Consider the following 141,150-nt stretch of genomic DNA (forward strand, 5'->3'; position numbering starts at 1 on the left):
TTGACTTATCTTCGAATTAATATGCTAGACGTTTACGGAATAATGGTAGGCCGACATGACTTAAAACTCAATGTCAATAAATTAAATGATAATTCACTATACAACAATTCCATAGACAAACAACTAACTTAGTTAATCATTACACTGTGTGTATTTTAATAAAATCAAATATCTATTAAGAAGTTTCATTCTTACTTTTGAATACAAAAACGTTTTGGAAAGTATACGATTGTTCCCTCTGGGTAGGCTATAGAGTTTGATCAGGTCGAACGAAACACCAGCCTTCTGATAAACTCCAAATAGCCAAACGAATTGGTTTAATGTCATGAAAATGAACACATTTTTCATCGCATAGGGGTATTATTTCACTAATACTGATTGTACTTTGTGGCCTTTTTATCGTTCTATAAAGCATCCATATTCAGGCAAGTGGAGTGATCAGTTCAACTCCCAGTTCAAACTGAGACCAACTCGACATGCATCAGACGGGTAAATTGTAACGAACGTCAAGAGCTGGAATGACCAATTTAATGACCCGAGAACGACATTTGGTTCAAATTCCAAGAACCAAATAAATACATAAACTAATACACAAACAAACACAGATATATGAATAAAATATTTGGGTAGCCTATGTTGTTTATGGAGCGTGACGCCGTTTGGTTAAGCGTTCGCATCATTTGCGAGGTATGGTTTGATAAAAAGAGACAGTGCTCAAAGAGAGTTGATTGAAATGGCGTGTGCCTGGCTGACGGGAGCCAGCGAGGGACAAAGCCGCGCGAAGCCATGGCCACTCGAGCAATTATTCCTCCACGCTGAATTAGGATTAGTGCAATGGAAAGAAGCATATGTTTGGCCTGGGGCGGCCCTCCCCCCGGCCGACTTCAGAGAATGCGGGGAAAGAGAAGGAGACTGAAACTGGAATATAAACTACATTCACTGAGAGGGAAACATAACACAATGTGAATCCCTATTTTTCGTATATTTGCTAAACACAAGCCCATGAAATTACTGTGCATTAGTTCTTGATAGGTGATTGGAGAACAACTAGTCTCTGATGTGTAGGCTATCCAAAGTCTCACCACACCAACACTGCCAGGTCGGACAGGTTCACACAAAACATTAGAAAGCTGGTGTCTGTCCTGAAGATTTACTCCATAAACATCTTGGTGAATTTACAGGCTTATTTTTCTCAAAATAATAATGCTAAAAACTATCGCGCACGGTCACTTTTCTGTATTTGGTTAGGTTGAGCGTTGTCTCTGGCGTTACAGCTTTCAGCTCTTTCAATATCTGTGTATTATTGATAAATAGGGTAATTCCATGAACAATAATTGAATTAGTTTATGTTGATTTCTTAGTATAAATGTATTAACGTGTTCACTAAAGCTAGCATGCTTTTCTTAAAAAAAAGGTCTAATAGGCCTATTCCTAATGCTTTTGTGTGTGGTCCCAAATTGTCAACTCGAAGAAAAATCAAACACCTATCATTTCTAAATGACTTATATTGCATTTAAATTATCGAGCCCTGAGCCCACTCAAAGGCCCTTTTGTTTATTCAAAGTCAGTTAATGTTTTCTAATCGATTACCTGATGTCTCAAGTAATCAAAAGCGATTTGGTGGAGTCGTTGACCTCTTCCGGATTTTGCGCCCCGGCTCACACAGTATTCTGGGGTCAAGGGGGGGGGGGGGGGGGGGGGGGGGCGTCAGGGAGGGAGGGGGGGCGGTGGACACGAATGAGGCTAGTTGTCAGAACTCGAGGACAATTAGCCATTTTGCGCTTGATTGCAAACTTATAGAATCACATAATTCGATTGTACCGGTCACCATGCCTTGACATTTACGCAAACCTCAAGCCAACATAATTAACTTTATGTGGTAAATGCCCTACATTGTAGAATGTTATGACAAGATTTAATATATAAATATATGTGCTATAACTCACTAACATCGATCAAAAAAGTAAAGCATAAAAACACATCAAAAGCACTAAATGATTTGCTTGTTGCGTAACATGGCATCACAGTCCGTCTGTGGACCCTTTTATTTTAGTCAGGTGATCAATACACCCGGTTCTTACGCCATGACAAAACCAAACCAACCAACAATGTTTACGACTGATAGCATGTAGGCTATGACAAGCCAGTATTTTACCGTTCTGTGTAAACGTTTATAAATGTGTGAATGCGTGTCACTCTAACATTGAGTGGCTCAACAGAATTATTCACACATTATTAGAACAGAAGCGCTTATTAATTATAACCGCTACAAACTGTAACGATGCAGTTCACACCAGCAGTTGTGAATTGAATTAGCCAAAATAGTGTTGCTATTGCTGACTAGCTGTTCACATTTCAGGTTTCTTCGTTTTTGCTAATTGCTTTAGCTGTAAGGCATTATGTAAAACTAGCTTTACCTGTTTAAAATAAAATTAAGGCAAAGTTACAATTTGGAATATAAAAGGTATGATATGTAAATTATAGGATCATTCAAAGTAAACAAACAAGAGACAATGGGATTTTTATAATGCCTCATTTGTAGTAGAAATAATAAGCCTAGCTCACCATATCCGCCATTGTGACTGATGCTGCTATCTATAGCCTAATTCTTTCGTTTCGCACTCAAACTGTTCTCCTTTACCATTGATACATTTATTAAATAACATTAGCATTAATGGCACACGAGAGAGGGTTCCTAATACCAGTGAATGCTATTTAATACGATTGTTTTCCTTTAAATTGACTATTTATGCTTTTTTTTTGAAGCATCAGCCGGGTCTTCCTCTTTATGAGTGAGCTATAGTGCCTCGGGACAGGATCCCACACACCATCTGAGATGCAGCCAACAAAAACATGCCTGACAGACAATGCCTCGCTTCACCTGCCGCAGAACTGCATCGCCATTATGCCAAGGACATGTACTGTTAGGCTTCATTCACCTTATTTCAAAACAACTGCCTCGGAATTAAACAGGCTGTCGGGATAAAAAATCATGCAGATAATAAATGACCAGTCTGAGACCGAAGGAAACGTAGGCCTATTTAAGAGTGTCTCTCCGCCTTGCATGCTCGCGCTATCACAGCGCTCCAGTAGGTACAGACAGACAGCAGAGACATACACAACATAGGCCTAGCATAATGATCTGCCGACTCAACCATGCTTGGTTAGAGATTGATTTTGAGGTGTCATGTCATCAGAATCACATCCGTTCACAACGTTACGTAATGTGTGTGCTCGTGAACCCCAGCACGCCAAACAAAACCGTACCAGGTGCATCAGCACGTGCGCTCGCCTCATTTACTTCAAGCATATGGTCTACCGACCATAACAATCATTTAGAAAACTTTGATTTCATACAGGCTAGAGAACGTTACAATAGGCTAGTTCCCCATCGACTGTTCACCGACTGGTTTTCAACCATGTCATTGATTACAGAGGCATAGAAGACATGTATTTTATGTATGTATTAGAATTAAGCTAAAACATAGGCGACAGAAAACAGTAGATGAGAGAAGCGCATGTTATAACCTTCAACACAGGCGTAGGCTATACATCTCACTGATTTTAAAGAGCGGTTTCGCTTGAGGGCTGGTGCAACTCTCTCTCTCTCACACACACACACACACACACACACACACACACACACGTTCATACACACGCGCACACTCACTTCAAACAAAATGTATTCATTCTTTGTCATTTGGCCTGGTAAAAGCTCCACTTCATTTTCGAATGATCCTGTGCTCTGAACTACCAGTTAAAAGTACGGGTTTTTATTATACTTGAGGGAAACTATGGGTTCAGCTGCTTATTGCAAGGAGCAATCGTCAGGGGAGAGTTAAACTCAATTACTGTAACCGTCTTGAATAGAAAAAACTGCCAAGAACAAAAATACACCCGAGCGTATAAACCACGGAATAAAAAATTAAAAGATATGAATAGAAATCGACATGAAGCGTATCAAATATTTATTTTTTTTCTTTCTGGGCAACAAAGGACTATAATACATTGACAGGCATGGGGACTATTGCCAGCACAGGTCTATACAACACAGCTAAAACCGCCTCCAATTTAGACAGTGGACATACAAGATATCAGATGGTCCCAAATGTTTTGAATGTCTTCAAACATTGAAATAAAATTCCTAAAGACAATATCCATTTATTGCTTTTATGGTGCTTTGAGGGAAGAACAAGAGGTGAAACGTTTTCTGATTGGCACAACACATAAAAGCTTGTATAAAAACAAGAAAATAGAAACACGAAACAGTTCTCATCAAGGTCTCGCTTATGCTCTCAATAAAGTAAAATAAATGAATAAGGATGATAGAGAGAAATGGTAGTTTATTTCTATTAAATTTGTTCACTTGCTTCAATGTCGCCTCAACATGCTACAAGAGGGCTGAATTGAAATATCCCAGAGAAAAAATACCCCAAACGGCTGTTTTCTAGAACCATAAACCACATGAAGAACTAAACGAATATTCAAACCCACTAAAACAGGAGGCACCAGATAAATAAAAAAAGAATTTTCAACAGACGCACCATATTTACAATTCCCATTAAATTACACATAAATAAATATATACATACATGAACACAGATTCCCTTATATAATCGCGAATCGTGTTGAAATTCAAAGTTCAAGTTGGTCGCTTGGAGTGAGAGTTACAACGCAAGTCATGACATGGAACTCTGTGGATTTTCTTTTTTTTTTTTTCAAGTTTATTATTCACAATACTGATAAGAATTCATCCTCTTTTTGCTTCTTTTGTCATACGGCTACAATCGTAAATTGAGATATAAGGGTCGCTGGATTTCAGTCGGTCGCAGCTCATAAAAAGAGGAAGTACATAAAAACTCCTCGGTGTGGCAGAGACCTTTCCCGCCCTGGAGCGGTTCCTTTCCCGCCCTGGAGCGGTTCCTTTGCGCTTTCAGCATCTTTTTTTCTTTTCTTAATTCTTATGGGGATTTTGCGTGTTGCTTCCCGTGAATCCAAAGTTGAATTGTAGTAAAAACAAACATGTAAAATCGCGAGATCAGGAAGTGGCACGTTACTTGATCAATAGTATTTATAAGTATTTATAATATTTATATTGGGCGTTCAGGGGGAAATCATTTTCTGTGCTTCTCGTCTTTGTCTCCGCCTTTAGTGACGCTCTCTGAGTGACTGTTGGGGTTATTGTTAAGGTACATTTTGTCCATGGCTTTAATCGCCTCGGTCAGATAGTTCTGGAGGGCGGTGAGGGCCGCGCACATAGCCGGGGTCCCGAATCCGTGAGAAATTAGACTAAAGTGGGTCAAACAACTCTGAATCCCGGGCTCAAGAATAGGTTGTGGTCGAGAATTCCCCAACGGCGAGCGGTCCTGGGAAAGCAGGTCTGTGAATTCTTTGCAGATTTGCCTAAAAGGAAGACAACGTGTTGATTAGGCTACAGAAATAACACGAGCAACAACGACATTATTATCAATGGATTAATAAACAATAACGCAAATTGTTAGTTCGTGGGATACACAAACGCTTCCTGCAAGCTTGGACGGGTTGGGTGTTTGTATAGAAGTGGAGTGAAACTATTCAGCAGCGAGCAGCTTAGAACATTTTACAGTTTAGAATGAGAGGGGTTGAAGTTGGGAGAGAACCAGCCATGTGTCAATGCAGTTGCAATCACAGCAAACAAAATGGTGGCGTGGGGAGAATCCTTGGCCAGAAACAGAAACAGGCCAGTGCAGCATGATAGTACATTCCTGCACGTGTTTGATTCGGGGGTTACGCAACATGACAAAAATGTTGATCTTGAATCAAATGAATAGAAATCTACATCGTGAAGTGTCAAATGATTTGTGTTTTTGTTTAAGTGTGAGGCAACAGAAAGAAAATGTGTGCCTACAATAATTTGATCTCCAATGTGTACCAAAATGCTTAAATAAATTCCAATATGGATGCTCTATATAGCCTACTGAATTTGATAAACATGAATAAAACAACCATACAAACACATTTAGCCTATTTGATTAGCTTATCAATATTCATTTTTTTGGCACTAAATTATAAATAATAATATTTGTAGTATGTTTGCCAACTTTCGCTGTAAAAATGACCATGTTATGAATATACTCGAAATACTGAAAGCGATCATAGCACTTACTTAGTTGCCAATAGCATGTTTTTTCTTTGGACTTGTTCGTTTGGGTCGGAATGCTGACGGTTAACATATTCCGCCACTGCCTTGGAAGGGAACTCTGTCTCGCATACGTAACCAAAATCCCTGGCAAGATGAACAGCTTCGCCTGGGAAGGAAAGAATGGATTGAGTGTATAATACGTGGATCTGAAATGTTGACATTAAATATAGACCAACTAACACTTCCACTTAACACATTGTTAATCTAATGAACGTGTTTGGCCAAAACACGAGGCACAGTCTTAGATGACTAGCTGGGAGTTGGGAGGTAGAACACCTGTAGGCTATTCTTTTCAGTAGAAAAAATACTATGTTGTCAATGAGAGCGAGGACTTGCTTCATTTCGACAGATGACTTGAATAATAGATTGAAAAACTACAATAACTACAACAGAGTAATGCTTGACACCGTGTCATTGACTGTATTTTATTTTATTTATTAAAAACCCGCGCAGATGAACAGTAGGGTAATTATATGATAAGGCTCTACATAAAGTCTATATATTTTTGTAATGACAAATACTGCTTGACTCCATTCAGGTTGGTCTGTATGTCGATTTTTTCAAGTATTTGTATTTAATTTCCTGAAACAGTTGGCTTTTACTGCGAGGCTTCCTGCCATAAGCCTCAACTCCGGAAGAACGCATGCGCCAATTAGCATCAAAGCTCAAATCCAGTAAAGTCGTTTCCATAAAATGGAGCGGATCATAAACAATAACATGACTTCAGTAAAGCAGTGTCCCCTATCTAAATAACACAGCGCCTTCCTACACTATCCCCACCGCCCCTTATCGGGAGGAATCATGCACTTCTTCAGGCTCATTACCATACAGCACACAATTTCAATGAACCACACTGAATATTGCATTCGTTTCTCAGCAGTAATGATTAACAGGAAGCACTGGACCATCCCAAGCTTTCACCTTTAAAACCCACCAGCACACCAAATACCACCGCACAGAATAATAAGGTTCAACTTTGCAAGCACAATAGATTTATTCAGTCCTGTTGGCTTCCTTTCAGTGAAGCGTAATTGACTAATTTATTCAATAACAGGCCAACATATATAGGCCTACTTCCTCAATAGGTCAGTCCATTTCATCAAAATGCAGTAGCCCATGTAGAAGTCACAGTATTAATGCTCCATTTAGTTACCATCAAAACTAATACTAATACTAATAATAAATTAATAAAACAAATAATAATAATCGAATTGTTAGTAGCCTATATTACAATATTAATAGTTTTACCATAAATTCATTCAATCTGCCTCAGCCAAATGTGAAACAGCTCCCTAGCATAACTTCTTCAGACTGTCCAGATAGCCTACCCACCGTGACCCGCCTCCCCACGGTGACCTGACTTCAAACAAGATGATTCATTTGACCCAAACCAAGCCAGGCAGGCCAATAGAATTGACAAAAGACTGAAGGTCCCCACTCAAGTACAGAATGTAGTACAGGTCGTGTAAGAGTTCGGGCCATGCTGCCCCGAGCGCCATACTGACTACAACACCTCCTCGTTTGAAACACACACATTCTTCATGCGTTATTACGTGCAAGGAAAAGTCAGTCCAAATGACATGGATGAGTGCGTATGCTGATTTCAAAACGCTTCCCCCTCTAAACCGTACAACGCACCTGCTATCGTCACGGGAACCGGAACTCAGATAGTTTAGAGAGCAGCTTACCTTCCACCAGTGATGTCAGCAGCGTGACGTTGGCTGCCTTGCGTCGACCGGCAGGAAGATTCAAACCGATTTTATCCAATTTCTCTCTAAGGGACCTTCCACCGTTCTTAGATTTCGCCCTGGGATGACAAGAGCAGGAGGTTCTGACCAGGCTCACATGAGGCAATATGAACAGGCTGGATTAACAGGTTTGACCTGTGTGTGGACTGTGCATTGTGGGCATTGTGGGCACTGTGGACTCTTACTGTTAAAATCCATAAACATAAATGCATTAATCCGTTACCAGCAGTAAACTAGGCCTGTGTTACCACCACATCAATGAGTAAACACACCACCTTACCTGAAACTATGTCATGATTGCAACATATTACTGTGCATTTCCTAACATAGGCTATAAGCCAAGACTTTTGTAGACTACAGGTCTAACGTGCATTTAGCTTGACAGTTGACTAAACTCTGATATTTTGATGATACGTAATGTTTTATTCTATGCTTAAAGCTTAAAGTTTGGTGTCAAAACGAAAACGCTCAAATTAAATCCAAGTCCACACAGAGGAAACAAGCTCACTGTGCACTGAGTTAATACGGAATCTAACCCGTCCGCCTTTTGGGCTGTTTTAAATGCAGGAGGTGTCACGCTTGGTCGATTTTAATTATTCTTGGTACAATAAATGAGTGGAGACATGCAAGTCCAGCTCACCTTCTCAGCACTCCGCCCAGCAGAGACGCGTTCAGGCACTCGGGCGGAGAGAGGCGTCTCTGCACTTCCGCTACGGTGACCTTGTACTTTGAAGTGGAGCTGAGCAGGGACAGGCGACCCGGAACCGAACAGAACACCTCGTTGGGGTTCACCACGCCGCCGAAAAGACCGTCTTTGTTTATTGGGATGGCTGAGACATTGTTGTTCTTGGATAAGGAAACTGGACCTGAGGAGGCAGAGCAGAAGCATGAGACTGGAAAGTAACATTTCAGGTTGCAGAATGTGAAGGAAATATTTACAATTGTAACACCTACAATAAACATTGTCAGTAATACTGACACAAATAAGGAATTATTTATATTACTAACAACAAAATGTTAAATAAATACAAATATATATGATGACGTTTGAATAAGGATGTTTGTATTAATGTGGTTATTTTACACATGTTAAAAAGAACTCTATGCTGGTGTGAGTGGTTGTAGGCCTCCAGTGAGCCCTGAACTAGGACACACTTTGCAGACGCACGAGCACGCTCTCAACGCCAATACCCTCCAAAACACATCCGCACACAGACGTCAACACACCAAGAGAAGTGCTACATATTAGACCTACCCATGTTAGAATGTTATTTTATATTTTACTGTCGCGTGTGATTTCGCATTTCAGAGGCTACCGTCTTGCGTGGTGCGGTAACCGGAGACAAAGGCACTAACGCGTTTGGATAGATCACTTGTGACGTTAATAGCTCAGGGGAGCCTAATAGAGACAATAGAAGTTAAACGAACTCTTGAGATTTCTAATATAGGAGCCAATTATTATGTTGATGCGGAAAGAGCATCTCTCAAGATTTATCTCGTGCGCATCTAATTTGACCTGACAAAAGGACTTCGCATGGCGGGAGGGGCGCGCCAGACCTGACCAGGGAGAACAGCCCACTCTGAAAGTGGGCTGTGGAGTCATAAACAATCAAATTCATAGGGAATTATTTGTAAGTAATATACCTATCACTGTTAAAGGCAACACTGGACGACTGTCGACACTGAACGGAAAATAAGGCAAACCCTTCAGACAATCTTAGCGCTCCAGCTAGGATTAGGCTACTTTCCGGGATTTAGACTTTGACGTAAAATCTGCTAATCGTGTAACCTTGAACATAATACATACAGCATTGGCCACTGCTATTTTTGATTTCATCAGGCACTGCAATGGAACCCATGCAGAGCCATACGCATCAAAACAACGAAGCATATAGTGGAGCTGCACTTTGAGGAGGAGGGGGGGAACGCGCTAAATAGGCCTATAGCTTCAGTCATCGAAAAAGTGCGGTTATAGATTGAAATACTTGGACTGGAGACCGTGAAGTATAGTCTAATGAAAACTACCCCGCGCTCTCCTTGTTTCCCGCTGGATCGGTGAGGCATTGCTGCGTGCGCTCTGGTGCACAGCGGCGGGTTCGGCTTGTGGCACGCGAGGTATCTGACGATGCACCGCTTACCTTTCTTAATGACAGTCTGGTCCGGGATGTGAATTCCTTGGTCCTCAACATGCTGCAACAAAGATACAGAAGCGCACTACTTAATACTAAGTACAAAGGATTTACGTTACATGTCGTGCTGTTTTTGCATAAACCGACTATGAACCCAAAAACAGGCTGTGAAGGCCATACAGGCCTAGCCTACTTGATTTGTTCTATAATGGCTATAACAGTTGTCCAGAGTGCACGTCATGCACACCAGTCTTAAATAACGAAGCGCGGTCGCCCCTTAATCGTGACCTCATTTCATCCACAGATTGGCTGCTTACGAAAAACTGTTCATATAGTCCGCTTGAAGAATCACAGCGGTATTTAACGCCTTGTATTTGGGCGATATGCATTTGTTTTCAAGTAATTAAAATAATCAAAATGATTATGATTCATGTCTGTATTTGATATGCGTTTATAAATGGTGTCTTAGTCTGCCTTTATTTCAAATAACTTGTACCATGCGGATAGGCTACTCCTTTTAGGGCCGGGGGATTATTGGTCATATTCTGTCGCAATGAGCGGGGCAAAGAAGAAGATGTTTGTAATGAGCCTGGACACTACAATTAGATGAAAGAGGAATATCCAGAAAAATCCCAAAACGATCAGCAAGGCAATACTTGGCATCCATTTTAGAAGAAAAAAATTTGTTCAGTCTACACTTACCCCAGTTCTGGATATTTAGGGCAACGTTGTTTATAACGCCCTATTTCGTTTTTGGAAATATGGTCTACAAATTCACTCCTATTAGTAAAAAAATAACCCAAAGAATCCGGAATATTGACTAGCTACAGTAATCTATAAACGGAGCTGAAAATAGGCCACGGATGACTCAAGAGGCATTGGCTGAATGCCGTTGCTTTTGATTAATACACAACTTTTTTTTTTTAATCGAATGATTCATTAAGAACGCGTCACATCGTTTTTAAACATGCATGAATATTTTTACAATGGAAATAGGCCTATATTACGCATGCATGTTATACCAGTAATAAACAATATTCTAAACATAACTCATGCATTAGTCTAATGACACAAGTCTAATAATAATGATGATGATGATGATGATAGTAGTAGTAATAATATTAATAGTTACCAAAAAGTGTTGGATTACCTGAACGTCTTCTAAGGAGTGAGGTATTCCATGGATTGGGATAGAATCTGAGAGTCCCGTTTCGATCCCGTGGCCCGACGGTAGGAGAACCTCTCTGCGGTACTCCCGACAGAGCTGGTGCGGTAAGCCCCGGTGCTGGTGGAGCAGGCTGCTCTCCTGGCTCTGCCTCTGCCCGGGCCAGCCCGGGTGCTGCGGCTGCGGCTGGGCGTGCAGGGAGTTTAGAGAGTACGGGTCGTTGACGTGCGAATATGGGTCCTGAGACTGGGGATAGATGGGCTGGTAGGGCGGTGGAAAGTACGGTGGCTGGAAGTCGGAGTTCGGGGTGTGGGAGAGCGGAGGGGCGCTTGTGTACGGGGACTGGCCCACGCTCCCCAACTGAGGTAGTCTCGCTGTCCCGTTGCTGGTACCGTCGTGACGATCCTGAAAAGAATGAGAACTGGGATTTAGACATTTAGGCAAACAAACTCGGGATTTTGTATTCCGTTTTAGGATATTTGAGGTATTAAGGCTTCCACCGCTCTGGAGACGAAGACACGGTTTTTATTCAATCAGCGATGGTCGCTATCGAATTAAAACAATTCTCTTGAACGGGCAGGCCTAATGAATAGAAATAGGCCTAATTACGGTGGCAATTGTCAAATAATAATGGTTTTTAAAGTGATGACAGTTACACATGCAAACTATCATTAGTTTTTTTGGTAACATGTTAAAAAACAAATAGAATACATTTTTTGATAGTCAGACACAACTTGAGGTGAATGTGAAGGCATGTATTCGGTTATTGGTTTAAACGGCATCATGTATTAAAATAAAAAGACCTTAATGGGAATGCTAGTCGGAAGTATTGATTCAGTCTTCGCCACGGAGTACAACTTACCATCGCGGAAAAACTGTGCACTAACATCTGCGAAGATTTTCGAGCGATTCAAAATAGAATTTGCGAGTAAGAACGTGGACAAAACAACGAAATATTCGAGCAAACAAAATAAAGCCAACAACGACTCTATTGCAAGGTCTCGGAGCCCAATTGTCAGATAAGCACCATCGAAGAACGATAATCCATCAGAATTTGGTGAAATTCCCGCTGCCCTTCATTTGATTCTAAAAAACAGTATGATCTTGCGGATTTTTATTTTAAAGTTTCTTGTATCCCCTGTTCCGCCGTCTTGTTCTATCACTGTCCTGTTCCTGCGATTGAGCTCATATTAGCAAACAGCTTCTACTTCCCTTGGATTCCTAATGGAAGATATTCATGACTATTAATATTACACGAATGCTTAATAAGGGAAGAATGGTCTGAAATCGAGCGTGAAGCGAGGCAACCAACTCAAGGCGAGTCTGCACTAAATGACGTCCATTGACTGAGGAATCACTATATCTAATCAGAGATGTGGAGAGAAAAAGAGGGAGTGAGGAGGGGAGAGAGAGAGAGAGACAAAAAGAGGGACATTCTCTTGCGTCTGACGAATCAGAGAGAGGGGGAACGTTTTAAAAGGTTCGAGGGCAAGCAAAAGTGAAAGAAAGACAGAGTGAAGGGGGGGGGGACCAGAGAGAGGAAGAGTTAGGGAAGGAAACAATGTGCACCTCTGATTCGTGTGAAAATCCAGCCGCCGCTGAGGGCATCAAGGCTGGCACATTTTTACTGTTCACGGGGCTGTCTGCTCGCCCCGTCCCTTTGTTATCCCCGTCAGATTCAGACTTCTGTCGTTCCATGGCCCTCGCGAGTCTCGCCACCGAATTAATCCAGGGTTACTCAACTACAAACCACGCCAGACGAGCTAACTTTAACTCGGAGAAAAAATCCGAAGTTCCAAAGGATCAAAACCTCGCATGCTTAAATTCACTCCCCTCAAATTTGCACGCGACCATTTTTGACACAAATAAACAAACACCAAACGCCTGATTCCAACAGCAGTTTGGGGTTTTGAAGCCAGACTAACAAAATCAACCGTATACAGAAGCCTCACATTTCTTTCCTGCTCGTGACTCGCCTACCCAAGACGCGGGTGGAAACCCGTTCAACTGGCTGCACCGCTCTCCAACAACTCTCTGATAATACGGCCAAACTTTCTGTCTTTGCTATAATAACAATCTCTCAGCAACATAAGTGAACCCACAATGTCAGGTTTCGAATTCCACCGGATTCTTTGGAAAAATTGGCAATAAGGAACATGAGGGAAATTTGTATCATTATTAGGCCTTTTGTTATTTTATGTTTCAAATGTAACATTTGTGTAAAATCAACCCATCCTTAATGACAAATAATCTAACTACCGGTAAATATGTTTGCTATAATTTGGGGAACACGTTAGTATAGGCTACTACAAAAAAAAATGTATTTTGCTAATTCATTTTTAGGCCTATTTTGAAACATGTCACAAAAATCGTGAAATCATAGCCTGTTTCTTTTAACCTAATTTATCCCCTTTGTTGTGGCAATTTTTTTATAGTTTTTATGTTATTAATATTTGTAGCAGCATTCTCTTTTTTTGTCCTATTCTCCTTAGCATTTTTTTTCATAATGAGTCTATTGTGGTAATTATTATCATCATAATTATGAACTTTCTTATAATAAAACTGTACTTTGTATTTTTTACACAAAAATGTATTATGGTATCTACAATTTATCTAACACAGAAAAAATACTTAACACCTTTTATGAATTAAATAAATTCACAAAACGATGTGGGAACATCACAAGTGATATATACACAAATAAAACCCAATAAGTTATGACAGCGCAACACAAATAAAATGCAAGCTGCTTACCTCGCAGTCTTCATATTTAATATTATCAGTTAATTTCCAAAGCATTTTCATGAGTTGTCTTGGGTATTGAGTGCGTCTTGCCTTGTGTGACACAGTGAATAGTGCTCTTGCAGAAACAATTTTTATTGAGTTGGCTGTCCGCGCTGTGAGATCTCCCTCTAATGGTGGAAGTGAAAGCCTCGCGCAGCACTGTAATAACGTTCGCATTTCCTCATTAACATATCAACAGCCGCTGGATTCCCATCTTGCCCAACTCCAATGGACTACACAGGTAAAACTGTAGCGACACTTAATTGAGATTTTATTTCCACCGAGTTCAATGAAAACGGATAGCTCAAAATAAAACAGCTGCATTTTTACAAGCATTCAGGACTTGAAGCAGTAACACTACACCCAAGCTCTTGTCAAGGTGTCAATGCCTGTTATGCAAAAAAAACTAATTGATTGTTTAAATTAATATAGTGTAGTCCCACATAATGACTGAATAACTTTTGTGAAATAACTTTATACAAAAATGTTCTGCGCCTCAGAGTCTGCTTTGCTTACAGTTAATTCAAAAGGCTCACATTTTGTATAGATTGAAGAGCGTGCCACACTATGCAAATAGTTCCTGTCTCCTGCTCCCCGTGCTAGCTACTTCGTTGCCAGACTGATTTTCGTAAACTGTTATTTTAGTCCTATTGAGATTGGAGACCTTGAAGAGCTATCCCGCCACTGTTATGTAAAAGTGGACAATGCTTAAGTGGGCACAGAGCTCTATTGATGACATGTAAGAGCACAGCTCGGAGAATGTCAATAATTAACACAACAACGAGACTTGTTTCATTTGAATGAGCGACTAAGGGACTCGGGTTCTGCCCCGTCGCCGGTAAAGCTCGAGCACCGCGGGCTGCGGGGTCAAGATACAGGTCTGACAGTCTTAGGCGTTGGCCTTGGTTCATCCAGATTTCCATTTTAGGTGGGGTACCTTTACAACCACTTGTTATTAATGAGTGTGTCCGTGAAACTACCTCACAATGACAACTGAGGCTGAAAAAACGAGTTTAAGAAACCCTGTATGTAGTGTGATATGTACTTTGGGTTAAGTTTCTAAGGCGGTGCTCTTTTGAGTGATAGGCCTACTCGAAAGCTCATTTTTACCAAACAATCACGGACTTAGACACACGTCATGTAGGCTATCGCACAAATGTTTTTGCATAGTTTTTACATTAAATATGCAACAAAAGAAAACAGCATCTCTTGATAGTAGCATATATAATATATGCACTTTGTTAAATATTTGTAACCTCCCAAGTTTTTTGCATGACTTTAAACTCAAGAGTTTAAGGATTGAGAATAATGAAATGTTTTATGTGAACGCAGTAACAATAGGCCTTCATAGTAGGCTATATGTTGATCCTGGTATAAACGTTGGCCAAATCGTCCATTTAACAATTAAATATGTTGAATGTAAGAGATTGCGCATAAGATTTCTTTTTATTCTGGCCTATGGTCCAATCACCTTCGAAGTTGTCCCACGAATCCAAATTGAGCATTTGGACCGAATAGCATTAGTCGCTACAGATCAATGCGGTTATTATTAACGTGTCTAAACGTGTCTGTTTGAAGGACAAAACTTCGCGTTGGCAGATTAAACACGTAGCCTTGTGTCGGCAGTTCCTACACATCATAAATATTGTTTTTAAATTGTTCAAAGCCCGAGAGAGACAAAGTTGAGACCAAATAACTTAGTTTTGTTGCTGTTTCAGAGGCTGTAAAAAAGCACTCATGACACAATTGTATAATTTCAACCATCGTTGTCTTGAAATAATCAGCACATACCTGCCAATCCCCCATCTTGCCCATGACTGACATAGTTTGGTCTTCTGTCTGGTTTAGTTTGATCAAACGTTGTTATCTCATTGAGCCTTCGGTGTCGAAGCCAAGTTTTGCTGTACCTGAATGAGATCCTATCACCTGGCCATGAGCGCGGTGCGGGCCACCTGGCGCATGCGCAGAGGTTTGGGTGTGTAGAAGCAGCGTGTAGCCTACCTGGAGCAGGCAAGGCTGGGAGCTTCCTGGAGAACTCATCCCACTGTGGATGTGCAAACTGTATGATTACGGGGGTTCACATACAGTCAGGTCTGCAAGTGAAACATCTTTATTTGTATTTTTTTTTATCTTTGTTTCAAAGATACACACTCGTGCAAGTGAGACATAAATCTGCTTGAATAAAAACATTCAACCTCAAATACAGGCCCTGACCGTCTGGTCCAACAAACGTTTCTTAAATACGGATATATCTATGAAAAGTGTTTTGTCACTAAACACCAGGTTAATCGTAACATAATTATTTATACACAATATCACATGTGTATTGGGATCATTACTTATTTATCGTCGTCTTATTTCAAATACATACGTAGAGCCCTCGGGCTGGATCTGAATGAGCTCGGATCTTTGAGGCTCAGACAGCACAAAAAGAGCAACACGTGCATGCACCGCGAGGTGATAATGGTTAATTACGGTCAAAACGCATTTTCTTTCAAGTTCTAACGGGATGCATACCGACTCGGGTGAGAATATAGGCACGACACCATATTCGGTAATAGCCTACCTTCCACAGTTCGCCCCAGTGACTTTTCATGTTAGACATAGGCTATCTGCATGTAACATGGGCTATCTGCATGTAACATGGTGAAAAGTTATCTAAATAAATGAGCATTTGACGATCAGAACAACAATTGAATAAAGACAACCTATATTCGTCTATACTTTGTGCAATACTAAATGATAGGCTACTCCAGATATAATTTGTATGGGAAACAGACAATGTCTCAAAATAGTCTAGATCAGATGTAGGCCTACATTATGTGCTACGAGATATATTTCAACAATTTCTAAGATTAACAATGGACTAGGCTAGCCTATAGGCTATGAAGAACATAAGAGATGATTTTCATAAAAGCCTCACTCTAGACGCAATGTTAAACATTACCAGTTTACCTGGGTATTTGGAAAGGATTCACTCATTCAAACTTGTTTGTCTAAGGCCCGGTTTCAACCACTGCCATCAAGCACGAGCCCGCAGCGTGAGTTCAGCTTAGCATCATAAACCGTCAAGATGTTTGAGAAGTCGAGGAGGGTGCTGCTATTGGGCAACGATAACGCCAAAATTTAGCACATTATTATTGCTATTGTTATTAGCCATTATTGTTGTTAATATGATTGTTGTTGTTGTTTCTGCTATTTTTGGTGGTAGTGATTTTAGGTGGCCTAGAATGGCAACAATTACTCAGCGGAGCTCAATGTCACAGCAGATGGCTGCAATTAAATATTTCTCATAATTTAAATACAAATAATAGGCCTACACGCTAGTCATTACCGTGATCACAGTGAAATAATTTAAAGCTTTTTTTATTTAACCTAATCATCCTGTAAAATAAGAAGACTTTCGGAAAGAATAAAATTAGACTACCCAGTCTGCAGCATGATTCCATATCAGTTACCAAACAACTATTCTCGCAATATTGAACTAGCGATTAACCATGTTTTATTTTCTCTAAATTGAGGGTAATCAAAACATTGTCACGTCGAAAACAATATATTAATGTTAACCAAATATTGTTTATTAAATAGGCCCATCATAACGTTGTCCTTAATTTCTCCTCTCAACATAGGGTTAGTTATACTCATGTTTCCTTTTATAACATCGCTTTGTCTTTGAAATAAATTAAATGTGGATAATACGTTTTTGAACTATTGTCTCCCAGATAAATTGTGCACTAGCGCCACCATGCTGAGAGAACAGCACTGAACTCACCTGAGACTGTGCTTCTCCCCGTCTCTAGGCCTCATGGAAACCATCTGATATTGGTGCAAGCAGGGCCATAACTAGGACTTACCATAGATTCGGACACGTATTAAAGTACATAATGTAGACTAATTAAATATTGTTCCGTTCAAGATGTTCAAGTTGTCCAAGAGTTGTCTGCCGTTGGACCTCACTAAAACTCAGATCTGGTTACGGGCCTGTGTGTCGGCGTCAGACCCGTAAGGGGAAAGAGTGATGTAGCTGCACTTATTTACAGATGATTTAACCCTACGATGAGTCACGATGACATCTGCTTTGAAAATCTATATCAAGTTAGTTTGTTAGGCTTTAAAGCTTCCCTTAGCCTAGAGAAGAGGGTGCTGTGTTAGAGGGCGTTTATTAGTTCAGACTGTTTTGGCAGAGTTGGGAAACATGTAATAGCCTCTACGTTGTTTTAAACATTTAAACCAGTTCATTTGTGAGAAAAACGAGGCTAGTTTTCTTTATGGCTCAATCGCACACTGATCCTATGGCGCCATCTTGTGACAGTAGGCTACTTGTTTTGACACTTGGCCGGACTTCAGCCAGTTCATTTGTTTATATTTACATTACATTTACGCTCTTATCCAGAGCGACTTACAGTAAGTACAGGGACATTCCCCCTAGGCAAGTAGGGTGAAGTGCCTTGCCCAAGGACACAACGTCATTTTTCACGACCGGGAATCGAACTGGCAACCTTCAGATTACTAGCCCGACACCCTCACCGCTCAGCCACCCTGACTCCCTATATAGGCCCTATATACTCCCTATATACTCCTTATATAGGCCTATATAATACAAAACGTGAGTTGTACCTACATGTCTAATAATGTGAAAAAAATGAGATTAATTGTTGAAGAATATTATATTGTTGAGGAGCCACTAGCAGCAGTTAACAAAATACAGTTTTTTGAGCCATTTTCTCCTGACTGGCAGTAGCCTAGATACTAGTCATTGACATAGACAGTTTGAAAACTGTTCTAAGGTGATGGTTCTACAGACGTTTTCAACATATCCATTAATAAACGTGGTGTTGGAGAAGGACTGTCCTTGTATGGGTTGGCCTCCACAAAAGAAAAGTTTATTCAGTAGTGAGTCTGTATTATTTTACTGATACCTTGAAAGCAGAGTATATCCAGATATCAGCTTAGTGTCTGTCAAGAAAACAAAGGAGATAACCAGTCAACCAGTCCATTCAGAAAGACAATACAATGTCCTTCTTTAAAGGAAAAACTGTTGCTCAAATTATTATCCACACCAATCATATTCACATTTTCATGAACTCACATGACTGGATTTTCGTGGAGAAATGGAGGCCATCAGGTCAACAGCAGACATACATGAGGCTTGTTCAGGTGTAGAGCAGTCGGTTGTTCGGTTTGGAATTGAGCCCGCTAGGAGAACTACATGTACCAGTATTTGTTGTCATTGCGTCATGACGACATACGTATACGAGTCAACATCGCACATTGGTGGTGACCAGACGCAGCAGCAATAACGGACATACTGGCAAGGTGGTACGTAACGTAACTTCACAATTAGAGAACTACAGCAACAGACACATTAGCAAACTACACATTTGTTTGCATTCAACTTGTTCACCAACCTGTACGAAGACAATATATACATAATAACCTATCCGACGTTGCGTTAGGTGAGTTTCACTAGCCATAACCTAGGCGCTAGCTAGCTAATAGCCGTTTGTAGGACAGTCTACAAATCCCCAAATGTGTAGCGTTAATTATGAATGAAGTGTGGATCAAGACTGGCCACCTTGACCTCCAAATGGAGGCATATCACGAGGACCACCACTGAATTGTTTCTTATCCGTGGATTTTGGCAACAATGTAGCATGTAGTAGGCACACACAATGTAACCAGAGTATACATTTTAGGTAGCTACACCTGTTTGTCAGCATAGTACACTTGCTGAAATGGGACTTTAACATCCGTTCCCCCCGTGTTCAGGTGTCCAGCATGTCTGTTGATTGGGTCGGTTACAGCTACGCAGCCCTCGTGGCGTCAGGCGGAGTCATTGGTTATGTTAAAGCAGGTATGTTTAAGAGGGACCGTTTAGGAAATAATTCAGACTGTCCTTACACAAACACATGTGAAACACATACACCTTCACATATGAAACGTTCACACACATTAATACTACTGAAAACTCACATCCACATATCTGAGAGGCTCGCATGGACACATGAAACACATTCACACTCGTATATGAAACGCTCAAGTCTCATAAGGATGAGTAAGAAGCTTTGAGAATATAAGAGTGTGAGAAATGTTTTAAATACTGGGTGGCCAAACAAACATATGTAGAAAAAGTCAAGAAATCAGGGTTCTGGAATTCGATTGTGCAAAGATTTTTTTGCTGTCGCTTCGACAGCCCTGCCCTGAAATGCACCCCCCATGTAATTTGTTCTGTATATCCCCAGTATAAATTGTACATTGAGGGGACTAGTATGACTAACCAGAGTAACTTTCATGCATGTGGCACTTAAGTCAGAGTTGCATTTTTTGGCAAGACATAATAAAGCCCTGCCCTGAAATGCACAGAGTAATGCAGAGCAGATTACAATAGTGTATAGTAGAGTCCACATCAAGTACTCATCAATAATGAGAACTTTTTTGTCAAAACTTTTTACGAAAATATTATTTTTTTTTTTCAACCTTTCAAAAATAAAATCAAAACGTATTTTTTTCGAAATAATTTTTTACAACCTTTCAAAAAAAAAAAAAAAAAAAAAATCCCACATGTGAAGTGAAGGGAGAGGAGTACAGAGAAGCCTAGAGTATAGGAGTCCTCATTCAGTACTTATGAATTATGCAAACTTTTTGGAAAAACCTTTTTCAACCTTTCCCCCCCAAAAATCGAAACTTTTTTTCACTGTGTGTGAAAAAAAAGTTGAAATAATATTTTCAGTTTCGAAATACAGATTAAAACTAAAGTAATGAGCCAGTCTTGAAAATGTATAGAGTGAAAGTAAAAGGTTGTCAGAAAAAAAGTTTAGTACTTTGTTAATTCCTATCTCTGGTGGTTGTTTCCTAGGTAGCGTCCCCTCCCTGGTGGCGGGGCTGGTGTTCGGGGGCCTTGCGGGGTTCGGGGCCTACCAGATCTCGGAGGAGCCTAAGAACGTGTGGGTGTCTCTAGGTAAGCTTCCCCCCTCACACCGGCCTCCGCTTCAGGGTCACCTGCTGAGGAGTTCAAGTCACTGAGCCATCTGGTTACGGTTAGTTCCATGGTACATTATCTTAATGTGTGTGTGTGACAGCTACGTCGGGTGCTCTGGCGGGCGTCATGGGGAAGAGATTCTATGGCTCCAGGAAGTTCATGCCGGCTGGTCTGATGGCAGGAGCTAGGTGACGTCCCAGCCCCTCCCCCTCCCTGTGTGTGTTGATCTGTGTTGTGTGTTTTGATCTGTGCTGCGTGTGTTGATCTGTGCTGCGTGTGTTGCAGTCTGCTGATGCTGGGGAAGCTGGGAGTGGGAATGCTGCAGAAACCCCAGCAGTCTGGATGACATCAGAGCTCCTCCCCATGGTCAGCTTCAGGCTCTCCTCCTCCTCGTTGTTGATTTCATATTTTGTAAAGGAAAATGTACAATTGGAAAGGCTTCTCTTGTTTATGAAAGTGTCCTGTCCCTGAGACGGAGCAGGCGGAAGGCAGGATGCTGAGTAAAATGTTTATAAAATGGTTGGTGTTTATTTCTTGCATTTGTACAACATAAGCTTACACTCATTTACAGTAGGTATTACTGAAGTCACAGCTGTCAGATACGTTAGTCACATTATGCGTAGTGTATGGCTGGTCAGGAGATTATTGACAAATAAGAAACGTATATATTACTTAGCTGTGCACCATGGTAGCTAAATGCAGGGGGAAATTATTTTGTCATTATGAATGACAATTGTAAACAATAGGCTTGAAAATAATATACATGCATATTCGACTGAAAAACTGTGATACAAAATGAATGATGCGTTGTAGTCTGTGATGGTGACCTTGACAGCAGTCTGTGGTGCTGCGGGAGAGGGGGGCAGGGCTGGACTCCAGGGTTCTAACCCTTCAGGTAGCTGGTGTTTCTCCAGCCCCCGCAGGTGGTCCCCTGCCTCGACGCCTGGCTGAAGCCAGGACACAACGAAGGCTTGGATGTGCTTCCAGGTGTGTTTTGGAGAACGTTTTGATTATGATGGAAAGACAACCTTCCCTACATAGTTTGTGAACAGCTGTGTTTGAATACTCTTCAATACGCCTCTCCCTCCCTCCTGCTCATTCTCTCCTTCTCTCTCCTGTTCTCCCTTCCCTGAGGGAATGTCACAAACCCAACATGACTTCAGTGGTCAAAGCTCTTCCAGACATCCCTTCACTAAACAAATCTTGGGTCGGCAACATCAGGGCGGCCAGAAAGGAAAGAGTTTCAGCGCTGTGCTGTTGGCCTGGCAGGTCTCTGGGGCTGTGTCTAGCGGTTCCCTCCGTATTTGGAGCCCCAGTCCACCCTGCCGTGGACGGGCTGTGGGGCCGGGGCTCTGGCCAGGAGGGACCCAGAGCTTTTCCCCAGGGCCGAGTAGCTGGGGCCTTTTCCCTGGCCCCGGTCTGCCCTGTGCCTCCACCCCTCGTAGTCTGGAGACAGGGGAACACAAGTCACACACACTTCCCGCACATACACCCACATATACACAACACACACACATAAACCCCCCCCGCTGCATCCCGTCTGAACGCTGTTACCTTCAGTACTTTCGCTATGCGACGAGCTGGACGCAGACTTCAACTTGGAAGACTTTTGTTTGCCACTTTTATTGTCAAGTGAAGAAGAAAGGACTAGGAGGATGAAGGATGGAGGGAGACGAGAGATGGGAACATAAGTGAAGGCATTTAAAAAAAGAAAAAGATGGCAAGAGAGTGAATAGAAAAATAAATTATAGAGTGAAAAAGAAATGGAAATGTAGGTCCCTATCCACATTGGATAAAAGTGTCTGCTAGCTAAATACATCCGTTTGAGACATGATGTAGCATTTACTTTTCATCTTGTGGTCGTATCTTTGTGATAAACTCGAGGCAAGGAACAGGGGCGTTCCATGTGTTCATTATAGATCTGTTTGGTTAGGTAGCCAGGACACATTACTTTTTTTTGGCACCGTTCACAGTGATAATTTGTTGTATAATAAATATTCTTGCATCTGAGTTGTGTTTCTCAGCGTTTGTACAACAGCGCATTGTTGGTAGATGCATATAATTAGCCTGGTTTCCCAGTACACCTGTCATGGTGTGACAGGTGAAGTGACAGGTGAGGAGACAGGTGAAGTGACAGGTGAGGAGACAGGTTAAGTGACAGGTGAAGTGACAGGTGAGGAGACAGGTGAGGAGACAGGTTAAGTGACAGGTGAAGTGACAGGTGAGGAGACAGGTGAGGAGACAGGTGAGGAGAAAGGTGAAGTGACAGGTTAAGTGACAGGTGAAGTGACAGGTGAGGAGACAGGTGTCTTACCTGCGTTCAGTCCTCCCAGCGGTGCCAGCTGCAGCCTCTGGCCCACAGACCCCACCTCCTTCTTCTGGAAGGAGGGCATGTAACCCCCGGAGAGGTTGTACTTTGTGCTCACAAAGTTCCCTGAAAACACAAGAAACACCAGGGTACTCCAGGGTACTGGAGGGTACTTCTCCACAAGCCTCTCTGGGCTGTTCGTCCCTGGTTTTAGGGTACTAGTGTGTGTATTAGCCCCCTCACATACACCTCCCCTCCAACCTTATCTCGCACTCACATCTCTACCACACACACACAAACAATCTCTCCTTTCCTCCACACCCGTCTCTGCTTAGATACACTTGATCCATTCTCACGTTAACTCACAGTCTGACAGCTGCAGAGTTAGAATTGAGTGGCTCAATTCAGAGCAAGGCTACAAGGAAACCAAATACGAGCCATTCTAAGGTTCTGTCTGTAATATACCTTTGGCTGGATCGAGTTTCTCCAGGATCCGTTCCTTTTGGACAGATTTCTCCACAGGTTTATCAGAGGCCATATCAGAGGATTTAGAAGCAGTGTCCTCTACGCAGACAGAGGAGGGTACAGGAGGAGACGGAGACAGACAGGAAGACATTACAGAGGACAGACATGGAGACAGGAAGATGATGGAGGGAGGAGAGGAGGACAGCATAAACAGTCTGAGTTGGTGAAAGGTGAACTGGACTGTAGGGCTGCAACAACGAATCAATGAAATCGATTAACATCGATTATTAAAAGCGTTGGCAACGAATTTCATTATAGATTCGTTGTGTCGCACGATTATTACGCCACTCAATAAGTCAAGGAGATGTTTGAGTATTAAAAAAAAAGTTTAGTTGAGCGCGGAGCGGAGGTAGAGGAAAAGCCATCGGAGAGACGTTGTTGAGTAACGTTGTTCTGAAACACATGGCGGAGGCAGAGAAATCAGTACGACCCAAGTCATCCAAGGTGTGGGAGCTTTTCACACTAAATACATCGAAACAGTGTGTTAATTGACCGAGGTGAAGTTAGTTTCATATTCGACATTTGTCTCACAATCGGAAGACGCTACTTTGCAGCATCGCGTTAGGGGCCGGGTGAAAACTACCCATACCATTTTGAAAAATGTTTTTTCAAAAACATTTATAATATTTTTAGGAATATAAAACCTCAAACAGACACCAGAGTATCTAAACAATGTCTGGTATACGTCCACAGTCTTTACTTTTTCAATGAACTTTCAAATAAAATGATAGAAAATTACTCTTTGAAAATAACTTAATTCTGGCAACTCTTAACTTTTTTCAAAATGTTGTCAAAAAATCTTAAATAAACACCAGATTATTCTAATAAAGTCTGGCCTACTTCCACAACCTTTAAATTTTCAATAAAGTTTTAAACAAAACTCAAATAAATTGCTCATCTTGGAAAATAGGATTAAATCCACGCTAATATTAATAACTTTTTTCTAAATTGTGTGCCTGTTTGTGCACATTCTGAAGATTTTTTGCACTGTGAATTTGCACTGTCAGTTTTGTTTTTGAATAAAGGGTTGGAAATTACTACTGGACTGTAAGCGAGACTGAGAAACATGGTGTCTGAGCAGTAACAAAGATGACAAACAAGATCTCATGCCCGACACAGCAGCCAAGAGAGAATCAATGAAGTTGTCAAAATAAAACCAAGGGAGGCTGAGAGCAGGGTAGGAGGGAGGCACTCAAAGACACCAGATCTTAAACCAAAAGTCTTAATCTCATGAATAAGGAATTGACTGAGAGAGAGAGAGAGAGAGAGAGAGAGAGAGAGAGTGGGGAAGGCCCCGTGTTGTGTCTGTCTACATGGCAAATGAATAATGTCATGGAGAGAGTCTCTCTCTCCATGCCCTTAAACTCGCCCTGAACACCAGCCTTGTCCTCAGGAGACTAGGTGTGTAGGGGTCACAGGTCAAGAGAGACTAGGTGTGTAGGGGTCAGGAGAGACTAGGTGTGTAGGGGTCAAGAGAGACTAGGTGTGTAGGGGTCAGGAGAGACTAGGTGTGTAGGGGTCAGGAGAGACTAGGTGTGTAGGGGTCAGGAGAGACTAGGTGTGTAGGGGTCAGGAGAGACTAGGTGTGTAGGGGTCAAGAGAGACTAGGTGTGTAGGGGTCAGGAGAGACTAGGTGTGTAGGGGTCAGGAGAGACTAGGTGTGTAGGGGTCAGGAGAGACTAGGTGTGTAGGGGTCAGGAGAGACTAGGTGTGTAGGGGTCAAGAGAGACTAGGTGTGTAGGGGTCAGGAGAGACTAGGTGTGTAGGGGTCAGGAGAGACTAGGTGGATCTGGAACCTTAGAGTTGTGCTGGGGGAGGATTATGCAAGTAGTATCATAGAGAGACTATGGATGTGGTTAGTAAATACAGACTTGTTCCTCGTTGACTCTGACCACCCAAATAGCCATGCAAATTGCAGAAGTGAACATTACTATGCCCTTCTGATCCATGATTTTCTGCTGTTCCGCCTAAATGCACTATTTGTGTGTCTATTTGGAATAAATCGTCTGCTTAATGAATTACATGTAAGTGTACATCAATCAAAAAAAAAATTATAGAGCACGTTTAAAAACAACCATGTTGACCAAAGTGCTGCACAGGAAGTACAATGATCATTGCAGAAAAATAAAGCATTAACAATATAGATATGAGTAGAGAAATCAAAGAGGAAGTGTACCTGGGTTGAGCCTGGTGACGGCCACAGCTCCAGACAAGGGGACCAGGGGCTTGGTGGATCCATCCCAGAGGTCTCTGAGAGTGGGCCCAGCGCTCTCCTTCACCCCTGCTGCACTCTGGGTCTTTCCTATCAACCCTGCAAAAGAGAGACAGCACAGCAAAAGCTTAATTAAGGAGGCGGTGGTGGTGGGAGGCTGGGTCATATGTGCAATGCTGTGCATTGGCTGAGGGGGTTGCCAGTCGTACCAGGGAGATATCGTGATTGGCTGAGGTAGTGTTGCCTCGCTGAGGACCCTGGGTGCCCACCATCTGATTGGCCGATCTTCACGTTGCTGGGGAGCTTGGTGATGGTGCTGAAGGTGTACAGAGCCTTCTGGTCTTTGGGTCTGGAGGGGTGACAGGAAGTGAGGAAAGAATGTGTGTTCTACTCCTCGTATCTCCATAGCTGTGACTAACAACATCCTTTAGTAAGTTACACCTCCAATCAAACACAATCTCAAATTAGTCTCCTTTCAATTTGTAACTCGGTTCACCGTAAAATACCTTAAACAACATCAAAGGCTGCTCTCCCCCTGCCTTACTGTGGGGGGTGTGGGTCCCTGCTGCTCCTCTCCTCTGCCCCCAGGGTGGGCTTCTTGGAGTGGGACACCGTCTCTGAGGGGTCGGACTCCTCCCAGCTGTCGGAGGTCTTCACCGTCTGACCCCAGCGCCTCCGCCCACTCCTCATCCCTGCCGTGCTGTTCTCACTGTCCCCAGATGCCTGCACATCAACACATGGTCTGATTAATACACACATCTCCAGTCATCTCTTGTGAAACTTTAAACACATCTATTGGGTATGAAGTCAACACTCCAATCCTCTCCAGTCATCTCCAGAGTCACCTCTAGTCATCTCCAGTCATCTCTAGTCATTTCCAGCCATCTCTAGTCATCTCCAGTCATCTCCAGTCATCTCTAGTCATCTCCAGTCATCTCCAGAGTAATCTCTGGTCATCTCCAGTCAAACTTTACATGAAACATATAACCTTTAAGATGATCTCAACAGTAACTATCTAGCATTTGGGGGGAGCAATGCTTGAATAAATAGTTTAATAAATCTTCAACAAATGTTCTCTCCTGAAAGCCTCACCATTTGAGGGTGTGCGGGGGGCCCAGGGGGTCCGTGGCGGCCCCCCTCTGTGTGGAGTTCTGCCTGGGGCAGAGTAATATGCTGCAGGGGTCTGGTCCTGGGCTGGGAGCCTGACCCGGAGGACGACTGGGGTTCAGCTTTGGGCTCGGCCACGCCGGGCTGTGATGACCGCAGTGAAATCTTCCGAACATCCTGGCTCTGGGGGCGTGGCCCCAAAACCTGGCCCACCTGGAAGTAGGGGTACCTTAGTGCCTAGGGGGAGGTAGGGAGAGTGGAAGAAGGGGGGGGGTAGTTTAGCTCTTTATGAATATACCATCCCAAAGACTTTACAAATCATCCTCATGGGTATATAACCTGGAAAAGAGGTTATGTCACTAACTGGACCTGAGGGTGTGTAATGTCGGAGCGGGAAAACTGGAGGACGGCCCCTAGTGTATTAAGACTGCCTTTAAATATGTCATGTCTGTCCTTATGTGAACCAGGTTGATCTGGGAAGGATCCTTGAGAGGAGGATTGAAGATAGGAAAAACATAGTATCCATCTAAATGTAAAGTTATGGAACAAGTGTTTATACCCTGAACTTTGCCCCAGGCTTTGGAGGCCTTTGATAACTGATAGGCAAGTAATAAGAGACTCATGGGCTCTATCCCATAACCAAATTAGGACATTAGAACACTCCACCCTTGAATTAAATGTCAGACCGGCCCACTTGGCATATAAAATATTGACAAGGAGCAGAGAGGGAAATTGACAGGTAACAACTGGTTATCTTGCAACATTTATGTTTAGAAAGGGGCAGACTTTTTATGAGTATAAAGCAAGCCACTTGTTTGTGCAACAGTTAGACTTTTCATGCGTGAAATACCCAGTGTGTGTGTATCCAGTATTGAGATAAATAAAGCTACTTGTATTTGATTCAACTACGACTGAGCGTCCTTTTCGATAATCTAAGAAATCAGATCCGACAATAACTACCTGGACCTGAGGCTGTATAACTAAATGGACCCCAGGGGCATATAACTATACCTGCACTGCGGTGGGCCTCTTCTTGGGGTCCCACTGCAGGAGGTCTCTCATGAGAGCGATGGCCTCGGGGCTGGCGTTGGGGATCAGGGTCTTTAGGTGGGTAGGGACACACTGGGGGAAGCGGAAGTTCATAGCAGAGGCCAGTTGGTAGCCCTCTGGCCAGTCAGACTGATGGAGGAAGATCAGCATGAACATAGGTCAGGTTAGATTGGGTTCACTCACGTTCTGTACCTCGCTCTGGGTAACAGCTTCTACTGACTGAGTAAAATGTAAAAATGTAGAATCAGATTTGCTTAGATCAGGTTTAATCTGAGAACATGATGATCAAAAATAAAGATTCCATTAAAGTCCCACACGCCTGGGGCACCAGCCAGCAGGAGACTCTCACCCTCTTCACGGTCCCCAGCACCTGGCACACCTTGAAGATCTCGTCCACCTCGCTGTTGCCAGGGAACAGGGGCCTGAGTGTGTAGAGCTCAGCCATGATGCAGCCCACCGCCCACATGTCAATAGGAGAGCTGTAGGTGGACGATCTGAGCAGCACCTCTGGTGCGCGGTACCTGCACACACACACATGCCATACAGCACAGATAGACACACACACACAACTGGTTTACATACAAGAACCTCACTCAGGGGTTTACAACATTTCCAACTAGCTAGAACAGCTAACACAGATAAACAAACATCTTCAAAACAACAGAATAGCATAGAAATAACAATTAGTATTGATTCCCACACACACACACTCTAGTGTGCTGTGGCACAGAGGCAGCAGCAGTGAACCTACCACCTGGTAGACACGTAGTCTGTGTACGGAGGACGAGAGCGGATCTCTCTAGCCAATCCAAAGTCAGCAATCTTCACCAGCTCTGGACCCATGCAGAGCAGGTTCTCTGGCTTCATGTCCCTGTGGAAAAACCCTAAAGGCACCAACACACATAACACACACGTAAGCACAGATGCATGTGGCCTGGTATACAGACACACACGCACATGTGGGGAGGGTATAGCTCAATGGTTAGAAGGGTTGCAGGTTCAAATACCCCTCCTGTGCTTTATGTCACTTTGAATAACAGCATCTGCTAATTTAATGCTAACACAGACACATAAATACAGATGCCCATGGCACATGCCCCTAACCCTAACCAGCCACTGTTACAGAGAAGACCAGACAGCCATGCAGGACAGCAGCTTACCGTGCTTGTGTACGAAGGCCAAGCCTGACAGCACCTGGAACAGCATGTTCCTAATCTCACCCTCACTGAACATCTTATTCTCCCTGCCAGAGGAGGCGTACAGGGAGGGAGGAAGGAAGGAAGGAAGGAAGGAAGGAAGGAAGGAAGGAAGGAAGTAAAGAAACCAATAAAGAAACGTACAAAAGGCATGCATCCCATTGGTTGTGTGGAGACCAATGATCTGCATCAGATTCCACACAACCTCTACACTTCCACACATCTGTTGGCAGAACGGCGTGCGTGCGGCGGGAGACGACACAGGGACAGAGAGACATGCGAAGGACACAGCAGGTCTGTGTGGAGGCACCTACCATGCTTGTGTATAAATGAGAGGCCTTGTAATATCTGAAAACTCATGTTCCTGATCACTGACTCAGGGAATAACCTGTTCCTGAAAGATGAAGAATTAATAGTGTTGTCACACCTACTGTTCAGACTGTTTGGGAGCACAGTAATTTCCCTCTCAGAGATAAATCACTTTGTTAGGAAGACGTGCACATGGGGACAAAGCATGTGCACTATATATACACGTTGCTCTGGGTAGAATCATCTGCAAGGTGAATTTGCCATGTTACTGTACACAAATCCAGCTAGAGGTTTTCCAGGTGATATGATAGCAGAGTGAACCCAGAAGCCAGCAGGCTGATAGCTCACCTGTCCTTCATCAGCTGGTACAGGTTCTCCTTCATGTACTCAAACACAAAGTACAAGTGGTCATTCTCCCGGATCACCTCCTTCAGCTTCACCACGTTGGCATGGTTCAGCTTCTTCAGCGACTGAGGAGGACAATCACACATCTTGTGTTTAGTGCGCCTATCCTGCTACAGACTCAGAAAAGACTGTTAACTTGTTGATATATTGTGTAACACTATATATCGTCCCCTACCTTAACTTCTCTCAGGTTCATGCATTCTTCCCAGGAGTAGAACTTCCTCTTCATCCTGCGGAGTAAAATTTTTTTTTTTTATGTTGCTTTGGATAAAAGCTTCTATTGAATAGATAAAATGTAAAAATATAACTAAAATAAGTGTTTATATTTATATGTATATTATTGGGTGTCCTTGCAAGGGCCCAACCCTTGTTCTCTCACATATATATAATTTTTATTCTTATTTATTTTCCCAACCCTAAGGATCCCTCAATATTTGTTCATCTTGGTCACAATTACGTTGCTTGTATTGGGATTTACATTCCGTTGCACGGTTTAGGAGCATACAAAATGTTTGTGGCAAAAAGTGCTTTGAATGCTAGCTAGTTTGCTAGCCACTTCTGTGCTAGCCTAACGTCACAACGACAGCACACGTTAGCAACGACGCATAGATACAACGTGCTAGTAAGACAGAGCGATATCAGCGAGCCCTCTCGTACCGTAGCTAAAAGTCTCGGAAGGTTGAGGCTATTTTACGCTAGGTACCTACGAACATGTCTTAAATCTGCTAGACAAGTGGGTTCCCCTTAGTTCTCTTGGTTAGCAGTCTCACGAGCCCTACTTACCCGGCGTCATGAAGCCGAGCAGCTAAATACTTATTTAGCACGAGCACTGTTAGCTACTGTAGTGTATCCCTGTTTGCGCTGTTGATCAGCAAGTATCATGCTCTGGTGTAGGCGGACTGATCGACAAGCACATCATACATTTAAGCAATTTAAGACTTGTATGTACAGTACGTAATGTCACATTAAATAATGTATTTGAACTCAAGCTTGTGTGGTGTGTCGTTGTACAGAATCGTTGCACGTTTTAGGGTTATATTAGTAAGTAAAAGAATACAAGTCTGGTGTTATAGCAGGAAACGTGGTTGAAATGCAAAACTAGTAGGCTGTGGTAGCTCTACTTAGACTACCTATTTTCCCACCCTTAAAACTCAGTTGTTTTTGCACTACCAACCAATGAAACAATCGTTTCATTCTACACTTCACTCTTAGTATTTAGAGTTGTAAATGAGCAGCAACAAATGTGTGCTTTAAAATCTATGCAATCTTCATAAATAATAAGTATGCATTTTTATATAAAATATACAGAAATATCAGTTGTAAAAATTTCCGTTAAAAAACTGCCCCATCTGCAACCAACGCAAGCACACCCCACAACCCTCTCTAGTTGGGTGTGCTTTGCCTTCGGCAAGGGCACAACCTTTGTTCTCTATCATATATATTTCTTATTGTTTCTTTTCGCCCCCCCAAGGATCAGTCAATATTTGGACTACATAGACAACCTATGTGTCAAAGGTTTCGTCTTGGTAACGATTGAGTTGCTTGTATTTTTATTTGCGTTCCGTTGCACGGTTTAAGTAGAAATTGGGTTTTTGTGCCAAAAAGTGCCTTCTGTCCTCGTCCAAGTAAACAGAAATGATTCGTTCATTTCCCAACTCGGTCTTCGGGTACCTGCATAGGCTCTGTAGTGGTAGCTAGAGGAAACGCTAGAAGGAACGATTCGTTCATTTCCCGACTCGGTCTTTCTACGAGTCTTTGGATAATTTTTCACGTGACCTGCATAGGCTCTGTAGTGGTAGCTAGAGGAAACGAACGATTCGTTCATTTCCCGACTCGGTCTTTCTACGAGTCTTTGGATCATTTAAGTCTTTGGATCATTTTTCACGTGACCTGCATAGGCTCTGTACTGGTAGCTAGAGGAAACGAACGATTCGTTCATTTCTCGACTCGGTCTTTGTACGAGTCTTTGGATCATTTTTCACGTGACCTGCATAGGCTCTGTACTGGAGGAAACAAATGATTCGTTCATTTCCCGACTCGGTCTTTCTACGAGTCTTTGGATCCTTTTTTCACGTGACCCGCATTGTATTTTTTAGTAGAGGAAACAGTTTCCTCATTCCCTTTCGCGTGGCCGCTGTTTTAGTAAGACGTGAATGATATTCGCTCCATTTATCATACTGACTGGTTTTGTTATTTTCACTTTACATTTACACTTACAGTTTAGTGCAGTGTAATTGTTTGCTGTGATAATTAAATGCTAGTGTGATAATAAATGACCAAATCATACAAACTGTCATGATAAATTATTTTAATGCAGGAATTTCTTTTAAAATAGTATCTGCTTGTGCACATGTCATCCACTAACCTACATGAGAATATGATATGCGTTTGCAGCGAACGGATACCGTTGACAATTGCATCAGCTGTCGATCTCTGATGAGTATTTTCTTAATTTCGTACCAGGGTCAATTCTACATCAAAAATCAGAAGGAGGGCAGTGTTTTAAAGATATGGCGATTGCGAAGACAGCCAGCGGGTCAGCATATTTTTGTGATTTGTGTAAAACTTGGAATTTGAGTGACACCGCGGCTTGTTTTGACGTTAGCCTCAGTCAGACTCGGCTCGCCCACTGGCAGTGTGTAGTACTGTCTTCAATGCCACAGCTAAACTTCATGTCAAAAGAAACGTTCTCATTTCCGGCGCTTTCAAACAATCAGTGAAATGTGGAGTAACAGCAGCTAGCTTGCCTCTAGCAAACTTATTTTGAATTAGCCATTTCCCCCTACATTAATGTCAAACTTATTATTTACGTTTTGGGGGCATATTTTCAGTAGCAGATGGTACTGTTTGAATTGCGATTCCATCTGAAATATACTGACAGTGACAACGTTGTTACAGTAGCTTGTTTCAAAGGGGGTTCGCAGCTGTTTCAAAGGGTGTTCTTAATTAAATATGCAATGGGCTAAATGCTTGAAAATATCACTAGAAGGGAAAAACTTAGAGGACAGACCCACCTGCAACCGACGCAAGCAAGCACACCCTACAATTTCCCCAGAAATTGTACCCTCTCTAGTTTAAATAGCAATGCATCTCTTCTGGGTTGTCAATTCTGGAAACATAACACCAAACAAGGCTGAACATTGTGGTGTTCATTACAAGGCAGGTAACGTTGCTAGGGGCCGTAGCACACACGCTCACACACACACTTTCACTGCTTTCTTCTGCATGGAGAAAGTATCAGCTTGCAGAATACCCAGAGCTGTTCTCCTCAGCATTGTCTCCAAGCGCTCTCATGCATTTCTGAACACACCTACTGTCACTACTGTAAGGCTGGGTGTCACCCCTCCACACGCCTTCCATCACAGACACACTCCCTCAGGAATGCCATCACAGACACACTCCCTCAGGAATGCCATCACAGACACACTCCCTCAGGAATGCCATCATAGACACACTCCCTCAGGAATCAATGAAGGCATACAGCGGTCCTCTAAATCAGTACATTAGAGTATCCTCTACTAAATAGCCTCGTACCTCTTGATAGCCACCAGCTCTCCAGACTCTCTCTCTCTCCCTCGTACCTCTTGATAGCCATCAGCTCTCCAGACTCTCTCTCTCTCCCTCGTACCTCTTGATAGCCACCAGCTCTACAGACTCTCTCTCTCCCTCGTACCTCTTGATAGCCACCAGCTCTACAGACTCTCTCTCTCCCTCGTACCTCTTGATAGCCACCAGCTCTCCAGACTCTCTCTCTCCCTCGTACCTCTTGATAGCCACCAGCTCTACAGACTCTCTCTCTCCCTCGTACCTCTTGATAGCCACCAGCTCTCCAGACTCTCTCTCTCCCTCGTACCTCTTGATAGCCACCAGCTCTCCAGACTCTCTCTCTCCCTCGTACCTCTTGATAGCCACCAGCTCTACAGACTCTCTCTCTCCCTCGTACCTCTTGATAGCCACCAGCTCTCCAGACTCTCTCTCTCCCTCGTACCTCTTGATAGCCACCAGCTCTCCAGACTCTCTCTCTCCCTCGTACCTCTTGATAGCCACCAGCTCTACAGACTCTCTCTCTCCCTCGTACCTCTTGATAGCCACCAGCTCTCCAGACTCTCTCTCTCCCTCGTACCTCTTGATAGCCACCAGCTCTCCAGACTCTCTCTCTCCCTCGTACCTCTTGATAGCCACCAGCTCTCCAGACTCTCTCTCTCCCTCGTACCTCTTGATAGCCACCAGCTCTCCAGACTCTCTCTCTCCCTCGTACCTCTTGATAGCCACCAGCTCTCCAGACTCGTTGCTCTTCCCCAGCAGGACGCTGCCGTAGGTTCCGTCTCCCAGCTGCCTCAGGGTGGTGTAACGATTCATCCTCTCACCTCCGCCTCAACCTGGCCAGGCCGCCGTCCATATGAGTTACAGTCTCTTTATCTGTCTCTCTCCTTTCTATCGGTCTCTCTCTATCTGTCTCTCTCTACCTCTATTTTTCTTTCTTTTTCTGTTGCTATTTATGTCTATCTCTGTCTCTCTCGGTTTTGCTCTCCTCTCTCTAAGTACTGGGTCTCTCTGGTGTCTCTCTGGTGTCTCCTGGTCTCTCTCTGGTGTCTCCAGGTGTCTCCTGGTGTCTCCAGGTGTCTCCTGGTGTCTCTCTGGTGTCTCCTGGTGTCTCTCTGGTGTCTCCTGGTGTCTCTCTCTGGTGTCTCCTGGTGTCTCCTGGTTTCTCCTGGTGTCTCCTGGTTTCTCCTGCCTGCAGGTCAGCTCTGGAAGGAAGAAGACATCATCTGAAGAGCAACACGACACAAGACATCTGACGGAGGCGTTGTGCACCCCTCCCCTGCAACACCTAGATTAGCCTCCTCTCCTCCACCAAGTAGAGACGTGAGGAGGAGGATTAGGTGTCTCAAAGCCACCAACATGGCCGCCAGGGGAGACGACACACATGCAATCTATACACACAGTTTCTACACACACACACAGCCTCCAGAGATTAGCCCCAGTGATGCAAATAGGACATTACATCCTTTCCCAGCAGCGTCCCAGGTGCCCAGACGAGCAATTGGATTTCAGGCAGAGGCCACGCCCCCTGGGACACTGACTCAGAGAGCTGAGTGGAAAGATGTGGAGTCATCCACACACACTGCTTTACTGCTCTCCTTCAAACAACTTACTGATTATTCATTTAACAGATGCTTCATTGACATACAAATATCACATGTAGGAAGTACAGCAAAACATCAGGTACCAAAAGTGTGTACTGGATTATTCTATTACACTGTATTATTACATAAATAAAAACTTTTATTACACTTCTACACTTACACATATGGATGTCATAGCTCAACACTGGTTGTTTATAAATCAAACCCAGGCTGATATAACATCCCTGGTGTGCTGGCTTCCCAAACAGAGAGATGCTGTCTACACAGGGGTGAGATGGGAACAGATTGCAGACCTGCACTTATCTTTCACGTATCGTAATCCCTTAGAGAGGGACTTAGTAGGAATTAGAAACATGCATCAAGGGCAGATGACAGCAAGAAGCTAGGCTATTTAAGGTCCACAGTGAAACTGGGAACAGGGAGTTGTTCTTGCTGGGGTGGCTTGTAACATTTGAACAATTGTGCTATGGAAATATTAAGTAATGTTATTCTGTTTTCTTAATGTTTTCCTATCAGCCTGACCCACCCCCCCCCCCCCCCCCCCCCCCAAACACACACACACAAACACGTGTACACAAACACGTACACACACACCACTAACACTGACAGTTGAGCCATGCACTTGTGACAGCTTCAGGAAATGCTGTATTTCTTAGCAACGGGCTATTTATGTAAAGGGATATAAATGAAATCTTTCTCGTTCGTTTTCGAGAAGGTTCATTTATCATCTATGAGTAAAGAAAGAAAATGTAAACGTCAAATAAACAAATACACATTCTCGGTTAAATAACAATATTTCTCTAAAGTAAACTGCACGCTCCAACGCTGACGCGTTTGCCTTTTTGAGAGGTTTGACTTCGGACCAAAACCGTTTTAGAAGCAGCATACTATCAGACTTTCTAATATTATCTTGTCCGTAAACTCACCATTCCGGGTGTTGTTCCTCCCTTTGACAGTTTTCTGGGCGCTAACAGATAGTCTGCCCCCTGAAGACAGACAGAATTCAAGAAGCGTCCTAACAGTTAAGATAAGGTGTGTGAATCATCTCCTTGGAAACGTACACAAAGAACGACGCGTGAGCTGCCAGCTGACCATGTTGAGCGCAAGGCTTTGTGGGACTTGGTGTCCAACAACCAGAGGAGGAAGTTTCCTTGAACAAAAGATCGTTATTCTAAGTATGCTAAAGTATGCTATAGTTTACGCTTGTACATTTTCATGTCACGTGCTCATTGACCGGCAAAGTGGTGTAGCCACATCTCAGTCACCAGGTGCGCGGCAAAAATGTCAGCATCTCAATTATAATGCAACAATAACGCCTACAGTATTACAGTGCAGCAAAAACAGTGCAAAGACAAACAATTTCGTGGGTGCAGTCTCTCACCGGACAGTGGTAAAACAGGATCTTAACTAGACTATAACATGCAGGGAGCCTGATAAGAAGTAGGCTAATAATAACTGGTAGGCCTATCCGTATCACCAGTCTAAAACAAAACTTTTTTTGTCACAGTAATGTCTGTAATAGCGGGGTGCTGCCGGTAGAGAGCGCTGCTTACCTACGCTTGTCAAACAGCATAGACCACCCAACCCATCTGTTCACTTAATTCGCGTTTATCACACATGTTTAACAACACCAGAGTAAGCACACATTGTAAAGAGAGGTAACCTGTGTAACACGGCCAGGCCAGGTCTAGAACTTCCGGTGAAGTTAGAAACTTGACTATGAATAAAAACAGGCATGTTAACCCTTACCGATTGCTCTCTTATTAAACCCTACACTCACATTGTGCGGCTTCGCGCTTTTTTTCATCAACCGATAATAGGTCGCTTTCACGGATATCTCTTCAGTTTCCAGATGGCAGATTTTTGTATGAAACTGAGAGACATGTTAGGCTACATTACCCATAGAACAAATATGACAGACCAATCATTTATGTGAAATAACATTAACGACAAGCTGACAGATAATTTTGTAAATTATAATGTAGTTAAAAATTGTTAGCTAGCTAGCCTAGTTTGCTAACGTTACTGCTCAAATCCTAGATAGCTAGAGCTAGCCTAGCTAGCATTAGCTTCTTTTACTATAAACCTTACCTTCGTAATTGTCGATGAAACTCAAACGTACAATTTTAACCCCTTTTCCCTCTTGCTTGAAGGGCACAACATTGAATCCTATGTAGCCTACATTGTTGATTGTCATTTTGGGAAGAACACCCGAACTCCTAAAAACCGGCATTTTGTGTTTGAGAAATAACTAACTTCTGCTATCTATAAAGTTGTTGATTTGGTTTATGCAATATGCGGAAGTGATGCGTGCATAGTGAATTGAAGTGGGCTTATGCAAGTTAAGGTGGAAATGTCAGTTGATGCCATTTTAAAATTAGTAAGAATTTTAATAATAATTTACCAACAGTAGGCTATATATATATATTTTTATATTTATTCATTTTTCATACTTTAGTTTTCATTGGTTTAACAAGAAACCGTAATGCCTTGAGTTCTAGCCGTCCCTCAATAATATAGTGAAAACTATAATATGAGTATACATGCGCACACTGGTGTGTGGATACAGAAAAGATGTTGAAAGTAAACCCAGCACAGAGCTCCATCCCTGTGGGAGACTCGGGTTTTATTGAGGAATAGTGTTCCCGTGCTCCCTAGCTCATCTCCACCACTGCTCTTAATTAGGAAACACGACGCTTGTATCAGGTCCCTGTTATGACGGGGGGCCTCGGCTGCTTATTGGCCTTTTAACTTTTCCACACAAACCGGTGTTGCTGTCTGACACACTGCTAGAGATGCCTTCCGTCTGTCGCCTTCCCACGAGGAGGAAGAGGAGGAGGGAGGGGAGCGGTAACGAGACGTACTAAGAAGATTATCCACATTTATTAGCTAGAGGCGCGTTAGGCTTCCCGAGAGGGAGGGCGGGACACCTATTAACACAGAGAACCGCTCATGGACACCGTTCCACAGGTGTAGAGGGCCTATTTACCGAGGAGCGGCAACTGAGAGCTGGTCCAGATCTCGTGATGGTTTGTCGCACCGTAAACCTGAGGGAAATGGCTAGGACACCGACTACACACTGGCACCGGATACAAATTTGGCGAATCTGACAATCCAAGGTTTCTCAGAGTAGGGGAGGCGATATGAAAACGCGACCCGCGGGAATCGGTAACGCCAATGCCGACTGGATGGGCTCGCTTAACCCCGCTCTCACGGCGATGCCCCTCAAGCACCTCGCGGTGCCCGGTGAGTGCGCCTTACGCTATTGTTAAAAGTGATTTGTAGAGGAGTGTGGGCCTGTTAGCGGCTAAGGGGATCCCCGCTGGCATAGGAGGCTAAAGCTTGCAACGTTTAACTCAATGAAATGGCACCTACATAATGTAGCTACTCCAAATTTTTATTATGGTGAGTTGTGTGTGTGACTGTCTCTCTCTCTCTCTTTATATTTCTCTTTCTCTGTGTGTGTGTGTGTGTGTGTGTGTGTGTGTGTGTTTTGTTTACTTTGTAGTATGTCTAATGACTTGAGGTTAATCTTTCATTACCTTGATGTGACCTGTTTTTTGTGTGTGAGATAAAGAGAAAGAGAGAGAGAGAAATAGAAGAGAGAGAAGAGAGTCTCAGCTGATAGAGAGAGAGAGGAGTTACACACTTAGTAGCATGACAAACACAGCCTGATCCAAGCTCAAGCCAGGCTCTTCAACACAACTCTCTGTTGACCAACCTTCTCTGTCCTACCCTTCCCCTCATCTCTTCCCCTCATTTCTTCCCCTCATCTCTTCCCCTCATCTCTTCTCCTCATCTCTTCCCTTCATCTCTTCCCCTCATCTCTTCCCCTCATCTCTTCCCCTCATCTCTTCCCCTCATCTCTTCCCCTCATCTCTTCTCCTCATCTCTTCTCCTCATCTCTTCCCCTCATCTCTTCCCCTCATCTCTTCTCATCTCCCCTCCACCTCTCTTTCTCTTCCATCCTCCTTCCCACCCTTCCGTTCTGCCCACCCCAGGGTCACATGACTCCTTCAGTTTCTGGGTAGATGAGCATGCTCCGGTGGGCCCAGACCAGATGGCCATCGTCCAGTACCTGGCCACTGTCTTCCGCCTCATGGCCAAGAAGGTCATGAAGAAGTGGTCCATGACTCAGGTGGGGCTCCACAGTGGTTCAGGGAAGTGTGGACAGTAAATAAATAGATGGTTGGAATCATTATAAAGGGGTAGTTTACATTCACTTACAGTAATATAGTTTGATATCTTACCCAAGAAGCAGTTTTTGAGATGCCTTCAGGTTAATGAAGCCAGTATAAACAGGAAGCTGCTGGTGTCTGCCCCTGATGTTGCTGCTGCTAGAACCTGACCTTCAGAGAGCAGCTGGACGCAGGGATCCGCTACTTCGACCTGCGAGTCTCCTCTAAGCCTGGAGAGACCGGAACTGAGATCTACTTCATCCACGGCCTGTTCGGCCACAAGGTGGGCCTGGGGGTGTGTGCTGGGACTGGCTTTGACTTCTGTCAGAGCGACCTTACACGCTGCATGGTAGCTGCTTATTGTGCTCCAGTCCCATTTCAATGGTACTTTGATATTTATTTACCTTCCTGACAACCCTGCCCACAAACACATACATACACCCCACCCCAGGTGCGAGACAGCCTGCTGGAGATGAACTCGTTCCTGTCGGCCCACAATAAGGAGGTTGTGTTCCTGGACTTCAACCACCACTACGCCATGGGTCTGGAGCACCACTCTTACCTCATCAGCATGTTGCAGGAGGTGTTCGGCTCCAAGCTCTGCGGCACCACCCCCGTGGACCACATCACTCTCGACTTCCTGTGGGCCAGGAAGTACCAGGTCACCCTGGGTCAGGGGCTGTGGGGGTCGAAGTGTAATCTGGGCAATCCACCTTGAGGGGGGACTGGTGTGTATGTGTGTGACAGAGGGGGCCGGTTGCATCTTAGTGGAAGATGGTTAAGAGATTAGAGGATGGTCAGGAGCCAGTTAGAGTGGGGGAATCTGCCCTACACTGTAGTGTGTATGCATGCATGTGGATAACTGTGTGTTCTAGGTGTGTGCGTGTAATCCAGAGATGGCAAAAGTACACACATCCTTCACTCAAGTAGAAGTACAGATACTCATGTTTAAAAAGACTGGTAAAAGTTGAAGAACTGACTCCACACTTTCACTCAAGTTAAAGTAAAGAAGTATGAGCTCTGACATATACTTAAGTAAAAAGTAGCCATTACTACTACCCGTTTTATTGTCTCGCTGGTATCTGGACCTCACATCATATTAATACAATAAGACATGCATACACATGCAGCGCATTCGCCAGGCATCCTTTTTGACACCGACAATATCGAACATCTACATTTACATTGAGTCATTTAGCAGACGCTCTTATCCAAAGCGACTTACAGTAAGTACAGGGACATTCCCCCCGAGGCAAGTAGGGTGAAGTGCCTTGCCCAAGGACACAACGTCATTTGGCACGGCCGGGAATCGAAGCAACCTTCGGATTACTAGCCCGACTCCCTCACTGCTCAGCCACCTGACTCCCTTTGATTCCCATTCCCATCTCCCTCATATATGGCCATGGGAGACAGGAATGTCTCTATTCTCAGTCATGTCGACATCGCTGACTCTCTCTCTCATCCATAACGTACCTTTTTATCCAAAAAAAATTCACACAGTGAAAGGAGAGAACAGAGAAGTCTAAAACAGAGTAGATTAAAGCAGAGCAGAGCACAATATGATGCAAACAAATATTTGTGAAACCTATATTTTTTAACCATTCAAAATTTATTTTCGCATTTCTGGTGTACTCCAGTTCAGTGGACGGTGTAGGTGTGGACCCTGACCGTACTGGACACTGAGTAGTCATAAACATCACCCCATTAACCACACAGTCCTCCTGCTCTGTTCTCGCTTTCTATCTCTTTTTCTCTCTCTCCATCTCGCTTTATTTCTCTCTCGCTTCCTCTCACTGTCTTTCTGTGTCTGTGTGTGTGCATGTATGTGTGCGTGTGCATGTATGTGTGTGTGTGTGTGTAAGTGTGTGTTTGTGTGCATGGGCATGTGAGCATGTGTGTGACTCAGTAAGGTGATTTCCTGTTCCTGTGACCCTAATCTGAGGCCTCTTATCTAACAGGACTGGCAGGTGAAAGAGAGGGAGTGAGGGAGAAAGGTGGAGGGGAAGAGAGGGAGGGAGGGAGAGTGAGAGGGGAGGGTAAGGGAGGGAGAGTGAGAGGGGAGGGTAAGGGAGGGAGAGTGAGAGGGGAGGGTAAGGAAGGGAGGGAGGGAGAGTGGAGGGTAAAGAAGGGAGGGAGGGAGAGTGAAAGGGGAGGAGAGGGAGGGAGAGTGAGAGGGGAGGGTAAGGAAGGGAGGGAGGGAGAGTGAGAGGGGAGGAGAGGGAGGGAGAGTGAGAGGGGAGGGTAAGGAAGGGAGGACTGTGAAAAAGAGATGAACTTGGTGGAAGAGGGTGTGAAGTGATGAAGAGAGACAGATAGGTTAGACTAACAGAGATAATAAATCTGTCCTCCCCTCTCTCCAGGTCCTGGTGTTCTACCATCACTCCGCCATGCAGGGCTGTCCTCTCCTGTGGCCAGGGAGCAGGATCCCTGCTCCCTGGGCCAACACCACCGATGCCCGCAAGCTCACCCAGGTCTCTCTCTCTCACACACACACACACACACACACACACACACACACACACACACACACACACACACACACACACACCAACCTTTATTTTATTTATAAAGCACATTTAACACAATACAAATTGGTCCAAAGTGCTGTACATAGTGCATAGCAGAACTATGCTATAAAACAACAATTAAAAGTTTCCAAAAGCTGAAGAATAAAAATGTGTTTTTAAATAGATATAGGAGCAGACCTCACATGATAAGGGAGAGCATTCCAAAGCTTTGGCCCGGCCACAGAAAAAGCCCGATCACCCTTTAATTTGTAGCGACATCGTGACACATTTAAAAGCAAGTGATTTGAAGATCTGAGTGCCCTAGCAGGACAGTATGGCACAATGAGATCACAAATATACCTTGGTGCACAGCCAGACAACGCCTTATAAACAAACATAAGGATCTTAAAATCAACTCTAAACTTAATGGGAAGCCAGTGAAGGGATGCCAAAACAGGAGAAATATGATCCCTCTTTCTAGACCCAGTCAAAAAGTACACATGCACGAATTGCAGCTTCTAAATCTTTGCTTGAAAGAAGATTCTTCAACTTTGCAATAGATCTTAAATGGAAAAAGCTTCCTCTAATAACAGCACAAATTTGTTTGTCGAAAAATAGTGAAGAGTCAAAGATCACTCCAAGGTTTTTGATTTGGCGTCTCTCTCTCACACACACACACCCACCCAGGCGTCTCTCTCACACACACACACCCACCCAGACGTCTCTCTCACACACACACACACCCACCCAGACGTGTCTCTCTGTCTCTCACACACACACACACACCCAGACGTCTCTCTCTCACACACACACCCACCCAGGCGTCTCTCTCTCTCACACACACACACACACACACACCCAGGCGTCTCTCTCTCTCACACACACACCCACCCAGGCGTCTCTCTCTCACACACACACACACCCAGGCGTCTCTCTCACACACACACAGGCGTCTCTCTCTCTCTCACACACACACCCACCCAGGCGTCTCTCACACACACACACCCACCCAGGCGTCTCTCTCTCACACACACACCCACCCAGGCGTCTCTCACACACACACACACCCAGGCGTCTCTCACACACACACACCCAGGCGTCTCTCACACACACACACACACAGGCGTCTCTCACACACACACACACACACACACACACAGGCGTCTCTCTCTCACACACACACACACACACACACACAGGCGTCTCTCTCTCTCACACACACCCAGGCGTCTCTCTCACACACACACACACCCAGGCGTCTCTCTCTCACACACCCACCCAGGTGTCTCTCTCTCACACACACACACACACACCCAGGCGTCTCTCACACACACACACACCCAGGCGTCTCTCTCTCACACACACACACACACACACACACCCAGGCGTCTCTCTCTCACACACACACACACACACCCAGGCGTCTCTCTCTCACACACACACACACCCAGGCGTCTCTCTCTAACACACCCACCCAGGCGTCTCTCTCTCACACACACACACACCCAGGCGTCTCTCTCTCACACACACACACCCACCGAGGCGTCTCTCTCACACACACCCACACCCACCCAGGCGTCTCTCTCTCTCACACACACACACACCCACCCAGGCGTCTCTTTCTCACACACACATCCACCCAGGCGTCTCTCTCACACACACACACACCCACACCCACCCAGGTGGCTCTCTCACACACACACACCCACCCAGACGTCTCTCTCTCACACACACCCACCCAGGCATCACTGTAAGTTGCTCTGGATAAGAGCGTCTGCTAAATGACTAAATGTAAATCTCTCTCTCTCACACACACACACACACACACACCAAGGTTTCTCTCTCCCCTCTGTGGTCCCCAGTTCCTGGACAGCACCCTGGAGGAGAGGAGCCAACACGGCTTCCACGTGTCCCAGGCCATCCTCACACCCCGGACCCAGACAGTGTTGCGGGGCCTGGCCAGGGGCCTAAGAAACCACCTGGTGGAAAGGTGGGGGCGAGTGAGTGTATATGCGTGTGTGTGGGTGGAGGGGGAAGCGTGTGTGTAATGTGTTTGTAGTGTATATGAGTGTGTATGTAGTGTGTATGCTGTATGTAGTGTGTAAGTGTATGTATGAGTGTGTATATAGTGTGTGTCAGATGGGGGGGTCAGATGGCTGAGCGGTTAGGGAGTCGGGCTATTAATCAGAAGGTTGTTGGTTTGATTCCTGGCTGTGCCAAATGACATCGTGTCCTTGGGCAAGGCACTTCACCCTACTTGCCTCGGGGAGAATGTCCCTGTACTTACTGTAAGTCGCTCTGGATAAGAGCGTCTGCTAAATGACTAAATGTAAATGTGCATGACGGTGGAATAATAATAATGTGTGTAATACGGTGAGCTGCCAGCAGAGGGCTCTAAAACTCAGATAAATCTTCATGAATTTCAAACAAAGGATTGTTGAACTCTCAACCGATTTTGTATCAGTTTCAAATCTAATACTTAATCATTTAATCATGTTTTCTTTGTATAACTCGTGTTATAAGCATGGTCACTGATGAATGCATTCTTTCTCACCTTTACCCTGAACCCTCAGAATACAAGGACACCTTGGAGGAGATTCTGAGAGGGCAGACCAGAGGCAGGACACAGTTAGGCAGTAAGAATAGAAATAAAACCTAAAACTAGCAAGTGAAGAGATGGGGAAGTTCCACAAATGCTGTGTTTGCAGAGCCTCAGTGGCTTTAGTAAACTGCACTGGAGCATGTCAGTCTAACTGCACTGGAGCATGTCAGTCTAACTGCACTGGAGCATGTCAGTCTAGCATGTCAGTCTAACTGCACTGGAGCATGTCAGTCTAGCATGTCAGTCTAACTGCACTGGAGCATGTCAGTCTATCTGCACTGGAGCATGTCAGTCTAACTGCACTGGAGCATGTCAGTCTATGTGCACTGGAGCATGTCAGTCTAACTGCACTGGAGCATGTCAGTCTATCTGCACTGGAGCATGTCAGTCTAACTGCACGTCAGTCTAACTGCACGTCAGTCTAACTGCACTGGAGCATGTCAGTCTAACTGCACTGGAGCATGTCAGTGTATGTCAAGTTATCTGGGTGTGACTTTGTGACTGCCTCTAACTTGACAAAGGCCTAGGGCAACGACAGAGGACACGGTACCAACTCAACTCTTTTTTCACTTTTATTTAGTAGGAAAGCAGGTTGAAAACCTTTGGGTCATAAAGAAAAAAGGAGGGAGAACATACAGTTAGCTCCCCGTAAAGTAACGACTTCAGAAACATACAAACGAATGACCAGTAGCAAACATACTCATTGCACGCTATATAAAGCAGTTAAACTCAAGTGCACGGATCAGAAACAGACGCGCTTCTTTACTTTCACTTCGATTCAAACAAACAAAACAAACCCTGAACAGACAATACTCTCCTCAAACGCACTGCTCACTCACCAATAGCGTCTCTGTTGTCTCCTGCACACTGAAGCACCCTGTCCAGATTTTCCTTTCTGCACACCTGACGCTCATCAACTCAGTGCCTTTTGTATGCTGGATTCTATTGGTATTGCACGACCATTCACTAATTTGTCTTAACACCTCCCACTTGAGCTCCTGGTTTCCGAACCCAAGGAGGTCACAGTCAGTCATTTTTGTCACAGTTGCTCTTCAACAGGAAGTAGGATGACCAGACGTCTGACATCCCTATGAAGAACTGTGGCAGGGATCTTTCTTGCGTGTTTCTTCGTACCCTTGCCACTCAGAGTCACACCTTTGACCAACCTCATGACTGGAACAGGATAGCTTGGGAAGGTCCTCACACGTGCATCTCTCACAATGCCTTTTTTGTCAGTGTGGACACTGACCACCCTGGCCAACTTGTACTGACCTCTCAGGGCATTCTGGTCAGCCAGCCAGACCACATCACCCACAGCCACATTTCGCTGCCTGGTATGCCACTTGCTCCTAATGAACAGGTTGGGGCCAGCCAACTGGCTCCACCTCGCCCAGAATTTGCTGCCCTCTGCCTGAATGCTTTGGAGTCTCCTGTAAGGGTAGCCTTCAAAGCGGAAATCTCCCGGGTCCCCTCTCGCACCGGCCCTCCCCAATAAAAGAGAGTTGTGGCTAATGTACTCCACATAGTCTTACTGGCTTTGAGTCCTCGCTTCAATTGGTCTCTCATTTGCCAGGTTGGCTGCAATAAAGAGAAATGTTTGTAATTCCCCCCATGTGAAAACCCAGTTTCCTCCAAGGTTGTCCAGGGCCCTTTTCACTATGCGGACAGCTGCCTCTGCTGCTCCGTTTCTGTGGGGGGAGTCTGCAGGATAGGGTTAGGGTTAGGGTTAGTGGGGGTTAGGGTTAGTGGGGGGAGTCTGCAGGATGGATGGGTTAGGGTTAGTGGGGGGAGTCCCCAGGATGGATGGGTTAGGGTTAGTGGGGTGAGTCCGCAGGATGGATGGGTTAGGGTTAGGGTTAGTGGGGGGAGTCCGCAGGATGGATGGGTTAGGGTTAGTGGGGGGAGTCCGCAGGATGGATGGGTTAGGGTTAGGGTTAGTGGGGGGAGTCCGCAGGATGGATGGGTTAGGGTTAGTGGGGGGAGTCCGCAGGATGGATGGGTTAGGGTTAGTGGGGGGAGTCCCCAGGATGGATGGGTTAGGGTTAGTGGGGGGAGTCCGCAGGATGGATGTTCCAAACCCACTCTGTCCCGTGCTTGGCAGCTTCTTTTTCAAGCTCAGGCCTCTTCAGCCGAAGTTAGTGCCCGGATCAGACCACAGTTTACTGGGATGCCCTCTTATCGAAGTGAATCTGTGGTAGGCCAGCAAGAAACCCTCTGATGACTGGTCACTAACTACATCAGTGTGTATTGCCCTCGAAGCCATGCAGCAGAAGACAATCCCCCAGACCTTGAGGTTGACTCTCTTCCTAACCTCGTCTCTCACTTCGTAAGGGCCGAACATGTCCACGGTTGTAAACTCAAATGGTGCAGCTGGGCCTGTCCGCTCAGGTGGAAGGTCACTCATGATCTGCTGACAATGTTCCTCCAGACGAATCTATGAAGATGCATTTCCTGCTGCTCCAACCACACTGAATTGTACATCTTCTTGATGTCTCCTAGAGCTGCATACTCACCTGACACTCATCAACTCAGTGACTTTTGTATGCTGGATGCCAGTGGTATTGCACGACCATTCACTAATTTGTCTTAACAGTCTATCTGCACTGGAGCATGTCAGTCTAACTGCACTGGAGCATGTCAGTCTAACTGCACTGGAGCATGTCAGTCTAACTGCACTGGAGCATGTCAGTCTAACTGCACTGGAGCATGTCAGTATAACTGCACTGGAGCATGTCAGTCTAACTGCAATGGAGCATGTCAGTCTAACTTGACCCTCCTGCAGCTTGTCTCCATGGAGACAGTGGTCTGGGAGGAAGTCTCCTAATTTTGCGTTTCCGAGGAAACGGGATAGTTTATTATCTCAAGATAAACATTCTTCCTTCCTGCATCAGTTCTGTCTGCTGCTGAGGTTAGTGGAGGGTGTGGGCACTTCAGAGTGTGTGTGTGTGTGTCAGAATGAGTTTGGGAACAATGGGCCAAGCTGGACTGGAACTGTCACTTACAAACACCCAGACTGTCTCTTACCTTCAAATCTCCCTTCTCTCCTCCTCCTCCTCTCCCCATCCTCCTCCTTCTCTCCCCATCCTCCTCCTCCTCTCTCCCTCCTTCTCCCTCCCCAGGAACCTCCCCACCATCATGTTGTGGGTGGAGGCCCAAAGGCCAGGTGTGGGTGGAGTCAACATCATCACTTCAGACTTTGTGGAGCTGCTGGACTTCTCCAACAGGGTCATCACTCTGAACAGGCTGCTACTGGCTGAGCAGGCCCGCAACCCCTGCTGACCCCTGAACTCTAACCCTTCTGACCCCTAACCCACCTGACCTCTGACACACCTGACCCCTGTCCTGTAACTCTCCTGACCTCTAACACACCTGACCTCTACCCTTTGATTCTGACCATGAACCTGCAAGTTTGGTGCAAAGGCTTTGGATAAAAGTGTTAAAGGAGCAGAGATCAGATCTGTCTCCTCTCCAGATTCCTCACCTCCATCCAACATGGCAGCTGCACTATGGATCACATGACCCAGGGACTCTGATCATGTGACAGACTGGCTCATGTCAACATGCACACTTCACTGGTGTCACTTCTTCATTGGTATGTTTTAATGCAGTGATGCTATAAAAATATGAGCTGTATAAGAAGGTGTCATCTTTATTTGTTATAACTTGTAAAGAGCATAAAAATAATAGTCTTAGAGATTTGTGTGGGTCTCTGTGGGTCTGTGTGTGTTGGTGTGTTTGTGTGTGTGTGTTTGTGTCTGTGTGTTTATGTGTGCATGTGTGTGCGAGCGTGTATGTGTATGTTGCATGTGTGTGTGTATGTGGCTTGTGCTGGCTGGATTGTGGTTGTCTACTGTACATTCCTGTGATCCTTGTTGTAAACAAGAGGAAAAGAATTAGTGAAGGAAGAGAGAGAGACGGAGGAGAGAGAGAGAGGAGGAGGAGAGAGAGAGGAGGAGAGAGAGAGAGGGGAGAGAGAGGAGGAGGAGAGAGGAGAGACGGAAGAGAGAGGAGGAGAGAGAGACCGAGGAGGAGGAGAAAGAGACGGAGGAGAGAGACAGGAGGAGAGAGAGACAGAGGAGAGAGAGAGAGAGGAGAGAGAGGAGGAAAGAGAGACCGAGGAGGAGGAGAAAGAGACGGAGGAGAGAGAGGAGGAAAGAGAGACCGAGGAGGAGAAACAGACAGAGGAGAGAGAGGAGAAGAGAGAGACGGAGGAGGAGAGAGAGGAGGAAAGAGAGACCGAGGAGGAGAGAGAGGAGAGAGAGGAGGAAAGAGAGACCGAGGAGGAGGAGAAAGAGACGGAGGAGAGAGAGGAGGAAAGAGAGACCGAGGAGGAGGAGAAAGAGACGGAGGAGAGAGAGGAGGAGAGAGAGACGGAGGAGGAGAGAGAAGAGGAGGAGAGAGGAGGAGGAGAGAGAGACCGAGGAGGAGGAGAAAGAGACGGAGGAGAGAGACCGAGGAGAGAGAGAGACGGAGGACAGAGGGGCGGAGGAGGAGAGGAGTAGAAGAGAGAGGAGTGAGGAGAGAGAGACGGAGGAGAGACTTGTTTGTGTGTGTGTGTGCATACGGCCCATGGTAAGGCTAATGGACTTGTAATAGAATAGAATATTTTTCTTGTCATTGTACACTGGACAACGACATTCGAGACAATCCACCTCAGGTGCACTGAATAAATACACAAGTTTATAAAGTAAGATCAAATGTAAAAAGATTATAAACACACACACATCCTTCACATTCCACTATTGCACAGAGCCCTAAAATTGCACATAAAAAGTTACAATATTGCACTTGAAAGCTTGTATGTACAGCAGCATTTGACTTGGAGATGAAGAGACTACAAACACCTATTACTGTAATTTACATTTCTTTAATGTTTAACTTTTAAAAGCTCTTATTTTTTTCATGAAAAGACCTCTTTCAAAACAGCCTCCACAGAATCACTCAGGAATTTCAGAATTCGTTCTGGAATGCTGTCCAACATTCCACCACCATCACAGCCTCGGGTCTGATGTCATGAGAGAGGCTGGTCCAACAACATGGGCAGCCAGGATGGTTCCAGAACAGCAGGACACAGCCAGGGCTAAGGGGATGGATAGCTCAGTGGTAGTTTACACATCAAGAGGTTCCAGGTTCAAATCCCACCCCTCCACTAAGCCTTGTTGGTTAAAACTGTCTGGCTTTATACATGATGATGTCATCATCATTAAATCATGGAAAATGGTGGAATCAACTCCCCACCTCCATCAGGGACACTGACTGTCTCCCCACCTTCAAGAAAAGGCTCAAGACGCACTTGTTCCGGGAGTACAACGGCACTTAGGAATGCTTGGCTTGACCTGATGTTAGTTTCCTCCAGGATCACAATGACTCGTATTGAGAGACTTGTTGCTCTTGCTGGTTAGTTGTAATGGTTTCAAATTCTTGTACTCGCTGTGAAATATTTTATTGTTGATTGTTTTTTCTACAGGTACACTCTTGCACTGTTGTGGGGAGTTTCATGTTGTTCAATTGTAACTTGTTTATCTGCATGCTCTTATGGTTCTTCCCTTTGGCACTTATTTGGTTTTCCACAATGTATGCTTCATGTTTTGGCTATTCGCAATGTTTGGGGCTATCTCGTTGTTGTTATGATCAGTGACCTATGCTCTTTTGTAAAGCTCTCTCTTGGAAGTCGCTTTGGATAAAAGCGTCTGATAAATGCATAAATGTAAATGTAAAATCATGAAACCAAATTTAACCTTGGAGGGAATCGAACCTGGGTCCAAGATGGCAGCCTTGTGATTTAAAGTGTAACTAAACTCCTGAACCTCTTTCTGGAGTTTGAAGCCTGGGATCAGATTAAGCACCGCTAGACTCAACCACCTGACGTCAAAACTCACCACCGCTAGACTCAACCATCCTGGTCTTAATTCTTCTGACAAATCTTTGCTAAAGTGTTATTTTGGATAATCTGGTGTTAAATATGGCTCTTTTGGCCCTTACTGGCGATTACCTAGTAATCTAGTTAGCTAGTAGCTCAGCTGTACAAGTAATTTACCGGTCCGGGGGTCAGATTCTTAAACTTGGAGCAAAATGTATTACAGCCGGCTTCACCCAGGTGAAATGGCTACAAGCTACACGTCCTAGCTACCAACAAGTTAGCTGGAACTTCGAGCGTCTGCTAAATGACTAAATGTAAACTTAGACTAGTCAGTTTTGTTTCTTCTGTTTTTGCGCTAGTATGTGGTGGGACTGATATATTAATAAAGCAATAAACCATGAAAGGGGTATGGAATGATTATCATAAATTCTATTGAGCAATCGATGCCTTTCAGTATCTGAACGATTGGAATGGAAAACACTAGAAGCGCAAGGCGGTGTTCCTTAAAGGCCGATTTATACTTCTCCGTTTTTACGGAGACGGACACAGGGAACGCCCTCTCCGACGAGGAATTCCCTCTCCATGCCCTCTCCGTGCCCTCTCCGAGCCCCTTGGAGAGCTCTACGTGCACCTCCTGATTTTCCTGACTATCCGTCTGTCCGTCCATCATTTTACGGATACCCCTTGGCTGTGATTGGTCCGTATTAAGAACCGCTTGCGTCAGGGGCGGGGGCGGGGTTGCCGTGATAAACAGGACGAACAGAATCCTTTGACCGCCATTGCTGTAAGTTTTTACAATTCCTATTTAAACAGTACATGTAAATCAGCATCTGAATTAAAATGTGACGAGAAATGGGCAGTGTAGTTGCAGAAAATGTGCATATTTTATTGATGAAACGGCTAATTTGTACATTTGCTCGACGACTTACAAAAAGCCGTTGCGCCACATACTCTTCTGGTGGTGAATTGTTTTCAGCACCCACTGCCTACGGAGAACCATAAACGAAGTCTATCCGTCCGTATCCGTGCGCCCGCCCATCCGTAAACGGAGACGCAGAAGTATATTTCGGCCGGCAGAAATATACTTCTTCTCGGTGCCCAATCATGCAAATTCCATTGCGCACCTGCGCGCTCCTGGTATGCGATGAAACGATTAGAAACTTTTCCCGGTGGAGAAGTCCCATAGAGATATCAGATATGATACCACACAGACGCCCTCTTTACATTCTCAACAAAGACCAACTTGACCTACAAAATATTTTTGACTTGAGAGCCCAAAACAAAGTTAGGAAAAACATAGGAACTTTTTTTTTTCACTGCAAAAACAATGCATAAATACATACTGTAAAGGTCCAAACATTCATAGTATAACGTGGTTATATGAATGCTGTTTCTTCGCGATTGAAGCAATTTAACGATAATTTCGATTAGATTAAAGCTAAAAGCAGACAAATGGCGCCTGGCTCCAGTTTAACAACAAAGGTCACAGGGACACGATTAAAGAACGGCATCAGCGAGCTCTGCCTTAATCACAGAGACTGCAGGGTCACACTGCATCTGTTCTCACCCGCAAAGTGCTGCTGTCTCAAGTCTGTACCAAACACTATATATGTCTCTCTCTCACACACACACACACACACACACACACACTCTCTCACGTAGACACACACGCGGAGGGAGGGAGGGAGGGAGAGGGAGGGAGGGAGGGAGGGAGGGAGGGAGGGAGGGAGGGAGGGAGGGAGGGAGGGAGGGAGGGAGGGAGGGAGGGAGGGAGGGAGGGAGGGAGGGAGGGAGAGCTCTGCTCCCGCCCTAAGTCCGTTCCTTTCAGGTCTCATTCCAGCTGTTAAGCATTCCTGAGCTCTATACTCTTAACTGGCGGGGACCGAACTCTCTGTGTGTGTGTGTGTTCTTTTTTTCTGAGAAACCACGAGCCCAGCTGAGGAGCCAGCACGGAATGTGTTTGGGTTATGCTGGTAGGAGAGAGACATGACACAATCGTTTGGAGTATAAAAAAATAAGGAATTTTGTCCCCGGTGTTTGACAGTGTTATTTGGGATGGCATCATTGGCCGGTCCGGCTTCCATGGTAAGAAATGTCTTTAACAAAGCAGACTACCTGGTACTACTTTCGGATACCTTTCATAAGCTTTGTGTAAATGCTAAACTGTTTTAACAGCTGTCTAAACATCTAGGCTACAGGAGGAGGGTTCCTGTGCTGCCTCCACATCGCCCTCCTGCCGTTTCCTGGATCTTACAACAGCTAATGGAGGATTAGTGGGCAGTACTACGTGTTTAATTGGAAAGTGAATACAATGAGTGTTTTAGTTCTTGACCTCATTACATTTCGCTTCAAGATGACGGGAGAGTTTTGAAAGGGAGGAATTCAACAATTCACTTTGTTGAATTTAGTTTGACAAACTATTCGTCAAACTTTATCACTTAATTAATCTGTGTGCAATGTGCTTTACGGTATGCTACAAACTACACTATCCTAGATGTTGCGTCTGATCGATTAACCTGTTAAGAAAAAGACATTCAACCATTAACGTCTGTGAACGTCAAGAGTTGAATCAGGAGCTTTCTTCATGGTTCATCCTGTCCTCCTTGCTCTCCTTCCCACCTAGTGGTCCAGTGCGCGGGACCCTCTCCCCAACACATTACAGTCTAACGCAACTCAGACCAGCCCGTCCCGGTTTCAATCTCTCGGTAATATCCGCTCCGGTTAGAAGTGAAAACACAAGCTGATCTGCTGCAGATGCTATTTAGGAGATCTTATATTTACCTCAAACTCACACACCCTACCTCATATCAAATAACACTTCCAGCTGTTATGGTCATTTTAAGGTAATCTGTGACGAATGTGGATTTAAATTATATACAATGCTACAAGGTTATCCAGATGACTCTTAATTTTGTATAGCATGCTATTGTGGGGTTCATTCAGCAGGTTACCTTTTTATAATTTAACTGAAATGTGTACACAAAGCAACATACAGATGCACATATAAAAGTACAGCAAAAGATCAAGGATTTGAATTGTAGAGGAATGTGTTTCGGGGGGGCGGGGGGTCTGTCCCCGAGGCAGCGACACACATGAGTGGTCTGCTGAAGATCTACCTGCCTAGACCTGCCCTGTTCACCTGGACAGGAGAGGGGGTGGGGGGTAGGGGGAGGAGAGAAGAGAAGAGGGGGATGGAAGAGGAATAAATGAGAGTATGAAGGAGGGAGAAGAGGAGGTGGAAGGGAGGAGTGGAAAGAGAGGTTAAAAGACAGCTCCTGTTATTATAAAGGAACTTAGTCTCCACCTTGAACTTCACACTAGTGGACTAGTGGACCTCTAATGTGTTTTCATTAAACATCTCTCACTCCCCTGCTTCATGCTCCGTGTGAAGTGAATATGTGTGTAGTGAATATGAGTGTGTATGTGAAAATGTGTGTAGTGAATATGTGTGTGTATGTGAATATGTGTGTAGTGAATATGTGTGTGTATGTGAATATGTGTGTGTATGTGAATATGTGTGTAGTGAATATGTGTGTAGTAAGTGTGTGTAGTGAATATGAGTGTGTATGTGAGTGTGTGAGTGTGTGTGCTCTTGATTGATGCAAGAAAGTTTGTGTTTGTATGTTATGTGATTGTATGTGTGTTGTTGTGTGTTTGTATGTATTTTGTTGTTGTGTGTTTTGCATCCATGTTTGAGAGTGTTTTTGTCCATGTGTGGTGTATGTGTTTTTTATTTTTGGCATTTCCATTTTTTTTTATTGGACCATGCAAGTATGAAATAGACAGGAAGGGCAGGGAAGAGAGGGGGGAAGACATGCAGAAAATCACCCAGGCCGGATTCGAACCTGTGCCGCTGCGGTGAGGCCTGAGGGAACCGGTGAGACCCGTGTGTGTATTTTGTGTGTGTGTGTGAACGTGCGTTGTCATTGCATCTGAGTGTGTCTGTGTGGGGTAACTAGGGTGTCAGAACTAAACAGGAAGTGACTTCAGACCGGAAGTGAGCTCTGAATGAGAGGAAATGTTTGGGAGCTGTCTGAGATTTGTGTTTCCTCTGGAAGGAGAGGAGAGGAAAATAGCTGAGTGAATTGGAGAAGATTAAAATGAGAAAGAAGTAGAGAGAGGGAGAAAGAGAGAGAGAGATGAATATAAGGACTGAGAGAAAGATGGGAGGAGTGAAAGAGGGAGGGAGGATTGAAAAGGGAGGTGTGGTTTTTCCAGAGACTCTAATAATCTCATTCAGTTAATTGTGTGGTGTGTGCGTGTTTGTATGTGCAAATTTGTTTCATTGGTTTGTGTTCTGGATGGACTGTCCTTGGCATGGGATCTAAGCATGTTTACTCAAACCATACACTCATACACACACACATACAAACACACACATACAAACACACACATACACACATGTTGGGCTGAAAGGGGCAGACTTGGCTAGTCGAGCCAAGCTCTGCTGTAGACTGGTGGGAAATCTGTCCACATGGTGCATTCCTGCCCATTCCTCCCACTGATTACTGTGTGCATGTGTGTGTGTGTAATCCCACCCTGGACTGTTTAAGTGATTTTTTTCCACTGTCTGGAACACTTTCACACGGACACTCTCTCTTAAGTGGCAGCTGTTTGTGCTATAAAGTGTGTATTTGTGTGTGTTTCTAAGTGTGTGTCTGTTCTAAGTGTGTTATCATCCAGCTGTGGCCAGCCTGCATGGGCTTGGAGCTGCTGTTTGTTTGTTTGTGTGTGTTTGATAAATAAGTGTGTGTAATTGTGTGTGTTTGTGTGAGTCTGTGTGTGATAAGTGTATGTATCATGAGTATGTGTATGTATGTGTGTGTGAGCCTGTGTGTGTGTGTTCTCAGTAACACTTCTCTCTCTCCTGTAGGACTCCGAGATGATGTTCAAACCAGAGTCTGACCAGGTTGCATCTGAGGTAAGCAACCACACACACTCTTAACACTCACAGTCACACGCACACACACACTCATCTGACACACACACTTAGAGTAAGCGGCTCCATTATCGTCCATTCAAACTCGCCCACGTTCCAGACCCCATTATCGTCCACGACCGTTTCTTCCGTTAAATTCTTAAAGAAGATATGCAGCAGCAACGAAAGAAAGTAACTTATCGATATGTACACCTTATATTGCTGCACACCAAATTACAGCTTCTTACTTTGAGATTTGAGTATGTAAATACGCTCTCAAACCGTATATGTAGCATCTGCCTTCCGCAGCGTCAAACTTGACATTTCTCCATTGAAAGTGGTTGAATGGATGATAATGGGACCCCCCGGCTAACTGCTAAAATTAGGAAAATACATTTTTTAGGCATATACATTTACATTTATGGATTTAGCAGACGCTTTTATCCAAAGCGACTTCCAAGAGAGAGCTTTACAAAGTGCATAGGTCACTGATCATAACAACAAGATAGCCACAAAAACATTGCGAGTAGCTAAAACATGAAGCACACATTGTGAACAACCAAAGTAAGTGCCAAAGGGAAGAAACATAAGAGCATGTAGTTAAACAAGTTACAATTAAACAACATGAACCGCTATAAGTGCAAGTGTACCTGTGGAAAAAAAGAACAAGCAACAATAATAAAAACAATATATCACAGCGAGTACAAAAATGTTCAATCAGTTACCACTAACCACAAGAGCAACAAGTCTCTAAGCAAGAGTCATTGTGATCCTTGAGGAAACTAACATCGGGTCAAGCGAACCATTCCTAAGTACCGTTGTACTCCCGGAACAAGTGCGTCTTGAGCCTTTTCTTGAAGGTGGAGAGACAGTCAGTGTCTCTGGTGGAGGTGGGGAGTTGATTCCACCACTGGGGGGCCAGACAGGAGAAGAGCTTGTGTTGGGACCGGGCAGTCTTGAGTGGTGGGACCACCAGGCGGTTGTCTGAAGAAGACCGTAGGTGACGGGTGGGGGTATAAGGCTGCAGGAGAGACTTGATGTAGACGGGTGAAGTCCCGTTCACTGCTCGGAAGGTCAGTACCAGGGTCTTGAATCTGATACGGGCCATGATAGGTAGCCAGTGGAGAGAGATGAGAAGCGGGGTAACATGGGCGCGTCTGAGTAGATTGTAGACCAGGCGGGCCGCTGCGTTCTGAATCCTCTGAAGAGGGCGGGTTGCACATGCTGGGAGACCAGCGAGCAGCGAGTTGCAATAGTCCAACTTGGAGAGGACAAGTGCTTGGACTAGCAGCTGGGTGGAGTGCTCAGACAGGTATCTCCTGATCTTCTGGATGTTGTAGAGGGTGAATCTACACGACCGGGAGACCGCAGCAATGTGGGCCGTGAGGGAGAGCTCGTCGTCCATGGTAACCCCAAGGTTCCTGGCAGAGGATGAAGGGGTCACCGTCGCAGATCCCAGGGTGATTAAGAGATCATGGGAGATGGAGGGTTTAGCCGGGATGATGAGAAGTTCTGTTTTGGCGAGGTTCAGCTGGAGGTGGTGCTCGGTCATCCAGGCGGAGATGTCTGTGAGGCAGGCCTCAATCCTAGCTGAGATCCCCGGATCGGTCGGGGGGAACGACAGGTACAGCTGTGTGTCATCAGCGTAGCAGTGGTAGGAGAAGCCATGGGAGGTGATGATTGGTCCAAGTGAGGTGGTGTACAGAGAGAAGAGGAGGGGTCCAAGGACGGAGCCCTGTGGGACACCAGTGGAGAGCTGGCGAGGGCCTGACAGTTTGCCTCCCCAGGAGACCTGGTAAGATCTTCTCGACAGGTAGGATGAGATCCACTGGAGTGCAGTGCCAGTGATGCCCATCTCAGAAAGTCTGGAGAGCAGGATCTGGTGGTTAACCATATCAAACGCTGCAGAAAGGTCCAGCAGAATGATGACGGATGACCTGGAAGCCGCTCTGGCAGACTGGAGGGCAGTGCTGACTGAAAGGAGGGCAGTCTCTGTGGAGTGGCCAGTCTTGAAGCCCGATTGGTTGGGGTCAAGCAGGTTGTTCTGAGAGAGAAAGTTTGACAGTTGGTTAGATACAGCACGTTCAATTGTTTTTGAAAAGAAAGGTAACAGTGATACCGGTCTGTAGTTCTGGAGGACGGCAGGGTTAAGGGAGGGTTTTTTGAGTAGAGGGGTAACTCTAGCCTGTTTGAAGGCAGAGGGGAAGGTGCCAGAGGTAAGAGAGGAGTTTAGGGCATGGAGAAGAAAAGTTATGATGGAGGGGGAGATGGTTTGAAAGAGAGGGGAGGGGATAGGATCAAGGGGACAGGAGGTGGGGCGATGAGAGAGAATGAGGTCAGAGATCTCTGCCTCAGACAGGGGAGAAAAAGAGTTTAGACATTTAGTTGGGTCAGTCATGGAGGGTGAGAGGGTAGGAAAGGTGAGTTTAGGGAACCGACTGCTAATGTCGGCGACTTTTTTCTCAAAGAAGGAGAAGAAGTCTGCTGTCAGGGTGGAGGGAGGGGGTGGGGGAGGTGGGTGGAGAAGGGTGGAGAAGGTAGAAAAAAGTTTGTGGGGGGTTTGAAGCGGAGTTAATTTTTTTCAGAAAGTAGAGGGTTTTAGCACCAGTTATGTGAGAAGAGAAGGATTTGAGGAGGGAGTGATACTTATCAAGGTCCCGACCGCCTTTGGACTTGCGCCATCTCCTCTCAGCTGCCCGAAGGGTGGACCGTTCTTCACGAATAACATCCGTAAGCCACGGGCAGGAGGGAGAAGATCGTGCAGGCCTGGTTGACAGGGGACAGAGAGAATCAAGTGATGCAGTTAAAGTGGTTAACAAGGTGTCGGTGGCAGTGTTAGTGGGGTGGGACGAGAACTCGTCAATGGGGGGGAGGGAGGATGTTACAATAGAGGAGAAATGGGAGGGGGATAGGGAGCGGAGGTTGCGCCGGAAAGTTACAAGGGGAGGGGAGGTAGGGGGAGTTGGAGGGAGAGAGACAGAGAATTGGATAAAGTAGTGATCAGAAATATGCAGTGGGGTTACAGAGGTTAAGTCAGTGATACAGTTACGTGTCAGGATGAGGTCTAGCTGTTTGCCTGCCTTGTGGGTCGCCGGTGTGCTCAGCAGCGTCAGGTCGAAGGAGGTCAGGAGAGACAAGAAGTCGACGGCCTGCCTGCCTTCCTTGGAGGTGGATGTTGAAGTCCCCAAGGACTATCAGGGGGGTTCCATCATCCGGGAGGACGCTGAGGAGCATGTCCAGCTCCTCCACAAAGTCGGCTAGCGGGCCTGGTGGGCGATAAAGAACAATTAAGCATGCTTTGATAGGATCAGTTAGCATCACATAATGGTGTTCAAATGATTTGGCAGTAACAGGGAGTGGTGTGGATGTGTATTTAATAATCCTAATATCCTTATTGGATTTAAAAAAATGGAATGTTATAATATAGGTGTGTATCTATATATTAAAGTACAATGCTGTAACATAACGTTTTAATTTGTATTATATCAACATTTTCGTAAACTTTCTGACGAGCGTCGAGAGCTAGGTGGACGATAATGGGACCCCTTACGTTATAGTAGTCAAGCTGGAGGGTGAACCTGGGCTGTTTCAGTGGGCTCACTCCCTTCCCCTCCCACTGACACTGGAACAGCAGGAATCTTAATTCAGATCAAGAGTCTGAATTCCCCCTCTCTGTCTCTATCTAACCCTATACAATCTCTACCTAATCTCTATTTAATCTTATCTACATTTACATTTAGTCATTTAGCAGACGCTCTTATCCAGAGCGAGACAGACACTCCATTATCTAATCTTATATCTAACCCGATCCAATCTCTATCTAATCTCTATCTCTGCCTGTTTGGATGGAAGGAGAATGTGGCCCCACCCCCAGGGTTGATTGACAGCAGGAAGGCCCCACCCCCAGGGTTGATTGACAGCAGGAAGGCCCCACCCCCAGGGTTGATTGACAGCAGGAAGGCCCCACCCCCAGGGTTGATTGACAGCAGGAAGGCCCCACCCCCAGGGTTGATTGACAGTGGGAAGGTGGTGAAGCTGCAGACAGACATGCCTCACCTGGTCAGTCTGGGCAGTGGACGCCTCAGTGTAGCTGTTACCCTGCTGCCCCTGAGAGAAGGTAACACACTCACACACACTGTAACACACACACACTGTTACACACACACACTGTCTCCAGTCTTACACACACACACTGTTACACACACACTGTCTCCAGTCTTACACACACACACTCTCCAAACTCTTACACACACACACATTTACACACACTCTCTTACACTTACACTCTCTCTTACACACATATTTAACAGACACGTGTATGTCCTGGTGGTGCAGGGGTGACCCGTGTGGGCCGTGAGGATGCGTGTGTTCCCCAGGACATCGTGGTGCAGGGAGAGGGAATCGAGGCGGAGCACTGTCTCATCACCAACCAGGGGGGCGTAGTCACCCTGGACCCCTGCGGACACGCCTGCGCCCTGGACGGGGTTCCCATCACTACCCCCACCCCCCTCACCCAGGGTAACACACACATACAGCTAGATTAGAGAAAGAGAGATAGACATAGAAAGAGAGACAAATAACGATAGAGACAGAGATAGAGACAGATATAGATGTGATAATACTGCATGCTACATGTAATTATACATGTTTAATTCATGCTACGTGTGGATGTATGTCCCTGTATTTAGGTAGTGTGTGTGTCTATATATGCACGTGTATTAAGGTGGTGTGTGTGTCTGTGCATGTGTGGGTGTGTGTTTATGTGTATTTTGGTATAGGTGGGTATAGGTGGTGTGTGCATGTGTTGATTTGGAAGCTGCTATAGTAGCTGATATGTTCCATTTCTCTTCCTCTCACTCTCCTTCTCTCTCTCCTCTTTCCCCCCTCTCTCCTTTCTCCCCCCCCTCTCTCTCCCTCTCTCTCTCCTCTCCTCTCCCTCTCTCTCTCCTCTCTCCCCCCTCTCTCTCCTCTCCCCCCTCTCTCCTCTCTCTCCCCCTCTCTCTCGTCTCTCTCTCCCCTCTATCGTCTCTCTTTCCTCTCTCTCCTCTCTCGCTCCACTCTAACCACACATTCTCAACCCCTTCATCTTTTCACTCCCTTTTGTCTTTTTCTTGTCATTACACACACACACATTCAATATGTCTTGTTTGGTCTCACCCGTCAGGTAAAGATTGACTGGTCCATTTCTTCTCCTCTGTGAGTTTGGTGTGTATATATTGTAGAGGTCAAGAGATCAGAGTATAGTAGTAAGGAACAGTAGGAGAGGAGAGAGAGAGAGAGAGAGAGAGAGAGAGAGAGAGAGAGAGAGAGAGAGAGAGAGAGAGAGAGAGAGAGAGAGAGAGAGAGAGAGAGAGAGAGTTGTAAAATGACAAGTCTGTCATCATAGACACCTTTCCCACCTACATAAATCTACATGTAAACACACACACACAAACACAGATCCATCACACTCACACACACACACACACACAGACAGGCTGATACACAGTGTGTGTGATACTGTGTTGTTAGTCAATAACACAGGAGGCCGTCTGGCATGCTTTCAACTGCACATCTAACTGTGGTGATGTGGAAGCACACACTCTCTCTCTCTCTCTCTCTCTCTCTCACACACACACACACACACGCTCACACTGAAACACTACACCAAAATCAATGACCACAAGAGCAAAGTCCTTTTAGAAAATATCAGACTTGATGTCTACATCTTCCCTCCTCCTCCCTCTTTCCCTCCTTCTATCTCTTCTATCACAAGCCGTCTCTTCCCCAAGCCTCATTCACACATTCATGTTCCCTTGACTACCCCCCCTCTTCTCTGTCTGTGTCTCCCACTCTGCTTTCTTCTCTCTCTCCCTCTCTCCCTATTTTTTTTCTTTCTCTCCTCTCAGTCTTCCTCTCCCCCCCTCCCTCTCTCCCTATTTTCTTCATTTCTCTCTTCTCAATCCTTTTCTCTCTCTGTCGTTCTATCTCTCTCTATGAATCCTACTTTTGTAACTTCTCTCCTGCACTAGAGACCAAGACGTGTTTTAAATGGTAAAATAATTGTTTCATCTGGCCAAAACTGATCATGTATTTGCTTAATTCTCTGAATTCAAGCTGTCTGCAGCTGTGACATGCTTGCCTAGGTGTTTCAAGAGAAAAGAAGTCAGGACAAAGAAAGTGAGAGGGGCGGCGGGACTTTAAAACCGGTGAACTCACCAACACAGGACCGGGGCTCCAGGTCGCCCTTCTTTCGAAGTCACGTGTTATTTGCATACAGTCATATCCATTTACATCACCAGCTGCTTTTAATTTTCACTCGATTTCGTAAACTTGTAAAGAGGAGGGCTTGGCATGATAGCGGAAAGCACGTTTGAGTAAATGTGAAGTTTACACCCCCTTTTCTGAGTTGGTGGATGCCTTACCTCAGACGCATCTGGAAAGGAACCAGCGAACCCCGTAGTCCTCCACTTAAATCTGGATCCGTGGAAATTTACGGCTCCGAGACGGGCTGGCTCCGTGATTCTCTCGCCCCGGGAAAACCCCGTTGTTCTGATAAGGCGTTGGACAAGTAGAGGAGGATCGAAAGTTTTACTGTGCGGGGTTCGCTGAAGTGGAAAAGGTCAGTTTACACGTGTATAGTTGTTGACTGGTATATTCGTTATGAGAGAGAGAGACAGAGACAGAAACGAGCTATGGAACTATAACGATAACAAGACGAGAGCTTGAGCATCGTTACCGGGTCGCTGATTGAGTGTGGTGTTTATGAAGGTCAGAGTTGCGTGCAGGTACATTTATGATGATCTTATAGTTAACTTGTTTAGTACAGCCTAACAAAAATGTGCTTTAATACGGAAATTTAGTTGAAGTACGCTTCAGTTGTTCGGGGTGGTTCGTGTGAGAGTTTGGTTATTAGTTCAAGCTTTTTAGCATACATAAACGAGCTTAAGTTTAAACTCAAAACTTATATGGTTCATCATTGCTCTCACCTGAGTGGACTACGGTCGCGTGCCCCGGGCGGGTAACACGGGTGAGATTTCACGTGACAAAGAATAATAGCCGCGTTGACAGACTCACATAAGAAGGGAAACTACAGATTTGACTTGAGGAATGTGTTCTTTTTTTCTGATAGCTTTTAAACGGTAGCACCATATCACGAACTTAAACGAGAGGGGGCAATTTGGTGTGCATAATACTATGTTTTTCAGTAACCAAACTGGTTGGTTTGGTGGTCTGGTTTACTTGGGTAAGTGAAACAGTGGGTCTCGGTTCCAAGACAAAAACTGAAGCGTAGAAGTCTATAGAATAGTGTAGATGTGTTTATACAGCTCTGGATAAAATTGAGGCCCTGCACCTTTTTTCTTTCGTTTTTAAACGAAAGGTTGAGAAGGGCAATTTTGAGTAAGGAACAGAAGGGTAAAATGTGCAGTGGCCTCTTAAATTTGACCCTTTTTAAAAAGGTAAAGAAAAAGGTGCCGTAGTCTCTCAATGTTTTCCAGAGGTGTATATATTTTGAAATATTTATCTATTGACGGGTTAAATCGTTGTTATCATTGTCCTGGAACATTGAGCTGTTGACTGTGGGAGTGATTTGACAACGGTTAGAGTTGGTGCTTATTACTGTTGGGTTATGGTTAGTTGGTATCTGCAGGGTTAGGGGTTAGGCTCTGTAGATGGTCCAACTGGTTATAGTCATCTGATGGAGAGCTTAGAGAGAGGAGGTTAGACAGGAGGAAAGAGGAGGTCAGGTCCCTCTAGGGTTAATTGGTGGTTTTAGGCACAATTACACAAACTCATATACACGCACGCACGTACACACACACACACACAGACTCATGAATTAGGAAGATAAAGATACAAACTTAATGGTTCAAAGACTTGAGCTTGCCCACACAATGTCATTTGACACGGCCGGGAATCGAACCAACCGTCTGATTAAAAGTCAGATTTCCTAACCGCTCAGCCATCTGACCCCCTAGGTGTTAGTGTGTGTGTGTGTGTGTGTGTGTGTGTGTGTGTGTGTGTGTGTGTGTGTGTGTGTGTGTGTGTGTGTGTGTGTGTGTGTGTGTGTGTGTGTGTGTGTGTGTGTGTGTGTGTGTGTGTGTGTGTGTGTGTGTGTGTGTGTGTGTGTGTGTGTGTGTGTGTGTGTGAGAGAGATCAGACTGGGAGAATGTGTTCCAGATTGTTGGTACTCTGCAGCATCTGTGTCATCAAAGCTTCTGGTTATCTTTGTAGACGGTTTCAAGTCTGTTTGTGAGTGTGTGTGTCTGCTGGATGTGTTTGGGAGGGGATGAGTGTGTATGTATTTATGTAGATTACAGCTAGTTAGTTAGAGTTAGGTTTGAGTTTTGGGGTGTAGTAAATGACAAAGCAGCGCAATAAACAAATAAGGACATTCATGTTTCTCTGCTGTAGGACTGGTGGGTGTGTGTTTCTTTGGGCATGCTAAATACTGAAAGGCACTGTGAGTCATTAGATAGAGACTGTTAAGATATTTATACATGCACACACACACAACTGTAATCCACACACAGGCATACATACTACACACACAGTTTCGGGGAGTGTGACAATGCCACCACCAGCACCACCTCTCCTCTGTTACACCACAGTCTGTCCGGAGCTCAGTTCAGCTGGAGCTCAGTTCAGCTGGAGCTCAGTTCAGCTGGAGCTCAGTCCAGCTGGAGCTCAGATCAGCTGGAGCTCAGTTCAGCTGGAGCTCGGTTCAGCTGGAGCTCAGTTCAGCTGGAACTCAGTTCAGCTGGGCAGACTAAACACACGCTCGTGCTAAACACAAGCTCACACACACACTTACACACTCACACGCTCACACATGTTCTTCCATACTGCTCCATTTCTAGGATGTTTGTCAGACATCGTCTCTTTACACAGCTGACAAGGAAGACCAAACATATCTCTCTCTCTTTCCCCCCCCCCCTCTCTCTCTCTCTCTCTCTCTCTCTCTCTCTCTCTCTCTCTCTCTCTCTCTCTCTCTCTCTCTCTCTCTCTCTCTGTCTCTCTCTCTCTTTCCCCCCTCTGTCTCTCTTTCCCCCCTCTCTCCCCCTCTTTCGCTCTCGCTCTCTGTCTCCTAGTGGACTTGTACCATGCTAGTAGAGTGACTATATAAACTACAACCCCCAGCCCTCTTCCTCTCTTCTGATTTCACGGTTTTAAGACAGAAAGAAAATGGCCTCAAACTGATTTTCCATGCTGTCTTTTTTCCACCCTGTCTCTGCCATCTCCTCCTCCTTCCCTCTCAGCTCTTTCCTTCTTGTTATCCACCCACCCCCTCTCCACCCACCCCCTCTCCACCCACCCCCTCTCTGCCCTCTCCACCCACCCACCCCCCCTCCACCCACCCCCTCTCTGCCTTCTCCACCCACCCCCTCTCTGCCCTCTCCACCCACCCCCTCTCCGCCAACCCCCTCTCTGCCCTCTCCACCCACCCCCTCTCCACCCACCCCCTCTCTGCCCTCTCCACCCACCCCCTCTCTGCCCTCTCCACCTCTCCTCCTTGAAGAAGTGAAGTAAGTGAAGGAAGGTTTTAAGAGAGAGGACAGTGAATGGGAACAGATTTGTCTCTCCTTGTCTCCTCCCCCCTGTGCCTTTCCTCCCCCCTCTCCCTCTGAGGTATTTAGACAGCTGTAGCTAGAGGTTGTGACCCTGACTTCTTGTTTATAGCTCGACTGTGATCTTAATTGATGACCAGAGAAAACACTGTGGTCTGGATCCAGTGCTCTTAACGTGTGTGTGTGTAATACAGTCTGAACTGTAGCTGCTCTCTGTGTATTTGACCGTGTGTGTGTGTGTTCCCAGGGTACTCCCTGTGTCTGGGTAAGTCGTACTTCTTCAGGTTCAACCATCCAGAGGAGGCCAGCCGTCTGAAGAGCATGCTCCCACAGAAAAGCCCTGCATCCCCCCTGGTCTACAGCACAGGTACACACACACACCTGCATCCCCCCTAGTCTAAAGCACAGGTACACACACACACCTGCGTCCCCCCTGGTCTAAAGCACAGGTACACACACACACCTGCATCCCCCCTGGTCTACAGCACAGGTACACACACACACCTGCGTTCCCCCTGGTCTACAGCACAGGTACACACACGCACCTGCATCCCCCCTGGTCTACAGCACAGGTACACACACACACACCTGCATCCCCCCTGGTCTACAGCACAGGTACACACACGCACCTGCATCCCCCCTAGTCTACAGCACAGGTACACACACGCACCTGCATCCCCCCTGGTCTACAGCACAGGTACACACACGCACCTGCATCCCCCCTAGTCTAAAGCACAGGTACACACACGCACCTGCATCCCCCCTAGTCTAAAGCACAGGTACACACACACACCTGCATCCCCCCTGGTCTACAGCACAGGTACACACACGCACCTGCATCCCCCCTAGTCTAAAGCACAGGTACACACACGCACCTGCATCCCCCCTGGTCTAAAGCACAGGTACACACACACACCTGCGTTCCCCCTAGTCTACAGCACAGGTACACACACACACACACATACTTCACCATGGTCTCATCTCACACACACCTGTGTTGGGGCGGCCTACCTGGAACACACATTGTGGGGAGGAGAGAAGAAGGTGGAGTGTGTGTGACGGGTGATATATTATACCTATAAAGTTCAGAACACACACCTCAAACATACCTCCAGGTTTGTTTGAGGTGCAGAACAAACCTGGAATGTTCCTCTCAAGCAGTTCCCCTCCATTGCCATGGTAACGCAGTCTCCATGGTGATTGATGGTGTGTTTGAACAAGGTGTGTGTGGAGTGTCTCTGTCCTGTATCAGACACCCTGTCCGGACAGAAAGAATGCACATACACACACACACCAATACATACACACACACGCACGCACACACATGCACATCTGCCTTTACAGTGATCTATTTCACTCTGGTTCTCTTTCTCTCTCAAACTGTTTCAGAACAATGTTATGGAGATTTCAAAGATTTGATATGAGGACTTTGGGTGAAAATGTCCTTTTATGGAGCAGAGCTGTGAGTGTGTGGTGTGTGTGTGTGTGTTTTCCAGATCTTGTGATGTCTTTCTGCCCTATTTCTCTCCTCCATAGCAGCGTCTGACCTCTCAACCACACACTCACACACACACACACACACACTCACACACACACACTCCTCACACACACACACACACTCACACACTCACACACACACTCACATATACACTCCTCACACTCACACACACACACACATTCCTCACACACACTCACATACACACTCCTCACACTCACATACACACTCCTTGTGTGTGTGTGTTTTTGAGGAGAGTGTGTGAGGAGTGTGTGTGTGGTGGATGTAACACAGTGTGTTCTCTCTGTTCTGGTGGTCCCAACAGCTTAACGATTTCATGCTGTTTAAACACCATAGAGGAGGAGCGTGGAGGAGAGGAGAAGAGGAGAGGAGGGGAGGAGAGGGAAGGGGGGGGGGCTGTGGGAATCCTCAATATTTTGCGTTTTGTGTTTTTTCTCATTTCCTCATAATCCAAAGTAAGGATCTGCTTTTCTCTACTTTTAGATGCTAGAACTGCCACGTGTGTTGGTTTTGTATTGGAGAGTAGTTGGTGTGTGTGTGTGTGTGTGTGACTCCAGCTCTGTTGTTTAGGTTAGGACAGTCCTGCCAAAACCAGGCTATGAATAACTCAGCTACAGGTACTAACCTCTCCTCTCCAGACTATCTCAAGTTCAGCAGCGACTATGGTCATGCCCTAGGGGGCGGAGCTAGGGGCATGCGCTCAGCTTCCGAGCTCCGTGATTTGATGGACACCCTGCAACGCAAGAAGATTGCCCTGGAGACCAGCCTGAGGGCCAATGGGGACGCTGGCCCTTCCTACTTCAGCATGACTCAGGTATTAAGGGGCTCCCTGATTGGTTAAGCTCCGTCCCAGTTCTTAAAGGGACAGGTTTATAAGGCTAGGCAGGATCCTTCAGTAGCTGATGATTTTGCTGACCCCTGCGTTGACATGATTGTCTTCTCTCTGTGTTCTGTGTCCTAGTCTCCACCCACAACGCCAGCCACATGCCCCGCTCCCCAGTCCTCAGCCTATCAGGAGCAGGCTAGGCGTCTGTACGGCTCTGAGCGCCCGCCCCTGTCTGGTAAATCAGCTGGTCCCCCTTCACCCTCCCCCCGGCCCTCCATGACCCGCAACCAATCACAGGAGAGCCTGCTGCTGGCCTCCGGCGAAGGCCGACGCCCCCTCCCAGGCTCCTCCCCCTTGCTCTCCATGTGGAACGGCGGTGGGTCCTCCTCCTCTGTTGCTGGTAGCGAGAGCTTCCTCTCTCCTCCTCCTCCCTCCTCCTCCTCCCGTCTCCCCCCAGGCGGAACCGCCAGCATGCCTTCCAGCCCCCGCCTTGGCCGCCGTAGCCACGGCAACCAGGAGCCAATCCCCAGCCCCCGGACCAGGAAGTATTCCACGGGTTCTCTAGGGGGGGGGGTGAAGGGTGGGGGGGGCAACCACAGTCGATCCATGCCCCGCCTCTGTTGCCCCGCCCCACGTAGCCATGACAACGGATTCGGCGGTGTTGCCTTGACAACACTTCCTCCGCGACGCTCCGATCTCAACGGCAGCAAGGCCAGCCCCCACCCCCCCGGCCTCACCCAAGGGGAGGGCGTGGTCTCTATCTCACTCACCCCCAAGACCCCCACTACCGCGCCCCCAGACGTCACTGTGCCCGGCCGGCCAGGGGCCCCCTCCAGCCCCCGTGTGGCCAAGAAGCTCAGCCTCACCTCCTCCAGCGCCCCAGACCCAGACAAGCCGGCCAGCCGGGGGCTCTTCCCAGAGCTGCTCCTGGGGGAGCGCTGTGGGGGCGAAGGGGGTGGGGGTATGGGGGAACGGAGGCAGTCGTTCGGGAAGGGGGGTCTGGCCCCCTTCAGAGAGAGGAGGGGCAGCATCACCTCACTGAGCGGGAACGATGAGCTGAGCGACTACCATCAACACCAGAGAGACGAGAGGATGAGAGAACAAGAGGTCCAGAGACTGGTGAGGAACGGGGGAAGAGAGGGGGGGGGAGAGAGAGAGGGGGGGGGAATAGAGTGGGGGGGGGGAGACAGAGGGGGGGGAGAGGGGGGAGAAAGAAAGAGGGGGAGGAGGAGAGAGGGGGGAGGAGGAGAGAGAGGGGGGAGCTAATGCTAACATGCTGTAGCTCTCGTTCATGGGCATTGCCAACGTGCTAACATAGTTTTGGCTCATAGCCAATGCTAACACGCAATGTTCTTAACCTGAACTGGTTTGAGGCTGACTTTAGTATTTTAGAGCTGTGTGTGTGTGTGTTTGTGAGACCAGACCAGATTAGAGAGCAAGGCTGCAGTGCAGGTGGATAAACATACTCACACACACACCCTCACATACACACACTCAATCCATGAACATTTATTCACATTGAAATACATCATACACCCCTCAGACACACACAGAAACATGCTCATACACTCATACACACACAGAAACATGCTCATACACACACTCATACACACCTCAGACATACACAGAAACATGCTCATAGACACAAACACTCATACACACACACTCATAAACTTCATCAATCAGTGTCTGTGCGAAGCCACTCTGCCCTCTGGTGGACAGAGAGAGGAACCACTCTGCCCTCTGGTGGACAGAGAGAGGAACCACTCTGCCCTCTGGTGGACAGAGAGAGGAACCACTCTGCCCTCTTGTGGACAGAGAGAGGAACCACTCTGCCCTCTGGTGGACAGAGAGAGGAACCACTCTGCCCTCTGGTGGACAGAGAGAGGAACCACTCTGCCCTCTGGTGGACAGAGAGAGGAACCACTCTGCCCTCTGGTGGACAGAGAGAGGAACCAAGCCCTCTAACCCTACCCCTCTTCCACTTTAACTAGATGAGAGAGGGGATGGGAGGGAGCAATGTGTCTAGAGGGAAAGAGAAAGGTGTCTCTGGAGCTAAATCAGGGCCAAATGTTTTGTTATTTGAAAAAAATATCTATAGTTGAAAAACTAAAGCTTGAAATTGAAAATAAGTTTTGGTCTAAAACTTGAAAAATAAAACCATGTATTCAAACTAAAAATAAGTGTACACATTTTTCTTTCAGTTTGAATACAATTTAGATTAAATTCTGGAATTATTTTGAATACATTATTAATTTTTCACTTTTGTATTTGTTTTCAGTTCCACATTTCAAGTTTTCAGATTCCAAACGTATTATTTTTTACGGCTTCTAATCTTTTTTTTCAGTTTCAGATCTGTTTTTCAGTTTCAGATCTGTTTTTTTCAGTTTTAGACCTTTGGCCCCGATTTTGCGTAGGGGGTGTGGCTTCAACTCAGAGGGGCGTGGAATTATGAGTGACAGCCTAACAAAGAAGGCAGAAGACTCTCCTCAGTCATGTTCCCTTCAGGAAATGGTGTTACTGCGAGACCTACGACTGAATGCTTTCTATCCACCATATACATGTGATTTTTATTAAACAAACTGATGGACCTTTATCCCTGGCATCAGTTTGTTTAGTTAAAATCACATGAAAAAACACTGGAAAAAAAGATTTGAAGGCGTAAAAAATCAAAGTTTTTAATCTGAAAACATGAAATTTGGAACTGAAAACAAATACAAAAGTGAAAAATGTAAATATAAAAGTGAAAAATGAATAATTTATTCTAAATAATTCCAGAATATAATCTAAATTGTATTCGAACTGAAAGAAAAATGTGTACTTATTTTTTGTTTGAATACATATTTTAGACCAAAACTTACATTTTCAATTTCAAGCTTTAGTTTTTCAACTAAACATTTGGCCCTGATTTAGCTCCATAGGTGTCTAGATGGACACAGAGGGAGAGAGATCAAGGTATCTATAGGGAGAGATATTTAATTTCTATAGAGATCTAAAAAGGACAGAAAGGAAGCGGTTTGGCTTTAATAGTCTAACGTTAGATCCAGAGATCCAAATCATGTTACAGTGTCCTGTCCGCTGTCCTGTCCCAGCCCTACTAGACCTCCACTAGTCTTCTCTCTCTCTCTCTCTCTGTGTGCAGGAGCGTCATCGTTTAGAGACTATCCTGTCTTTGTGCTCGGAGCTGGGCAGAGCTGAAGACCTAAGAGGGGGTGTGTCCAGGGAGGCGGGGGTGAAAGGTCAGGTCTCCACGGTGACCGACCTCCAGAAGCTCACCCAGCAGCTGGAGCAGCTGACCGGCGCTGAACCCACCCTAACCCTAACCACCGGACCACCCAGCCAGAACGGTTACTATGACGGCGGGCGACTGGTCCAACAGAGTCGGAGCAGCGGTTACCGTGAAAACAGGGCGGAGTCCCCGGCCATCAGCTTGCGGAGCTCCGCCCCTTCCCCCACCCCACGCGCCCAGACGACCAATCAGGTCAGAGAGTTGGTGTCTCCCAAGGTAACTGGCCAGGAAGTTCAAAAGGTTTTGGTTCTGAAACGATAACAAGACACGCACACACAGCAAGACTAGAATGAGACTGATCCAGAGGGACTCTGGTCCTGCTTTGACCCCTGACCCCTGCATGACCCCAGAATGTGACGGTCTGCATGTCATGTCATCAGCAGGTGCCGGAGGAGGCGCGGCAGGATGTGAGGCGTGTGGAAGAGGCGTGGAAGCAGGAAGTGAGGCGTGTGGAGGAGGAGAGGATCCAAGTGCTCAACAACATGGAGGAGCTGGAACAGAAGATCAAAGAGCTGGAGAACCAGATGGAGGAGTCTGTTCGAGAGGTGGGGGAGGGGAGGAGTCTGTTCTAGAGGAGGGGGAGGGGAGGAGTCTGTTCTAGAGGAGTTGGAGGGGAGGAGTCTGTTCTAGACGAGGGGGAGGAGTCTGTTCTAGAGGAGTGGGAGGAGTCTGTTCTAGAGGTGGGGAAGGGGTCTGTTTTCGAGGTGGGGGAGAGGAGGAATCTGTTCGAGAGGAGGGGGAGGAGTCTGTTTTAGAGGTGGGGGAAGGGAGGGGAGGAGTCTGTTCTAGAGGTGGGGGGCGGGAAGGGGAGGAGTCTGTGAGATGTGGGGGGAGGGAAGGGGAGGAGTCTGTTCGAGAGGTGGGGGAAGGGAGGACTATGTTCTAGAGGTGGGGGGGGAAGGGGAGGAGTCTGTTCTAGAGGAGGGGGAGGGGAGGAGTCTGTTCGAGAGATGGGGGAGGAATTTGTTTTAGAGGTGGGGGAGGGGAGGAGTCTGTTCGAGAGGTGGGGAGGAGTCTGTTTTAGAGGTGGGGGAAGAGAGGGGAGGAGTCTGTTCTAGAGGTGGGGGGCGGGAAGGGGAGGAGTCTGTTTGAGATGTGGGGGGAGGGAAGGGGAGGAGTCTGTTCGAGAGGTGGGGGAGAGGAGGGCAGGAGTCTGTTCGAGAGGTGGGGGAGGAGTCTGTTTTAGAGGTGGGGGAGGGGAGGAGTCTGTTCTAGAGTAGTTGGAGGGGAGGAGTCTGTTCTAGAGGAGGGGGAGGAGTCTGTTCTAGAGGAGGGGGAGGAGTCTGTTTTAGAGGTGGGGGAGGAGTCTGTTTTCGAGGTGGGGGAGAGGAGGAATCTGTTCGAGAGGAGGGGGAGGAGTCTGTTTTAGAGGTGGGGGAAGGGAGGAGTCTGTTCTAAAGGTGGGGGGGGAAGGGGAGGAGTCTGTTCTAGAGGAGGGGGAGGGGAGGAGTCTGTTCGAGAGATGGGGGAGGAATCTGTTTTAGAGGTGGGGGAGGAGTCTGTTCGAGAGGTGGGGAGGAGTCTGTTTTAGAGGTGGGGGAAGGGAGGGGAGGAGTCTGTTCTAGAGGTGGGGGGGCGGGAAGGGGAGGAATCTGTGTGAGATGTGGGGGGAGGGAAGGGGAGGAGTCTGTTCGAGAGGAGGGGAGGAGTCTGTTCGAGAGGTGGGGGAGGAGTCTGTTTTAGAGGTGGGGGAGGGTAGGAGTCTGTTCGAGAGGTGGGGGAGGGGAGAAGTCTGTCCGAGAGGTGGGGGACGGGAGGAGTCTGTTCTAGAGGAGTTGGAGGGGAGGAGTCTGTTCTAGAGGAGGGGGAGGAGTCTGTTCTAGAGGAGGGGGAGGAGTCTGTTTTAGAGGTAGGGGAGGAGTCTGTTTTCGAGGTGGGGGAGAGGAGGAATCTGTTCGAGAGGAGGGGGAGGAGTCTGTTTTAGAGGTGGGGGGGAAGGGGAGGAGTCTGTTCTAGAGGAGGGGGAGGGGAGGAGTCTGTTCGAGAGATGGGGGAGAGGAGGGGAGGAGTCTGTTCGAGAGGTGGGGGAGGAGTCTGTTTTAGAGGTGGGAGAAGGGAGGACTCTGTTCTAGAGGTGGTGGTGGGAAGGGGAGGAGTCTGTTCTAGAGGAGGGGGAGGGGAGGAGTCTGTTCGAGAGATGGGGGAGGAATCTGTTTTAGAGGTGGGGGAGGGGAGGAGTCTGTTCGAGAGGTGGGGGAGGGGAGGGGAGGAGTCTGTTCGAGAGGTGGGGCGGAGTCTGTTTTAGAGGTGGGGGAGGGGAGGAGTCTGTTCGAGAGGTGGGGGAGGAGTCTGTTTTAGAGGTGGGGGAGGGGAGGAGTCTGTTCGAGAAGTGGGGGAGGGGAGGAGTCTGTTCGAGAGATGGGGGAGGAGTCTGTTTTAGAGGTGGGGGGAGTGAAGGGGAGGAGTCTGTTCGAGAGGTGGGGGTAGGGGAGGAGAGGGGAGGGGAAGTGGAGAGAGAGAAGGGGAGGTGGAGGTGGAGGGAGGTGTAATAACCAGGTTGTGAGTTGAGGGAAATTGGAGGGATGTAGTGATGGATGGAGGTCTGTTAATCTGTGTGTGTGTATTTGATAGGTGGAGGTGGAGCAAGCGCTGGTGGAGGCGGAGCAGGAGGCGGAGTTAGCCGCGCTGCAACAGGAGAAACAGGAAGTGGAAACCCTAAAAACCAAGATGGCTGCCCTGGAGGCCCAGGCACATGAAGAGAAGACGCAGGTGGGACCAGCTGGCAGCAGCACAGGAGGGCTGGAGAGAAGGAGTGTGTGTGAGCCTGGATTAGTGAAGACTCTGTGCGTGTGCGTGTGTGTGTGTCACGTCAGTGGGATATGTATTTTCAAGCATGTCAATTGTCAATGACGTGTATGCACAAACACACACATACACATATACATGCATTTAAGCACACACACACACTGGCCATGTGACTGGTCTGCAGGTGTAAAGCTCCTCCCTGCTGCCCTGGTCTAAATATACACCTGTTAATAGAGAGGGGGGAGAGAGCTAGAGTGAAAAAGGATTGAGAGAGGTATTAAATGTAAGAAAGTGTGTGTGTGTGTGTTTGTGTGTGTGTTTGTGTCACCATTGACACTTTCCTCCCAGGGCTCTCATGTTCAGGCTTGTTTCCGGAGTGTTACATTAACCCTCACAGCTGATACATGAGGAAACTCCCCCCCTACTCTCTCTACCTCCTCTCCCTAGCTCCCCCTTTCCCTTCCTTCCTCCCTCCCTCCCTCCCTCCCACCTCTCTCTCTCTCCTTCCATGCTCCCCCTCTCTCTCCCTCCATGCCTCCCTTTGCTCCGCCCTCTTTCCCTCTCTGTCTCTCCCTCCCTCCCAACCCTTTCTCTCCCTCTCTCTGTCTGTCTGTCTCCCTCCTTTCCTCTCTCCCAACCCTCTCTCTCTCTAGTCCATTCAACCTGGTCATCGTAGAAGCTAACTTGCTTCCCTCCTCTCACTAACTCCACCATCCCTCCTCTGTGTGAACGTATGTGTGTGTATGCGTGCGTGGGTATATGTCTATATGTGTGCGTGTGTGTGTGTGAGCAGGCGTGTGAGCTGCTGCAGGCAGAGAGAGGCAGGGTAGAGAGTTTGGGTCAGAGTGTGTCTGAGCAGCGATCTCAGCTGGACTGCTGTCCTGAGGCCCTGAAGGATCCTCTACAGGAGCAGCTAACCAGGGTCAGTACACACACAGTCACACACACCACCACACACACCACACACACAGTCACACACACTCCACACACACACTCCACACACACACCACCACACACTCCACACACACACCACCACACACTCCACACACACACCACCACACACTCCACACACACACCACCACACACACACCACCACACACTCCACACACACACCACCACACACACACCACCACACACTCCACACACACACCACCACACACACAGTCACACACACTCCACACACACAGCACAGTCCGGTAGAAGTGGCTTCAGCATGTCACGGTAGACACCCAAAGGATAATGGCTCCAATGGATGCATGCACAGTGTGTGTGGGTGTGTGTGTGGGGGGGTGTGTGTGTGTGGGGGGGGGGGTGAAAGTTGAGTAAAGGGATGGTTGTCTCTTCTCTCCTCCCTGGTGTTTAAGAGCAGATGTAAATATTCTAAATGTTTTGTTTGTGTGTTTTGTTTTACTTTGCGTATAAATGTTAGTTTTTTTTGCTGTGTATGTGTGTGTATATATTATGTGTGTGTGTTTGCTGTATTGCTGTGTGAACATGCACTGTGTGTGTGTGTGTATATATTATGTGTGTGTGTGTGTGTACATGCACTGTGTGTGTGTGTGCCAGGCCTCAGAGGTGTTGGATGCAGAGACGAAGCGTTTTGAGGACTTGGAGTTCCAGCACCTGGAGAGAGAGAGCCGGAGAGACGAGGAGAAGGACTCCAGCACACACACACTCCTACGAGACGTCACACACTACCAGCACAGCACGCTCACCCGCAAGGTGTGTGTGTGAGACGGAGAGAGAGTTCCGTAAACGTGTGTGTGTGGGCTTCCATAAACGTGTGTGTGTGTGTGTTTTCCTCAGGAGAGGCTTGTGACCCTGAAGAAACAGGCGGCTCAGATTACCCAGCAGGCCGAGCGAGAGAAGGACAGCTTCCTGCAGGAGAAGAGCAGCCTGCAGATGATGCTGCACAGGGTGTGTGTGTTTGGGTGTGTGTGTTTGGGTGCGTGTGTTTGGGTGTGTGTGCTTGGGTGCGTGTGTTTTTTTTGGGTGAGTGGGTTTGTGTTCCCCTTTCATTCATGTTAATTCCTTGTTTTTTCCTAATCTGTGTGTGTGTTTTCAGGAGAAAGAGAACCTGGTCTCTCTGGAGAAGAAGTATGCTGACCTTACAGGTGGGCGGGGCTTCCCTCTCATCCCTGTCACTCTTAAGGAGGTACGTTTGAATGACAGCTGTCAATCACAATCCAGCCTATCAACCTCTCTGCTGCTGTTAGGAACTCTTCTGCTGTCAATCAATGGCATCACGGTAGGCATGGCCTCCTTGGTCTGACATGGGTGGGCTTTTCTGTCTCCTAGGATACAGCCTCATTGGCTGACGTGTGTCAGTCTCCTAGCAACCTTCTCCGTGGTGACCCCCCCCTCCCCTCTCTCCCTGCTGCTGACCTGCTGGTCTCATACCTCCTTTCTTCTCTCTCTCTAAAGAGTGCTGAGGTACTGTCTCTCTTTTCTGCCCTTCCCTCCCTCCACTCCTCCCTCCAATGTTCTGCTCCTAAACACTCCATGTTGTGCTTGTTATTGTTGTGGAAGCATCCATGTTGCTGTTGCCTTGTGGTGTGTCCACAGCTTTCAGTGTGTCTCTTGTGATCTTATTCAGTCTTTTGGCACATGAAGAACCTAAAGACTGTTGCTCTTGTTGCTGCTTGCTTGTGTATTTCTAATATATTCTATGTTAAACTAATTGAAGATTTGTAGCAAGCATCCTGATTAAACAAAACTTTCATTGATCACGCAAAACTTTCATTGATCACGCAAAACTATGTTTCAATATGGCTGTCTCTCTAATACTATGTTTCAATATGTCTCTCTGTCTAAATAAAGCATCACCTTTATCTTTACCTTCTCCATGCCTCCCCTCCCCCTTGCTCTGCTCCAGGGCTATGTGACAGTCAGTGAGATCAATGAACTTTACTCCCAACTGGGGGGTGACAATAACCCTGCCCCTATTCTGGCCAATCCCTGCCTTGAAACTGAGCCTAGCTCCTCCCCCGATGCCAGCACCCCAAAGACCGAGGAAGATCAGGTGTGTGTGTGTGTGATCAAGTGTGTGTGTGTGATCAAGTGGGTGTGTGTGTGTATTTGTGTAACAGTGTGTGTTCTTCTGGATCCTTCTTTTCATCAGTTTCCTCTCTTTCCTCCTGTTCAGCCCCATTACTCCCCCATTGTATCCTCCTCCCCCCCTTCTTTTTCCTCTTCCAATCCCCTTTCGCCACGCCCCCTCCCAAAAACTCCCTCTGTTCATTGGCCGGAGGACATGGTGACCTATCGTGACCTTTCCCCTCTCCCTGACTCTCCTCCCCCTCCTCTACCTGTCAAAACACACCGTCGCAACGGTCAGGTAATGTGTGTGTGTGTGTGTGTGTGTGATCAGGTGTGTGTGTGTCAGTAGGAGTGAGAGAGTTGGGCGCTGACAGTCTGTGAACGTGTACTCATTGAGAGAGTTGGGCACTGACAGTCTGTGTACGTGTTCTCAGTGCGAGAGTTGGGCACTGACAGTCTGTGTACATGTTCTCAGCACTTCCGTTTACTGGAGGAGAGGAAGAGGATGATAAAAGAGGGCGGGGCTCACTTGAGTGACACGCTGCCCAGGAAGAAGCCCACACCCACTCCTCAGTTCAGCTGCTCTACTCTGGGACGCAGCTACCCTGCCAAGGTACACACACTCACACACTTACGCACACACTTACACTCACACACATACACACACATGCATGCTCAAACGCACTCACTTATAGAAATATAGCTGGCAATACAGGAAATACTGACTTTCAAACACGTAAACCCCAACACCCTCACTCTGTCTTCCTGCCACCCTTTGGTCCTCCACAGTCCCACCAGTCCCTGGTCCAGAGCAGCAGCTGGGGAAGCATCATGCCCAGAGTCCTGGCAGGCTCCAGCAGAGAGGCTTCCCGCTCACACAGAGGTACATGACAGTTAATGTGTGTTGGGGTGTATCCAGAGTGAGGGGGTAGTCTGTTGATGTCTCAGGAGAGAGCAGGAATTTGAGTGAAGGAGAGGAAACAGGAAACAATACAATTTACCCAAGTGTGTTTGTGTGTGTGTGTGCATTCAGATGTGTGTGTGTGTGTGTGTGTGAGGTTTACCCTTCATGCTAGCCCCTAGGGCAGGGTCATCAGAAGGGTGTGTCTCCTAGCTAGTCTAACCCACTCAGATGGTATCGTGTGTGTGACACACATGAGTTTGACTTCTTCAGTCTTCTGGTTCACCAAGAGAGAAGGAGTCTTCAGCTGAACTCTCTTCACTGTGGAGCTCCTGACCCGTCTGTTCAGCAGGGCTGGGTTAGGTCAGGGAGCCTGGTGTGCCAGCGACCAGCTGGTGTGTGCCTGTGGTGGGTGTGTGTTGCCGTGGTTGCGAGATCCTCAGTGTGGCGGGGAGGTGTGAGGTAGGGGAGGACCGGTCGTGTGTGTTCCACCAGGTTAGGGTTAGGGTCAGGGAGGTGTAACGGATCAGGACACATACACAGCTAGTAAGACGGTGGTTTTGATGTGGTTAATAATATTGTATTTTGTTTTCATTTCTTTTGAACCTGAGACCTCTTGATTAGCCGTCAAGTTTCCTAACCGCTAAGCTCTGTCCCCCCAGGTCACACCAGCTCCCGGGCAAGCTCCGCCTCCCAGAACAACGTCTACCTGGACTCCTTTGGTTACCGTGACAATGGCCAGGCCTTCGACACCATGAGCGTGGACAGCTCAGACTCCATGGAAACCAGCATCTCCGCCTGTTCCCCTGACACTGTCTCGTGGTGAGTATGTACTATGTAGTACTATGTACTATGTAGACTGTAGCAGCAGAAAGACTGTAGCAACAGAAAGACTGTAGCAGCAGAAAGACTGTAGCAGCAGAAAGACTGTAGCAACAGAAAGACTGTAGCAGCAGAAAGACTGTAGCAGCAGAAAGACTGTAGCAGCAGAAACAGACTGTAGCAGCAGAAACAGACTGTAGCAGCAGAAACAGACTGTAGCAGCAGAAACAGAAAGGTTATCAGTTTACGATGGGGAGGGTGCGGGGGGGGGGGGGGGGCAAGAGAGTACAGGGGACAGTCAGGAGGTTCGAATTTGTTGTAACAGATTTATATTGATTGATTGTATTGTATATGTATAAAAAACTTTGTGTGTTGAAGTTCCAGCACTTCAAATGTGGCAAAACTGGAGGAAATGGAACGCTTGTTGAGAGAGGCTGAGAAACACTGCATGCTGGAACACAAGGTGAGAAACACTGCATGCTGGAACACAAGGTGAGAAACACTGCATGCTGGAACACAAGGTGAGAAACACTGCATGCTGGAACACAAGGTGAGAAACACTGTATGCTGGAACACAAGGTGAGAAACACTGCATGCTGGAACACAAGGTGAGAAACACTGCATGCTGGAACACAAGGTAGCACACATGCACACATACACTTACATGGCACACACACAAACACACAGGCAGGCAGGCAGACAGGTGTGTTGTGGTGTGCAGGAGCGCGAGCAGGAGGTGAAGCGTGCACTGGAGGAGGAGCGGAGGAGGAGAGAGGAGCTGGAGGTGCGCCTGCAAGAGGAAACCAGCAGGAGGCAGAAGATGATCGACAGGGAGGTGAAGCTGAGGGAGAAGCAGCGAGCGCAGGTACCAGAGATGACCTCTCACCCCTCACCTCTGACCCCTGTCAGTCTCCACCTGACCTCTCACCCCTCACCTCTGCTCTCTGTCAGTCTCCACCTGAACTCTCACCCCTCACCTCTGACCCCTGTCAGTCTCCACCTGACCTCTCACCCCTCACCTCTGACCCCTGTCAGTCTCCACCTGACCTCTCACCCCTCACCTCTGCCCTCTGTCAGTCTCCACCTGACCTCTCACCCTTCACCTCTGACCCCTGTCAGTCTCCACCTGACCTCTCACCCCTCACCTCTGACCCCTGTCAGTCTCCACCTGACCTCTCACCCCTCACCTCTGCCCTCTGTCAGTCTCCACCTGACCTCTCACCCTTCACCTCTGACCCCTGTCAGTCTCCACCTGACCTCTCACCCCTCACCTCTGCCCTCTGTCAGTCTCCACCTGACCTCTCACCCCTCACCTCTGACCCCTGTCAGTCTCCACCTGACCTCTCACCCCTCACCTCTGCTCTCTGTCAGTCTCCACCTGACCTCTCACCCTTCACCTCTGACCCCTGTCAGTCTCGTCCGTTGACCCGTTACCTACCGGTGAGGAAGGATGACTTTGACCTTCTCAGTCACATTGAGTCTGCGGGCCACAGTGTGGCGACCTGCTTCCACCTGGCCCTGACGGAGAAGACCTGCCGGGGCTTCCTGGTCAAGATGGGCGGCAAAATCAAGACCTGGAAGAAACGTTGGTTTGTCTTTGACCGCAACCGGCGAACCCTGTCCTACTACTCAGGTAACCCCCCCACTCACACTTAGCTGTGTGTGTGCGCATGCTACATATGAAGTGTGTGTGCGCATGCTACATATGAAGTGTGTGTGCGCATGCTACATATGAAGTGTGTGTGTGTGTGTGTTTTTGATGCAGACAAGCATGAAGCCAAGATGAAAGGCGTCATCTACTTCCAGGCCATAGAGGAAGTTTACTACGACCACTTAAAGAACGCTCACAAGGTAAAAGATGAATATCACCATATATTATCACCATCTAATATAACCATCTATTATCGCTATTAAATATCACCATCTAATATTGGTATATACAGGTATCACAATCAGGTATTGGCATCAATCGATACCAAAAATCTACATTAAATATCACCAGAAATTAACATAAAGATCACCATCCAACATGTCAGCATTTTTTTATTTCACTCCTTTACTCTTCCCCGCATTCCTCCTTTTTTCCCCTTCCTCCTCTCCTCCCCGTCCCCCTCCACCTCTCCTCCTCTTCCCCTCTCCTCCTCTCCTCCCCGTCCCCCTCCACCTCTCCTCCTCTTCCCCTTCTCCTCCTCTCCTCCCCGTCCCCCTCCACCTCTCCTCCTCTTCCCTGCTCCCCTCCCCTTCTCTTCCACAGAGCCCTCACCCCTCCCTGACGTTCAGTGTGAAGACCCATGACCGGGTGTACTACATGGTGGCTCCCTCTCCTGAGGCCATGAGGGTCTGGATGGACGTCATAGTCACCGGCGCAGAAGGATACACACAGTTTATGGTGTAAAGGGGGTTCCAATTCCAGGACTGTACTCATTTTTTGTGCTTTTGTTTTATGACTTGACTAGGATTGGCCAGTCCTCATTCATTATGTTTTAATGTAAACAATACTCTGTATTTAGTTACTGTTCATTGGATGATGTCTTATAATCTTGTCACAATTGTTTTATTTTGTTTAGCATTAGCAACTTAATACGTAGCCGAAGTATGCCCAAGATATATCATATCATGAGAGAGTCTGATAAGGGTGTTTCCTGTGTGGACATCACCCTTCCTGGTCTATCTGTTAGATGTGGCTGATACAGTGTGTTGTAAGAGGATAGTTTAGATCAACAAGTGAGGTTATGTGGCTGATGTTTGTACTTTGGGGGTTGTGTGTATTAAAGAGAGAGAGAGAGCTAAGGACGCACACATTTCTTGTGATTTAATAACATAATATTGTGGTGCTGTCCATGTTCAGCTACATGACTTGTCAGATCCTAGATGGCATCATCACAGCCACGTAGCTATGTGATTGGTCAAATCCCAGACGACATAGACCGGTCAAATCAGAGATGACTCAATGTTAATCCAGTACTGTTCCACTGTATGGCAGCTCCCTGTCAGGTGACACATACCTGCTATGATCACTCTGACATGTCAGCTCTCAGTAGCTCATCATGTTATTCTGAAACTTTTGCTGCTTCCTTGCCATTATTGCTCTTGTATTAGATGAGCTGAATTGATCAGGTGCCTTAAGAAGAGGGATGTAGAAAGAGACGCTAACATGCTATGTTGGTGCTCAAACATGGAGCCTTGTGTCATTGTTGCATCATCACAGTGTGTCAGTGGCCTAAACGTCAGTGTGTGTGTACAAGTTTTGTCACTTTGTTCCTGTGATTTTATTGGTTGAGAATCACACGATAAATACAGTTCCACGTCCCTTTCTGGACCTGGAGGTTCTGTTGTCTTTTATCAGGACTGGGAAGACATTATTTGACATAACCAATGATTTGGTAAGATGTCTCATCATTTTAAGATCACAAAATGTCTGTTCAAACGTGAATTGGGCTACCACTTTACTTTTACAATCAATTCAAGGATATTTTTTATATTTAAAACTATAAACAGGCTCAATACATAGTATACTGTCATATTGCTATTGACTATTAATGCATGTATCTTTATTTTTGCATACATAAAATAAAACACAGATATTGTACATTGTGTGGTGGGTTTATGGTAAGGATGAGCTTGATTGAATCTTTTGTGTGAATTACCTAATTTTAATTGACAATTTACATGATATGGAAATATTATTGGTAACACTTTATTATAGTACACCAATTTGTAGATGACAAGAGAATGGTATCTCAACAGTGATATCTCACTGATAATGAATTCATTCAGCAGAGATCTCTCAATCCAGAGCAATGTACAGGGTGGATTTGAACACACTGTTAGCAGAGTCTGTCCAGAGTAAGGGAGGCATATACAGGGTGGACTCTGGAGAATCTGCTTCTACAATGATAAATACACAGCTGGATCCTGACCTGGATCACTCACTGCTCTCACAAGGAGACAAACCCAAACCAAAAAATGAATAAATGAATAAATGTAAACCCGAGTCATTAGAGATGGTTCCTCCTCTATCTGGAACAGCAGAACAGCACAGTCATTATTACATTCATATTGTTTTCATGAGGACATTCTGCAGTACAGTTATTCAGATCACACCAAGTGTTTAAAAGATATTGGGAGCCAGAAACTCTTTTGGTTTCAACAGCAAAGATGAGGGGATCACAAAAAGAAACGCAGGAACACTCGTTTTTTCACAAATATTTTGTTGCAAATATTTTTGTGGAAAATATTTGTTCAAACTTTTTTTTCACACACACAGTGAAAGGAGAAGGGAGAGAGAGAGAGATCATGCAACAAAATACAGAGCCTGGCTTGAAAATGTAAGGAAAGAAAGCACAGATATGTTTAACGACGATGTCACAAAGTTGGATTGCACACTGCCTAACCTCAACCGAAGAAGTCAGAATCGCTTCATACAAATCAAGTCAACCACTAGATGGCAGCATAACATCAATAACATCAAATTACTCAGAGTCTGAACATTCATGTTTACCTTCCAAATATAATTAGTAACTCAGTTACACCTTTTGAGTGAAATTATATTTTAAGGATCTATCGTGTTCTTCCGTCCTCTTATCCATTGCTTTGCTTCTAAGAACTCATGGAAAGCCCTGCTATAAAAGTGTTGGAACCAGTTCCGCCTACGAGGTCTGCGTAGCCGCGCACGAGGTATGCGTAGCCGCGCACGACGCGATGACACGGAGAAAGTCTAGAGCCTGTTTGGGTGGACAGCGTTTAAAGCGTTTGGAAACTCTATGAAAAGAAAAGAAAGTATTGCTTGACTGGCTGTATGGATCAGATATAGTTGTATTCACATTTATACGTGGCCTTTAAAATTCACAACTTAATATGGATTTCAATGTCAAAAGATTAGCTGCGGACGCAGGCACTTTTCTCAGCCGTGCTGTTCAAGTAAGTTGGTATCTGGTTTAACTAAAAAGTCATGACTGTTGATATCATTAGTTAGCTAACTAGCTTAACAGCTCGCTATATAGCTAGCTCTAGCTTGCTAACTGGTAGAGTGATAAATTAATGTCACTAGTTTGAGCAACACCCAAGATGCTGAAGGTGTATTTTGATAGTAGCTAGGATAGCAAAGCTTCTCCTGTCACCCAACAGAGCCTGCTCAGTTTTATGAAATCCCGGTGGTTCTGGCCTCGGGCCTGCATGTTAGCAAGCTACGGGGGCTCACATTAGCTTGTTGTTTGTTGTGGTTTTCTTGTGTTCCACCCGAAGTTGTAATTTTCAAACATTTAGCTGACAATCTTGACAACTTAATGTAATGTTGTTTTCTATGTTCCGTTGTCTATCTTGCTGGGATGCATTTAAAAGCTGATCAGTCAACCAGTAGTGCAGTTTAAAACAGAACCGCTATCTCAGCATATCCGGTAGCAATCTAGCGGCTGACGGGCGGGACCGGGCGAGCCCGAACCTGCCGCAGCGGAAACCTGTCACAACGCAGAGGTTCTCACAATGTAAAATATAAAACCTCCACTTTATAAGCTCGTTTAGATAGTTCTAAATGAGTGGGAAAACTGGAAAACGGTCCACTGTTGGAGAAAAAAGTTCCACTAGGCTGGCTACGGCCCTGTTGAGGATTAAAGCGTCTGCAGAATGAATGAGATGTGTGTGACTCAGTTCACAGAGGAGAAGCTGGGCCAAGCAGAGCGGACGGAGCTGGACGGGCACCTGGAGAACCTGCTGCTGAGAGCTGAGAGCACCAAGCTGTGGACCGAGAGAGTCCTGAAGCAGACAGAGGTGCTGCTGCAGCCCAACCCCAGTAAGGAGCAGCTCACCTGGACAGCTCTGTGGCAGCAGGGGGGCAGCGGGAGGGTGGCGGGAGGGTGGCGGGAGGGCGGCGGGGGGCAGATGAATGTGAGTTCAGCTGTGGAGCTTCCTGAGGTCTCACCATGATGCTACATAACACAGAAAAGCACACACACACACATACATGGTGTGTGCTTTGTGTCTGTGTGTGTGTGCTCTGTGCTGACTAGGTTGTCCCTGGACAGTCTTTGTGTTTGACCCTGCTGTGAAGTCTTGTGATTCTCCTCCCTGATGGAGTTCCTGCTCTGCTCTGCTCCAGATGTGAGAATAGAGGAGTTCCTGTATGAGAAGCTGGAAAAGAAGGCTCCCACACGCATGAACAACCATGAGCTGCTGGGACACACCATGATCGAGGCTGGGAGCGAGTTTGGTCCCGGCACAGCCTATGGTGAGCTCACACACACACACACACACTCTCTATAGCACACACTCTCTATAGCACACACTCTCTATAGCACACACTCTCTAGCACACACACTCTCTAGCACACACTCTCTAGCACACACACTCTCTCTAGCACACACACTCTCTCTAGCACACACTCTCTCTCTAGCACACACTCACTCTCTAGCACACACACACTCTCTAGCACACACACTCTCTAGCACACACACTCTCTCTAGCACACACACTCTCTCTAGCACACACTCTCTCTAGCACACACTCTCTCTAGCACACACACTCTCTAGCACACACACTCTCTAGCACACACACTCTCTAGCACACACACTCTCTCTAGCACACACACTCTCTAGCACACATACACACACACTCTCTCTCTAGCACACACACTCTCTAGCACACATACACACACACTCCCTCTCTAGCACACACACACTCTCTCTAGCACACACTCTCTCTCTAGCACACACACTCTCTAACGCACACACACACTCTAGCACACACTCTCTCTCTAGCACACACACTCTCTCTAGCACACATACACACACACTCTCTAGCACACACACTCTCTCTAGCACACACACACTCTCTCTAGCACACACACTCTCTCTCTAGCACACACACACTCTCTCTAGCACACACACACTCTCTCTAGCACACACACACTCTCTCTAGCACACACACACTCTCTCTAGCACACACACACTCTCTCTAGCACACAAACACTCTCTCTAGCACACACTCTCTCTCAAGCGCACACACACTCTCTAGCATACACACTCTCTAGCACACACACACACACTCTCTCTAGCACACATACACACTTTCTCTCTCTCTCTCACACACACACACATTCACACTCACATACACTCTCACACACACTCACTCAGACACACACACTCACACACACATTCATGGTTCAGCTATATCAACAACAGGGTTCAGATATAGAGTTCGACTAAAGGATCACCGACAGGCTTCAGATATTGGCCTTATTACACAAATGCCAACCCATGCAAGTGATTAATTATCATTAAATTGAACACCTGAATCCAAAGTCTTCAGTATGTTCAGCTGTGATACTGTTAGTCTATACAATATGATAAACCCTCGTCTATACCCTCATCTATACCCTCGTCTCTGCTCCCGGCAGGAAACGCCCTCATCAAATGTGGCGAGACGGAAAAGCAGATAGGAGGAGCTGAGAGGGAGTTCATCCAGTCCTCTGCCATCAACTTCCTGACACCCTTCAGGAACTTCCTGGAGGGAGATTTCAAAACCATCTTGGTGAGTGGGAAACAGGAAGCGCTCCTGGGAAACAGGAAGTGCTCCTGGGAAACAGGAAGCGCTCCTGGAAAACAGGAAGCGCTCCTGGAAAACAGGAAGCGCTCCTGGGAAACAGGAAGCGCTCCCATAGCGCGTGTAACATGTATAGCGCGTGTAACATGTATAGCGCCTGTAACATGTATAGCGCCTGTAACATGTATAGCGCCTGTAACATGTATAGCGCCTGTAACATGTATAGCGCCTGTAACATGTATAGCGCCTGTAACATGTATAGCGCGTGTAACATGTATAGCGCATGTAACATGTATAGCGCCTGTAACATGTATAGCGCCTGTAACATGTATAGCGTGTGTAACATGTATAGCGCCTGTAACATGTATAGCATGTGTAACATGTATAGCGCCTGTAACATGTATAGCGCCTGTAACATGTATAGCGCGTGTAACATGTATAGCGCATGTAACGTGTATAGCGCCTGTAACGTGTATAGCGCCTGTAACGTGTATAGCGCCTGTAACGTGTAAAGCGCGTGTAACGTGTAAAGCGCGTGTAACGTGTAAAGCGCATGTAACGTGTATAGCGCGTGTAACGTGTATAGCGCGTGTAACGTGTATAGCGCGTGTAACGTGTATAGCGCGTGTAACGTGTATAGCGCGTGTAACGTGTAAAGCTAGTGTAACATTTAAATCTTGTGTAACATGTATAGTGTGTGTAACATGTATAGCGCGTGTAACATGTATAGCGCGTGTAACGTGTATAGCGCGTGTAACGTGTAAAGCTTGTGTAACGTGTATAGCGCGTGTAACATGTATAGCGCGTGTAACGTGTAAAGCTTGTGTAACGTGTATAGCGCGTGTAACATGTAAAGCTTGTGTAACGTGTATAGCGCGTGTAACGTGTATAGCGCGTGTAACATGTATAGCGTGTAACATGTATAGCGTGTGTAACGTGTATAGCGCGTGTATAGCGCGTGTAACGTGTATAGCGCGTGTAACGTGTATAGCGCGTGTAACATGTAAAGCTTGTGTAACGTGTGCAGAAGGAGCGCAAGCTGCTGCAGGTGAAGCGTCTGGATCTGGACGCTGCCAAGACCCGGCTGAAGAAGGCCAGAGTAGCAGATGCCAGAGCAGTGGTGAGTACACACTCACACTCACTCACACACCAGCAGTCAGTATTACTTCCTGTGCCAAAAGGTTGGCTTCCTGCTTATAATAGTTATCTGGCCAACTTAATCACAAGAGGGGAGTGATGGGAAATTTCAGTTCTCATTTCTTAAATCCATTGGTCTCTCTCTCTCTCTGTCCTCCTCTCTCTCTCTCTCTCTCTCCCTCTCCCTCTCCCTCTCCCTCTCCCTCTCCCTCTCCCTCTCCCTCTCCCTCTCCCTCTCCCTCTCCCTCTCCCTCTCCCTCTCACTCTCACTCTCACTCTCACTCTCACTCTCACTCTCACTCTCCATTTACATTTACATTTAGTCATTTAGCAGACGCTCTTACAGTAAGTACAGGGACATTCCCCCGAGGCAAGTAGGGTGAAGTGCCTTGCCCAAGGACACAATGTCATTTGGCAGCCGGGGATTGAACCAGCAACCTTCTGATTACTAGCCCGAGTCCTTAACCGCTCAGCCACCTGACTCCCTCTCAAGGCCTGACTAACGGAACCACTTTCTCCTGACTACAGGTTTTAACCAGTGACGGCCAGCGATGTTCATTGTTAAAATTCAGACACAGTTCCCTCCTGTCTTCTGTTCTTTTGAGAGGAATTTTGTGGCTTAGTAATGTCAAGCACACACGAGCGCACACATGCTCTCTCTCTCTCTCACACACACACACACACTGTGAGACATGCTCTCTCTCTCTCACACACACACTGTGAGGACATGCTCTCTCTCTCACACACACACACTGTGAGACATGCTCTCTCTCTCACACACACACACACTGTGAGACATGCTCTCTCTCTCACACACACACACTGTGAGACATGCTCTCTCTCTCTCTCACACACACACTGTGAGGACAGGCTGGGTGTGGCTGGCTGGCAGCTCTAATAACACTTTCTGTTTTCACAAATGCAAACGAGCAGATGTGGCCATAGGAAGAGACAGAGGTAAGTGGAATGTTGGGCTCATCGAACTGAGCAAAGACACACTCGCACGCCACACTCACCTTCAGACACCACACACACATTCACTCACCACACCCTCATTCACACCTCACATACCACAGACACATTCACACCACACACACACTCACGTCTTGGTAGCAGTGTCAGCAACTGCTCTGTCTCTTCTTCTTGTCCTCCCCCATGCTTGCTGTCTCTTCTTCTTGTCCTCCTTCCCCCCTGCTTGCAGTCCCTTCCATGTCCATCAGTAGTGTAAAGCTTCAATGTGGCTCCATGTCAGGGTTCCCATCATCTCTATCCAATCAGATGCCCCTCCCATAACCTCTGTCCAATCAGATACCCCTCCCATAACCTCTGTCCAATCAGCTCCTACATGTTCACATCCCCCCACATCCCCCCTTGGGGGGGATGTGAACCATTGTGTAGTTTTGGATGACAGCATCTGCTGGGGGTTTGGGACCACTCATCTAGCCTGTCACCCTACAAACACTGTTTATCTGAGGGCAAACTGGGCTTACTCTTTGTGTGTGTGCGCATCACCATGTATGTAACCCTTTCTCTTGGGGTGTGTGTGTGTGTGTGTGTGTCTAGGCGGAGCAGGACCTCAGGATGACCCAGAGTGAGTTTGACAGACAAGCTGAGATCACCAGGCTTCTACTGGAGGGAGTTAGCAGCACACATGTAAGCATGGTGACCCCCCCCCCCCCACACACACACACACACACACACACACACACACACACACACACACACACAGCCATGTAAGCATGGTGACCCCGCCCCCACACACACACACACACACACACACACACACACATGTAAGCATGGTTTCTTCCTGCCTGTCCCCCTTAACCCTGGATGTCTTCTGTTTCTCCTGCCTGTCCCTCTTCCCCCCTCCTCCCCCTCCACCTTCCCCTCTCCACCCCTCCTCCGCCCCTCCACCTCCCCTCCTCCCCCTTCCGCCCCTCTCCCCTCCTCCACCTTCCCTCCTCCCCCCTCCGCCCCTCCTCCCCCCTCCACCTCCCCTCCGCCCCTCTCCCCTCCTCCACCTTCCCTCCTCCACCCTCCGCCCCTCTCCCCTCCTCCACCTTCCCTCCTCCCCCCTCCACCCCTCTCCCCTCCTCCCTCCTCCACCTTCCCTCCTCCCCCCTCCGCCCCTCTCCCCCCTCCCCCCTCCACCTTCCCTCCGCCCCTCCTCCCCTCCTCCCCCCTCCGCCCCTCTCCCCTCCTCCCCCCTCCACCTTCCCTCCGCCCCTCTCTCCCCCTCCCCCCTCCCCAGGCACACCACCTGCGGTGTCTGGATGACTTTGTGGAAGCCCAGACAACCTACTACGCCCAGTGTTACCAGTACATGGTGGACCTCCAGAAACAACTGGGGAGGTGAGCTCACCCTTACCCTCCGCGGTCACATGGCCTGACCCTCCCCAATCACACAGCCTGGAAAGGCCTGTGTTCCACATTTTCACCTTGTTTCTCTCCCCCCCCAGCTTCCCCTCCACCTTCTCCAACAACAACCAGTCTTCCGGCTGCTCTGGTGCCAGCATCTCCGTGCCGACCATTCCAGTGTCGTCATCCGTGCCCAGCCCGGGACAGGTGCGCGGAGAAATCAACGAGCTGAAGTCTGGCAGCCGCAAGGCTCGCGTGCTGTACGACTATGACGCTGCTGGCAGCAGTGAGCTCTCCCTCCTGGCTGATGAGGTACACAGCTTCCTCCTAGCTAGGGTTAGGTTCCCTTAGCCCTCCTCTAGGGTTCCCTTAGCCCTTTAGTCTAGAGCAGCTCACCTCCTTCCTCCTCTAGTCTAGAGCAACACACCTCCTCCCTCCTCTAGTCTAGAGCGACACACCTCCTCCTCCCTCCTCTAGTCTAGAGCAACACACCTCCTCCTCCCTCCTCTAGTCTAGAGCAACACACCTCCTCCTCCCTCCTCTAGTCTAGAGCAACACACCTCCTCCTCCCTCCTCTAGTCTAGAGCGACACACCTCCTTCCTCCCTCCTCTAGTCTAGAGCAACACACCTCCTTCCTCCTCTAGTCTAGAGCAACACACCTCCTCCCTCCTCTAGTCTAGAGCGACACACCTCCTTCCTCCCTCCTCTAGTCTAGAGCGACACACCTCCTCCCTCCTCTAGTCTAGAGCAACACACCTCCTTCCTCCTCTAGTCTAGAGCAACACACCTCTTTCCTCCTCTAGTCTAGAGCAACACACCTCCTTCCTCCTCTAGTCTAGAGCAACACACCTCCTTCCTCCTCTAGTCTAGAGCAACACACCTCCTTCCTCCTCTAGTCTAGAGCAACACACCTCCTCCTCCCCCCTCTAAAGTAACACAGGTGTTACTTTAGAGGGGTCTTAGTTGTGCCAAATCTCCAGTCTCTATGGTAAGATATGTTACATGGTCCTGTAACAGATCTCCAGTCTCTATGGTAAGATCTGTTACATGGTGCTGTAACAGATCTCCAGTCTCTATGGTAAGATCTGTTACATGGTGCTGTAACAGATCTCCAGTCTCTATGGTAAGATCTGTTACATGGTGCTGTAACAGATCTCCAGTCTCTATGGTAAGATCTGTTACATGGTGCTGTAACAGATCTTGGTGTCTCTGTCACTTCCTCTGCAGGTCATAATGGTGAGTGTTGTCCCAGGCATGGACTCTGATTGGCTGATGGGTGAGCGGGGGAGCCAGAAGGGGCGAGTACCCATCACCTACCTGGAGCTACTCAACTGAAACCACCGCTTCCCCGCCCCCTACGTAACACCGCTCCAAACTACCGCTCCCTCCAAAACACCGCCCCACCCCCTACGAAACACCTGCTCCGAATATTTATACTCATATTTATATTTTGTGGCAGGGTCACATGCACACTTCCATTCTGTCAAATTGACCTAATTCAAGAGCTTGAACCCTGAGGCTGTTGTCCTGTTTGAGCTAGGTCTCATTATGGAGGACGGAGACATCACACATGTGGTCCTCAGTAGATTTCAGTTAACCAGCAGAATATGAATGGAAGTGTGATAGGCTCGATGCTTGCTGTTTGTTAGTGTTTATATAAGCCGCTTCTCTGCTTCTCCTACAATACATGGCAACAATCTTCCAGAACCTTCCTACACCTGTTCCTGTTGTTTACAGCCCTCCTGACTCTGGTGGCTTTCAAAGCTCTCATGTCATTTCTTTATTCGATATCAGTCCAGTTTGATATCTGGGTGAACTGCTATACACTTGTTTTAATACTTGCATCAAAAAAGCACTTTTTGAATAGAAAGACAGATCTGAACATTTCTTTTTAAAAGTCTTAAAGAGTGTTATTTTATAGTTTTCTTTGTTATGATGTAAGTGCCATGTTTGTTTGGTCATCGTGTATATCCTGTTCTCAGAGGGAGGCTTGATCAGGAGCAGGTTCTGTCACATTCAGAAGGGCCCTTCTGAATTCATTCATTCTGGGCCCTGAGCATTTCTCTTCAGGGAAGACCCCAGTGATTAAATCATGTCTAACCCTAACCCCTGTGTTCCTAACCTGTAGTTGCCAGAAGCCACAGGAAGTACTTTCAACCAGAGAAGCATTTTAAACCGGAGAACTATTTTGAAACCCTAATCGATATTTTGAGAATTATGGACCAGTAAACAAATATTTGTACTCTATGAAGTGGAAGTGGAAGGGGGTTCTGGTTAAGGCTGGATGATGCAGCAGCTGTTGTAATACACTAGGCCTGTTGTCACGCCTCAAACTGCAAGGATGTTTGTCTAAGTTATCATCTCCTACTAAAATAGTTTAGTTTAATTGCCTCTTGTTTCCTCAGCCCTGTTCACAAACGTACACAATCATTGTGTCGTTTCTTCTGGAAATTGTAGTACATTATAATGGCTTATTGCTGCTCATTGTTCTGTTGTTTATCTATGCAACAATGTAACAATGTATTAAAGTAAGAACACATGTCTGGGCTGTTATTTACAGTTTCTGCCTGGTGATGAAATAGATGTGTGTAGATGCTGTGGGTTAGATGTACTGTGTCATTGTAGAGTATTTTTGTGGAGGTGTGTCATGTAGTAACAAAGGCTAACCAGTAGAGGCCAGCCTGGATATAGATTCTGTGAAATATTGTCAAGTCCTCGATTTACATTTACATACCCTTCATGAAAAAGAACCAGTTTTGACCCATATATAAAATATTTACTAAAATTGAGCTGATGATTTTATCCAAAGCACCTGCATGCTGCACATAAAAAGTACAAAACATTCAAACCAGTGTCCTTCTGCAGGGTGACTGGGCTGGTGACTACATGACATCACTCCTGTTTAACTGGTGCTTAGTTCCTCTCACGCTGCACTCGGTTCATCTCACAACACAATCCTTGTCGAGTTTAACTCTGTAAGTACAATTCTGTTGGTCTTCCAGAATGTAACCTTGCTGTCTGTCAGGGTTATTTCTTCAGGGTGTTTAGACCACAGCCCCTCCAAAGGGTTTTCTGTGTAATGAAGCATATCTATTTGTGGCTATTGTGCAACTATAAATGTGTAGAGGAAGTAGAAGGGGTAAGAGGAAGTGGTTCTCGGTGAGCAGGCTGTCAACTTCCTGTTACTCCCCTTCACATGCTGGGCCTCCTGTTCCCCGACATTCAGGCCCCTTGTGGCCCCCCCTATTCCTCCACATGCCGGGCCCCCTGTTGGGTCCACCTTTCGGGGGTAGGAAACAGCACAGCGTGTGGAGTTTAGCCGGTACTGAGAGTATTTGCAGGATGAAAACTGAACCACATTAAATGTTTGGTTCCATAGTATACAGAGATGGGAAGGAATGAAGTACAAATACTCGATTTTTCTGGTATCAGTACTTTACTTCACAATTTTTCTGAAAACTTTTACTTTCACTCCTTACATTTTGTACACAAATATCTGTACTTTCCACTTACATTTTCAAGCCAGACTCGTTACTTTAGTTATCTGTATTTTCTGGCATGATCAATATTATTTATTGTCATTGTGCGCCGTTTTTCATTTCCTGGCTATCACGCACAGCAAACGTAAGCTACCATGGAGCAAGAGACATTCCTCATCACCCATGGCCATATATGAGGGAGATGTTCGAGTACTAATGCATCAGTATGACGTCCAGTTACCAGCGTGACACTAAAACAGGTAGTAGGGGAGTCAGGTGGCTGAGCGGTGAGGGAATCGGGCTAGTAATCCGAAGGTTGCCAGTTCGATTCCCGGTCATGCCAACTGATGTTGTGTCCTTGGGCAAGGCACTTCACCCTACTTGCCTCGGGGGAATGTCCCTGTACTTACTGTAAGTCGCTCTGGATAAGAGCGTCTGCTAAATGACTAAATGTAAATGTAGTAGTAATGGCTACTTTTTACTTAAGTATATGTCAGAGCCCATACTTCTTAACTTTAACTACTACTAAAAAGCGTAGTCAGCACAGAGTCTTTTTAAACATCAGTCTCTGTACTTCTACTGGAGTGAAGATGTGTGCACTTCTGCCGTCTTTCATAGTATAATACCCTGAAGGCCCACTGACACATTCCATATCATATCATTTTCATGCAGTGGACTGTTGCTGAGGAGAAGCCATTTCTAAGAACAATCAACCAAAACCTTCCTGGTTTCTGTACCTTGCCTGCTGAAGGAGATGATCTCCATCTGGGTGCCACTGTAACTTGAGTCTCAGGCTTCTATGAGGCCTTTCCTGTTCTTGCCTCACTGTGTCTCTGTTCCAACCACTGTGACCCAAAGCACCACCACAGCGGTATTCTGGTTACGGTCTGGTTATGCTGCTCTGAACATGCTTAGCTGCTTCACACACACACACACTCAGGCATACAGGCCTCCTGCTATATACACACACAAACACACAGGCCTCCTAATCACACACACACACACGCTTTTTTTCCCACAGGTACACCCTTGCACTTTTGAGGTTCATGTTGTTAAATTGTTTAATTGTAACTTGTTCAACTACATGCTCTTATGGTTCTTCCCTTTGGGACTTATTTAGTTTTCACAATGTATGCTTCATGTTTTGGCTTCCCGCAATGTTTGGGGCGTCTCGTTATGATCAGTGACTTATGCACTTTTGTAAAACTCTCTTCTGGAAGTCGCTTTGGATAAAAGCGCCTGCTAAATGCATAAATGTAATGTAAATGTAATGTAATACACACATAATCACCCCCCCACCTCCCAAGATACAACACTGGGCAGTTGCAGCAAAACAGGAAATTTCAGGTTTCCTCTGCTGTTTTTAGCAAGTTTGCAACATACTACTTCTGCATATGCTCACGCACACGCCCACACACACTCCCACATGCAGGGACACCAACACACACACCACACACACTCCCACATACATATACACCAACACACACACCACACACACATATACACCAACACACATACCACACACACTCCCACATGCAGGTACACCAACACACACACCACACACACTCCCACATACATATACACCAACACACACACCACACACACATATACACCAACACACACACCACACACACTCCCACATACATATACACCAACACACACACCACACACACATATACACCAACACACACACCACACACACTCCCACATACATATAGACCAACTCCCACATGCAGGTACACCAACACACGCACACTACCACATACAGATACACTAACACACACACTACCACACACAGATACACCAACACACATACACACAGATACACCAGCACTCACTCACACACCACACACACATGCAAGCAACCTGAGAAACCTGAATGCACATGACGTCAGATGGCTGAGCGGTTAGTGAATCGGACTATTAATCCGAAGGTTGCAGGTTCGATTCCGGCCGTGGTAAATGACGTTGTGTCCTTGGGCAAGGCACTTCACCCTACTTGCCTCGGGGGAATGTCCTGTACTTACTGTAAGTCGCTCTGGATAAGAGCGTCTGCTAAATGACGTAATGTAATGAGGTAAGAAACCTGAATACACAAGTGGAACACCCCTCCTCCTCCTCCCCTCTTCCTCCCTCCTCCTCCCCTCTTCCTCCTCCTCCACCCCTTTCTTTTACCTCCACCCTTATTGAGGCTTCAGATGATTTGCATCTCTATGAAGCATAGCGAGACTGGATCCACCAAGGCTTCATATGAATATATTAAGAACATTATGAACATTTAGGTTTATTTATTTTTTCTCCACTGTTATCAATCAAGGAAATAATTCATACATGGGTACACTATAATGCCATGCATCACTGTAATGTGGCTGACACACAACAGCATTTGACAAAGACTCGTTATCTTAGTAAGGTGTGGGCCTCCAACATTTTTTCTTGATGGCTCTGGGCAGTGTTCTGGGCCTGAAGGTGAGCAGGCAGAGGGCTGAGATGCCGACGAGTGAGAGAGCGACGGACAGGAAGAGCAGCACGTACCAGAAGACAGACTCCTCCCCCTCAGACTCACACGAAGGAGAGCTGAGCAGCTGCACCCTGTGAGTCTGCTCATCAAGTCCTAGGCACGTGACGTCCCAGCTATCAACCATCCTGAGTGCTTCCGTCCTCTCAAACGTCCAGTACCAGTCCAACCGACAGCAGTTGAACGGGTTCCCGTTGAGAAGAACAGTCTGGAGGCTGGAGGCTAACGAGCTAGCCTGGCTGGCGGTCAGAGAGCTCAGTCTGTTGTTCCTCAGATCCAGACATGTCAACTGAAGACTCAGCAACGAGTCTGGGAGCCGTGTGAGAGAGTTTCCTGAAAGGTTTAATGACTTGAGATGGTGGAAATGGGAGAAGTCAAAGTCTCGCAGGCCTGTGTTCCCTAAACCCAGATGCTGTAAAGTTCTGCTCAAGCCCTGTAGGGCTGTGGGCTGGATGATGAGTTCAGGATTGTTGGACAGTTCCAAGTGTGTGAGGGGAGTACCTGAGAAGGCTGAATCTGGGAGTGTCCCCAGGTGGCACCCTGCCAGTTGCAGCTGCTTCAGGGAGGGAATGTTCCTCCAGACGACACAGGAGGAGTCGTCCTGGTGCCCAGACGGGCAGACCCCCACAGGGTTGCTGCTTAGGTCCACAGACACCAGGCTGGGCAAGGAGGAGAACCACCAGGAGGGTAGTCTCTGCAGGCTGTTTTGGCTCAGGTTCAGGTATGTCAGGTTACCCAGCTCTCCCACAGAACCCCCGCTGGCGCGAAGATCCGTCAGTCGGTTGTTACTCAGGTCCAGCTCGTATAAACTCCCTGGAAGCTGTTCCCTGGAGAGGTCCAGCACCTCCAAGCAGTTGGTCCCCATCTTCAGCCAGGTCAGAATGGGCATGCTGCCCACAAAGCCATGGGGCAGGTAGGAGACCTGGTTCCAGCTGAGGTCCAGCAGCTCCAGGGAGGAGATGTCCCCGTGCAGGTCATCTGACCAGAGCCGTGCCATCACGCCGCTCAGGTTGCCCCCCAGATTGTAGAAGTGAATGCTGGTGGTCCAGTTGGAGGTGGCGTTGCTGTCCAGGTGCTCGTAGAAGCTCAGCCTGTTCTTGGAGAGGTGGAGGTTCCGCAGGTGGCTGCGGGTGGGCAGGAAGGGGAAGAACAGCAGCCTGTTGTCCGACAAATCTAAGGTCTCCAGCTGGAACGTCTCCTCCAGGTCCTGGTTGGAGATGAACCACTCTAGGGAGTTGTGGCTGACGTTCAGGACCAGCAGCTGAACCATCTGGAAGTTGAGCAGGCAAGGCAGATAGTTAAAGGCCAGGTTGAGTCTTTGGAGCCTGTGCATGTGGAGGAAGGCCCCGTCAATCTCAAACAGAGAGTTCCTCTGCAAGTCCAGTTCCCGGAGCTGGTGCATGTCCCTGAAGGACCGCTCGTCCAGCCGCAGTAGCAGGTTCCTGGATAGGTTCAGGTGCTCCACCCGGGTCAGGTTCTGGAGGAGTACTGAGGCCATGTCCTCCGTCAGGCCGTTATCGGAGAGATCCAGAACTCGGAGCTGCGAGAGCGTCGTCAGCGCGCGGCTGGTTTCCTGGTACCCGACGTGAAGGTTGTTGACGGCAAAGTTGAGGTGTTCAATGAGAGGTGTGTGGGAGAAGAATTTGGAGCCCACTGTTTCTAACTGGTTGTCAGGGCAGCTGAGGGTGTGGAGGGCGGGGTAGCTGGGGCCGTTCTGCAGCGTCTGGATGTGATTGTGGTTTAGATGAAGCTCCTCTATGAAGCCAGGCAGGCCGAGGGGCACCGAGGACAGCTGGCCGTGGTTACAGAGAGCTGCCGTCTGAACCTGGAGAGAGTAAAAGAAGAGTGTGATGAGCTAGTTCAGTTAGCTTGAGAGAGGTCTAAGAGGTGGAGGCTGCAATCACCTACTACTTCCTTGTAAGTGTAGGTATCTTAGATAGATGTTGTGGTAGCGTGCTTTCTATCTTGCCCCATCAAACCACAGAGTATGCTGCAGTTCAAACAAAGTCAAGTTAAATTTGTAATATTTTGTGCAGTGAGGATAAGCTCATAAGTAGGCTAGAAAAGCTCTCGAATTCAAAACCCACAAACTGCAGAGGATTTGGTTTAGGTCAAATCAAATATGATGAATCTGTAGCATGTTAGCGATACTCAAATTTAAACTTCAAAACTGTAGTTCCTTCTCTGATTTGTGTTCCAGATAACTTTCCTGGTACGGTCACGATATGTTAATATGTTAAGTGCACAGCAGTTTATATGTAAGGGATAATGCCCGACGAGTACGACGGGGACAATGACATGGCTCGATAGCTGCCTAGTCTTGTTAAACATACTGTCAAATTATAATTACTGTTTGGTTGATTGGGATACTGCGTAAATTTTTTCAGAGATTATCAATCTAAATGAATGCACTGACTAATAAACTAAATTGTTAAAACTCAAACTTTTGATTTTACTGGGGCACAGCAGATTTATACTGGGGCACGTGCCCCAGTAAAAAAGGGTCTAATGACGCCCCCGCAAGTGACCATGCTATAAGCGGGATAATGCCCGACGAGGTGTACAATATCACCTGATAATGGACGATGCGGATGCTTGAACGGTTGCTTCCGCATCGTCCATCATCAGGTGATATTGTACCTCACCTCGTCGGGCATTATCGCTTACATAATGGACTCCGCGAAAGCAACCGTCCAACGTCACGCCTCTGCATCGTCCATTATCAGGTGATATCGTAGGCCTACACCTCGTCGGACATTATCCCATACTTGTAGGGTCACAGCCTTCACACAATATCTTATTCAGTCTACACACTGAGCATGGCTTCTGAGAGTAAAGATCTCACCAGTCTGCAGGAGTCAGGGTGAGGATGGGAGCTGGTCTGCACCAGCTGGCCTGAGAGGAGGAGGAGGAGGAGGAGGAGGGGAGGGAGGAAGACAACCATCTTCACATCCTCACTGGAAACGAGAGGAGAACATGATGAGAGGAAGAGAGGGAAGAGGAGACAGAGACGAGGAGACGGGGAGGAGGAGATGGAGAGGAGGATCGGTGGAGAGGACTCTTAGAGGAGGACAGGTGAAGAGGAGAGGGTCTATACTATGGGCCATGGTTGAAATTAACTTATGACCTAAAATAAAAATATCCAGATATGAATAAACATTTCAAAAGCCAGGTCCACTGGTCAGAAGTTTAATGATGACATGTTAGGTCCTTCTGTCACACTGACTGAGGGCTCTATGCTAAATTAACAGTTCTGCACCAATACTACTATTCACTTTAGACAACTTATTTTATGCATTAAAATAATTCACAGAATTAACCATGATGTTAGTTTTTACTGTTTCACTTCTAGTTCGATCATGCAGCTTGAGTACTCAGTCCAGAAGTAATATTACACCAAAACGTTTAGTAATAATGTTTCATAACATCCGTGATCATAAATAATGTAATAAATGAACAATTAATTTAGGTTTGGCCAGAGTTAACATTTTAAGATGTTTGTTGTCTAGAATATACAGTTAGTACAGATAAAAACCCTTGGGTATTGTTCAAATGTTTACTATATATATATGTGACACCTTCTAGTCTTCACACAGTCCAACAAACGATACATGAATACAAGCTGCTGAAGCTCTTAGAGTACGAGTCATCCTAACCAGCATCATCCTAACCAGCATCACCCTAACCAGCATCATCCTAACCAGCATCATCCTAACCAGCATCATCCTAACCAGCATCACCCTAACCAGAACCATCCTAACCAGCATCACCCTAAACAGCATCACCCTAACCAGCATCACCCTAACCAGCATCATCCTAACCAGCATCATCCTAACCAGCATCACCCTAACCAGCATCATCCTAACCAGCATCACCCTAACCAGCATCACCCTAACCAGCATCATCGTAACCAGCATCATCTTAACCAGCATCATCCTAACCAGCATCACCCTAACCAGCATCACCCTAACCAGCATCATCCTAACCAGCATCACCCTAACCAGAACCATCCTAACCAGCATCACCCTAAACAGCATCACCCTAACCAGCATCACCCTAACCAGCATCATCCTAACCAGCATCATCCTAACCAGCATCACCCTAACCAGCATCACCCTAACCAGCATCATCCTAACCAGCATCATCCTAACCAGCATCATCCTAACCAGCATCACCCTAACCAGCATCACCCTAACCAGAACCATCCTAACCAGCATCACCCTAAACAGCATCACCCTAACCAGCATCACCCTAACCAGCATCATCCTAACCAGCATCATCCTAACCAGCATCACCCTAACCAGCATCACCCTAACCAGCACCATCCTAACCAGCATCATCCTAACCAGCATCATCCTAACCAGCATCATCCTAACCAGCATCACCCTAACCAGCATCACCCTAACCAGCACCATCCTAACCAGCATCATCCTAACCAGCATCATCCTAACCAGCATCACCCTAACCAGCATCACCCTAACCAGCATCACCCTAACCAGCACCATCCTAACCAGCATCATCCTAACCAGCATCACCCTAACCAGCATCATTTCTATAATGAAAAACAAAACATGTTGTCATAATATTACTATTATATTATTAGAATATGTCTATGGTAGATCCACCAACAGCCTTGCAAGGAGAATCCCCGGAGTCTGTCCTGTGCAGGACTCGTCTGGTCCTTACCCTGGCGGCTAGGTGTGGGTGTCCGTCGTCACCACCGGTGAGGTCCTGACCATGTCTCTGGCTGTCGGCGTAGCTGGCGGCGCTTGTGTGCTTCTTCATACGTGGACGCAAATGCTCTGAACTGAGACTTTACTATTTGCGGAAGCAGGCAGGCAAGCAACGGAAACCAAGTCACATGAGATCACGAAGCGTCCACAAGCACAGGGCCAAAACAGTTTTTGAAACTAGCTGGTCAATTTTGTGGTCTTAATTTGTCATTTGACACACCAAAATGAGTGTTCTTCCTGCCAAAATCTGAATGACTTAATATGTAGCCCGTCAAGAAAGGCATTTATTAGAAACTTTTTTTGGCTTTTACTCAAACAAGGCAGCGCCCCTGTTGTAGGAATCTACTTCTTACTTTAGTGTATAGTGCAGCAAAGGCATTTTCACTCATCAACCACAAAACCGTACTATTATCACACCCTTCTCACCAGGGCTCTGTTGCAGGTTTTGATCATGAGATACAATGGAGAGGAAACCACTCAGAGCTAACACCCTTCCTGCCTACCTCTCGCTCCCCCTCCCCCTCTCTCTCCTTCTCTCTCCCCCTCCCCCACTCTCTCCTTCTCCCTCTCTCTCCCCCTCCCCCTCTCCTTCTCCCTCTCTCCCCCTCTCACTCCCCCTCCCCTCTCTCTCCTTCTCCCTCTCGCTACCTCTCTCTCCTTCTCCCTCTCTCTCCCCCTCTCTCTCCTTTTCCCTCCCTCTCCTTCTCCCTCTCTCCTTCTCCCTCTTACTCCCTCTCTCTCCTCCCTCTCGCTCCCCCTCCCTCCCTCTCCTTCTCTCTCTTACTCTCCCCCTCTCTCTCCTTCTCTTTCTTTCTCCCTCTCGCTCCCCCTCCCCCCCATCTATCTCCTTCTCTCTCCCTCTCCCCCCTCTCGCTCCCTATCTGTCTCTCTCCTTCCCTCTCTCTCCCCCTCCCTCATGCAGCTAGTTTCACTGTTACAACCAAAACCCACATTCTCTTTTACACATTCTCAACCCACTAATTTCACTGTAGCTGAAGCGTGGTCATATGACTGCCAATCACCCAGACCTGCTTTCCTGCTAGTCAAGGCTGGGCAGGTCATGGTTCATGGCTGCTAGTTTAATCAACTGTACACTGTGTCCTATGGTATGGTTACTATATGGTATGGTACTGTATCTATATACGCTGTGTTGGTAAATGACCAGTTAATTGGAGGCTAGGTCCCATTTGGGCTTGATAGACCAGAGCAAATTTTGTTTAGAGCAGGGTTCGTAGAGAGCAGGGTTCATAGAGAAGAGCAGGTTCAGTGTGTTTCTAAGGAGTTTTTCTCTGGGAGGCTCTCATGGACGCAGTGGCAGCTTTTAACCACCAGATGGGGCACTGTTACTTACAGACACGAATTCTGGATCTTTGATAACAAATGGGTAGATGGAATTTCTCAATGGTCAAAAAATATATTTTTCATATCATGTGTTTCACCAAGAAGAGCAACATTTAGCAATACACTGAATAACAGTTTGGCATCTCTAAAGTACCTCATTTCTGAAGGCTGCATTATCAGAGGACAGGTGCAGCAATAGCTTTGCTGAATAAATAAGCTAAGCAACAACCCAGACGCTTCATTGACTGGCACCATCTAGACTTTAATAGAGCTAAAGTTATGAGGAAGCTAAGGCTTCATGGCTGCATCCACAGTCGCACTGATAAAACCTCTCAATAAATAGCATGATATACAACACCACAGTAGCAGGGATGCAGTTCCAGACAGCTCACAAACTCCCCTCCCTGTGAACCGTCCACAGGAGCTAACCCTAACCCTGCAGCAAGATGACCAGCGCTGCGGGCTGGCTGTACCGGCACCCCTCATAGCTCCCTGGAGGAACAGGCCTCCATTCTAGTTTGGCAAGAGGTCATCACATACTCCTTAATGTCAGGTACATTTGTTTGGAGATAAATACACAGATTATAATTCCACGTTGTACAATAGGTATTATTAGGACGTGCAATTCTTTCATCTACTGTCATGATTTAAACGTCTTTACACTCAAAAAGAAAATATGCTCGCTGACTTCAACAGTGATCTCAAGTCCATATAAGTCCATGTCCAAAAACATGGATCCAGATCTGAACCTCTAAAGTCCATAGTGACAGGAAACCTGTATATCTTCTCCTTCTGTATGTGAGCAGGGCACCTGCCAGGGATTAGATGGTGAGATGGAACTGTTTGCTTTGCCTCAAAGCAACTATCAAATGAGATGCAAGATGTCCTTATGAACGTCCCATCATATGATCACAACATGGCTCAGGCAGCTTCTAACATGTTGTATTTGGTTTGGCTTTTTTGAACTGACACAAAACCTCAATATTCAATAGTGTTACTTCATAAATGTTCAAAATAAAATGTTAATAAAGTCCTTCCATCACATAAATAAAAAGGTCCTGCAGCTGATGTGGGTACAACCACTGGGAGACAGAAACACTTCTGACATAACACCCCCCAACCCTCTGGTACACTGAGTTCTGTTCCCTCGTGGTGTGGAATGTCAACAGCTCTTCATCCATCTGCAGAGTGATTCTCCCTGACACACCTGGCCCAGGTGCACTAGCCGTCCAGGGGTTTGCCCAGGTATACCATGGTGACCTCGGTGTTGCCGTAGACGGCAGAGACGGCGGGGAACAGGCAGGCTTTAGGCAACCCTCGGAAGGCCACGCCCAGAAACTCAAAGCCTCTCTCGAAGGCCAGCGTCTTGTCGTCCATGTCCAGGATCACACGGATCCGCTCCCCGATCTGAGGAGCGACACAGCCACACTGGAGAGTTAACGTGGTAACACAGCCACACTGGAGAGTTAACGTGGTAACACAGCCACACTGGAGAGTTAACGTGGTAACACAGCCACACTGGAGAGTTAACGTGGTAACACAGCCACACTGGAGAGTTAACGTGGTAACACAGCCACACTGGAGAGTTAACGTGGTAACACAGCCACACTGGAGAGTTAACGTGGTAACACAGCCACACTGGAGAGTTAACGTGGTAACACAGCCACACTGGAGAGTTAACGTGGTAACACAGCCACACTGGAGAGTTAACGTGGTAACACAGCCACACTGGAGAGTTAACGTGGTAACACAGCCTCACTGGAGAGTTAACGTGGTAACACAGCCTCACTGGAGAGTTAACGTGGTAACACAGCCTCACTGGAGAGTTAACGTGGTAACACAGCCACACTGGAGAGTTAACGTGGTAACACAGCCACACTGGAGAGTTAACGTGGTAACACAGCCACACTGGATAGTTAACGTGGTAACACAGCCTCACTGGAGAGTAACGCACATCATACAGCTACATCATATATCAGACTGAGCATAAATACAGACTGTTGACTCTCTTAGGACTAAGCACTTATTCACCCTTAATCTTGTGCTGTACTCTCTATACAAATGTACTATTTGTATGTGGCATAAAAGCATCTGCTAGATGAACAGAATGAGTTGTAGGTGTCGCTGAGTACCTGGTATTTGGGGGCATTGTTGCACTGGGGGAAGTTTCCATTGACCTCTCCGTTGTGCAGCAGGCTGTTGTCCACCAGGTTCCAGCCCCAGCTCTGGTCGTCACTGCCCAGCAGAGCCACATAGCCCTGGCACTGCATGGCAGCGCGCTTGGTGGCAATGCCGATCACTGCCACGGTGCCCAGGGGCCCCTCCCACCACACCTCCCAGGCGTGCCGGCCCTCGGAGAAGCCGATCTTGGCGCGCGCCCCGTCTGTGCTCTGGGCGATGGGGTTGCGGTGGAGCGTGAAGCCGTTCTTCTTCACGTACACGTTCCGTGAACAGTCGTGGGAACTCAGAGCATGCTGGGATGCCTTGAGCTGGCGGGTGAGAGCAGAGGTCACATGACCCCTCAACATAGTGTAAAGGTGACACATGTGACACAGGTCACATGACACCAACATGGTACAGATAGGTCACATGATCAGAGCTAGGGTTAGCTAGCACATGGCTGCTACTGAATATCAGAAGGAGGAGATCATTTGAATGCTCAGGCTCTCAAATCTGAATCTGAATTTCTGAAACAAATCTTCACAAAGCTATTAACGTGTTCATATTTCACCTTGGAGGCGTTTCACATGTCAATAAACAAATGCAGGGAAAAGTCCTATGCTGCAAGATTTACAATGTAGCATGCATTGGCCCGTTGCGTTGACAGCATACATAGAGTGTACATGTAGACTGAAGACTACTGCATCTAAAAGCAGTTCAAATGACAAACATGAACCTACCTTCCCCTTGTACGTAGGAATATTGCAGAGAATGTCGGAGCGTAGCGCCTCGTCGCTGAGTGAGCGTGCGGCAAGACACCGCCACACCTCGCTGTTCTCGTCCGCCAGACAGTTGTTCCAGTGCCAGCACACTAACGAGCATCGCATTAAATCATACAGGTCCAGATAAGAGAACACATGCTCGAGAACACGGCTGGGTAGTCTGCCCGCCACTCCGCAGCCTCCGCCCAAAGCGCCATAGCTGGACCCCGCTGAACTGCTGCTGGCGGTGGCTGCGTTGATGCAAGAGGACGCCCCTCCGGTGGCCCCTCCTGACATTTTCAAACTCTTAGTAGACACTGACCCCCGGAATGTATTTGTGGCAGCAGTTATTGCTTTCTGCAATGAGTAAAAATCCACATTTCGTAAACAGTGCGGCTAAATCACAGCGGTAATGTAGTATTGCTTGAAATGCGGTGGGCCTTGTCTGGTTAGTAAACGGAGAAGCGATCGAACTCGAGTGAACGTCCCGGAAATGCGTGCACGACAATGGAGTCCACTAATCTTAAAATGAATGAAATTTGTGATTTGCTTATATTATTAGGTGGGCTCACAGATATTGTGTATTGTAAAAAAAAAAGAAGAAAAAAAAGCACTGACAGTAAAAAATGAATAACATTTTGCATGTGGTTAAACAGTACAATCAGTCTGACAGTTTCATAAATCAGATCTCCAGTCAGTTAAAAAAGGGTAATGGTGATTCTAGTTCGGCATGTAAGATCAAGTAGGCTGAACGTCAAGGTTGATGGGTATGTGTTTGATAATATCGATATGATGCATACATTCAGTTATCAGTTGGTTGATCATGTGTTACAATAAGTATTGTTTTCAAAATATTTTTTTTCGGCACTTTTTCAATACCTCATCACTAGAGGGAGTTAACCACCCGGAAGTGACGGCAGTTATCGTTTACTGATTGGTTCGTTCGACAGTGACTTAAACGCACCACACTCACTGACAGAAGAGAACAGTAAACCATCCAGTTGTTCATAAACAAATACATAGCCTATATAGTAGGACTAACCGATACAATGTGTTTGAAATAAATACAAGAGCATACAGGCGTAAGTAACATTTGCTATGACATTATATATAGAGAAAGCTATTTTTGTGTTTAATCCGTTGTTGCTAGGATTGTCAAAGACGCAGAGGTAGATGAAGGGTGAAAAAAATCGCGAGGTAGTTCAGGCTACTCGTTTGTGTATGATACTGCAGGTGTAACGCCTGGGACACACTGGCTGATAAGCGCCTGGAAGCGCCCGGAAGCGTCACGATCGGCTACGAGGGGCGCAAGGCTGTTCACCCCAGACGCGCATTTCTCCGCGCCGGTCACCAAGCCTTTCAGCTCCAACTGAGCTTTCCTTTGTAACGCTGACATGGTACATAAACATGGAATAGGCTATATTTAGGAAACGTGTTATTCCAACATCCGCCCCAACAGCATCCCGGCACTGAACCTTCTCTACCTTGTCCTTGTAAAATTCGTGCTGGGGGTCATACAACTCCCTGTGCTTTTCAACTTCGAGATTTGATGTCGTCCATCTCCTTGAATTTCTCCGCTGATTTTCAAAATCGACTTGGGGGTTCTCCTTCGGTAGGCTATGTCTGCACGCGTGTGTGTTGTGTGCAATGACAACTCGTTTATCTCAAACAAACAACTACTACTAGCATGCTTGCTCAACCCGTTTATTTTCATTCGTTTTTATCAGGGTAACCACATGGAACGGCCGTTCGTTAGGGTTAGGGGGTGCTGGTCGTGTATTGCATGCCGCACTATCTGATCAAAATGACAGTTACAGTCAGAGCTCGCGCAAGAAGGTGGAATGTAAGGGAGATACCCTTTCCAAAACTTGTAAGGACGTAATAGTTCGTGAAAGACCCAGAGAAACACGAGGCAAAATCCCGGACAAATTTGGAATTTGTCCGCGAGACGTTTGCGAAATCGGCTGCAGGATGATAAAATACACCATATTAGTCAAGGCCGTAATCATAATACATATTGGGGGGGACACATCCCCCCAATATTCAAATATGGTCAAAATCCCCCCCACAATATATTGATATAAGAATATAAATAAAATATAAATGTGCTACGCTACGACAGGCAACCACGCAAGGCACGCTGTCCAAAATATAAAAAAATCATAATGAATAAAAAAATAAAAAAAACGTTTTCAGGGGGGGACCCTCAGACACCCCAGCAGATTCCCCCCCCCTAATGCTGACTCCATGGCTACTGCCTTGGTGCATTGAAATAACCATCTTACCCCCCAAGCCTGTACGTACCTGAGCATCATGAACCCCGTGTTCAGCCCGTCCCCCACAGGAGCTCCCTACAACACCAAGGGAATAGCATATCCAGGTGAGCCTAGCTTGTGGGTGTAATGTAACATACTGAAGATGTGTAGCACACCCTGAACAGTTCCAGCCTGTGTTGTGTGTCCTGGCTGTGCAGCGGGATTCCCTGTTGGCTACACCCCAGCCGCCCCGGCCTACACGCCCAGCATGTACTACACCCCAGCCGCCCGGCCTACACGCCCAGCATGTACTACACCCCAGCCGCCCCGGCCTACACACCCAGCATGTACTCACACCCCAGCCCTTCCCCTCTGGTAGGAGATATGAATACGGACATTAACATGCTGTGCTGTTTTGAATCAATCGGTAGATTTTTTTAATTTAGTTTTTATTAAAGTAACAGTAAAACTAAGGAGTAAGGAGGGGTTCACGTGTGTTCAGGAGGGGCTCACGTGTGTTCAGGAGGGGTTCACGTGTGTTCAGGAGGGGTTCACGTGTGTTCAGGAGGGGTTCACGTGTGTTCAGGAGGGGTTCACATGTTCTCAGGAGGGGTTCACGTGTTCTCAGGAGGGGTTCACGTGTGTTCAGGAGGGGTTCACATGTTCTCAGGAGGGGTTCACGTGTGTTCAGGAGGGGTTCACGTGTGTTCAGGAGGGGTTCACGTGTGTTCAGGAGGGGTTCACGTGTGGACACTTCAGTCCAAAGGACGAAAGCAGAGCGTTTTAAGGGTGAATTGTCTCCCAGCCAATCTATACATCCCTAACCCTGTACTGCATCATCCATCCCCAACCCTGTACTGCATCAACTATCCCCAACCCTCTACTGCATCATCCATCCCCAACCCTCTACTGCATCATCCATCCCCAACCCTGTACTGCATCATCCATCCCCAACCCTGTACTGCATCATCCATCCCCAACCCTGTACTGCATCATCCATTCCCAACCCTGTACTGCATCATCCATCGCCAACCCTCTACTGCATAATCCATCCCCAACCCTGTACTGCATCATCCATCCCCAACCCTGTACTGCATCATCCATCCCCAACCCTGTACTGCATCATCCATCCCCAACCCTGTACTGCATCATCCATCCCCAACCCTCTACTGCATCAACTATCTGTCTGTGTGTGTGTGTATATTATAGTCAGGGGTGGACTGGGGGAAAAAAGTGGCCCGGGAGTTACTTTCAGACCGGCCCACTCAGTACACGGCGCACGGTCCACTCAGTACACGGCGCACGGTCCACTCAGTACACGGCGCGCGGTCCACTCAGTACACGGCACGCGGTCCACTCAGTACACGGCGCGCGGTCCACTCAGTACACGGCGCACGGTCCACTCAGTACACGGCGCGCAGTCCACTCAGTACACGGCACGCGGCCCACTCAGTACACGGCGCGCGGTCCACTCAGTACACGGCACACGGTCCACTCAGTACACGGCGCACGGTCCACTCAGTACACGGCGCGCGGCCCACTCAGTACACGGCGCGCGGTCCACTCAGTACACGGCGCGCGGTCCACTTAGTACATGGCGCGTTGCCCACTCAATGCATCGCACGTATCGACCAGTCAGTGGCCTACTTGGAAAAATACCCATACACTTTAACAATATTTTGGATGATTACAAAGAAATTACATCATATATATGTTTTCTTACGTTGAACGTCCAAAGTCTGTAAGAACACATTTCAGAAGACACTTCAGAACATTTTCGAAAAAAAGGCACCATGAGTGTGAATACAGATCGCGAGGAGGATATAAGGTATAAAACTCAGTCAGTGATTTTAGACTACTAAAGGTCTTAAAGCAAATTATACGTGTTCAAGCTGTGTAATATGGAAAATAGTTGGAGGTGCCGGCGATGTCAGAGGGAGGGCCGGTTGGTGATGGAAGTGGACCGGTACTTTGGACCATCCCTACCCAGTCGGCCCACCGGGATTCCCCCGGTATCCCCGATGGCCAGTCCGACCCTGATTATAGTTATTCTTAAGTGATAAAAGAGGAGTTTGAATTAGGTTTTATTTTGGGACCCATATTTAGCGTAATGTGTGTGTTTGTATATATAAATGAAGTTTTTAGCTAAATCTACCTGCTGTGTAAAATGCAGTCCTCAAAAAGAAAAATCCAAAGGAATTCACAAAGAAGAATAAGAATCGAACAGCATTGAGCCACCCTGACTTAAAGCCCAGGAGAACCTTGTTGCCTGTTCTGAACGTGACGCTAAGTCTTGTTCTAGAGGATAGGGCGGTCTACATTTGTCATTTTGTATTTTTAGGACTTGGAACCCTTTAAAACACTTATTTTAGTTTCTCCTTGTGTAAGCCTCATTATTGATGTTTGTCAAAGTTAACATCTCAAATCACTGCTGAAATTTTTAACAGAATGTTGTATGTTGTTTTTTACAACCAATAATTCAAATCAGATCTACATGAAGTAACCTTATTTCCAAACTCTTCTTTTGTCTGGTCCTCCTCAGTCCCTGAATGGCTACCCTGTCATCATCGCCTCAGTTAAAGAATGTCTTTTTATTTTGTGTTTTGTTATTGTATTTTCAAGAAAGACCCAAAATAAATGCAATTATGAGAGTTGTCAACATGTCACTTATTGAGCCATCTTTCAGTTTTCAGTGATGAATGTGCTAAATCTTATCTAGAGGATGTAATAACTGTCCTACCTATCTAGCTAGATAATGTGTAATGTAATTAGGGTTAAACTGTACTAGACAGGTCCGCAGGAGCCGGAGACACACTTTAAAGTTTTATTTTCCCGTAATTTGAGTGCATATGTAAACAACCATACACTTACAAATATAATGTACAAACACTTTTTCATTTAGTAATTTGAACAATCTAGAGAAATGTAACAATTGCGCAACTCAACCAAAGACAAACGAGGTGAAACTCTGACCCGAGTTCTGTCTGGAACAGCAGGATGGAGACCTAGTGATGCAGAAGAAAAAAAAATACTGTAAACCATTACAAGAATTTTACAGGAAATATTGGGATACTTCTCTGAATGTTAATGTACCATCTGTGATCCATAACCAGGCTAGCATGGTACATGTTCTCTTGGCTAGCATTGAACATGTTCTCTTGGCTAGCATTGAACATGTTCTCTTGGCTAGCATGGTACATGTTCTCTTGGCTAGCATGGTACATGTTCTCTTGGCTAGCATTGAACATGTTCTCTTGGCTAGCATGGTACATGTTCTCTTGGCTAGCATTGAACATGTTCTCTTGGCTAGCATTGAACATGTTCTCTTGGCTAGCATTGAACATGTTCTCTAATCAGGCGACCATCATCTGCCGTCAGCTCAGCTCTACTTTTATTGAAATGGAAAGTTGTTTACTTGCTACTGGGAAACAGACTGTCACTTGCTTGAGGATCCCAGATTCTGTGTAGCGGCTACAGGAGGGCATATTGTAGGAGATATTGAGGAGGACCCTAACCCTAACACCAGGCAGGAGATATTGAGGAGGACCCTAACCCTAACACCAGGCAGGAGATATTGAGGAGGACCCTAACCCTAACACCAGGCAGGAGATATTGAGGAGAATGTCGAGAGGAGTGTAACTGGAGAACACACAGCAGCTCTCCTTCATGTAGCAATGTGTGCCGCTGGCAGGGAGAGATTTACTTGAGGGAACATCTAGGCAAATCTGACATGCATGTTACTCAGAGCAACACCAAAGGCTAGCATACCCAAGGGCTATCATACTTGAAAGCTAGCATACTCGAAAGTTAGCATACTCGAAAGCTAGCATACTTGAAAGCTGTTGGCATACTCAAAGGCTAGCATATTCTGTCATGTTTGTGACAACTCTGAGCAATGCTTCATATTTTACACACAACACACCTGACAACAGTTCCGTAAGTAAAACAAAAAAAAGTATATATTTCATTCAAAACCAAATGTTTGGGGTTTGGGTAAAACATGCACTCCTGCATTCAGGTTCAGTATTTGGGCAGACCTGGAACCCTTTAACATGTCAAAAAATATTTAGGCAACTCATCAACACAGCACCCTGCCATGGTTCATTTGCAATGCTCAATCTGGAGGAGAGCTGCAGGACGTGAATGTCCAGCTTTATAGTATAACTAAACTCCAAAACCTATTTTTGAGTTAGTTTCAGTTTAAGCTCCACAGAGCTACCTCTAAGAAACTATCAACATTACTTGTAACTTGTTATAGAAAGGCCAAATTATAATGCTAAAAATAAATGGTTTTAGGGATTATCAGGAAATTATAAAAATAAATGTGGTAGTCCATCAAAAATGGTTAAGATCAGGCTAGGAAGAATTCCAGCGTTGCTGCATAGTAACAGCATACAAACCCTGACCCTAACCCTAACCCTGACCCTCCCTTCATAACAGCTACCGACCCTTCAGACCTCTCCCACTGCCAGCACTGATAAAAAAAATTACATGAATTTAGAAACATTCCAAGCACTATTAGGATGTGTGAGAGGAGCTGTCAGTAAGAAGGGAGAATGTCCCTGTACTTACTGTAAGTCGCTCTGGATAAGAGCGTCTGCTAAATGACTAAATGTAAAATGTAAATGTAAGATGTCCCTGCCCTACTTCTCTCCAGGTTTCATCCGTGCTTCAACAACTCTGTATCACTGGTGCCTCATGAACATTCATCAGGTGAGGGAGGAATGAGGAGCTCAGCTCCACAGGGATCAGCAGCTAAACCTGACCCTAGCAAACCCTGACCCTAGCTAACCCTGACCCTAGCTAACCCTGACCCTAGCTAACCCTGACCTTAGCTAACCCTGACCCTAGCTAACCCTGACCCTAGCTAACCCTGACCCTAGCTAACCCTGACCCTAGCTATCCCTGACCCTAGCTAACCCTGACCCTAGCTAACCCTGACCCTAGCTAACTTCATCTTAAATGAATCTGTTGCTGAAACCATTAAAAGGGAGAACTTTTTGTTTTGAAGCTTCCAAGCATGTGTTTGTATGTATGTTTCATGCCGTTAGGCTAAATTTAATCCATGAGATTTCAGATGGCACTTCCAAAAAGAAGTAATGAGTATCCAGTGAGCAGGGTAAGGCTCCAGATGTACAGGTGGGGGGGCTGAGTGGGTTTATGTATAGACTAGTATCTATAGACGTGTATCTATAGACGTGTATCTATAGACAAGTATCTATAGACTAGTATCTATAGACGTGTATCTATAGACGAGCATCTATAGACGAGCATCTATAGACGAGTATCTATAGACTAGTATCTATAGACGAGTATAAAGGTTAATGCCTTAGGGTTCCATACCCTTCTCTCCAACACCCAAATCAACATTAAAATTATCTCATACATTTTCACAGAAAGAAGAAAATTTCCCATTTTTTTCTCTTTTCTTCTTGACAGAAACAAACTTCAATAGAAAAACAAATTCATCTGGCACTGTGAGCGGTTGGCATTTGTTGAACACAAAACAAAACACTGATCATGGTCACATTGTCACAGTCAGTAGAACAGTAGCAGTATTAGTACCATAATTAGGAGTAGTAGTCGTAGCAACACTCTCCCATGGCAACGCTCTCCAAACCTTACTGTCCAGCAGAGTTTCTCCCATTCTGATTGTTAACCCTAACCCTATAAAGTGCTTTCTCAAAGGAAAAAGATCCTAATCAACATTGTCCTAATCTTTATCTTCACAATAATCAGTATATCAATTAGGACGTTACAAATACAAAGGGGGAAAAAAAAAGAGGAAGAATTATAAAGGTCTGTTCAGGCACAAGCGGAGAGCTCCCCTCTCCTCTTTCACTTCTTGAAGGGCGTGAGCCGGCCGATGTTGTGCCAGAAGGTGGTCTTGCGTTTGGGCTCGGCCAGCAGGAAGACCTGCTGCTGCGCCAGGGCGCTGGGCAGGGAGGGGTGCTTCTGGCGCAGAAGGAAGTCATAGTAGGGACGAGTCACAGCTGCATGGGGGAGGAAAGAGTGGGGGGAGGGGGAGAGGGAGGGAAGAGAGGGGGGGGAAGAGAGGGGGGAAGGAGAGGGAGGGAAGAGAGGGGGGGGAAGAGAGGGGGGAAGGAGAGGGAGGGAAGAGAGGGGGGGGATAGGGAGGGAAGAGAGGGGGGGGAAGAGAGGGGTGGGGGGTAGAGGGAGGGAAGAGAGGGGGGGAGAGGGGGGGGGAAGGGGGAGAGGGAGGGAGGAGAAGGGGGAATTGAGTTTTGAGGAGAGGGGGGGAATTGAGTTTTTTGACATTGTAAAAACAACTAAATTTGCTTTAAATTCTTAGCCATTAATCAGGAGATAAACATGAAAACCCTCAATGATAATTTGTCATTGATACACACACACTGCTCTGTCACACGCTGCCCTTTCTACACACACAGCTCTGGGAGGACAGGAGAAACAATATCATCTTTCAAATAGATCCAGTCACATTTCGAAAAGGAGACAAAGTGTGTATCAAAAGGGAAAAGGATTCTTCCTGCCTGGGGCCCACACTCACTTTCACCCTGTCAAGACAACATTACCCAGAGAGCACACTGGGATCATACCTTTAGGCTTCCCTGCTGGATGGATTTTGCAGGCGTTCAGCATTGCCTGTTTCTTCTGCACCTCGGTGAGGGAGAAACCTGTAATTACAAAGAAGAAGGAAAAAACCTTAGAAATATAAAAAAATGTCAATATAAATTTTTCTTTTCAATTCATTCAATCATCACAAGGTGTTTCATTTATATTAAGCCATATAACAATGTGCTAGGACACATAGTACTGTTCTAGAAAACAGTGTATGGTTCTAGGACACAGAGTAAGGTTCTAAAATCCAGAGTAAGGTCTGGATGTGTCTGCGCAGATCTCCTCTCACCAGTCTCACGGTCATTCTGGACCTGTTTCCTCTCGTCAGAAAAGGCTTGCAACCAGCGCTGCTTCTGTTCCGGCTTCCTGGCGCACAGCAAGAAGTCTCCACTGGCTGATCGCAGCTTCACAGCGTTCTTCACACTCACGTTGAAGTCCTTCTCCCTCCCGTCCTCTACATCCACCACCTCCACCTGCTCCATCAGCATGCGGCCCTTATAGTACAGCATGTCCCTGCGCAACAGGTCCTGGGAGAAGGGAGGAGGGGAGAGGAGATGGGGAGGGGAGAAGAGATGGGGAGTGGGGAGGAGATGAGGAGGGGAGAGGAGATGGGGAGTGGGGAGGAGATGGGGAGGGGAGAGGAGATGGGGAGGGGAGAGGAGATGGGGAGGGGAGAGGAGATGGGGAGGGGAGAGGAGATGGGGAGGAGGGGAGAGGAGATGAGGAGGAGAGAGGAGATGGGGAGTGGGGAGGAGGGGAGAGGAGATGGGGAGGGGAGAGGAGATGGGGAGGGGAGAGGAGATGGGGAGGAGGAGAGAGGAGATGGGGAGGGGAGGAGGGGAGAGGAGATGGGGAGGGGAGAGGAGATGGGGAGCAGGGGAGAGGAGATGAGGAGGAGAGAGGAGATGGGGAGTGGGGAGGAGGGGAGAGGAGATGGGGAGAGGAGATGGGGAGCAGGGGAGAGTAGATGAGGAGGAGAGAGGAGATGGGGAGTGGGGAGGAGGGGAGAGGAGATGGGGAGGGGAGAGGAGATGGGGAGTGGGGAGGAGGGGAGAGGAGATGGGGAGATGGGGAGGGGAGGAGGGGAGAGGAGATGGGGAGGGGGGAGGGGAGAGGAGATGGGGAGCAGGGGAGAGGATATGGGGAGGGTAAGGGGGAGGAGGGGAGAGGAGATGGAGAGGGGAATAGGGTAGGGAGAGAACAACCAAGGTTGAAATGTCTCTTGGTGTGGCTAGGCTTGGGCACTGTCTCGTAAACAAATCAAATGTAACTCTAGATGTGCATTACAGGTCAGGGTTATGCAACTACTGATCTGGTACCTTCTTGCAGAAGACCATCTGGTGGTCGAACAGGAAGAACATGCGCTGCTGACTCCGACACTGGGGAGGAGAGATCTTCGTCAGCTCCCCGGAGAAGATCAGATCTGAGCTCAAACTAAGGATGTCTTCACCCTGGAAACACACACACACACCATGAGTGCATGCATACACATATTAGTGGTAGTGATGGGTGTAGCTCAGTGTTAGGGTGTAGCTTAGTGGTAGTGATGGGTGTAGCTCAGTGTTAGGGTGTAGCTTAGTGGTAGTGATGGGTGTAGCTCAGTGTTAGGGTGTAGCTTAGTGGTAGTGATGGGTGTAGCTCAGTGGATGTAGCTCATGGTTGAGATGAGAGGCTCACCTCCCAGTCCTCTATGGAGCTCTGCCATTGGGCGATCTTATGGACGTTTTCCAGGCGGCGCTTCCTCTCATTGATGAGCCGAGCAACGTTCTTCATGGCGCTCAGAGCAGCCTCCACATCCCTGTAATCCCTGGGGTCAGGGGTCAGGACACTTGTTTACGCAGAGACACTAGGGTTCCAGCATCATTTTATGACAAATAGAACTAGCTTGTGTTGGTGTATACAGGTGTGGTCTTGTTTAACTACCCTACAAATATTATCTTGGCCCCCACAACTTCAAATGCTACATCTATGTTTTTTAAGGGGGGTTAGGGTTAGGAATTAGTGATGGAGTTAGAAGTACATTACAGTTTTTCTCAGTCGCTTTGGTACATTTCTCAGATCAGAATTGAAATTCTCAAAACTACCTGTTCAATCTTCACATCATTGAGTCACTTGTGCATGTGACGGTATGTAACAGACGTAGCCACGCTCCGTCACAACAAGGTGTCATTACATACCTGAGGAGTGAGTTTCACCGATTCACATCGGTTACATGCACATCAAAAAAGCAGTTTCTCATTTCTTCGAACAAGTTGCAAATGCTTTGGTACATCCATGTAAATGATTATGTACAATTCTCTGCTGTTTCCTACATTATCAATTGCTTATGTCATGTTGATCAAAATGTATTATAATGGGTCTCTGTTGAATAGTCTCACCCCCCACAACATTTAGGCATTAGTTCATAGCATAAGTCTTTACATGCAAAATACATACAAAAAGTTGTCATAATATGTCAAGCATATTTCTATACATTTCCATTAGACTTTTTTCTAAATCTGTCCTGAATTGGTAAATTGCTCCCAGGTGAATCTTGACTTTCTCCAAGTAAGGTGCATCTTATGAACCATCAACTGGCAAGTATATATATATCCGGAGCACAACACAATGTTACAATGTCTGACAATGGAAGGACAAGGAATTGGACGGGGTCAACTGCCAAAGAGAAGAAGAAGAAGAAGAGGAGTGAGGCTGCGTGTGGCGGAGGAGTTGGGAGGCAAAACAGAGGAAGAGGCAGAAGAGGCAGAGGACATATGCGCGTTCATGATGAGATAAGACACTCTAAAAGATTCTTTCCACGCTGCATCGCAAGAGAAGATATTTGTTGTGATGTGGATGAGAATCTGTGAACCCTAACCCCAACCCTAACCCCAACAGACAGGAACCTCAGGAGGTGTAGGAAGACTGCACTGTAGTTCCTACAGCACTGCATGTACAGTTTCCCCTAAGGAGGAAGACTGCACTGTAGTTCCTACAGCACTGCATGTACAGTTTCCCCTAAGGAGATTGTCCTATGTTCACATTTATTTTCCTTTCTGTATCGCAATGACATGGTCTGTCAACAAACTACAGTACAAACAGTAAAAGCGTATATGTGAATCTTGCAATCAAACTCTTACATACACTAAGGTGTAACCTACAATTTATAATAATTGTCATCAAAATGTTGCCATAGTTTACATTTAGTCATTTAGCAGACGCTCTTATCCAGAGCGACTTACAGTAAATACAGGGACATTCCCCCGAGGCAAGCAGGGTGAAGTGCCTTGCCCAAGGACACAACGTCAGTTGGCATGACCGGGAATCGAACTGGCAACCTTCGGATTACTAGCCCGATTCCCTCACCGCTCAGCCACCTGACTCCCCTTACATCAGAACATCCCTCCAGAGTACACTGTTATATTGACAACATGACTAAGCAATTTGACTGTCTTGTCCGTACACAATGACTTGTCATTCTGATGGCACTGATATGTTTATTGACACAGATATTTACTTTTGAAAGATGAACTAAGGATTCTGAGCAAGAGACTGGCTTTTGGAGGTAATCCAGGGTGTTTTGCTATTCGTACGAATTGTTTTGAGAAATGCACTTACTGTTGACTGTCGACTGCAAATGTCGAGGATGATTTGAGAAATGTACCATATCGACTGAGATGGTTAAGGTTAGAGATAACACTATTTAGTGAATGGTCGGTCCTCACTAGGATATTAAAACCAACTTGTGTATAAAGGTGTGTGTGTACCTGTGTGTGGGGTTGGTGTATTTCAGCAGTTCAGCCAGCTGTAGCGGGTACTTGCAGATCTTCTGGACGGGAGTGAGCAGAAAACCATCCAGCGAGATGTCGATCATCTTCTGCAGCAGGCGGCAGGCCTCGAAGAAGAACACATACTTGTTGACCTTCATGAGCTGGGAGAGATGCACACAGGCACTCGGGTGGTTGTTGCAGTACTCAGAGTAGATCTGGAAGTCTGTTTGCTGTGAGAGACAGAGAGAAGGTTTTGGATTTAAACTGCGATCTCTGGATTTGAAGTCAACTGCTCTACCACTGAGCTATGCCCATCCACTGTTGTGTGTGTGAGGTGTGATGCGTGGGAGTGTGTGTGAGGTGTGAGGTGTGTGATGCGTGGGAGTGTGTGTGAGGTGTGTGATGCGTGGGAGTGTGCGTGAGGTGTGTGATGCGTGGGAGTGTGCGTGAGGTGTGTGATGCGTGGGAGTGTGTGTGAGGTGTGTGATGCGTGGGAGAGTGCATGAGGTGCTCACGTGATCCAGGAACACGCTGCCTATCTCGCTGAGGTGTGGCTGCTCGGTCTGGAACCTTCTCTCCAGGTCCTTCAGGAAGCTCCTCTGGAAGCGGTAGATCTCCTCGATGTTCCCAAAGATGGTGACCAGCTGCTCATCGCTGAACATGTCTGTCCTCTTACGACACTGCCGGATATACCCCTGCACACGCAGTGTCATCACAGCAATGTCAGCAATACGTTGTCATGTGTGTTTACAGAGTGGAACCTTGTGTGTTCAGAGTGGAACCTGGTGTGTTGAGAGTGGAACATGATGTGTTCAGAGTGGAACCTGGTGTGTTCAGAGTGGAACCTGGTGTGTTCAGAGTGGAACCTGGTGTGTTCAGAGTGGTACATGGTGTGTTCAGGCTGGAACATGATGTGTTCAGAGTGGAACATGGTGTGTTCAGAGTGGAACCTGGTGTGTTCAGAGTGGAACCTGGTGTGTTCAGAGTGGAACCTGGTGTGTTCAGGCTGGAACCTGGTGTGTTCAGAGTGGAACCTGGTGTGTTCAGAGTGGAACATGGTGTGTTCAGAGTGGAACCTGGTGTGTTCAGAGTGGAACATGGTGTGTTCAGAGTGGAACCTGGTGTGTTCAGAGTGGAACATGGTGTGTTCAGAGTGGAACCTGGTGTGTTCAGAGTGGAACATGGTGTATTCAGAGTGGAACATGGTGTGTTCAGAGTGGAACCTGGTGTGTTTACAGGGTCTGATGGGTTCACTAGTCCATCACTTGAAGTCAGAATAAACCCTCAGTGTGCTGAGTTTAGGGTTCTGTGTCTGTGTCTCTGCGTTCTTGGGCTCTGTGCCACTTTGTTCTTGGGGACATTATTCATGGAAATAAAGTGTGCTACAGAGCTAGATACCATTCAATTCATGTTATCTGGGGAGTTGTTAAACTTGTATGTTAGACCTTTGAACCCGGACTCGGTTCCTCTCACCTCACAGATGTCTTTGAGGTGCTTGATGTAGTCTCTCTCTGTGCTCATGATCTCGTTGATGACGTTGGTCCTCATCTGGTCCCTGCAGGGCAGCGCCGCACCCAGCCCGCCCCACGCCCGCTCCTCCTGCCCCGAAGCCTCCTCCTCCAGCTGGGACAGGAAGTCCTCCATGGGCTCATCCTGGTTCACACGCAGCTGGGGGGCAGAGCGTCATGTCACCACGAGACCCTGGGCTCCCTGACATCACTCAGCTGGGCCACCCCACCACAAGCCCCCTGACATTAATCAAAACTGTTAGCATGAATTACAATGACTATTTACCATTTAGATCATTAGATGGTGAAAATCACCAAAAAGATCATTACAGATACTAGACAGTAGAGACTTTTGAAACACTAGAAATGTTAGAAATACTAGGACCATTAAAGACACTAGAAACTAGATACATTGTAGATACTAAACATGAAGGTGACAGGAACTCACTCGTACGAAGCTGGCAGGGAACCAGCCTTCGCTGTCCAGGATTCGCCCCCACCACCACTCCTTGTTGCTGGCGTCTACAACCTCGATCACGTCCCCAGCCTTGAAGCCCAGCTCCTGGTCGTCCATGGTGACGTGGTCCCAGAGCGCCTCGGCAAACACCACGCCACCATCACTGATCAGCTGGGGGTGACATCACCACAAACCTCAGGGTGACATCATAACCACACACCTCAGCGTGACATCATCACCACACACCTCAGGGTGACATCATCACCACAAACCTCAGGGTGACATCATCACCACACACCTCAGGGTGACATCATCACCACACACCTCCGTGTGACATTATCACCACACCTATGGGTGACATCATCACCACAAACCTCAGGATGACATCATCACCACACAGCTCAGGGTGACATCATCACCACACACCTCAGGGTGACATCATCACCACACATCGCACTAAGGCGTTTCCACATGGTGGCTCAGCCAATGGGAGAGCCCCCTGCAGATGCTTTTCAGAAAAGCGATGGGAGTGATGGAAGTGATCATCCTACATCCACCAGAGCACCGTTACCCAGGCAACAGCTAGGGCTAGGGTTGGGTACCTATTTAGTTTAGTTTATTTCATTTATTTTTACAGGGACAGTGCACATGAATCAACGTTTCAGTAAAAGTGCCGGTTTTAGCCAGCCGGCTAAAGCCGGTAGCATACAGAGAGCAACAAGCAAGACGTACTGTCGACTAATCCTACTGCAACAACATTCCAACTGTCCTGCCACCAGAGCAGGTGAGACCAGCACCAGGTCCAGAGCAGGGGAGACCAGCACCAGGTCCAGAGCAGGGGAGACCAGCACCAGGTCCCGAGCAGGGGAGACCAGCACCAAGTCCAGAGCAGGAGAGACCAGCACCAAGTCCCGAGCAGGGGAGACCAGCATTAGGTCCAGAGCAGGGGAGACCAGCATTAGGTCCAGAGCAGGGGAGACCAGCATTAGGTCCTGAGCAGGGGAGACCAGCACCAAGTCCAGAGCAGGGGAGACCAGCACCAAGTCCAGAGCAGGGGAGACCAGCATTAGGTCCAGAGCAGGGGAGACCAGCACCAGGTCCAGAGCAGGGGAGACCAGCATTAGGTCCAGAGCAGGGGAGATCATAACAACGGGATAGCCCCAAACATTGCGAGCAGCCAAAACATGAAGTATACATTGTGAAAAACCAAATAAGTGCCAAAGGGAAGAACCATAAGAGCATGCAATTAAACAAGTTACAATTAAACAACATGAAACTCAAAAAAGTGCAAGAGTGTACCTGTAGAAAAAACAATCAACAGTAAAATATTTCACAGCGAGTACAAGAATTTGAAACCATTACAACTAACCAGCAAGAGCAACAAGTCTCTCAATACGAGTCATTGTGATCCTGGAGGAAACTAACATCAGGTCCAGCCAAGCATTCCTAAGTGCCGTTGTACTCCCGGAACAAGTGCGTCTTGAGCCTTTTCTTGAAGGTGGGGAGACAGTCAGTGTCTCTGATGGAGGTGGGGAGACAGTCAGTGTCTCTGATGGAGGTGGGGAGACAGTCAGTGTCTCTGATGGAGGTGGGGAGACAGTCAGTGTCTCTGATGGAGGTGAGGAGACAGTCAGTGTCTCTGATGGAGGTGGGGAGACAGTCAGTGTCTCTGATGGAGGTGGGGAGACAGTCAGTGTCTCTGATGGAGGTGGGGAGACAGTCAGTGTCTCTGATGGAGGTGGGGAGACAGTCAGTGTCTCTGATGGAGGTGGGGAGACAGTCAGTGTCTCTGATGGAGGTGGGGAGTTGATTCCACCATTGGGGGGCCAGACAGGATTTCCTGTGTGAATAGCAGGTCCTACTGCACCAGGACATATCTACTGTACCAGGATATATCTACTGCACCAGGACATATCTACTGTACCAGGATATATCTACTGCACCAGGACATATCTACAGTACCAGGATATATCTACTGTACCAGTACATATCTACTGCACCAGGACATATCTACAGTACCAGGACATATCTACTGTACCAGGGCATATCTACTGCACCAGGACTTATCTACAGTACCAGGATATATCTACTGTACCAGGACATATCTACTGCACCAGGACATATCTACAGTACCAGGACATATCTACTGTACCAGGACATATCTACTGCACCAGGACATATCTACAGTACCAGGATATATCTACTGTACCAGGACATATCTACAGTACCAGGATATATCTACTGCACCAGGACATATCTACAGTACCAGGACATATCTACTGTACCAGGACATATCTACTGCACCAGGACATATCTACAGTACCAGGATATATCTACTGCACCAGGACATATCTACAGTACCAGGATATATCTACTGTACCAGGACATATCTACTGCACCAGGACATATCTACAGTACCAGGACATATCTACTGTACCAGGACATATCTACTGCACCAGGACATATCTACAGTACCAGGATATATCTACTGTACCAGGACATATCTACTGCACCAGGACATATCTACAGTACCAGGACATATCTACTGTACCAGGACATATCTACTGCACCAGGACATATCTACAGTACCAGGATATATCTACTGCACCAGGACATATCTACAGTACCAGGATATATCTACTGTACCAGGACATATCTACTGCACCAGGACATATCTACAGTACCAGGACATATCTACTGTACCAGGACATATCTACTGCACCAGGACATATCTACAGTACCAGGATATATCTACTGTACCAGGACATATCTAATGTACCAGGATATATATACTGTACCAGGACATATCTACTGCACCAGGACATATCTACTGTACCAGGATATATCTACTGCACCAGGACATATCTACAGTACCAGGATATATCTACTGTACCAGGACATATCTACAGTACCAGGATATATCTACTGTACCAGGACATATCTACTGTACCAGGGCATATCTACAGTACCAGGATATATCTACTGTACCAGGACATATCTACAGTACCAGGATATATCTACTGTACCAGGACATATCTACTGTACCAGGGCATATCTACTGTACCAGGATATATCTAATGTACCAGGACATATCTACTGTACCAGGATATATCTACTGTATCAGGGGCATATGTGGTGTACATTCACACACCCTGGAGTCACACTCCCCAATGGCCTCTTCTCCCCCTTCGGTCTCTGCCTCCAAACACTCCAGACACACACCTCGACATAACACACACTCACACACCTCCACAGAACACAAACTCACACACCTCTACATAACACACACTAACCCTAACCCTCCAAACACTCCACACACACACCTCTACATAGCACACACTCACACACCTCCACAGAACACACACTCACACACCTCCACAGAACACAAACTCACACACCTCCACAGAACACAAACTCACACACCTCCACAGAACACACACTCACACACCTCCACAGAACACAAACTCACACACCTCTACAGAACACAAACTCACACACCTCCACAGAACACACACTCACACACCTCCACAGAACACAAACTCACACACCTCTACAGAACACAAACTCACACACCTCCACAGAACACAAACTCACACACCTCCACAGAACACACACTCACAAACCTCCACAGAACACAAACTCACACACCTCTACATAACACACACTCACACACCTCCACAGAACACAAACTCACACACCTCTACATAACACACACTCACACATCTCCACAGAACACACACTCACACACCTCCACAGAACACAAACTCACACACCTCCACAGAACACACACTCACACACCTCCACAGAACACACACTCACACACCTCCACAGAACACACACTCACACACCTCCACAGAACACACACAAACACACACTCACAAACCTAGACAGCACACACAGTCCATCCATTTAGCACCACCAATGATAGACTCTTCCCAACAGTTTTTCCAAAAAATCTGACTAATACATGTCAGCACATCTCTTGCACAGCCAACAACAAAATACTTCTAACGCCTGCCCTCTATATTCAGTACTGTGTGGTAGTATGCAGTATTGTGTACTACACTTCTGTCTAGTAGGATGCAGTACAGTGTAGCTGTGTAGTAGTTTTAGGATAGGAGTGTAGTCTTGTTAGTGTAGTATTGTTAGTGTAGTATTGTTTGTGTAGTCTTGTTAGTGTAGTATTGTTAGTGTAGTATTGTTAGTGTAGTATTGTTTGTGTAGTATTGTTAGTGTAGTATTGTTAGTGTAGTATTATTAGTGTAGTATTGTTAGTGTAGTATTGTTAGTGTAGTATTGTGAGTGTAGTATTGTGAGTGTAGTATTGTGAGTGTAGTTGGCCAATGGTCTTTTACCTGCTGTGTTTCTGTCCTTCCTCCCAGGAGTCCCATTAACACAATGCTCTGTTATCTTTCTCTCCTCTCTTCCTCAGCGATGCACCGCACGTATGTGTGTGTGTGTGTTTACTGAGAGGCCAGCAGAAGTGGAGGGTGAGTGTGTGTGTCTACTTATCCATTTACGTGCAGAGGTTTTGCACGTATATCAATATGTGAGCAGTGTCTGTGTGTAAATAGATGCTACTGTGTGTGTATGAATGTGTGTGTGAGTGTGTATGAGTGTGTGTTTGAGTGTGTGTGTCTGTGTATGAATGTGTGTGTGTCTACTGGAAGGCGAGCAGGAACATCAGCACCACGTTGATGATGACGAGGAGCACCATGATGATAAAGACCACCACCTTCTGGGTGTCGGGGTGCAGGTTGCAGCGTAGCAAGGTGTTAAGCAGGCCGAGGCGCTGGCGACCTCTCTGGGACCCTCCTCCCCGGGCCATGTCTCCTCCGCCCGCCCCTCCGCCCGCCCCGCCCTCCTGCCCCCTCCTCCGACGCTCCCTCACCGCCCCCCCGCTGCCGCACCACACAGCGATGGGTCCTGCTCCTGCTGACGCCGCCGTCGCCCCCCTCCTTTCCACCTCCTGTTCTGCTCTCCTCTCTCCTCCTCTTCTTTCTTCTCCGACAACACTGCCTCTCTGCTCCCCTGCCACGGTGCTGCTTTCCTGGCCTCGAAGGCTTTGTGTGTGTGTATTTGTGTGGGTGTATGTGTTTGAGTGTGTGTATGTTTGTGTTTCAGTGTGTGTACGTATATATGTGTTTGAGTGTGTATATGTTTGTGTGTGTGTGCGTGCTGAGCACTCTCTTTCTGTGGCTCTCCTCCTGCTCCCGCTCCCTCTCTCTCTCTCTCTCTCTCTCTCTCTTTCGCGTCCTCCCTCGGTCTCACTGGCTACTTCTTCATCTTGTCAGGAAGCGATGCTGTATCTCTCTCTTCTGGCTCCTCATTCTCCTCCTTTACCTCCTCTGTAGTCTTCTGCCGTTCCTCGTCTGGGTTACGTGATCACGGCTCGTCCTGCTGCCCTAACATGGCAGCTCTCTCTCTCTCTGCCCCTCTCTCCTTTTTAGTGAGCACTAAAGCTAAAATGGTGCTCTGTCTGCCTGTCTGCCTGGAGCTCTATGAGAACGGACATCCATCTAGCTCCCTGGATCGCTTCTCTCTCTCTCTCTCTCTCTCTCTCTCTCTCTCTCTCTCTCTCTCTCTCTCTCTCTCTCTCTCTCTCTCTCTCTCTCTCTCTTTCTCTATCTGTGTATCTCTCTCTCCTTCCCACCACGAGCAGCCAATCAGATGTCTGAGTGGGCCCGTATCCTGGATACGGAGAGGTGGAGGCAGGCCTTAGCAACCCTGGGGAGGGGGCGGGGGATGGGGAGGTGGAGGGAGGATCCAGAATAATAAAAAGTGTGTGTGGGACAGAGAAGGAGGGGGGTGTGAGTGTGTGTGAGAGTTTGTGTGAGGGGCAGGGAAGAGGGGGTGTGTGAGTTTGTGTGTGTGTTGGGGGGGGCAGGGAAGGGCGGGATCTGAGCGTGTGTGTGAGTATATGTGGGTGGAGGTGTGTGTGAATACTCAGGTGTAAACACTGCAGCAGGGTTGTTAACCCTCCCAACAGAACCCTCTTCTGCTGCTACCCTTTGAGCATCTGAATGTTTGTTTGATAGAAATGTCTGTATATTTATAAACTGTATATGTACTCAACATGATTCCTGCCACACAACTCATGATGTACACAGTGATCCTCATCTCTGAAGCAATAGTATGCAGAGCGTTAGAGAGAGTGTAAATTATGTTTCTATGCTCTCATGCATCACCTAGTCCCAGGGATGGTATCCATGGCAACAGTCCCCATGACCCAGCAGCTGATGCTCCCCTGTTGACAGTGGCTCATCGCCATGGTAACAGTGTGGCTAAGCATCGCCATGGTAGCACTGTGGCTAAGCAACACCCTGGTAGCACTATCCTTATCTTTACATCCTCCCCTCATCTCTTTCCCTTCAAGCTTTGTCTGGTAGCTCTGAATATGATAGTGTGTTACATCTACTAGTATAAGATGTAAGGTAAAGAGAGCTTTGCTGCAGGTCAGTGGACAAGGCTGTTCTGCTGCGATGCCCTCGTGGTTTGTTGGGATCTGATTCGTTTACCCTGCATGACAACCAGAAAGTGGGAGGGATGACCAACTGATCAATAGTAGCTAAGCCAGAGGGTTACATTGCTGAAGAGGTGGTGCATACCCAGAATGCACCAGGAAGCTCATTCATTTACATTTACATTTAGCAGACGCTCTTATCCACAGCGACTTACAGTAAGTACAGGGACATTCCCCCGAGGCAAGTATGGTGAAGTGCCTTGCCCAAGGACACAACGTCATTTTGCACGGCAGGGAATCGAACTGGCAACCTTCAGATTACTAGCCCGATTCCCTAACTGCTCAGCCACCTGACTCCCTCATTCATACCCAGAATGCACCAGGAAGCTCATTCATAAACAGCAGCAAACTGTAGCAAGTTATCTGTAATTACAGCAGCAAAACCCACAATAACCTGTTGTTGCCATGTGGTACTCGTGTAGTGCACATGTAGTAATCATAAAGTACACATGTGGTAACCATGTACTACCAACATAAATGCACGTGTCACTGAGTATGAAGGTGAACGAATGTAACACCTCTGTCACAAACTCACCATCTCAATCTCTCTCATGTCTTTCTCGTGAAACACACTGGTGTGAATTACAATCAAGCACAGTTACCGCACATAAAATCTAGACACATACGCAAACACACAAAGAAAACAGTGACAGAAAAAGAGAGAGGGAGAGAGGAAGAGAGAATGAGAGGGGGTGAGAGATGGAGGGAGTGAAATAGAGAGGGAGATAGAAAGAGAGGGAAGGAGAGAGAGAGGGAGAAGGAGGGAGAGAGACAGAGAGGGGGAGGTGGAGTGAGAGAGAATGAGAGGGGGTGATAGAGAGGGAGAGGGGGAGGTTGAGGTAGAGAGAGAGGGAGAGTTGGAGGGAGAGAGAGAGAGCGAGGAAGAGGTGGATAGAGAAAGAGAGGGAGAGGTGGAGGTAGAGGGAGAGGTGGAAGTAAAGGTGGAGGTAGAGGTAGAGGTAGAGAGAGAGGTGGAGGTAGAGGTAGAGAGAGAGGTGGAGGGAGAGAGAGGGAGAGGTGGAGGGAGAGAGAGGGAGAGGTAGAGAGAGGTGGAGCGAGAGAGAGGGAGAGGTAGAGAGGGAGAGGTGGGGGGAGAGAGAGAGATGGAGAGAGAGAGGTGGAGGTAGAGGGAGAGGTGGGGGGAGAGGTGGAGGGAGAGACGAAGGAGGACTGTCCTACCTCGTTGATGGCTAGTTGTTCTCCTCCTCCTCCAGGGTGGCCGAAGCGATGTCCGGAGCTGTGGAAGTCTTCGTACAGATCCTCCTCACTGGCCCCCTCCCCCAGCCCCCCACACCTCTCTGGCCCCCCATCTGGAACCACCACCGCTGGGGGGGAGAAGATAGAGAGAGAGAAGTAGAGGGAGAGAGACAGGGAGAGAGAGATATGGAGGGAGATAGAGAAAGACGGAGGGGGTGGGGGAAAGAGAAGAATATAAAGTCCCATTTCACATCTTGGTTAGGCGCTGGCTCAGACATTTTGATTGCAGATCAAAAGAAAAAACACACACAAACACACCATCTAATCACTACTTTGGTACCAGACACAGCTGAAACCTCAGAGGAATGGAACACTGCTGTAGTAAACACAATATAAAACAAATATTAACATGATTAAACCAGGTCTTGACTCTTCCTTCACTAAACACGGCCAGAATGTGACTGGGCTCCCATTATGCAATACACAAATACCTCTCTCTGCATGGAAACGACTAATTTGTCACATATTGCCTTTCGTTTTTTTTTTTTTTTTTAGGCTGCACTGTGAAAAAAAATAGTAAAAAAACAGGAACAATCTGGAAGTTAGGATGCCAGATTAAACCCAGAAATACAGAAAAAAACTCGGAAAATTTACAGAAAAAGTGCAGGAATATTGTATTTTATTTTTTTACAGTGCTGCTAAACAAACAGGGCGACACCACTGATGTAGCCAGCTAGGTTTGACAGAGAGACGGAGGGAGAGCAGGGAAAGGAAATGCAGCTGAGCGAATACGCTGCGTGTTTAAAATACACTGTAAAAAAAAATATATAAATTATATAAATTAACACACTTTTTCTGTAAATTATCCGTGTTTTTTTTCTGAATTACAGGAAATACAGATAGAAAGACAATGGCAAACTGTAAATTTATATTTTTACATAAAAATTACAGCCAAATGTTGTTACTTAAAAATACACACTTTTTTTTTTTTTTTACAAATATTAATAACATTTTCACCAAAATGTTCTGTTAAAACACATAATTTCAAAACTAGCTATTTTAACAGTTATTTTGCAGATATTTACTTTCATCCCACGAACAAATAACTTCTTAATAACATAATTTTGGGTTTAGACATAGGAACCTTGAATTGTGAACTGAGCTCGGGTAGTTGACGTCATGCAATCCCAGCATGCACTAGTCAATATCAAAGACTACAAAAGCCTGCAAAAGCCTTTTTGGGGCTATCTCATTGTTTATGATCATTGACCAATGCACTTTTAGTAAAGCTCTCTCTTGGAAGTTGCTTTGGATAAAAGCGTCTGCTAAATGAATAAATGTAAAGACTCCAGAGTAGGACGAAGGAAAGTTGATTAGATAGTTGTGTAGCGGCAACGCTCCTGTTACCCAGAATGCCCCGCGGCAAGTTGAAAAGCTACAGAGTTAAAGGTTTAAGCTTAGTTACATAAGCATTGGTTGGAGTTTTGTTGTTGTGTTCGTTCTGTTTTGACATGTGTAATGTGATGATCTGTTGGATAAATTAAGTGTTCACCCTCAGTGTGACTGTTGTCCAGTTAGATGGCGATCTAACCTGTCGTATAAGACAAACGTGCGGCGAGCAATATTCCTCTCCAATTCATACAGCTAGCTGACGCTACAGTTGTAAATATCTGGATACTGATTACAGCATCTGGATGCTGTATGTTGTATGACTTGTTTTGAATGAACATGTTAAATCGTTATATCTTGTTTTGGCTTTATTGAATATTTGTATTTATTGAAAATGCTGTATTTCTACATTGAAGTAAAAAAAACCTGTGTCATAACATGGGCTTATGATGTGAACGTACACAACGTACATATGTTTGTACAATTACAAATAGTTTTTTTCCCCGCAAATCTCGTTTATTCAGGACAATAGTACACATTTAAAATTAGAAATGCTGTTTTTTTACAGAGAAGTTCAATTAATAAAAGTCATATTTACCGGCAAAGAACAGCCTGTAATGTAATATTACAGATATATCTTGTAAATTTGGTACAGGAAAATTACAATTATTTTATGGTTAATTTATGTTAATATTATTTCAGTTTTTTACTGTAATTTAATGTGTTTAATCTGGCGTCCCAGCTGCCAGATTGTTCCTAGTTTTGTTTTACAGTGTATGTCCGTTTTTTGTTAGCTAGCTAGCTAGCTAGCTTCAGGGAGGTACTGTCTGTAGCAGGTTACTGTAGCTGGCTAACTAACTGTTAGAACTGCAAAGCCACATGCACAGGCAAAGGTCATAATGTCTCATATGTATGGCCATGAATATAATGCCATTATTCTAAACCATAAAAAAGTTTTGAAAGGCCATCAAATGTTTTTTTCGATAGGTTGTAAAAAGTTTTGAATGCTCAAAAAAATACATCAAATCGGATCAGGTCGAAAAAGTGTATACGATCAAAATTCAGTTTCAAAAGTCTGAATATTTTTGTTCCACTTTTTTACAATGTTTTGCTTACACATTTTCAGAGTTTCAAATTTGGCACTGTTCTCTTTTGGTTGTTGCCAGGTTTGAAACTTCGTAAATTGTGATTTTACGAAAACTGGTGCTTGTATGTTCGTAAAAAGGTTTTGCAAAGTTGAATTCTGGCAGTGTTCTCTCGCAGCTCTCAGATCTGAAAATCTGTAAAACACAGTTTGTAACTCAGAAAAAAACTAAAACCTCTCTAGTTTTATTGTTTGGCTAGAGCCCACTATACCTCATCCATTACATTTCATTTCTATTGCATGCCAGATAAATAGGACACCAAACTAAAATTATATTCCTAACCTGTATCTCTCTTTTACGTCTGCTGTCCAATAGTCAAAATAATAATACCAATTTTAAGAGAGGATGTTATCTGCAGTGTTGCCACAGTTACTTTGAAAAGGTAATCTGATTACTGATTACTCCTTTAAAAAGTAACTTAGTTACTTTACAGATTACTTGATTTTAAAAGTAACGCGTTAGATTACTCGTTACTGAAAAAAGTGGTCAGACCGGCATCACTGTGTATTTCCAACTCAAAAATGCGCATCTCTCTCTCTCCTCCTCCATTGTTGTTTGTGTCGCTGCATGGCACTTCAATTGTCTCCAAACATCTCCACTGTAACTTAGCCGATGAGAGGCAAGACACAAGTCTAATGTTGATTTATTTAAAGAGTTTCTTTTGAAATGTTGACCTAAGAACACACTAGGAAAAACGACTGAAGTCGTAGGCCTACTTGGGGAAAAAAAACAAATGCTGAAAACGTGACTTAATTGTCGCATAGGCTACATGACTTCACTCCCAGAGACGCAAAAAGAAATCAAATATATATTTTACTATTAATGACAAAATAGTAACGCACAGTGACTTGGACAAGTAACTTTAATCTGATTACTGGTTTGGAAATAGTAACGTGTTAGATTACTCGTTAATGAAAAAAGTGGTCAGATTAGAGTTAGTAACGCGTTACCGGCATCACTGGTTATCTGCTGTTATCTCTGCAGCCTGCAGGTGATTGTGTCCGACTCTAGGGGGCGACGTAGCTCACAGCAGCCCCGTTCTGGACTGTCCTTCATTTACTAAGAGCTCCTCTAGTCTGGGGGTTTAACAAGCTCAGAGGAGGAGGAGGAACAGGAGGAGAAGCAGGAGGAGGAGGAGAAGGAGGTAAAGCAGGAGGAGGAGGAGAAGCAGGAGAAGCAGGAGGAGGAGGAGGAGACGCAGAAGGAGGAGGAGAAATAGGAGGAGGAGAAGGAGAGGGGAGGAGAAGAGGAGGAATATAAGCTAAAGTAGGTTATGGAGGTCATGAGCAGGAAAGCTATGTGAATCCAGGCATTGCGAACAGTCTGCAGTTTTGATGTTGAGAGTGTGTGATATACAGAGAGCGATGTAGAGAGAGAGACAGTGATATATACAGAAAGAGATGTAGAGAGAGAGACAGTGATATACAGAGAGAGATGTAGAGAGAGAGAGACAGTGATATATATATATATACAGAGAGAGATGTAGAAAGAGAGACAGTAATATATACACAGAGGGATGTAGAGAGAGAGACAGTGATATATACAGAGGGATGTAGAGAGAGAGAGACAGTGATATATAAAGAGAGAGATGTAGAGAGAGCGAGAGAGAGAGATGTAGAGAGAGAGGGAGAAGGCAGGAAGCCTCAGGGTAGTAGTGCACTGGGGCACGAGGAATCAAGCTACTTTAATGTAAGATACAGATCCACTCCTCTCTCCCTGCTTACGAGCTGCTGCCATGACTGAAGCATCAGTGAGTGGTGGAGGGAGAGAGAGAGAAAGATGGACAGAGAGTAAAATATTATTATGCATAAAGCAATGCAGTGTGTGCATGTGTGTGTGTGTTAGGCCTCTCTCTCCCTGCCTCAGTCCTGTGGCATTTCCTCTCTCTCTCCCTGCCTCAGTCCTGTGGCATCTCCTCTCTCTCCCTGCCTCAATCCTGTGGCATTTCCTCCTCTCTCTCCCTGCCTCAGTCCTGTGGTATCTCCTCCACTTCGGCGAGTCCGACCTACTTGTGTTCTGGCCCGTAACTGTTACGGAGAATGGAGACACTACACATTAAACATCCACACTACATGATAGGGGAGATGGAGAGGCTGGAGAGGCAGAGGAGAGGGGGGAGGAGAGGGGGGAGGAGAGGGGGGAGGAGCAGGGACGGAGGGTATAATAAGGTTTTTAGTTGGTTCCAACTGGATCGAACTACAATTGTGTTGTCATTGGGAGGGTCGATGCCCGTTGAAAAAACTTCTGTTTTATGGGCAATATTGATTTGGACCCAAATGACTCGGCCTTCATTCTCCTGTGCACTGCGTCTAGACACAGAACCACCATCATGGTTGTCTAGACACAGAACCACTATCATGGTCTACAGCTCATTAGTTGCCCAACATAGCGCTGCATGGTTGTGCAGAACTACACTGACACATCAGTTTCACAGGGAGTATGTTAATCTGTATGTGTGTAAGCTGCTGTAATGATTGAAATTCCAGGGCATTTTGAACAGAAAGGTGCTAAAACAATCTGGCAAAGCCAACAGGGAAGAGCAAGAGAGAAAGAGATGAGGGGGTTTGTCTGTGTCAAAAGTGTAGTACAATACAGAAGGAAGATAAAGGATGGGGGTCTCTCTCATGGTAGAATGCACACCAAGCATTTGTACAAACTGCAAAAATGTCAAAACTGAAACGGTGATCCTGCTGGCTGACAGCTTGTGTTTTCCAAACACACATGCAGAGGGATTGTGATTCTCTAGTGACCTTCAACCTGGATCCTAAATCAACATCCAGGAATAGAAAACAGAACATAACTTGGGGCTCAGGTATGAGTAGCAATGAAGCATTGAGCCGGCCAACGGCCACTGTGCCAAGGTATCACTTCCACTGTGTGGATAAGACAAGGCATCACTTCCAGCTCTCCTGTGTCTCACTCCTCTCTCTCCCTTTGCCTGTCTCTCCCCTACCCCACTCTCCCTTTGCCTGTCTCTCCCCTACCCCACTCTCTCAGTCTGACTCCACCCCTACTCCCACTGTCTCACTCATCTCTCTTTCTCTGTCTCTCTACTTCACATTGGAACATGCAGCTACTGCAGTCCTCCAGTGTGCTGGGATTCCTCCCCCTAACCCTTCCCACGACTCTCCTCTCTAACTGGGACACAAGCTCCAGGACAGGGAGACCCCTTCCTGTGTCCACCCCACAACCCTAGTCTGGGGGCTGGGAAGCTGGGCTGGGTTGGCTCCCTCACTGACCCAGAGGGAAAAGGGGAGGGGGGGGGGGGTGACCACAGAGTTAAAAATGGGAATTAATTCCAGGGAACAAGCTGCACAACCTCTAGACAGATTGAACTCCCAGTGAATTAACTGTGGAATTTGAGATGAACAGCCCTTCTCCTCCGGATGACCATAACCATAACCCTAACCATCTCCTCTGGATGACCATAACCATAACCCTAACCATCTCCTCTGGATGACCATAACCTTAATCATAATCTTATTTCCCTCCCTTCCTCTGCCTCCCCCTCCTCTCAGCCCAGATGTGGAAATGTCATGTTTTCTGGGTAGACGCATCAGTCTCCACCACACTGATAAACTGTCTGGCCTTCACATTACTCACTGAGGTACACCTACACTAGCATACACACTAATCTCATGTCAATGTCATACTGTTTTATCTCTCTCTCTTTCTCTCTCTTTCTCTCTTTCTCTCTCTTTCTCTCTCACACACACACACACACAAGCTGTTCAAATTGAATTAGTGCCCAGTCACAAGTCACATGGTGATTGCAGATATGACTAATGCCCCAGTCCAGCCCACCCCAACACTAGCTTAGCCCTGCCTCGCCTCAGTCTAGCCCAGCCTAGCCCAGAACAGACCAGCTGTATCTCCTGTGGAGCAGGAAGCTGAAAGGCTCTGGAGTTTGACAGGAACAGAACCTTATCAACATAGTACACATTCCCAGTCTGCTGTTGGGGGTTGTCAAGGCGATGAGTCCCAGAGCGTGAGGGGATCATTCTACCGCCATGCTCTGTTCAGCTGCTATAAAACTATGTCCAGACTCCTGTACTGTAGACTCTGCTTTGAAAGGATTGAAACTGTTGACTTTTAGATAGGTTGGTAATATTTCAGTGACTTTTTGTATACTTCCACACAGCAGACCTAGAACAATGTGACAAATAACCACATCTCAGCTACCAGGCACAGTGAACAAAAACATTATTACAGCGCAAAAATGATATCTTTATTAAAATAGATTATTATTATTGAGTAGCTTTCTCATTAATTATGGCTCATGTTAGCTAGCGTCTTAGCCAAGTCATCTATTAGAAAGCCTGCTATGGTAACTAATGGCAACAAAGCCCCACCCATTCCCTCAACGCATTCCCTTGAAGGGAGGGAGGGTAAGAAAGGTGAGAAGTTGGCTGGCCACAACAGCCTTTTAGAGAGAGAGAGAGAGAGAGTGAGAGAGAGAGAGAGAGAGAGAGAGAGAGAGAGAGAGAGAGAGAGAGAGAGAGAGAGAGAGAGAGAGAGAGAGAGAGAGAGAGAGAGAGAGAGAGAGAGAGAGAGAGAGAGAAAGAGAGACCATCACACCTAGAATGTAAAGGTGTTTTCACAGGTGAGAACGCCATCTTGAGCAACACTCCAGAGATACTGTCAGCAGAACTAGACATAACTAGGATGGAGGGAAGGGGGAGGGGGATGCAGGAAGGAGGGATGGATGGAGGACTGAGGGAAGGAGGGAATCAGAGATGGAGAGGGAGCAATGGAGGAGAGGAAGATTGGCATTCTTGTTTCAGGAGAAAGACCGCCTCTCCCACCATTTGTCTTTCCGATGACATGGATACATTATTTTAGCTTTCTCATTTTTGTGCCTCTGCCAAACCCTGGCACAGTGAAGTGGATGCTTAGATTATTCTAAGCCTAACCCTCTTTATTAGGTTCATAGAACATTGTAGTCTGTCAACAATATGGCCGCTTCCACTGTGAGAATGCAAGAGGGGTGACGGTGACAAGAGAAAATAATACTTTTGTTGTTGTTGAAATTGTCCCACAATTACAGTGGCTAACTGCAAGCTAATGGAGAGCCATTTGTGTTGAGGGAACTATCAACAATAAAACTAATGGATAATTAACCTCATTATTCTACCAGCAGATGGGCCATTGTTACTGGCCACAGATGTAAAGCAATCAAATATAACCACTTTTTTTTCCAGACAGATTTGGAACAAGTGTGGATTAATATGGTATGGATATTATGGTATGGATTATACATACCAATCTCCTCAAAAAGAGGTTTCACTACCTAATTTGAGGGAAATGACCCACTGTGCCAGTTTATATTTGTAACTATTGACTGACTGAGAACCTTGCAAAGGTGGTTGTATTTGATTGCTTTACATCTGTGGCCAGTAACAGTGGCCCATCTGCTGTAGATTCATGACCTCACCGGGGCATTCCCTAAGCAGAACCCCAGGGTTTAAATCAGCTTTATAGAGTTCCATGCTATTGTGACATCACCTCATCCAAGCGCCTTCTAGAATCCCACTTAGCTAGCAATGGTTCCCAGTGCCTCCTTCCATTTGACCCCCCTGGTGTGAGGGTGTGTGAGAAAGATAAAAGAAGCGTGTGTGTGTGAGAGAGACAATGTGAGTGTTTGTGTGTGAATGTGTAGATTTGCTGTCAAACATAAAAATGATTTTGCCCAAATTATATTTTGAAAATAGGAAATTACATTTAATGTGCAAAATAACTATATAATAACTAGTCACGTCAATATGTTCATCAGCCACATACAACAGGACAGGATAGACACTCTATAACCGGTACCACAGACACACAGCTATCAATCTTGCTCCCCACAGACCTCCTGGCTTCCTGTTTCATCCATGACATTTCAGCTGACCCCTCAGAGGCCAAATGGTGAAATAGACAAAAATCTATGTGGCCGGTGAAAATCCTTCATCAAATATTCCATAAGCATGATTTTCTTGTGGAAAACCACATGCTGTGTGTGATCTGGACACCTGGGGCATCTCACTGGGCGCAGCTAGGACATTCCTAGGAGCCAGGTAACAAATGTTGGCTTCCAACATTTGTTGTGTGTGTGAGAGAGGGCGTGTGAGAGAGTGATGGGTGTAAGAGAGAGGGTGTGTGTGAGAGATAGAGAGGGAGAGACAGGGTGTGAGAGATAGAGAGGGAGAGGCAGGGTGGGAGAGATAGAGAGGGAGAGACAGGGTGGGAGAGATAGAGAGGGAGAGACAGGGTGTGAGAGATAGAGAGGGAGAGGCAGGGTGGGAGAGATAGAGAGGGAGAGGCAGGGTGGGAGAGATAGAGAGGGAGAGGCAGGGTGGGAGAGATAGAGAGGGAGAGGCAGGGTGGGAGAGATAGAGAGGGAGAGGCAGGGTGTGAGAGATAGAGAGGGAGAGGCAGGGTGGGAGAGATTGCATTTTGCACTACATTACACAATTGTATCTTGTACCATTTGTATTTTTTGTAATATTTGTATTTTTTGTATTTTTATATTGTAAATTACGGCAACTTATATTTTATATTTTATTTTATTGTATATTTTATTTTAATTCTAATTCCACTTAGTATTGCTAGTTTATCCCGTTAAGGAGTAGCGTCACACATATGTGATCGTTAGAAAGCGGGCCCCACAGAGTACCGTCAGACATGTGTGATTCTGAACATTCCAACTGACTATTTTCCGATAGACAAAAACTATATGACAAACGCTATAGTATGGCTTCAAAATTTACAATTAGGAGGCTAACAAGTAAAACTAGCAGGTAGTAGCATTGCTAGCAGGTAGTAGCATTGCTACTAGCAGGTAGTAGCATTGCTACTACCACCTAGCATAACACTCAATTGCATTGAGTATTATGCTAGGTGTCTAGGTAACGGAAGCTAACTAAAACTAGCTAGTTTCCGTTTTAGAAAAATAACTCACTCTGGTGGAAGCGTCAATATTTAGAACTCACTCCTTAAAAGGTAGAGTTAGACCACATATTTAAATTTAAGATTCCTATATGTTTAATGTATGCACCTTCCTGCCAAAGCAAATTCCTTATCTGTGCAAACTTTCATGGCGAATAAAACCCATTCTGATTCTGAGAGGGAGAGACAGGGTGGGAGAGATAGAGAGGGAGAGCAGATCCTTGAGTGTATGTCTGAAACATGTTTTATTGTGACCAGGGACATTCCAAAACCCACAGTTGTCTCCAAGGGCACCGCTGTATCTCACGCGTGTGTGCATGCGTGTGTGTGTGTGTATGTCTACGTACATAGGGTGTGTGTAAGACCAACAAACACCCTCTCACCATACTGCCACTCTCCAAAACTCCCATGTAACACTACTTTAACACACATACACATTTATGAAGTCACACACAGGCACACACACACTTCACCATACCAATACTAGTCTACTAAACTTAGTCTACACCAGCACTGTAAGTATTTTAAGCCATCAGTCTGACAACAATCCACCCTGCTGTAGTCATAACCATGGCACCGCTGATTGGATTATGCCGCTTTGTGATGAGAAGGAAAAGGTTTGATGCAGCTGGCAGTGTTTGCCTTGTCCACTAGTTATAATAGTGGATAGGTTTCCACAAGTTACAATGGTTGATGTAGCTAACAGTGTTAGCCTTGGAAACAAGATTTACCCTTCTGGCTCACTAATTTAGTCAGTACAGTATTTAAATGTCATTGACAAGAGCATCTTGACAAGACTTGGGAAGACAATACTGTTTACATCGGTTGCTGAATGCAGTCCCACCCCTGTAGACACAAAAGCCCAACTATAGACACAAAACAAGGCCACCTAAATAGACACAACAACACCCTTCCCAGACAACAAGCCCACCCCTATAGACACAAAACAAGGCCACCTAAATAGACACAACAAGCACCCTTCCCAGACAACAAGCCCACCCCTATAGACACAACAAGCCCACCCTCCTATAGACACAACAAACCCAGCCCTATAGACACAACAAGTCCACCCCTATAGACACAATAAGACCAGCCCCATAGGGTGAAATATACAAGTCCACCCCTGTACGTACAAGAAGCCCACCCCTGTACTTACAACAAGACCACCCCTATAAACACAACAAGCCCACCCCTGTACATACAACAAATCCCACCCCTATAAACACAACAAGTCCACCCCTGTACATACAACAATCCCACCCCTATAGACACAACAAGTCCACCCCTGTACATACAACAATCCTACCCCTATAGACACTACAAGCCCACCCCTGTACATACAACAAATCCCACCCCTATAAACACAACAAGTCCACCCCTGTACATACAACAAATCCCACCCCTATAGACACTACAAGCCCACCCCTGTACATACAACAAACACACCCCTATAGACACTACAAGCCCACCCCTGTACATACAACAAATCCCACCCCTCTAAACACAACAAGCCCACCCCTGTACATACAACAAATCCCACCCCTATAGACACTACAAGCCCACCCCTGTACATACAACAAACACACCCCTATAGGCACAACAAGTCCACCCCTGTACTTACAACAAATCCCACCCCTATAGACATAACAATTCCACCCCTATAGACACAACAAGCCCACCCCTGTACATACAACAAGCCCACCCCTATAGACACAACAAGGCCACCCCTATACATACAACAAGCCTCCCCACAGTCAAAAGCAACCCCCATTCTGATCAATGACATGAAGCACCTCACATATAAATGTGTTTGCATTACATTTGTGTATGTGTGTATGAGAGTGTGTGTGTCTGTAAGAGTGCGTGTGTATGAGAGTGTGTGTGTGTATAAGAGTGTGAGGCATCCGTGCCTTACCTGTGGTAGAGTGCAGACTCTCCAGGCTCCAGTATCGTGACAGGACCCCCCTGAGAGTCGCTCCTAGGCTGCCACCTCCTCCTCTGTCTCCCGCACACCCCAGCCCCATGTCCCCTCCTTCTCCCCCGTCTCTCCCACACCCCAGCCCCATGTCCCCTCGTCCTCCCCCGCTGGTGTTGGGGCTGCTGTCGGAGTCGGAGCCAGGAGAGAGTCCAGAGCTGCCGCTGCTGCTGCCAGGGAGAGGCCCCTCTGAGCCCTGCTGGGTCCTCATGCTGCCCCACGTTAGCTGCCCCCCTGGCTTAGCTCTAGCCCTAGCCCTGGCCCTAGTCCTGGCCTGGTCCTGGACTAGCCCGACCCCTAGCCCAAGTCCTGGCCCTAGTTCTAGTCCTAGTCCTGGCTCTATCCCTAGTCCTGGCCCTAGTCTTAACCCAAGCCCACAACCACCCCTGCTGCACTGGGCAGCCAAGCACTCCAAGTGGGCAGCAGAGTCCACAAGTGGTGTTTCTGGAGGTTCTGGTCCAGGGCGGGGGCAGCTAGGTTCTTCCCACCCCAGCTCAGAGTGAGCAAGGTGGGCAAAGGCAGGTGAAGAGTAGTCTGGAGCTGATCCCTATCCTCCGTGGGCTAAAGCTGTCAGACCCTGGTCTCAGCGTCTCTGCTGCTCTCTTCTGCTCTCGTTGAATGCAGAGCCTCCCTCCCTCCCTCTCTCTCACTGCCTCGTCCTCCCTCTCTCTCCTGCTTGCTCGCTGTTGCTCTCGCTCCTCTGCACACACGGCTTCAGACTGACATCACTGGGGCTCCTTTAGGGGGGCTCCCTGGCTCTGCCGTGTCATTTGGCTTGAAAATCGAGGCTGATGGCTCCTCTAATGTCAGTAAGCAAGGAGATCTGATGCAGACCACTCTGCCTGTCAGGTTACCCCCTTGCCCCCCCTCCCCCGCTGCTTCTAAAGCACCAACACTCTAGTCATGTTGTGTGTGTTTGGGTGTGTGCTTGTAGGCGTGTGTGTTTCTGAAATAGAGAAAAAGTATGTGTGTTCTGTGTATGTATTGTGAGTGTGTGTGCGCCTGTGTGTGGTTAGAGGAGGGGCTGATGAGAGCTGACAGTCAAGGCTAAAGCTTCCTGTGCTTTATAAGCTGCCAGGGACGACAGGGCTTCAGGGATGTGGTTTCCTGTCTGACAGAGAGGAATCAGCTTAAGCAGCCACACACACACGTACTTACTAATTCCATTGGAGAGCGCGCAAGAGACTGTCCTAGTACAATCAAATCTGTACACATACACACAAATATTTTCTTTAATCACAGTGAGCGTTATTTTAGTTAATCCAACTTTGATATGATTTCCTAAAATGCAAATAAACCCAACATGTAAATGGAGTCCTTCACCCCCAACCCAGGCCCTCACCCCCAACCCAGGCCCTCACCCCCAACCCAGGCCCTCATCCCCAACCCAGGCCCTCATCCCCAACCCAGGCCCTCATCCCCAACCCAGGCCCTCACCCCCAACCCAGGCCCTCACCCCCAACCCAGGCCCTCATCCCCAACCCAGGCCCTCACCCCCAACCCAGGCCCTCACCCCCAACCCAGGCCCTCACCCCCAACCCAGGCCCTCACCCCCAACCCAGGCCCTCACCCCCAACCCAGGCCCTCACCCCCAACCCAGGCCCTCACCCCCAACCCAGGCCCTCACCCCCAACCCAGGCCCTCATCCCCAACCCAGGCCCTCACCCCGGTCCTGTAACTGACCATCCACTATCTGTTTCTGTAGGATGATTAACTCTTGACTCAGTCAGCAGTGAGATGAGGACAGAACTCCATGTTCTCAACACAACTAGAAGATGAAGGATGTTCTCTGTGTGAAACCATGTGACAGCCTCTGACACCATGTTTCTGGAAAATAACGACCTTGACTTTCTGATGTCACAAGCAAAGTCCCTGACAGGAATTTAGGGCATGTCCTTCTTACTTAAGCTCAACATCCATGCCTCAATGCTTACATTTTAGGAGAAGATCCAGCCCATTCACCTGCTCCCAGAAGAACTGTGATGCTGACTGCCTCAAGAGCACTGAACTCACTGTGAAACTCTGCTGCCTCATGCAAGCACATTAGGGCTGCACGATTATGGCCAAAATGATAATCACGATTATTTTGATCAATATTGAGATAACGATTAATTATCACGATTATTTGTTGATTTTAACCAAAACAAATGTTATAGTCACATAGGCTAATTATAACTGCTTTCACATCCATATTGTGCTACATTCCTGCTAATGTACAAATATGTGCATCAAAATAAAATAGTTCCTCTTATTCACCAAAATTCAGTGCATCTCCTTAAAGAATAAAGAAAAATAAAGAAAATAATAAAGAAAATGTAGCAAACTTCAACAGGGCACCATTTTAGTAAGCAAAAAAAAGAACAAAAGAAAAGCGTTCTATGACGCATTTTAAATATCAGGGTTAGGGTTAGATATAAATATCCTCGATCATGCAAATTTGATCGTGGGAAGCCAAAATCATGATTGTGATTAAAATTCGATAAATTGTGCAGCCCTAACGCACACCCATATACACACACTCATACACACACACCCATATACACACACTCATACACGCACACCCATGTACACACACACACCCATGTATACACACTCATACACGCACACCCATGTACACACACACACCCATGTACACACACTCATACACACACACCCATGTACACACACTCATACACGCACACCCATGTACACAAACCCCTGCACGCATGTCTGTTTTGTAACTGTCTATATTGTTTTGTATCTGTGTGTGTGTGTGTCGCTACAGCCTGTAACTATGTAAAAGCTACCTGTCATTGATATGTATTAATATCACTTCCTCAGCTCCCCTCTGTCCAATCTGAGCCAGTCACCACATCCATACCCTAACTCTAACTGAGTCACCACATCCATACCCTAACTCTAACTGAGTCACCACATCCGTGCTCTAACCCTAACCCCCCAGACACACTCACACGCTCACAAGAGGAGGAAACAAGCACCAAGCTCTCCTTTATCCAACAGCCCTGAATAAGGAACTAAAATGTGTTGCAACATTCCTAATAGAGTGTGTTTATCTTTATCCTCCCTCCCTCCAGCACCAGAAGACAGAGAGAATAACCAGACAGCTCAAGTACTGTGTCCTTCCCCAAGAGGAGGCCTGGACACTCCTGGACTCAGTAAGATTGGAAAAGCGCCGCTAATGCAGAACACCGTCTTCAGACGACCATCATGTAATCACAACTTAGAAACTAGATTTGTTCCTGAAGCTCTTCATGGTTTAAAAATAATATGGAGGGGAGGGGGGGGGGGGGGGGGGGGTAGTCAGGTGCTAATGTGCATTTACATGTAAACTATTTACTCAGAATACAGTGAATGTGCTGCCTCCTTCTGGTTAGAGTACAGAACTACGTGGCTGGACTGGGCTCA

The 141,150-nt window shown here is 46.6% G+C and overlaps 9 protein-coding genes across 18 annotated transcripts; 4 read left to right on the forward strand and 5 right to left on the reverse strand.

The window, feature by feature from the left end:
• Nucleotides 1–3,959: 3,959 nt before the first annotated feature.
• tfap2a (transcription factor AP-2 alpha) lies at nt 3,960–15,881 on the reverse strand. 4 transcript variants are annotated; one of them, XM_067251469.1, is made up of 7 exons: nt 15,799–15,881; nt 11,209–11,628; nt 10,068–10,119; nt 8,570–8,795; nt 7,870–7,988; nt 6,146–6,287; nt 3,960–5,403 (listed from the first exon to the last, which is right to left on the reverse strand). In XM_067251469.1, the coding sequence occupies exons 1-7, from the start codon at nt 15,829–15,831 to the stop codon at nt 5,115–5,117; spliced, it is 1,281 nt and encodes a 426-aa protein (XP_067107570.1). In that variant the 5' UTR covers nt 15,832–15,881; the 3' UTR covers nt 3,960–5,114. The 4 variants fall into 4 exon arrangements, with proteins under 4 accessions (XP_067107570.1, XP_067107569.1, XP_067107568.1 ...); XM_067251468.1 differs by lacking the exon at nt 15,799–15,881 and adding an exon at nt 13,978–14,096; XM_067251467.1 differs by lacking the exon at nt 15,799–15,881 and adding an exon at nt 12,793–12,949.
• A 3,398-nt stretch (nt 15,882–19,279) lies between these two features.
• Nucleotides 19,280–21,505, forward strand: tmem14ca (transmembrane protein 14Ca). Of its 2 annotated transcripts, none has more exons than XM_067251487.1 (5): nt 19,280–19,326; nt 19,777–19,861; nt 20,864–20,965; nt 21,087–21,174; nt 21,272–21,505. In XM_067251487.1, exons 2-5 carry the CDS (start codon nt 19,786–19,788, stop codon nt 21,330–21,332), a joined length of 327 nt encoding a protein of 108 aa, XP_067107588.1. In that variant the 5' UTR covers nt 19,280–19,326; nt 19,777–19,785; the 3' UTR covers nt 21,333–21,505. The 2 variants fall into 2 exon arrangements, with proteins under 2 accessions (XP_067107588.1, XP_067107587.1); XM_067251486.1 differs by having other exon boundaries at nt 19,326–19,463.
• Nucleotides 21,506–21,636: 131 nt separating this feature from the next.
• On the reverse strand, nt 21,637–34,457 carry mak (male germ cell-associated kinase). The gene is made up of 15 exons (XM_067251485.1): nt 34,357–34,457; nt 30,274–30,328; nt 30,042–30,163; nt 29,349–29,431; nt 28,940–29,072; nt 28,538–28,709; nt 28,150–28,317; nt 27,124–27,375; nt 26,576–26,754; nt 26,241–26,380; nt 25,996–26,130; nt 23,760–23,858; nt 23,301–23,420; nt 22,541–22,633; nt 21,637–22,432 (listed from the first exon to the last, which is right to left on the reverse strand). The coding sequence occupies exons 1-15, from the start codon at nt 34,455–34,457 to the stop codon at nt 22,272–22,274; spliced, it is 2,013 nt and encodes a 670-aa protein (XP_067107586.1). The 3' UTR covers nt 21,637–22,271.
• Nucleotides 34,458–38,249: 3,792 nt separating this feature from the next.
• Nucleotides 38,250–47,811, forward strand: plcxd2 (phosphatidylinositol-specific phospholipase C, X domain containing 2). Its single transcript, XM_067252092.1, has 7 exons — nt 38,250–38,491; nt 39,247–39,383; nt 39,587–39,706; nt 39,875–40,084; nt 41,784–41,894; nt 43,793–43,920; nt 47,652–47,811. Exons 1-7 carry the CDS (start codon nt 38,389–38,391, stop codon nt 47,809–47,811), a joined length of 969 nt encoding a protein of 322 aa, XP_067108193.1. The 5' UTR covers nt 38,250–38,388.
• A 6,438-nt stretch (nt 47,812–54,249) lies between these two features.
• On the forward strand, nt 54,250–81,585 carry phldb2b (pleckstrin homology-like domain, family B, member 2b). Of its 5 annotated transcripts, none has more exons than XM_067251786.1 (24): nt 54,250–54,269; nt 55,266–55,313; nt 59,163–59,171; nt 59,304–59,427; nt 59,646–59,828; nt 65,106–65,225; nt 67,013–67,188; nt 67,336–68,319; nt 70,343–70,705; nt 70,870–71,034; nt 73,061–73,198; nt 74,028–74,156; nt 74,801–74,956; nt 75,041–75,151; nt 75,300–75,389; nt 76,110–76,256; nt 76,749–76,886; nt 77,063–77,156; nt 77,837–77,996; nt 78,375–78,459; nt 78,718–78,861; nt 79,410–79,629; nt 79,762–79,847; nt 80,251–81,585. In XM_067251786.1, the coding sequence occupies exons 2-24, from the start codon at nt 55,275–55,277 to the stop codon at nt 80,389–80,391; spliced, it is 4,002 nt and encodes a 1,333-aa protein (XP_067107887.1). In that variant the 5' UTR covers nt 54,250–54,269; nt 55,266–55,274; the 3' UTR covers nt 80,392–81,585. The 5 variants fall into 5 exon arrangements, with proteins under 5 accessions (XP_067107887.1, XP_067107888.1, XP_067107889.1 ...); XM_067251787.1 differs by having other exon boundaries at nt 70,873–71,034; XM_067251788.1 differs by having other exon boundaries at nt 67,052–67,188.
• Nucleotides 81,586–82,707: 1,122 nt separating this feature from the next.
• On the forward strand, nt 82,708–91,785 carry sh3glb1a (SH3-domain GRB2-like endophilin B1a). The gene is made up of 9 exons (XM_067251904.1): nt 82,708–82,916; nt 83,643–83,784; nt 84,091–84,219; nt 85,387–85,520; nt 86,560–86,652; nt 88,233–88,322; nt 88,921–89,021; nt 89,129–89,339; nt 90,256–91,785. Exons 1-9 carry the CDS (start codon nt 82,854–82,856, stop codon nt 90,361–90,363), a joined length of 1,071 nt encoding a protein of 356 aa, XP_067108005.1. The 5' UTR covers nt 82,708–82,853; the 3' UTR covers nt 90,364–91,785.
• Nucleotides 91,786–94,793: 3,008 nt separating this feature from the next.
• On the reverse strand, nt 94,794–99,808 carry nrros (negative regulator of reactive oxygen species). The gene is made up of 3 exons (XM_067251924.1): nt 99,712–99,808; nt 97,871–97,982; nt 94,794–96,850 (listed from the first exon to the last, which is right to left on the reverse strand). Exons 2-3 carry the CDS (start codon nt 97,967–97,969, stop codon nt 94,913–94,915), a joined length of 2,037 nt encoding a protein of 678 aa, XP_067108025.1. The 5' UTR covers nt 97,970–97,982; nt 99,712–99,808; the 3' UTR covers nt 94,794–94,912.
• Nucleotides 99,809–101,168: 1,360 nt separating this feature from the next.
• On the reverse strand, nt 101,169–104,472 carry fbxo45 (F-box protein 45). The gene is made up of 3 exons (XM_067251910.1): nt 104,000–104,472; nt 103,232–103,588; nt 101,169–102,506 (listed from the first exon to the last, which is right to left on the reverse strand). The coding sequence occupies exons 1-3, from the start codon at nt 104,315–104,317 to the stop codon at nt 102,321–102,323; spliced, it is 861 nt and encodes a 286-aa protein (XP_067108011.1). The 5' UTR covers nt 104,318–104,472; the 3' UTR covers nt 101,169–102,320.
• Nucleotides 104,473–110,898: 6,426 nt separating this feature from the next.
• On the reverse strand, nt 110,899–126,370 carry LOC136957491 (rho guanine nucleotide exchange factor 4-like). 2 transcript variants are annotated; one of them, XM_067251449.1, is made up of 11 exons: nt 126,292–126,370; nt 118,581–118,760; nt 118,098–118,292; nt 117,140–117,319; nt 116,622–116,854; nt 114,553–114,682; nt 114,195–114,326; nt 113,165–113,402; nt 112,854–112,931; nt 111,202–112,268; nt 110,899–111,105 (listed from the first exon to the last, which is right to left on the reverse strand). In XM_067251449.1, exons 2-10 carry the CDS (start codon nt 118,704–118,706, stop codon nt 112,114–112,116), a joined length of 1,467 nt encoding a protein of 488 aa, XP_067107550.1. In that variant the 5' UTR covers nt 118,707–118,760; nt 126,292–126,370; the 3' UTR covers nt 110,899–111,105; nt 111,202–112,113. The 2 variants fall into 2 exon arrangements, with proteins under 2 accessions (XP_067107550.1, XP_067107549.1); XM_067251448.1 differs by having other exon boundaries at nt 110,899–111,012; nt 111,116–112,268.
• Nucleotides 126,371–141,150: the final 14,780 nt, after the last annotated feature.

The sequence above is a fragment of the Osmerus mordax genome, chromosome 15, assembly GCF_038355195.1.
Source record: "Osmerus mordax isolate fOsmMor3 chromosome 15, fOsmMor3.pri, whole genome shotgun sequence".
Classification (NCBI taxonomy): Eukaryota; Metazoa; Chordata; class Actinopteri; order Osmeriformes; family Osmeridae; genus Osmerus; species Osmerus mordax.

What these genes read in the sequence shown, in the direction of transcription:
- nrros (XM_067251924.1), bottom strand. Translation starts at nt 97,969, where the DNA reads ATGGTTGTCTTCCTCCCTCCCCTCCTCCTCCTCCTCCTCCTCCTCTCA. An exon ending in ACCCTGACTCCTGCAGACTG is followed by an intron (nt 96,851 to 97,870) that starts GTGAGATCTTTA and finishes TACTCTCTCCAG; the next exon opens with GTTCAGACGGCAGCTCTCTG.
- sh3glb1a (XM_067251904.1), top strand. Translation starts at nt 82,854, where the DNA reads ATGGATTTCAATGTCAAAAGATTAGCTGCGGACGCAGGCACTTTTCTC. An exon ending in GCTGCTGCAGCCCAACCCCA is followed by an intron (nt 83,785 to 84,090) that starts GTAAGGAGCAGC and finishes GCTCTGCTCCAG; the next exon opens with ATGTGAGAATAGAGGAGTTC. An exon ending in TCTCCCTCCTGGCTGATGAG is followed by an intron (nt 89,340 to 90,255) that starts GTACACAGCTTC and finishes CTTCCTCTGCAG; the next exon opens with GTCATAATGGTGAGTGTTGT.
- phldb2b (XM_067251786.1), top strand. Translation starts at nt 55,275, where the DNA reads ATGATGTTCAAACCAGAGTCTGACCAGGTTGCATCTGAG. An exon ending in CACATGAAGAGAAGACGCAG is followed by an intron (nt 73,199 to 74,027) that starts GTGGGACCAGCT and finishes GTGTGTGAGCAG; the next exon opens with GCGTGTGAGCTGCTGCAGGC. An exon ending in TGCAGATGATGCTGCACAGG is followed by an intron (nt 75,152 to 75,299) that starts GTGTGTGTGTTT and finishes GTGTGTTTTCAG; the next exon opens with GAGAAAGAGAACCTGGTCTC.
- mak (XM_067251485.1), bottom strand. Translation starts at nt 34,457, where the DNA reads ATGAATCGTTACACCACCCTGAGGCAGCTGGGAGACGGAACCTACGGC. An exon ending in CGTCACCAGGCTCAACCCAG is followed by an intron (nt 23,859 to 25,995) that starts GTACACTTCCTC and finishes CTGTCTGCGTAG; the next exon opens with AGGACACTGCTTCTAAATCC. An exon ending in GCTGGGAGGACTGAACGCAG is followed by an intron (nt 22,634 to 23,300) that starts GTAAGACACCTG and finishes TCATCCTCCTAG; the next exon opens with TCCTTTCTTCTTCACTTGAC.
- tfap2a (XM_067251467.1), bottom strand. Translation starts at nt 12,921, where the DNA reads ATGGAACGACAGAAGTCTGAATCTGACGGGGATAACAAAGGGACGGGG. An exon ending in GATTTTCACACGAATCAGAG is followed by an intron (nt 11,629 to 12,792) that starts GTGCACATTGTT and finishes CATTCTTTTCAG; the next exon opens with GATCGTCACGACGGTACCAG. An exon ending in CCAGACTGTCATTAAGAAAG is followed by an intron (nt 8,796 to 10,067) that starts GTAAGCGGTGCA and finishes CTGCCTCCTCAG; the next exon opens with GTCCAGTTTCCTTATCCAAG.
- tmem14ca (XM_067251487.1), top strand. Translation starts at nt 19,786, where the DNA reads ATGTCTGTTGATTGGGTCGGTTACAGCTACGCAGCCCTCGTGGCGTCA. An exon ending in CATTGGTTATGTTAAAGCAG is followed by an intron (nt 19,862 to 20,863) that starts GTATGTTTAAGA and finishes GTTGTTTCCTAG; the next exon opens with GTAGCGTCCCCTCCCTGGTG. An exon ending in GGTCTGATGGCAGGAGCTAG is followed by an intron (nt 21,175 to 21,271) that starts GTGACGTCCCAG and finishes CGTGTGTTGCAG; the next exon opens with TCTGCTGATGCTGGGGAAGC.
- fbxo45 (XM_067251910.1), bottom strand. Translation starts at nt 104,317, where the DNA reads ATGTCAGGAGGGGCCACCGGAGGGGCGTCCTCTTGCATCAACGCAGCC. An exon ending in TTCCTACGTACAAGGGGAAG is followed by an intron (nt 103,589 to 103,999) that starts GTAGGTTCATGT and finishes CTCACCCGCCAG; the next exon opens with CTCAAGGCATCCCAGCATGC. An exon ending in ACAATGCCCCCAAATACCAG is followed by an intron (nt 102,507 to 103,231) that starts GTACTCAGCGAC and finishes GTCGCTCCTCAG; the next exon opens with ATCGGGGAGCGGATCCGTGT.
- LOC136957491 (XM_067251449.1), bottom strand. Translation starts at nt 118,706, where the DNA reads ATGGACGACCAGGAGCTGGGCTTCAAGGCTGGGGACGTGATCGAGGTT. An exon ending in GCAGCGTGTTCCTGGATCAC is followed by an intron (nt 116,855 to 117,139) that starts GTGAGCACCTCA and finishes TGTCTCTCACAG; the next exon opens with CAAACAGACTTCCAGATCTA. An exon ending in TACACCAACCCCACACACAG is followed by an intron (nt 114,683 to 116,621) that starts GTACACACACAC and finishes CCCTGACCCCAG; the next exon opens with GGATTACAGGGATGTGGAGG.
- plcxd2 (XM_067252092.1), top strand. Translation starts at nt 38,389, where the DNA reads ATGAAAACGCGACCCGCGGGAATCGGTAACGCCAATGCCGACTGGATG. An exon ending in ACGGCCTGTTCGGCCACAAG is followed by an intron (nt 39,707 to 39,874) that starts GTGGGCCTGGGG and finishes ACCCCACCCCAG; the next exon opens with GTGCGAGACAGCCTGCTGGA. An exon ending in ATGCCCGCAAGCTCACCCAG is followed by an intron (nt 41,895 to 43,792) that starts GTCTCTCTCTCT and finishes TGTGGTCCCCAG; the next exon opens with TTCCTGGACAGCACCCTGGA.